Here is a 144,179-nt window from a genome sequence, read left to right on the forward strand (position 1 = left end):
AGATTTCCACTGGTCTAATGTCCATTCCTTGTGTTCTTTAGCCCAAACAAGTCTCTTCTGCTTGTTGCCTGTCCTTAGCAGTGGTTTCCTAGCAGCTATTTTACCATGAAGGCCTGCTGCACAAAGTCTCCTCTTAACAGTTGTTGTAGAGATGTGTCTGCTGCTAGAACTCTGTGTGGCATTGACCTGGTCTCTAATCTGAGCTGCTGTTAACCTGCGATTTCTGAAGCTGGTGACTCGGATAAACTTATCCTCAGAAGCAGAGGTGACTCTTGGTCTTCCTTTCCTGGGGCGGTCCTCATGTGAGACAGTTTCTTTGTAACGCTTGATGGTTTTTGCAACTGCACTTGGGGACACTTTCAAAGTTTTCCCAATTTTTCGGACTGACTGACCTTCATCTCTTAAAATAATGATGGCCACTCGTGTTTCTTTACTTAGCTGCTTTTTTCTTGCCATAATACAAATTCTAACAGTCTATTCAGTAGGACTATCATCTGTGTATCCACCAGACTTCTGCACAACACAACTGATGGTCCCAATCCCATTTATAAGGCAAGAAATCCCACTTATTAAACCTGACAGGGCACACCTGTGAAGTGAAAACCATTTCCGGTGACTACCTCTTAAAGCTCATCAAGAGAATGCCAAGAGTGTGCAAAGCAGTCATCAAAGCAAAAGGTGGCTACTTTGAAGAACCTAGTATATAAGATATATTTTCAGTTGTTTCACACTTTTTTGTTAAGTATATAATTCCACATGTGTTAATTCATAGTTTTGACGCCTTCAGTGTGAATGTACAATTTTCATAGTCATGAAAATACAGAAAAATCTTTAAATGAGAAGGTGTGTCCAAACTTTTGGTCTGTACTGTATATGTATATATATATATATATATATCTTTCTCTGCGGTATCTGTGCATTATGAATCATTGTATGTGTTAAAGGGGCCCACTGAGACTCTTTCGCCCAGGGCCCACAAAAACCTGGAGCCGGCCCTGGAGGTTAGTATAGATGGACTAATAGAATGATGCTATGCCCAAAAGGTTTTACTTCACTAGGTGCAGTAAAAAAAATTGTATTCTATACACAGGTGGTATATCTTGCAACACAGATAAGCTACTCCACTGACTAACACACTCTGCAATAGGCCAAAAAGGATTTGCTTTGCTAGATTTAGCCAAATGCTGTGAAAAAAAACTTGCACAGCACTGGCACAGACCTGCCTGGCAAAAACTGATAGGAACTGATGTAACCTAGCCCTGAAAAGGACTGCAATTACAATTAGTCTTTACTCCCAACCTATCTATTTAAGAGCACAGACCTGCCTGATAAAAGTCGTATGAAATTATGTAACCTAGTCCTTAAAAGGACTGGAATCACAACTATTTCCTACTCCCAAGCTATCTGTAGATTTGTGCGAAAATTGGCTTGAAATTAACAAGGTATAGCGCACACAGCAACAGCGGTGCCGTCTAACACGCAGCTGCAGCAGTGAGAAAATGGTGGCGACGGGGAAAATGGCTTGGTCTTATAGGGCAAGGACATGTGACATACACTGCCAATGACACATGCCCTTGCTTGTGTGAAAAAAAGCACTTCGCTCTGTGTGTGCGCTGCTGATAGGCTGACAGATTGCACCTCCCCACTGTAAATGCGGGAAAGAGAAAAAAAAATGGAGATCTTCATTATTCCTGCAGAGATCCATCCCCTGCCCCTCCCCCCGCCCCGCTGTACACTCAAACTGCGTATTAACATTAATTTTCAGCATTACTGAGAAAAAATCCAGTTATGATTTTGGTGCACGAACAGTTATTGAACATAACCTCGAACAGCCGAATTTTTTTCAAATCGTTCGTGTTCGCCGAACGGCTCGAACACCGCCCAAAACAGCTCGAATTTGAGATTGGCGAACAGTTCGAGTCGAACACCGCTCATCTCTACTCAGCACACACCTGAATTTCAGCGACACTAAATGACAAGGTAAGATATGGCCTGCCGTATAACGTTACTAACAGACAAAAGAAATTTGTTAGTGTGCATGAGGCCGATAAAACCTACGAGATATTCTCCAAACAATTTCAAACTGAGATTTCCCCTGCTATATTACTTTAGGAACAGAAGAATTTTTTTTTGACTGTGAATGAGGCCAGTATGACATAGAATATATGCTCCAAAATATTTCAATCTCTGATCTAGCCAGCTGTATCACTTTACTCAGAGCAAAAAAATATTTTTGGGTTGCTCTGCATAAGCTCTGTGTCCAGCTGACTTTGACCGCCACTGACGTAGTAGCTGGCTTATAGCACTGTATTTTTTGGACTGAGCCTAGTAAGAGGTTTTTTTGTTTTTGTTTTTGTTTTTTTTACTGTGAAACCAGGACAAGTTCAACGCCACTAAAATAAGATCTCCCTTTTAGCAGACTGGATCAACTTTACCACAGTAAAAAAACCTTTGGTGGACTCTGCCTGCCAACTAAAAATATATATATGTTTGACTGTGCATACAAGCTGAATATGACAGCCACTGACGTAGTAGCTGGCTTATAGCACTGTATGACTTTTAGCACAGTAAAAAATATTTTTTGGACTGGGCGTAGCAAGAGAAAAAATTTTTTTTTTTACTCTGAAACCACGTGATGTTCAACTCCACTAAAATAGTATTTGACACTAAAAAAAACTTTAGTGCACACAGCTTTCAATATCACAATAGCAACAGAAAAAAACTGATTTTGTGCTCTGCAATAAGAAGCTCTGCAGACTGTGCAGATCACAATTTCCACCCCACTAAATGAAACGGTGCACTGCGCTTGTTTGATCACATTAGCAAGTGCAAAAAAAGATTCAAGGTATACTGAGACATGGAGCTCCATACCAGCGGTGCACAGCACTATTGTATGGCATGGGCCCTCTGTTTCTGTCAGAACCTCAGTACTTGCACAAGAACACCAAAAATGTGCTGCACCAGCGGTTGCAGAGGTACACATGCCAGGAATTATCTGCACTATCTGACTACCACCCAAGCGTCCATCTATCTAGCTAATATCTCTCATTACACAGGAGAACACTGAGGTGCGTCTGTCTCCAGCAGTGACATGGATATAATGGCGCTGAGCGAACCTGGCCGCTTTTTATATTGAGAGGACATGTGATTACTACTGCCAATTGCAGAAGCCCTTATGTCAGGACAGTGTAGATGCTTCCTGCGCTATGATTGGCTGGCCGCACTTTCCTCAGTTAAAGTTACTTCCCAAAAAAAAAAAAAAAACAGTGCGCCGCTGATCTGACCTGTTCTAAGCTCTCCACAGCCCCCACACTCACCTGGCACATGTCACCTCTCATCATACACTTGCACTCTGCTAACAAAACTGTTCAAAACGCCGTGGTTGCCCTGTATTCGCAGTCCTACACGCAAATTCGTTGAACTTTTCCGATTTTAAGAAAATTAACTCGCCTTTGCGATCATGAATCCGAATGTGCCATATTCGTGCCGAATTCGAAACTTTCGAACATTCACCGAACAAATTCGCTCAACACTAGTTACCGGTAAGTTACTAAGACTTTTTTGTAAAAAAAAAAAAAAAAAGTGTGATAGTATGGTATAAAATTCTGTGAAACACCAGTGGTGTCAACATTCTCACTGCTGCACCCCTAGATGATTTTGAGGGGTGTAGTTTGCAAAGTTAGGTCACTTATGGGGGAGTACTGCTGTTTTGGCACCTCAGGGGCTTTGCCAATGTGAGATGGCACCTTCAAACCATTCTTGCAAAATCTGCACTCCAGTATCGTGTTCCTTTTATGAGCTTTTAGTGGAATAAAATAAAGTTTTTATTAAAACAGCCAGTGTTATACAATTCTTTGACTCACCTTTGGGTTTAAAAAGCTCATTAAACCTCTAGATGAATTGGTGTAGTCTCCAAAATGGGGTCTGTTCTGGGGGTTTTCTTCTGTTTTGTCATCTCAAAGGCTATCCTAATGTGACATGGTGTCCACAATCTATCAAATCTATTCTAGCAAAACTGAAATAGTGCTCCTGCTTATCAGAGCCTTGCAATTGGATAGCATTCGTTCCAATGTTAATCGATGAGTGTGTGCTCATATGCTGTTTTTTTCAGCTCCGATCGGATCGCTATCGGACTGGAAAAAAACACAGCATGCTGCGATTGCATGCTGAATTCAGCACTGGGTTAATTGCTGATCTAAATGGGCAATAAAACTCCTTACTATGGAGCACTACTAATATGTGATCTCCATCTCTGCACAACTGACTGCATTCTAGAGCTATTTATTAGTTTTAAACTGGAGTGTAGCAGTTTTCTTAAGATCACACACTGAGTTGCAGCGTGAGCCAAGTTCAGAAGTCTGATCGACAATGTGCTTGCACTGTGGGGTTCCCTGTATTCATCAGCTGCAAGCTCCCACACTTACCTGCTGTTGACCGACAGGACACGACTCATGAATATGAGCACATTTGGCCTGCACTGCATCTGATAAAATAAAATTGAAATAAAAACTTCTGCATATGGATAGTGACACCCTGCTCTAATCAATGTGTCTGTGACGGCTTTATGCTGTGCTCAGGGCAGCATAGGCTTTGATGCCAGATTCCCTTTAAAAATTAAACTTGGCGGGTGTATAAAGCATTGAGTATTCCTGGATATTGCCTACTGTACTAGAGATATCTGAAGGTTTGCTCTCCTAAACCCTTAATTCTTGCAAAGGCAGAGCTAGGGGTTCAGCTCAGTGAAACTTTTGAGGAGGCCCCTGGCCAGGTAACCCCGATTACAACTACAGTGGCTCACCCAAATTGTGGGTATAGGGGACCCTCAGCAGATGACCAGGCTGAAAATACATCTATGTACAAAGACCAAAACTGATATTACCTCCATACAGTGACCATATAGTGGTAGATACCAGTGCAGCAGGCCATACAAGTGATTACAGTACAGTGACTTATGCCTGACATTCTTACTGATGGAGTCGCTCTTTTTCCTTCTCTTCCACCTGGCCCAAACCGACATAACTTCTCCAGCCACGATTCGAGATTGTCTCCCTGCTCTACTGCAGGTCTCAACTATACGCCGAAATAGTTAAAAGTAGCATAGCTCAGGGTGGGCCCCTCTGAGAGCGGGGCTCGGGATGAATGCACCACTTTTTCCCCCGGTAGATACACTACTGTTGTACAGCGAAGCCCTTTTTCTACAGAATAGCAACATGGTCCAGATTAGTCACATACTTTTGTAATGTGAACAGAGACAAATAATTTTGTTCATCAGAAACAGTCACCGAACCACGCTAGGACCTCATGGCGTCACGTGGCCTACTAATCAGAAAAGACACCCAGGATGCCAGATAGTAGGAAGTTCCCAGTGCTCTTCCCATGGACTATTGAATTAGCCGCCAATGGACCATGGATTTGCAAATAGTTTTGCTCCGCTTCACTTATTTTGCCTTTTTCTCTTGCTAGCACCATGCTCCAGCACCTTTTCAACTGACAAATTCAATCCCTTTTAGAAACTTCTTTCAGTTGCTACTTACGAAGATCCCTTCACTCCATGCAAGTAACACTGGTCAACATGATTTTTTTTCACAAGAACATTTAATGGTGATTCTAGTAGGATTTCTCCTGAATTCATATGTGTTAGAATTTTTTCATCAGGCAGTTTTTTTTTTTATATAAATTTTTAATTTTAGCAATTTGTACGTTTTTTTTTTTTTATGGCTTGCCATCGGATAATTTAACAAACTTATTTAGTGTAACTAAATCAGTATTTGATCAGAGGAATGAGGTCTTCTGTTATGTTAAAAGACAAAAAGATTATGCAAAATCTACTTACAAAAGATATTTCATCTTTTGTAAGTAGAGAGCCAGGAGTGAAATGGCAGGGAGTCCGTTAGCACAAGTACTGTATTTGTTCTTCTGTTGCTCTAAAGTGTTTTGCTTGTTTCTCATTTTATTAGTTGTTATAAATTTTTCAATAATGCCAAGAAAGTGTTTCAACTATCCAGACAATTTGTGTGTGATGAACTGAAGGGTCAGAGATGAAATTTTATACCACTTGTAAAAGTGTTATGAGCTTCATTTCAGGTGTAAAGTTGGCGATCTCGAAAGGTACTAGGCACCATATATATGCTGTTTATCTTGTGTTAGGCTTCTTATTGGCTGGAAAAATGGTTCACATGATATGCCATTCCGATGGTTTGGAGAGATTCAAAGGACCACTTCATAGATTGCTATTTCTGCATATTAAGCATTAAAGGAATCACATATAAAACAAAATATACAGTTAATGACCCCAATTTGCCATCTGCAATGAGGCCTGTCTTACATAGCGAAGAGTTTCCTGTACCCAAGTGTCCAGATTTTGTGACCATAAGTGACAGTTCGGACTCTGCTTACTTTAGAAGCAAGTTGTTCATCAGAACCACACTTCTTATCTCAAAAAGTTCTGAACTGCCTTATTGGTGATTTAGACTTGTCTAAACAACAATCAGAGCTTCTAAGTCCCAGGTTCAAAGGACGGAATCTACTCTGCGAAGACGTGAGAATACAGCGGTAACATAGCTGAGAGAGATATTTCAAAAATTATTTCTCTGAAGAAAAAGGAGTAGTTTTTTTTGTAATGTTTGTTCTGTTATGGAGGCCCTTGGACATAAACACCAGGCTGATGAGTGGCGATTGTTCATAGACTCATCAGTTGTTAGGTTGAAGGCCGTTCTTTTGTATAATGGTAAAAACCTCCCGTCAATACCTATTGCAAATACTGCGGATATGAAAGAGACATCCAAAAATATGAAACTGCTGTTAGAAAAAATCCAGTATGAAAAATATAACTGGAATATCTGTGGAGATTTGAAGGCGATTGCTCTATTGCAACTTGGGTACACTAAATTCTGTTTATGTGAATGGGATAGTAAGGATAGGAAGTCGCACTATATTTGAAAACAATGGCCTAAACGTGAATCTCTTGTTCCTGGACAAAAAAATATGTCCAATGTAAGTTTAGTGAATCCTAAAAAAAGTATATTTACCTCCACTATATAATATTCAATTAGGATTGATGAACAATTCGTAAAAGCACTCAATAAAACCGCTGTTGAATTTATACGTTTGCTCTCAGTGGGAAAAACAAGATAATCTTATAGTTATGATATCTTTTAATGGCTAACAAAAATAAAATAATTTATGTTACAAGACAAGCTTAAGTCTGTTCCTCAGGCATGATATGGCAAGGTATATGAAGAAACACAAATATATGCACACAAAAAGGAAGAAGAAAAAAAAAAAGAGAAAGCAGATGCATGGTATAATAAATTGACAGTTAAACAAACTGAGCTCAGAGGGAATCCTTAATTGGATTAGATTAGTGGTGTGAAAGTTTTATGGTCCTAATATCCATGTAAGATCATAGGCCTGGTGCCCTCACTGTCTCTGGAGCAGATTCCTCAGATTTTGCAGTGAGATTTATTCCTGTGTGGAGGGTGTCAAAGACCCTAATCAGTTTGCATTCCTAAACTCATCTGTGTTTTTGTGATTTAAAGTTGCCTTTTAATATGACAACTTTCATATTGGTGATGTTGTGTCCTGGACCACAGAAATGTTTGGCCACCGGTACATGGGTTTATTTTTATCTGTAATCGTGTGGCGATGAGACCTCATCCTTGCTTTCAATTTCTGTCCTGTTTCTCCCACATCGAGACCCCCAATAGGGCATATAGTGAACAGAATTAAGTACACCACATTAGAAGAGGAACATGTGAATGTTCCGGGAATCTTTTTTCCCTTTCTTTGTGTGCATATATTTGTGTTTCTTAATATACCTTACCATACCATGCCTGAGGAAGAGACCCAAGTTGTGTCGAAAGCTTGCCTTGTAACATTTATTTTATTTTTGTTAGCCATTAAAAAAGGTATCATAACTACAAGATTATCTTGTTTTTCCCACTGAGAGCAGTCTATTTTCAACTAGCTACCATGGGACCAAACCCCTTTTCTTTCTTTCAAATTTATACATTTGAAATCTAAATTTCACAAAGTTAGTGATGCAAAATTGAAAAGGCGTTTTTATAGGGCCACAAATAAGATCGGGGATGGACAATGAACAATTTCAGGACCTGTCAAATCCATTAGAAAAAGTCAGACTGGCTGTCCTTCAAAAATGTCTTTCTTTTCTTGGAAATCATAAAGCAGAAAACTAGAGTGGTATAGTGAGTGATCTTGTGAAATTATACCAAGCTATGGGATGCGTCATATCACAACTTCAATTCTTGGAACTCCCACAAGGACTCCCTCCCAGAAAATCTTGGTGCGGTCAGTGACCAGCAAGGGGAATGTTTTCATCAGCAGCTTTCTATGATGGAATGTAGGTACCAAGGCAAGTGGAGCTCCAGTATTCTGGATGGACCATGACGAGACACCTCACAGAAGAGAAATATTACAGTAAATAATCATCAAAAGTTTTCCAGGTAAACCATTTCATACACTGTTGACTACATAAGTTTTTCAATATTTCTATAAAACTTGAAATGGGTGTTGCAAAAAAAAAAAAAAAACCCTGCCTGATTGGAAAAAAAAAAATCTGATGCATATTCGATTTCAGTACAAAAATTTTTTTAAATCTAGTTAATTTTATTTGTGCAAGAAAAAAAAAGATTGTCGACCAGTGTACAGAATTCTCCTTCCCAAGTAGGAACTTATGCTGCAGGCTGACTATGGCCATTAAGTTGCTAAATGCAAGCCGATCAGTGTTCCTTTAATGGCCCGTTTAGACAGGCAGAACTGTAAATAGAACAGGTCTGCGTGGGTAGAACAAGATATCGGCATGTTCTCTTCTACACAGGATAATTTGCTGCCGTGAACGTTGAGCTTTAAGCTTGCTTGTAGGCATATGTTGACTAGCCAGTGTAGGGGGGAAAAAAAAAAAAAGTTTCTGGAGACAAGCACTCATTCACGGTTATTAGCCTGTCTAAATGGGCCCATCCCCTCTTAGTATTAAGGTGAGGAGTAGAGAGGATATAAGCAGCAAGTCCCTTCTAAAGGAGACTAAATTGTCAGTTGAGCAGCGCTGCAGCATGGTGTCTGGGCGAGGTAGGTTACGAGCACACTGCATCTGTGCACCTAGCCTAGAGTTTATCGACAAATACTGTATGTCATCATAAGTAGTGTTGAGCGATACCTTCCGATATCAGGAAATATCGGATTGGATCGGACAGATACCCAAAAAATATTGTATATCGCCGATTCTGATACCGGAAACCAATGCAAGTCAATGGGACACAAATATCGGAATGAAAATAAACCCTTTCTTTCCTTGTAGGTTAATTCTACATGAAGGAAAACAAGAATAATGTAGAATGTATTACATGAAAAGCCGGCAATTCATCAGCGGCATACACCGGTACCCAACAATTTAGAACAGAAAGAATAGAGCTTCACACATAGATTAGATAGATAGAAACATGTCAGTCACATATATAATAAGTACAGTGATAGTGTTGGTTACTGCACTTGTCATTTAGTGTTAAAATAAAGGATTAACAGCAAGAAAAAAAACTTAGTTACTCTTTAAGCTTAAAGGGGAATTCCCATCTCCAAGATCCTATCCCAATATGTAGTAGCTGTAATAATATTAGCAAATACCTCCAATTAGAAAGCAGAAAGACTTAGCGAATCAGAAAAAATAGACTACATTTCTAATTGGAGATATTTGCTATTACACGTACTACATATTGGGATAGGATCTTGGAGATGGGAATACCCCTTTAAAACAAGCTAGAGCAGTACATTTTAAAATAGTTAAGAAGTGAGGTCCAGTTTGGTGTGGTACCTAAAATGTATCTTCTCAATAGCTATGATAACAACCTAACCACTTGTTGTCCCCTCTGAAGATGTCCTGGACCCTGGGTGATTGACACTGTGGGAGATGTGGGATTAGCTATATAGGGAGAAGTGTAGGGTATTGTGTAATAAACCTCATTACATTTTAGGTGCCGGACCACTCTAAAGAAGTTTATTTTACACCCTAAGGGCTCGCTCTCACTTGTGATTAAATCGGACAAATGCAATCTGATGAAAAAAAATAAATAAATCAGACTGCATTCGGACCAATTTAATCCGATGATGGTGTGCTCAGTGGCGCTTTTTTTTTCAAGCTCCAATCGGATTGCATGCTGGATTTGGATCGCACGCACCCACTATGGGTGTGTGTGAATCATCAAACCGCACTCTGATAACACCCGAGTGCAGTGCGATTCCCACCGACGCCAGCAACAGAGGAGATAGAGAAATTGATTTCTCCGTCCCCTCTGCAGCTGTGCTGTGGTCCTCTCTGTGCGAGAGGAAGGATCGGAGCACAGAGCGCTGAACACCCGGCTCACGCACGCAGCAGCCGAATGTCATTAGAATATTGCATCTGATGCCATACACTAGTGGGACCCTGGCCTAAGACACATATCCCAGGGTTGAGTTGAACTTCTTAAAGGGACTCTGTCAGCACAGAATGACTGTTCAAAATAAATCCCGCTGCTCAGTGCTTCATGGCAGGGCCAATCATTTAAATACACTTCCCCACCTGCTTGTTGTACCCATCACCACCAGAGCGGGATCCAGCCATGGGAACTGCACGTCACCGGTCATGGTGACGTGCAGGGGAGGGGGGAAATATGGAAATTAAGTAGGTAGGCGGGGGATTTCTTAGCGTCCCCCGGACCGGAAGCATGTCAAAACTAATTTAATAAAAAGGAATTTCAAAGCAAGCAAACCTCTAATATATGAGACATACAGGTAAGTATAGATTTATATTTCTATCACCTGTATACCCATATTAGAGGTCTGATAAGTCCTAGTGGGGTGACAGATTCCCTTTAAGTGCCTACACAAGACCAATGCTGTGTTTTTAGGACAGGCAGTGCCTCCTACAGCAAATACGGTTGAGTTTTGATGGAAATGGTCTCTGCTTGCAATGCCATAAACCACACTGTTGTGTGATAATTACAAAACATTTCTGGGTCTACCATTCTAAACAAACCATGTTAAGATTTTGAATACAGCCAAGATAAGATGGCTGTTGGGTCATTGTCACAGCATGAATCTCTTCAGACTTCCACACACTTGGGTCAGTTGAATGTGCTTGTATATTTCAATACAAGGAAGAACAAGGCCCTGGGGGTAGTGAAATTAATGTGCATGATCATATGCATGGTAGACAAAACACTGCACAAAGAATTAAAAAAACAACATTTATTTAGAGTACATAACAGGAAAATGGCAAGCTTAAAAGTAACACGAATAAAGGCCTGACAAAAATGGGATATGTATTTTTATTACACTTTTGTCTTCTACTATATAAACAGCTCTAAAACCTTATCCAGTCTGTAACAATTAGCCTAAAGGGCTACCATTTTTATACCGATAGCAATTGACACTAAAATTGTGAATCCAGGTACTTAAAGAGGCTCTACAGTGAAAAACAGGTTCTCCCTTATCCAATGGATAGGTGATAACCATTTGATAGTTGGGGATCCGACTGCTGAAATGGGAAATGTATATCCCCATTAGAATGAAGCGACAGTGCACACGCTTGATCACAGCTCCATTCATTGCCTATGGTGGACCAAACACTGCGCTCGGCTTTGTCCGACAGTCCCACAGAGAGTGAATGGAGAGGTAGTAGGGCGTCTGACCTGCTAAGCAGTTTCGTAATGAGGATAAAAATTCCACGATCTGCCAATCGGTGCAGGTTCCAGCGATCTGATATCCAATCTGCAAGTTATAACTTGTTTTCAGTTGACAACCCCTTTAAACTTGTATGCCCCCCTTTCAACCTAATCCTTCATTCTGAAAAAAAAAACAAAAACAACATTCTACCACTATAAATTCCAATCAGCAGATGTTGAAGGACACTTCGGATTGTTGAATGCATTGGTTTGTCAGGTTGGGTCAACATTTTATCAAATGCCCATGACCAGCTTAAAGGAAATATATCACCTATATTTGTTTTTATTAGATATGAATACATTTTCTGATTGTATATATTTTTTCTGTTTTTTTTCTCCACTATTTTGAGGTGTTTATTGACTTCTATGGGAAAGGCCTGTAGTAGAGATGATCGAATCCATTTGATGCACACAGAATAAAGTTTACGTAATTCACAGGTCCCACTGAATTTGAATAATTTGCAATTTGATCCAAAGAAATACAAAATGACTACATCAGCAATATATGGTTTACAGGATTTCAGGTGCAACTACGCAGTCAATCAGGAGAAACGACCATAGACTGTATACGTAGAGGCAGCAGCTAATTAAGCCTTAAACTATAGGACAAATACTGCAGCAGTGAAGATGAGTGTAGTGGTCTTTGACTAATACAGGGATTTGATGGATGGTGGGAGAGAGAAATAAAAAAAAATAAAAAAAAAAAAGTGCCCGCAGAATAAGCAGTGACAAAATGCTGGAATATGTTTTTCTGCACTTAAATTACAATTTGGTTGCGTGCCCACTATGCGTTTTTCAAGCGTTTTTGCCACGGAATTTCCACAGAGAAAACGCTTAAAAAACGCTTGGTAATATGTGCCCCATGGTCCCCAATGATAATCCGCATGTGCTGTTCACATGCTGTGGAAATTTCCGCTGCGGATTATCATTGAGGAAAAATCCGCAGCATGTCCATTAATTTTGCGGACAAGCAGCATAATTGCCGCCATTGACTTGCATTGAACCGCATAATATCCGTATGAACACATGTGCCCATGAGGATATTAAATGATTCAATGTGCGGATGGTACCCGGGTCTGGGGAAGAGGAGACTCTCCTCCAGACCCGGGTACCATAGAACCTGTTAAAAAAAAGAATTTAAAATAAAAAATAAAAATTATACTCAAATTCCGATGTCCCTCGGTCTCCTCAATGGTGTGTCCTGGCTCCCCGATAGCTCGCGGTGGTGTAAAAGGACCTTCCATGACGTCATTTAGTCATGTGACAGGTCAAGCGACCGCTGTGTGACCTGTCACATGAATAAATGACGTCATAGAAGGTCCTTTTACACCACCACAAGCCGTACAAGAGATCGGACGCACCAGAGAGCAGACTGCAGGCCATCAGAAGGTGAGCAGAATATTTTTTTATTTATCATTTTTATTCTTTTTTTTTTTTTTTTTTTTTAACTACTACTTGGTCACACTATATAAATCCATGCCGGTTGCGTGGATTTATATAGTGTGACCAAGTTGTCAAGCACTTTTCCAAGTGATGCTAAAATCGCTTGGAAAAGCGCTTGATAAGCGTTTTTGCATGCATTTCTGCATGCGGGTTGACAAACGCTTCTACCTGGCAGGAAAAACGCATCTAAAATCCACATGCGTTTTTCCTGCCAGGGAGATGCAGAAAAAATCTGCAGCATTTCTGCATCGTGGGCACTTAGCCTTACACCTTTTTCTTCATTCTTAATGCACTAGCAAGCAGCAGCAAGACACGTGGAAAAAAAATGTGAAATCAGTGTCAGTACAGCAGCTTGTGACTAGCGAGCACACAATCTGAGTTTTTCATTTCTTGTGCAATCCTTTTAGTAAAAGGGAGAATTTTTTTTTTTTATAATAAAGGCATTAAAATTAAATACATACATTTATCTATGACCACAAAGTTTACATCCATACAAGCCAAACCAATACAGAGACGGTGCTGGCTTTTTATCATGTACCTACCTAGTTGATTACTACCGGATTACCCTCCATTTCTGTGGTGAGGTCACTGACCTTACTAGGGCTGGGTTTGGGTACAATCATAGGTGACCTCAAAGTGTTACATGCCTTTAGAGCAATTGGAGGATTTTGCAGAATTGCGATACATAGAGATCTAAATAGCTGTGACTCAAGTTTTTGGGAAAAATGTGTCGAACCTGGCAAATTTAGATTTTAAAAAGATTCAATCATCTCTAGTTTGCGGGTATGCTCTGATCTGTGCAAAAATCATGGTGGGGGGAAGTGATCAGTGACATCACATTGGGTGTGGTTTATTGTAATGAAGATGAATACATCTCCACAAATTACTTAAGAAGGAAGTCTGACAGCACAAAATGACTGCCCATCCCAAGGCTGCACCGAGATCCTCTGCTCGGTTTTAGAATCATAGAATGTTAGAGTTGGAAGGGACCTCCAGGGTCATAGTGTCCAACCCCCTGTTCAAGTCATTTTCTCTTTTTTGTGAGTCTCCCCGGGACTCAAACATACAGTTCAGCGAATCTTCCTACCAACTTATTTTGCATCTATTTCTGCCCCTCTTCCTTGATTGACAGCTCTGGCTTTACAAGAGCCAGAGGAAGTTCAGAGATTGATGGAAAGCAAATAGGTATAAAGGAGTACTGAACTGTTCGCTTATGCCAAGGGTGCACCTTTGCTTGAACAGTCATACCGAAATATATATATTTTTTCCCCCCAAGTGATTGGAGTTTTGCTCCACAAAATATCTTTTCATTTAGTTAAAAACAAAAAAACAATAAGGTGATTCATTCCCTTTAATAAAGTCACAGACCTTTATGGTCCCAACACATTAAAACAGTTGGAAGACATGAAAGCAGGCAAATAGAAGATAATGTTACAATGTACTCTAGAAAAGAAACCATGTCTGCCTAAGCCGTGGCACACAATGCTGCACCGCCAACACAATGGAAAAAAAAAACACCACTTTTTAATTCATGACCTTTTTGTTTCTATAGTCCTCCTGGACATTTTTCCACTAGTAGCAGTCCTAAAAAGTGTACCTATGACAATGTATTAAAAATCACATACTGTAATTCTGACCTACATATTGCATGCATTGGCTTTTTTTTTTAAAATGTCAAGTGTTTATTTTCTACAGGCCTTAAAAAAAGATAAAAAATTCAGTCTGCGGCTATCTGACCAAAAAACCCCAGAAATGAGAAGCCCAAAAACTGCTGTTCTGTGTCAGAATTAAAAACATTGGCTGGACATTTACCAAGTGAGTCCTCCCTACACTGATACATGTGAGCGCACACTGCATAATAGCGAGGATGTGAGCTTAACATCTTCATTGCCTGCCACTCACAATGGGAGCGGTAAACGATCTGCACTGCCGGGATCACCACAATTATACTTTGCCAATTTTACATTTTCCTTTGACAGTGAGAACATTAAAAGTTGGCTACATTTGTTTCAATATGTTTTCATCTTAAAAACACACAGCTTCTTTTAGAAGATTAACAAACAAAAATAAGGCAAAAGCTACTAAAAAAAAAAAAAAAAAGAAAGCACAACACAAAGACACAGTAGAGAAGTATGAACCAAAAGCATGTATATGAAAAAAGCACTTACGGAAAGTAGAAATCCAGCTTTCCCGACCTCCCTCCCCCCCACCTGATTATTTATCAAACATCCCTGCAGTTTGGCCTCCTGTCTTTGATTAGAAAGAAATCCAAATTTTAGATTTTGCTAAACTTTTTATCCATACATTAGTCTGCGTTCAAAACCCCACCCAAAAAAATGGTTTATAAAATAAAAGGGCAACATCGAAGTACTAATCTAGTTTTGGAAAACATGTTAATTTAAAACACTAGTAAATCTAAGTTTTTCCTAACTTCACCCATCCCCCACCTCCTGATTGTCTATTACTCTACCCTGCAATTTAGCCCCCTTCTTATGACACAGCACCTTGAATTTTAGAGGCCCCCCTTTTTTCTCTTCCTACACGCCCTCATTCCCATGCGGAGAGCCTCTGTGGTACAGTCCATGCACTTTCATCATACAGGAAGCTCCGATGCCTGAGATAGTGACCTCCTTGGGAGAACAGAAAGGCAAGAGTGGCCAGGAGGTCACAAAATCCGACTTGATAAACGGAATCCATGAGTTTTCGGATAAAAATGAATACATGAACAATGAAATACAAGTGCAATTATATAATAAAATTATACATGGTGACCAGTTGCATAATGAATTAAAAAGTTGTTTTTAGGGGAGTGCTTCAATAAACAAATCTAAATTAAAAAAACACAATCTTGAAAATAACAGGGAAATCCTAAAATTAAAAAGAAAAAAAAAAAAAGTAACAGGCGAAATTTGACCACGTGAATTCATAATGTCCATAAAATATGGCGGTGCTGCTTACAACTGTCCACACAAGCTGGCTGAATTTTTAGAGAATTCTGAAAAACTCTGCACAAGTCCTCTTCGGGAACTTCATTTTGGTGGGCAGCTTTGAGAAAGTCTGTATTCTAATTGCAGCATCTATTTCGCAAGCAAAGTACTTTGAACTGCAGGAGAAGAAAAAAAAATACATTGCATTATAACAATCCCAATGCCTGGAAGGAGCCAAGCAGGCACGTAGTAATCATTCAGTTCACAATAGTATGCAATAAACGCCCTCTAGTGGTGACCTGGGGATTATAAGATTCTGGTAGGTCTACAATAGGAAAAACAAAGCTGTAAACTCTAGATATGTTAACACCTTTAAGAGCGCACCGCTCCTTGGTCTCCTGTCTTCCTGCTTGCAGGAGGGTGGTGAGCACCTGATGACTGACATTTTTGGCCACTGTCATGCTGCTTTGACTCTGCAATGTCAAAGGACCATATGGGCACTAATGCTGGTTTAAGAGGCGCTCTTTCAAGCTCTAAAGTAACTCCTTGCCTAGGAAACTGGCTACTTCTGATAGGCAGCAATGTGGTCGGTAACCTAGGCAACGAGTAGTAAACTATAGGAATTAAAAGTCCCTCCATTTTTGAGAACAGAGATGATTTTTTTAAAGAGGTAAATTGCAAAGTTGCACGTTTTTACAAGCCCTTCGAAATTTTGCCCATTTAACAAGATGAGATAAATGGTAATCTTAAAAGGGTTGCCCCACTCGGAAGCTTTTAGTTATATGAAGCTCCAAATTATGAACATTGCTATTTCAGTTTATTTAAAAAAAATAAACTTACATGATCAGATAAAGAATAGTGATGAGTGAGCAGGGTGCTCTGGTACGCTTGTTACTCAATCACCATGCTGTTAGACCGCCAATAAACATGCGGGGATTGGCCGCCATACATGGTAAGGCTAGTAGAAATGTTGGCTACAGGCATTATTGTGACTGGCTGGCAGCATTGCATCATCAGGTGATCCACACCCACGGCAAGCGTGTCAGCCTCTGTTAGGTCCCCTGCTACATGGCTACTACTATCACAAGTTGCCAATGTTTGGATGATATGAAAGCTATTGACTGCAGCACATAATAGGTTAAACATTCAGGATTTGAGCCATATTACAACAGACACCGCAGCCAATGGCACACTCAGCTCGAGACAGCTCCAAGCAAGCGCCGTACATGTCTAGCGGATCATGGCAATCTGACAGCTGATACATGCTGCATGTGGATCGGGCAGCATGTATCAGACGCTGGCTGTATGATTTCTTACATATGTGTTTAACTCTGAAAACGTTGATATGTTTCAGAGAAGAAAACAGTTTAAAAATTGGTCAGCGGGCAAGGAGAAGCTGCAGGGGGATCCACCTATCCGACTAGCCCCCTGTGAGGCTATTAAACTAGGTTTTTGTTTGTAATGCCGCAACGTTTCAGATTTTTACACACATGAAAAATCATGTAGCCAGTGTGATACATATGTTGCCTGTGACCGGACCGAATGTATCTACAGTCAGGTTCCCTTTAATAACCTACTAGGTGGGAAGGGGTTGATTTCGGTGTGCGTGCGTGTAAAATTAATTATATGATGCGACTAGATGCGCAATAAGCACACAGTAACCGCCATCTCTACCTTGAGGTTCTGACTGGTCTCCTTTGTGACTATCCATGTTCACGTTTTCTGGATCATCTGAAATGAGAACACAGACAATACATATTTGTGGGGAACAGTCAGTCATTTAACATTCTTCCCTGCTTCTTTACACCATTTAAGATGCCAAACTAATGAAACAGGGATGCAGGCAGATGCAGTCTCTGTAACTACAAGGGCACAGAGCGGTCCTAAAGTGAGGATCATGCAAGTCCTGATGCACCAACCAGCTTGTGTCACTAAAATTGGGGCTACGTGGAGATTTTAGTGGCGACGCGCCACTGCAACATAAGGTTACTGAATGGGATTGCATTATAATCCACAACCTCACCTTGATTATCACTGGAAGCCGTACATTACTGACTGTGCTTGAGGATTAATTCTGAGATTGGAATCCATTTGATAAAAAAAGCAAAATCCTCAATATATTTTAAATACAGAAGACCGGATGCCATTTTGACACAGATTATTTCACTCTTTCAGGTACCTTGGTCTCCGATATACTTAAAGTTTATGAAAAGGTCTCATGTACCATAAAAGACAGAGCTAAAAGCCATAGTGCCACATATGATTCCACTCTGTGTGTGTCTACATCAGTGGGAGAGGACAGTGACTTATCTCTGGTGGAAACTACAAGATTGGACAATCCAACTGTCCAGAGGCCACACACACCTGCAGATCAGCACTAGTTTACCTGCAGCAGCTCCTTTGAAGCACAGCTTTTTCTTCTGATACGCTATGAAACTTGATACTGCCCCGACTGCTGCCACAGCCACCGTACTGACGATACCGGCCAACATACTCTGGTTGCCTGCAACATACACAGCATTTTGGGAATGTTAGTGTAGAGTCAATATCATTTAAACCAGGGGTCCTCAAACTAAGGCCCGCGGGCCACATGCAGCCCGCGGAGGACTTTTATCCGGCCCGCCGGGCTATGGGCGGAGGAGAGGGGAGCGGTTTCAGCGCCCGCCCTTCTCCCCCGCTTGCTCAGGGCCCCGGCAGGCGGATACTTACCTCTCCCCGTGCCTCTGCAGATCCGCTGTCTTCCTACTCTGCGCTTCCTGTGACGTCTCAGGTCAGAGGGTGCGGTGACGTCTTTACACCGAGCCCTCCCGAGTGCCGTCACAGGCAGCGCAGAGCAGGACAACGCCGCCGCGACGCTGTAGTCCAGACCAGAGTAGAGCAGCGGCAGCAGGTGAGGAGGAGTGAGGTGAGTATTGGATTTTTTTTTTTTTTAATGTATGGAGGCATAGGTCATTATATGGGGGGGGGGGTGACATGCTGCATGTGGCACTATATGGTGGGGGGGTGACATGCTGCATGTGGCATTATATGGGGGGGGGGTGACATGCTGCATGTGGCATTAAATGGGGGGGGGGGGGTGACCTGCTGCATGTGCCATTATATGGGGGGGTGACCTGCTGCATGTGCCATTATATGGGGGGGTGACCTGCTGCATGTGCCATTATATGGGGGGGTGACCTGCTGCATGTGGCATTATATGGGGGGGGTGACCTGCTGCATGTGGCATTATATGGGGGGGTGACCTGCTGCATGTGGCATTATATGGGGGGGTGACCTGCTGCATGTGGCATTATATGGGGGGGTGACCTGCTGCATGTGGCATTATATGGGGGGGTGACCTGCTGCATGTGGCATTATATGGGGGGGTGACCTGCTGCATGTGGCATTATATGGGGGGGTGACCTGCTGCATGTGGCATTATAAGGGGGAAACAGCCTGCCTATTGGGAACATTTACCTGCCCATTGAGGACCTATGCTGCCTATTGGGGACATTTACCTGCCTATTGGGGACCTATGTTGCCTATTGGGGACCTATGTTGCCTATTGGGGACATTTACCTGCCTATTGGGGACCTATGTTGCCTATTGGGGACATTTACCTGCCTATTGAGGACCTATGCTGCCTATTGGGGACCTATGTTGCCTATTGGGGACCTTTACCTGCCTATTGAGGACCTATGCTGCCTATTGGGTACAGTTATCTACCTATTGAAATACCGGTTGATTTAACTTTACTTGTTCTTCATTTTAAATATTGTATTTGTTCCTGTATTGTTTTTTTTTTACTACAAAATAAGATATGTGCAGTGTGCATAGTAATTTGTTCATAGGTTTTTTTTTTTAAAACTATATTCCGGCCCTCCAATGGGCCACCCTGTTTAAAAAGTTTGAGGACCCCCGATTTAAACTATGCTTAAATCAATAGTACAAGTGAATATAAACTTTCTAATAAATCAGAAAAATCCTTCCGTCCAACTAGTCTCCTGTGCAGCTCAGTCCCTAGCAGTTTTTAAATTATGTATTAAACATATATAACTAAAATCAGGCAAAAAGCATCTGATACATGCTGCCCGTGGATCAGGCAGAATGCATCAGCCGTCAGGTTCCTTTTAAATCCATTTTGGTCAAAGCAAAACAGACTCGCTATATATTTACATATCCAATTATAGTTCCCATTAAACGCTTCGGAAATGGGATGGGGGATTGAAGGGAGTAGTGCTTAGAACAGAGACCAGGCACAGACAGGCATATCCTGCAGCAGCTTCCTGCAGGTTTTCCTTCAGTGCTGAACTCGCAGCCACACAGCTCAATACTGCTGTATAATGTCACCCAGAGTAAATCCACACATGATCAGGTGCTGACCAAGTCACATAGCCCCTACAGGAGTTGGAAGGGAAGCCAATGTTTCCAATGTAATTTACACACAATTACTAAACTTCCAAAATAGGCATTACCTTCTTGCCCCGGTTCTTCTCCACCTGAAATAAGATAAATGAAGGCAGTTAATGTAGGCTCAGTACACACTCGTTCCACAGGTCTTGGCTCAGATTGTAAAGACGCATGCATCATATGATAGGAGAGGAGCGGAAACACATGCACTAAGCAAGACCACAGCGACTGTTAGCAAAAGCTTATTTAATACAATTTTAGTATTTTGTGACATTTTAGTCTCTAAAAATTTTTCATAGGTAGAAATTGATCAGAAAGCGCCTCTAACTCTGAAGCAGTATACAGCATTGAGGAATTGTGTTCTCAGCAAGACCCTAATTCAGTGATGCCATAAAAATCACCAGTAAGTGCACAGAGGACGTCATATGGTCCAATGTTAATTGTTGGTGCACGCAAGAAATAATTCAACAATATCCCATACAAAAACACAGACATATCTGGAGCTTGCAGGGTAGTGGTAGCCTGGTAGGGCAGGGATATTAGCAAGGAAAGGGATTCTGATAATGAAATCCTAACGGTCTACTTTGGTCTTAATTTCTGCACATCTTTTTAGGTTTTTCATTGTCGTATTCCAGAAGACATTTTTTACTTCATATTTCGTCAATGTAACTGTATGAGGGCTTGATTTTTACGGGAGGAGACGCATTTGTCAGTGGCACCATTTTAGGGTGTTTTTATGGGAAGTGATAATTCTGCTGTGTAAAAGGTTACACTCCTCAAGTGCTGCACCAATAAAGTCTTACCTTTATTCTGTGAGTCAGCACAATTATGGCAATACCAAATTAATGTAGTTTTATTACTACTGTACAATAAATAGTTAAAAAAAAAAAAATAACTTGCTTTGGATCACCATATGTTAAACATTTTTCTTTTCTGACCTATACGAGGTGCTTATTTAGTTGCAGGACAAGCTGTAGCTATCATTGGTCCCATTTTTGGGTAGACAAATTTTTGATCACTTTTTATTTTCACTTTTGGCAGGAGGGATGAAGAAAAACTTTTTGGTGCGTACATGGTGCGGGATAAATAAAAATAAAGTTCACTAATAAGAGTTGATGTGATTACAGCGGTACCCATTGTTTTTTTTGTTTTTTAAATTCATGCCTAGATCTGTAACTTTCATTTTTCGGAGTAGGGCTCTAAGAGGGTTCATTTTCTGTTTTTTATTTGCAACATTTGGGGGTACATACAACTTTTTGATTGTTGCAGCACCCCTTCCAACTTTTATTCAGAAAAAAAAATGATTTTAGGCTATTTGGCTGTGATCTATGGCAGACCAATCATTGTTAGGCCTGGGGTTGCCATAGCAACCACTGGCTCCCTGATATCACACTGCAGGGAGCTGATGGAGTGAGAGGGAGCGATCAACCTCCGTCAAATTATTTACATACAGTGGTCACTATTCACTGTGGCATATAAGGAGTTAATAGCACCGCTGCAGACGACAGCAGCGCTTAATCCCCACTGCTATGTCTGTACTGATGTTAGTCATCTGGAGTCCAGTGATCGCAATGGAGAAGGCATCATGTCCTCCGGCAGTGTAAGGCAGCACTGTGACGGCATGTGGTTAAGGTTTTGCTGAGGGATTAAGAATGACGTTCATACGCCATACAATAATGAGGAAAAGTATGGAGACATACCAGCTGATGGTTGCAATGCACGACCTAGCAAAAGTTGTAAGTAAAATACAAGCATGGTTAGAAAAAGCTAATGACAAGTTAGGCCAAGTCCCCACAATGACTATTTGGTACATTTATTATGGTCTAGCAAAGTGTATGTGATTTATAAAGATCTCATGCCCACTGTGCTTCTTTATGCTGCAGAAAATGACCTGAAGTACAATTTTTAAATCTGCAACATGTCAATTTCTCATAAATATTCTATTTATTTCCAGATTTTCCCCACAGACTTGGAGACATTGAAAATCCGTAGATAAATGCAGTAAAAAATAAAAAAATAAAATACATGGAATCCAAACAGGACTTTTCCGGTCACTTAGCTTTGATAAAACCGCAATTCAATAAAAAAAAAAAAAAAAAAAAAACACAACACCTTAATTAGCTAATTGGTGCATGAAAAACATGCCAAAAACTCATTTTGGAAACTTAGCCTTCTACATTAACGTGAACAGTTTAGTGTTGTCACTGTATTACTTCTATAGCACCATCATACACTCTAGCGCTCCACATACTGTTCCTATATGCTCCGCTACAGATTAGATTGTGAGCCCCGGTCCGTATGTCTGGCACTTTCAGTATCTTCCCCACCACATGTGCAGGCAACAGTCGGGCCAGGCTTGCGGCAACAGTCGGGCCAGGCTTGCGGCAACAGTCGGGCCAGGCTTGCGGCAACAGTCGGGCCAGGCTTGCGGCAACAGTCGGGCCAGGCTTGCGGCAACAGTCGGGCCAGGCTTGCGGCAACAGTCGGGCCAGGCTTGCGGCAACAGTCGGGCCAGGCTTGCGGCAACAGTCGGGCCAGGCTTGCGGCAACAGTCGGGCCAGGCTTGCGGCAACAGTCGGGCCAGGCTTGCGGCAACAGTCGGGCCAGGCTTGCGGCAACAGTCGGGCCAGGCTTGCGGCAACAGTCGGGCCAGGCTTGCGGCAACAGTCGGGCCAGGCTTGCGGCAACAGTCGGGCCAGGCTTGCGGCAACAGTCGGGCCAGGCTTGCGGCAACAGTCGGGCCAGGCTTGCGGCAACAGTCGGGCCAGGCTTGCGGCAACAGTCGGGCCAGGCTTGCGGCAACAGTCGGGCCAGGCTTGCGGCAACAGTCGGGCCAGGCTTGCGGCAACAGTCGGGCCAGGCTTGCGGCAACAGTCGGGCCAGGCTTGCGGCAACAGTCGGGCCAGGCTTGCGGCAACAGTCGGGCCAGGCTTGCTGCAACAGTCGGGCCAGGCTTGCTGCAACAGTCGGGCCAGGCTTGCTGCAACAGTCGGGCCAGGCTTGCTGCAACAGTCGGGCCAGGCTTGCTGCAACAGTCGGGCCAGGCTTGCTGCAACAGTCGGGCCAGGCTTGCTGCAACAGTCGGGCCAGGCTTGTTGCAACAGTCGGGCCAGGCTTGTTGCAACAGTCGGGCCAGGCTTGTTGCAACAGTCGGGCCAGGCTTGTTGCAACAGTCGGGCCAGGCTTGTTGCAACAGTCGGGCCAGGCTTGTTACAACAGTCGGGCCAGGCTTGTTACAACAGTCGGGCCAGGCTTGTTACAACAGTCGGGCCAGGCTTGTTACAACAGTCGGGCCAGGCTTGTTACAACAGTCGGGCCAGGCTTGTTACAACAGTCGGGCCAGGCTTGTTACAACAGTCGGGCCAGGCTTGTTATTACTGCTACTCCAGTTTTCCCAGCATAAAAGCTGTTGCACGTTATGTCGCCCACCATATTTATGCCATAATTTGTAACTTTGGGGTTTTTTAATAAAAAGTGGACTGTGCTTATTGGAGCGACTGCGGCCATGTGCAGACGACAAACGTACTACAATTTACACCAGAAAGTAGTGTATAGTTCAAATCTATCTAGGACTGGAGAAGAATGGGTTAAATCTGCGCTGCCGACGAGTCAGTGATGAGCAGGAAACAGATATCCAGGAACGCGGTTTATTTGTCAGCAATGAGCATTGTGGTTTGTCCTGATGAATTAGTGTGATACTTCGAAACGCGCGTTGTTGGATATCTGTTTCCTGCTCATCACTGACCCGTCGGCAGCACAGATTTAACCCATTCTTCTCCAGCAGCTCCTTAAGCGGTTGTTTTTCACATTTGCCCACATTTCCCTACTTTTATCCAGGGAAGACCCTATTGCGCTAATTGTCTTTCCAGATCATTAGTCCACTAGTGCTAATCTACTCACAGCACAGAAGATGATTAACTTAAGAGGCATGTGATAAAGGGATCCTGTCACTTCATTCATTCTGGCCGAACCACAGGCAGCATGAACCCATAGCTGGCTGCACAATGTCAGCCAGGTACAAGAAAAATCAACTTTAAAAGTACCTGCAGGGAACCATAGCCAGAGACTAGACTAGTCCAGCTCCGCCACTGCTCTAGGTGATAAGTCAGACCTGAAAGAAGTCAGCCGGAGGCAGAGCCAGATTAAAGATCCGGCTGGCATCTATAGGCAGAGAAGAGATTAAAGGCAATCTGTCAACAGTTTTTTTGTAATCTGAGAGCAGATTGATGTAGGGGCAGAGTGCCTGACTCCAGGGAAGTCACAAGGCTGTGTTTAATCAGCAGGAGATCACCACTAGAGGACAAGGAGCCGTGTGCCTCCTAGTCCAACCATACCCCCAGCACGGATTAGTAGCTTTTTATCAATATACAGTGTTCACTGTAAACTGTCAGTCAGTGGTGTGGGCAGTGTTACACAGGACTCAGCAGTCAGAGCTCTGCTAGATCTGCAACAGAAAAAAACTGATTCAATCACAACTGCTGCACCAAGTAAACTAAGTGACATCACTGGAATCAGGGTATCTGTCTCTACATCATGCTGTCAGATTACAAAAACCTGATGACAGATTCTCTTTAAAGCATATTTTCTCTGAAACGAAGGAACACTTAGATAAAAATATATCTGGCTGGCATCGTGCAGTCAGACTCATTCATGCTGCCTGTGGGTTAGGCAGCAGAAATCATGTGACCAATAACCTTTAAATTATGAAGGTCTTATTAAATCCCCCTCAGGTTAAACCAGTGCACAAGTTTAACAATTTCCTACAGAATTTACAACAGGAGGAACATTAGAAAAAATGCTTTAAAAGCATAACTCATTTAAAGTGGCCAGTAAATGCTTTTTTTTTTCCATTCCCGCAGCTCCAGAGTATGATTTTTTTCTTTTAAATCTGCTGTACAGTTCCAGAGTTCCTTTTCATTCGATGTGCCCGATATGATAAAATCGGGATGGGGGTGGGGTGTGTGCCTTGCTCACAGGGCAATAAGGCAGAGCAGCCTAAAGACAAGACGCGCTCTCAGAGAACCCTGTAAGCCCCCCTCTCTTGGTAAAGACCTCAATTAACAAGGTGGGTGCATTAAATAAAAAGGTTCAAGCTCTGAAACAGTATGCCAGGTTTAAAAAGAGAAAAAAAGCAATGCGATACCCCGGGGAGCAGTGGGAATAAGAACATAAATTGGCTACTTGTCTCCTGCAGACGGCTTCTCTAAGTTTACTTTTCAGAACCAAACAATAATGAAATGGATAATGAAGCAAAAAACAAAGTCTAATACACCAAATTAAAAAATTACTACTTTACACATTTAAATTTGCTTTTCAGAATTAAAACAGCGCATGAAAAAAAATTTGGCATAACTACTTTGGTAAAGTAGGTGAGCGGCATAGCATTGTGGAAAGCAATCTTTTCTCAAATGCAAGCGTGAAATTTATAGGGACAGTAGCATGGCCTCAGGAGATCTAATAAAGCGAGGTGGAGGGTTATTAGCGTTCCCATAAGCACTGCTGAATGCTGGGGTCATCACAGCTGCACACTACATTCATTAATACACGGTGATATACTGTCCAGGCTTTCATGCTCATATGAAGCGCACTATACATTCATTAATACACGGTGATATACTGTCCAGGCGTTCATGCTCCTATGAAGCACACTATACAGTCATTAATACACGGTGATATACTGTCCAGGCTTTCATGCTCATATGAAGCACACTATACAGTCATTAATACACGGTGATATACTGTCCAGGCTTTCATGCTCATATGAAGCGCACTATACAGTCATTAATACACGGTGATATACTGTCCAGGCTTTCATGCTCCTATGAAGCGCACTATACATTCATTAATACACGGTGATATACTGTCCAGGCTTTCATGCTCCTATGAAGCGCACTATACAGTCATTAATACACGGTGATATACTGTCCAGGCTTTCATGCTCATATGAAGCACACTATACATTCATTAATACACGGTGATATACTGTCCAGGCTTTCATGCTCATATGAAGCACACTATACAGTCATTAATACACGGTGATATACTGTCCAGGCTTTCATGCTCATATGAAGCTCACTATACAGTCATTAATACACGGTGATATACTGTCCAGGCTTTCATAGTCATATGAAGCACACTATACATTCATTAATACACGGTGATATACTGTCCAGGCTTTCATGCTCATATGAAGCGCACTATACAGTCATTAATACACGGTGATATACTGTCCAGGCTTTCATGCTCATATGAAGCACACTATACAGTCATTAATACACGGTGATATACTGTCCAGGCTTTCATGCTCATATGAAGCACACTATACATCCATTAATACACGGTGATATACTGTTCAGGCTTTCATAGTCATATGAAGCACACTATACAGTCATTAATACACGGTGATATACTGTCCAGGCTTTCATGCTCATATGAAGCGCACTATACAGTCATTAATACACGGTGATATACTGTCCAGGCTTTCATGCTCATATGAAGCGCACTATACAGTCATTAATACACGGTGATATACTGTCTAGGCTTTCATGCTCATATGAAGCGCACTATACATCCATTAATACACGGTGATATACTGTTCAGGCTTTCATAGTCATATGAAGCACACTATACATTCATTAATACACGGTGATATACTGTCCAGGCTTTCATGCTCATATGAAGCGCACTATACAGTCATTAATACACGGTGATATACTGTCCAGGCTTTCATGCTCATATGAAGCGCACTATACAGTCATTAATACACGGTGATATACTGTCCAGGCTTTCATGCTCATATGAAGCGCACTATACAGTCATTAATACACGGTGATATACTGTCCAGGCTTTCATGCTCATATGAAGCACACTATACAGTCATTAATACACGGTGATATACTGTCCAGGCTTTCATGCTCATATGAAGCGCACTATACATTCATTAATACACGGTGATATACTGTCCAGGCTTTCATGCTCATATGAAGCACACTATACAGTCATTAATACACGGTGATATACTGTCCAGGCTTTCATGCTCATATGAAGCACACTATACAGTCATTAATACACGGTGATATACTGTCCAGGCTTTCATGCTCATATGAAGCTCACTATACATTCATTAATACACGGTGATATACTGTCCAGGCTTTCATGCTCATATGAAGCACACTATACATTCATTAATACACGGTGATATACTGTCCAGGCTTTCATGCTCATATGAAGCGCACTATACAGTCATTAATACACGGTGATATACTGTCCAGGCTTTCATGCTCATATGAAGCGCACTATACAGTCATTAATACACGGTGATATACTGTCCAGGCTTTCATGCTCATATGAAGCGCACTATACATCCATTAATACACGGTGATATACTGTTCAGGCTTTCATAGTCATATGAAGAAAACTATACAGTCATTAATACACGGTGATATACTGTCCAGGCTTTCATGCTCATATGAAGCACACTATACAGTCATTAATACACGGTGATATACTGTCCAGGCTTTCATGCTCATATGAAGCTCACTATACATTCATTAATACACGGTGATATAGTGTCCAGGCTTTCATGCTCATATGAAGCGCACTATACAGTCATTAATACACGGTGATATACTGTCCAGGCTTTCATGCTCATATGAAGCGCACTATACATCCATTAATACACGGTGATATACTGTTCAGGCTTTCATAGTCATATGAAGCACACTATACATTCATTAATACACGGTGATATACTGTCCAGGCTTTCATGCTCATATGAAGCACACTATACAGTCATTAATACACGGTGATATACTGTCCAGGCTTTCATGCTCATATGAAGCACACTATACAGTCATTAATACACGGTGATATACTGTCCAGGCTTTCATGCTCATATGAAGCGCACTATACATTCATTAATACACGGTGATATACTGTCCAGGCTTTCATGATCATATGAAGCGCACTATACATTCATTAATACACGGTGATATACTGTCCAGGCTTTCATGCTCATATGAAGCACACTATACAGTCATTAATACACGGTGATATACTGTCCAGGCTTTCATGCTCATATGAAGCGCACTATACATTCATTAATACACGGTGATATACTGTCCAGGCTTTCATGGTCATATGAAGCGCACTATACATTCATTAATACACGGTGATATACTGTCCAGGCTTTCATGCTCATATGAAGCGCACTATACATTCATTAATACACGGTGATATACTGTTCAGGCTTTCATGCTCATATGAAGCACACTATACATTCATTAATACACGGTGATATACTGTCCAGGCTTTCATGCTCATATGAAGCGCACTATACAGTCATTAATACACGGTGATATACTGTTCAGGCTTTCATGCTCATATGAAGCACACTATACATTCATTAATACACGGTGATATACTGTCCAGGCTTTCATGCTCATATGAAGCACACTATACATTCATTAATACACGGTGATATACTGTCCAGGCTTTCATGCTCATATGAAGCACACTATACATTCATTAATACACGGTGATATACTGTCCAGGCTTTCATGCTCATATGAAGCATCACTATACAGTCATTAATACACGGTGATATACTGTCCAGGCTTTCATGCTCATATGAAGCACACTATACATTCATTAATACACGGTGATATACTGTCCAGGCTTTCATGCTCATATGAAGCACACTATACAGTCATTAATACACGGTGATATACTGTCCAGGCTTTCATGCTCATATGAAGCATCACTATACAGTCATTAATACACGGTGATATACTGTCCAGGCTTTCATGGTCATATGAAGCGCACTATACATTCATTAATACACGGTGATATACTGTCCAGGCTTTCATGCTCATATGAAGCATCACTAAACATTCATTAATACACGGTGATATACTGTCCAGGCTTTCATGCTCATATGAAGCATCACTAAACATTCATTAATACACGGTGATATACTGTCCAGGCTTTCATGCTCATATGAAGCATCACTATACAGTCATTAATACACGGTGATATACTGTCCAGGCTTTCATGCTCATATGAAGCGCACTATACAGTCATTAATACACGGTGATATACTGTCCAGGCTTTCATGGTCATATGAAGCGCACTATACATTCATTAATACACGGTGATATACTGTCCAGGCTTTCATGCTCATATGAAGCACACTATACATTCATTAATACACGGTGATATACTGTCCAGGCTTTCATGCTCATATGAAGCATCACTAAACATTCATTAATACACGGTGATATACTGTCCAGGCTTTCATGCTCATATGAAGCGCACTATACATTCATTAATACACGGTGATATACTGTCCAGGCTTTCATGCTCATATGAAGCACACTATACATTCATTAATACACGGTGATATACTGTCCAGGCTTTCATGCTCATATGAAGCATCACTAAACATTCATTAATACACGGTGATATACTGTCCAGGCTTTCATGCTCATATGAAGCACACTATACAGTCATTAATACACGGTGATATACTGTCCAGGCTTTCATGCTCATATGAAGCGCACTATACAGTCATTAATGCACGGTGATATACTGTCCAGGCTTTCATGCTCATATGAAGCACACTATACATTCATTAATACACGGTGATATACTGTCCAGGCTTTCATGGTCATATGAAGCGCACTATACATTCATTAATACACGGTGATATACTGTCCAGGCTTTCATGCTCATATGAAGCATCACTAAACATTCATTAATACACGGTGATATACTGTCCAGGCTTTCATGCTCCTATGAAGCGCACTATACAGTTATTAATACACGGTGATATACTGTCTAGGCTTTCATGCTCATATGAAGCACACTATACATTCATTAATACACGGTGATATACTGTCCAGGCTTTCATGCTCCTATGAAGCGCACTATACAGTCATTAATACACGGTGATATACTGTCCAGGCTTTCATGCTCATATGAAGCGCACTATACAGTCATTAATACACGGTGATATACTGTCCAGGCTTTCATGCTCATATGAAGCGCACTATACAGTCATTAATACACGGTGATATACTGTCCAGGCTTTCATGCTCATATGAAGCACACTATACATTCATTAATACACGGTGATATACTGTCCAGGCTTTCATGCTCCTATGAAGCGCACTATACAGTCATTAATACACGGTGATATACTGTCCAGGCTTTCATGCTCATATGAAGCACACTATACATTCATTAATACACGGTGATATACTGTCCAGGCTTTCATGCTCATATGAAGCGCACTATACATTCATTAATACACGGTGATATACTGTCCAGGCTTTCATGGTCATATGAAGCACACTATACAGTCATTAATACACGGTGATATACTGTCCAGGCTTTCATGGTCATATGAAGCGCACTATACATTCATTAATACACGGTGATATACTGTCCAGGCTTTCATGCTCATATGAAGCGCACTATACAGTCATTAATACACGGTGATATACTGTCCAGGCTTTCATGGTCATATGAAGCGCACTATACATTCATTAATACACGGTGATATACTGTCCAGGCTTTCATGCTCATATGAAGCGCACTATACAGTCATTAATACACGGTGATATACTGTCCAGGCTTTCATGGTCATATGAAGCGCACTATACATTCATTAATACACGGTGATATACTGTCCAGGCTTTCATGGTCATATGAAGCACACTATACATTCATTAATACACGGTGATATACTGTCCAGGCTTTCATGCTCATATGAAGCATCACTAAACATTCATTAATACACGGTGATATACTGTCCAGGCTTTCATGCTCATATGAAGCGCACTATACATTCATTAATACACGGTGATATACTGTCCAGGCTTTCATGCTCATATGAAGCACACTATACATTCATTAATACACGGTGATATACTGTCCAGGCTTTCATGCTCATATGAAGCATCACTAAACATTCATTAATACACGGTGATATACTGTCCAGGCTTTCATGCTCATATGAAGCGCACTATACAGTCATTAATGCACGGTGATATACTGTCCAGGCTTTCATGCTCATATGAAGCGCACTATACAGTCATTAATGCACGGTGATATACTGTCCAGGCTTTCATGCTCATATGAAGCACACTATACATTCATTAATACACGGTGATATACTGTCCAGGCTTTCATGCTCATATGAAGCACACTATACAGTCATTAATGCACGGTGATATACTGTCCAGGCTTTCATGCTCATATGAAGCACACTATACATTCATTAATACACGGTGATATACTGTCCAGGCTTTCATGGTCATATGAAGCGCACTATACATTCATTAATACACGGTGATATACTGTCCAGGCTTTCATGCTCATATGAAGCATCACTAAACATTCATTAATACACGGTGATATACTGTCCAGGCTTTCATGCTCCTATGAAGCGCACTATACAGTCATTAATACACGGTGATATACTGTCCAGGCTTTCATGCTCATATGAAGCATCACTATACAGTCATTAATACACGGTGATATACTGTCTAGGCTTTCATGCTCATATGAAGCACACTATACAGTCATTAATACACGGTGATATACTGTCCAGGCTTTCATGCTCATATGAAGCGCACTATACAGTCATTAATACACGGTGATATACTGTCCAGGCTTTCATGCTCATATGAAGCGCACTATACAGTCATTAATACACGGTGATATACTGTCCAGGCTTTCATGCTCATATGAAGCACACTATACATTCATTAATACACGGTGATATACTGTCCAGGCTTTCAAGCTCCTATGAAGCGCACTATACAGTCATTAATACACGGTGATATACTGTCCAGGCTTTCATGCTCATATGAAGCACACTATACAGTCATTAATACACGGTGATATACTGTCCAGGCTTTCATGCTCATATGAAGCACACTATACAGTCATTAATACACGGTGATATACTGTCCAGGCTTTCATGCTCATATGAAGCGCACTATACAGTCATTAATACACGGTGATATACTGTCCAGGCTTTCATGCTCCTATGAAGCACACTATACATTCATTAATACACGGTGATATACTGTCCAGGCTTTCATGCTCATATGAAGCACACTATACAGTCATTAATACACGGTGATATACTGTCCAGGCTTTCATGCTCATATGAAGCACACTATACAGTCATTAATACACGGTGATATACTGTCCAGGCTTTCATGCTCATATGAAGCACACTATACAGTCATTAATACACGGTGATATACTGTCCAGGCTTTCATGCTCATATGAAGCGCACTATACAGTCATTAATACACGGTGATATACTGTCCAGGCTTTCATGCTCATATGAAGCGCACTATACAGTCATTAATACACGGTGATATACTGTTCAGGCTTTCATGCTCATATGAAGCACACTATACAGTCATTAATACACGGTGATATACTGTCCAGGCTTTCATGCTCATATGAAGCATCACTAAACATTCATTAATACACGGTGATATACTGTCCAGGCTTTCATGCTCATATGAAGCACACTATACATTCATTAATACACGGTGATATACTGTCCAGGCTTTCATGCTCATATGAAGCACACTATACAGTCATTAATACACGGTGATATACTGTCCAGGCTTTCATGCTCATATGAAGCGCACTATACAGTCATTAATACACGGTGATATACTGTCCAGGCTTTCATGCTCATATGAAGCGCACTATACAGTCATTAATACACGGTGATATACTGTCCAGGCTTTCATGCTCATATGAAGCGCACTATACATTCATTAATACACGGTGATATACTGTCCAGGCTTTCATGGTCATATGAAGCGCACTAAACATTCATTAATACACGGTGATATACTGTCCAGGCTTTCATGCTCATATGAAGCGCACTATACATTCATTAATACACGGTGATATACTGTCCAGGCTTTCATGCTCATATGAAGCACACTATACATTCATTAATACACGGTGATATACTGTCCAGGCTTTCATGCTCATATGAAGCACACTATACATTCATTAATACACGGTGATATACTGTCCAGGCTTTCATGCTCATATGAAGCACACTATACAGTCATTAATACACGGTGATATACTGTCCAGGCTTTCATGCTCATATGAAGCGCACTATACAGTCATTAATGCACGGTGATATACTGTCCAGGCTTTCATGCTCATATGAAGCACACTATACATTCATTAATACACGGTGATATACTGTCCAGGCTTTCATGCTCATATGAAGCACACTATACAGTCATTAATACACGGTGATATACTGTCCAGGCTTTCATGCTCATATGAAGCACACTATACAGTCATTAATACACGGTGATATACTGTCCAGGCTTTCATGCTCATATGAAGCACACTATACATTCATTAATACACGGTGATATACTGTCCAGGCTTTCATGCTCATATGAATCACACTATACATTCATTAATACACGGTGATATACTGTCCAGGCTTTCATGCTCATATGAAGCACACTATACAGTGATTAATACACGGTGATATACTGTCCAGGCTTTCATGCTCATATGAAGCGCACTATACAGTCATTAATACACGGTGATATACTGTCCAGGCTTTCATGCTCATATGAAGCGCACTATACAGTCATTAATACACGGTGATATACTGTCCAGGCTTCCATGCTCATATGAAGCGCACTATACATTCATTAATACACGGTGATATACTGTCCAGGCTTTCATGCTCATATGAAGCGCACTATACATTCATTAATACACGGTGATATACTGTCCAGGCTTTCATGCTCATATGAAGCACACTATACATTCATTAATACACGGTGATATACTGTCCAGGCTTTCATGCTCATATGAAGCACACTATACATTCATTAATACACGGTGATATACTGTCCAGGCTTTCATGCTCATATGAAGCACACTAAACATTCATTAATACACGGTGATATACTGTCCAGGCTTTCATGCTCATATGAAGCGCACTATACATTCATTAATACACGGTGATATACTGTCCAGGCTTTCATGCTCATATGAAGCACACTATACAGTCATTAATACACGGTGATATACTGTCCAGGCTTTCATGCTCATATGAAGCGCACTATACAGTCATTAATACACGGTGATATACTGTCCAGGCTTTCATGCTCATATGAAGCACACTATACAGTCATTAATACACGGTGATATACTGTCCAGGCTTTCATGCTCATATGAAGCATCACTATACAGTCATTAATACACGGTGATATACTGTCCAGGCTTTCATGCTCATATGAAGCACACTATACATTCATTAATACACGGTGATATACTGTCCAGGCTTTCATGCTCCTATGAAGCGCACTATACAGTCATTAATACACGGTGATATACTGTCCAGGCTTTCATGCTCATATGAAGCATCACTATACAGTCATTAATACACGGTGATATACTGTCCAGGCTTTCATGCTCCTATGAAGCGCACTATACAGTCATTAATACACGGTGATATACTGTCCAGGCTTTCATGGTCATATGAAGCGCACTATACATTCATTAATACACGGTGATATACTGTCCAGGCTTTCATGCTCATATGAAGCACACTATACAGTCATTAATACACGGTGATATACTGTTCAGGCTTTCATGCTCATATGAAGCGCACTATACATTCATTAATACACGGTGATATACTGTCCAGGCTTTCATGCTCATATGAAGCGCACTATACAGTCATTAATACACGGTGATATACTGTCCAGGCTTTCATGCTCATATGAAGCGCACTATACAGTCATTAATACACGGTGATATACTGTCCAGGCTTTCATGCTCATATGAAGCACACTATACAGTCATTAATACACGGTGATATACTGTCCAGGCTTTCATGCTCATATGAAGCACACTATACAGTCATTAATACACGGTGATATACTGTCCAGGCTTTCATGCTCATATGAAGCGCACTATACAGTCATTAATACACGGTGATATACTGTCCAGGCTTTCATGCTCATATGAAGCGCACTATACAGTCATTAATACACGGTGATATACTGTCCAGGCTTTCATGCTCATATGAAGCACACTATACAGTCATTAATACACGGTGATATACTGTCCAGGCTTTCATGCTCATATGAAGCGCACTATACATTCATTAATACACGGTGATATACTGTCCAGGCTTTCATGGTCATATGAAGCGCACTATACATTCATTAATACACGGTGATATACTGTCCAGGCTTTCATGCTCATATGAAGCGCACTATACATTCATTAATACACGGTGATATACTGTCCAGGCTTTCATGCTCATATGAAGCATCACTAAACATTCATTAATACACGGTGATATACTGTCCAGGCTTTCATGCTCATATGAAGCGCACTATACATTCATTAATACACGGTGATATACTGTCCAGGCTTTCATGCTCATATGAAGCGCACTATACATTCATTAATACACGGTGATATACTGTCCAGGCTTTCATGCTCATATGAAGCACACTATACATTCATTAATACACGGTGATATACTGTCCAGGCTTTCATGCTCATATGAAGCACACTATACATTCATTAATACACGGTGATATACTGTCCAGGCTTTCATGCTCATATGAAGCACACTATACATTCATTAATACACGGTGATATACTGTCCAGGCTTTCATGCTCATATGAAGCGCACTATACAGTCATTAATACACGGTGATATACTGTCCAGGCTTTCATGCTCATATGAAGCACACTATACATTCATTAATACACGGTGATATACTGTCCAGGCTTTCATGCTCATATGAAGCACACTATACAGTCATTAATACACGGTGATATACTGTCCAGGCTTTCATGCTCATATGAAGCACACTATACATTCATTAATACACGGTGATATACTGTCCAGGCTTTCATGCTCATATGAAGCGCACTATACAGTCATTAATGCACGGTGATATACTGTCCAGGCTTTCATGCTCATATGAAGCACACTATACATCCATTAATACACGGTGATATACTGTCCAGGCTTTCATGCTCATATGAAGCACACTATACATTCATTAATACACGGTGATATACTGTCCAGGCTTTCATGCTCATATGAAGCACACTATACAGTCATTAATACACGGTGATATACTGTCCAGGCTTTCATGCTCATATGAAGCACACTATACAGTCATTAATACACGGTGATATACTGTCCAGGCTTTCATGCTCATATGAAGCACACTATACATTCATTAATACACGGTGATATACTGTCCAGGCTTTCATGCTCATATGAATCACACTATACATTCATTAATACACGGTGATATACTGTCCAGGCTTTCATGCTCATATGAAGCACACTATACAGTGATTAATACACGGTGATATACTGTCCAGGCTTTCATGCTCATATGAAGCGCACTATACAGTCATTAATACACGGTGATATACTGTCCAGGCTTTCATGCTCATATGAAGCGCACTATACAGTCATTAATACACGGTGATATACTGTCCAGGCTTCCATGCTCATATGAAGCGCACTATACATTCATTAATACACGGTGATATACAGTCCAGGCTTTCATGCTCATATGAAGCGCACTATACATTCATTAATACACGGTGATATACTGTCCAGGCTTTCATGCTCCTATGAAGCGCACTATACATTCATTAATACACGGTGATATACTGTCCAGGCTTTCATGCTCATATGAAGCGCACTATACATTCATTAATACACGGTGATATACTGTCCAGGCTTTCATGCTCATATGAAGCACACTATACAGTCATTAATACACGGTGATATACTGTCCAGGCTTTCATGCTCATATGAAGCGCACTATACATTCATTAATACACGGTGATATACTGTCCAGGCTTTCATGCTCATATGAAGCGCACTATACATTCATTAATACACGGTGATATACTGTCCAGGCTTTCATGCTCATATGAAGCACACTATACATTCATTAATACACGGTGATATACTGTCCAGGCTTTCATGCTCATATGAAGCGCACTATACAGTCATTAATACACGGTGATATACTGTCCAGGCTTTCATGCTCATATGAAGCACACTATACAGTCATTAATACACGGTGATATACTGTCCAGGCTTTCATGCTCATATGAAGCATCACTAAACATTCATTAATACACGGTGATATACTGTCCAGGCTTTCATGCTCATATGAAGCGCACTATACATTCATTAATACACGGTGATATACTGTCCAGGCTTTCATGCTCATATGAAGCACACTATACAGTCATTAATACACGGTGATATACTGTCCAGGCTTTCATGCTCATATGAAGCGCACTATACAGTCATTAATACACGGTGATATACTGTCCAGGCTTTCATGCTCATATGAAGCACACTATACAGTCATTAATACACGGTGATATACTGTCCAGGCTTTCATGCTCATATGAAGCGCACTATACAGTCATTAATACACGGTGATATACTGTCCAGGCTTTCATGCTCATATGAAGCGCACTATACATTCATTAATACACGGTGATATACTGTCCAGGCTTTCATGCTCATATGAAGCACACTATACAGTCATTAATACACGGTGATATACTGTCCAGGCTTTCATGCTCATATGAAGCGCACTATACATTCATTAATACACGGTGATATACTGTCCAGGCTTTCATGCTCCTATGAAGCGCACTATACAGTCATTAATACACGGTGATATACTGTCCAGGCTTTCATGCTCATATGAAGCGCACTATACATTCATTAATACACGGTGATATACTGTCCAGGCTTTCATGCTCATATGAAGCGCACTATACATTCATTAATACACGGTGATATACTGTCCAGGCTTTCATGCTCATATGAAGCACACTATACAGTCATTAATACACGGTGATATACTGTCCAGGCTTTCATGCTCATATGAAGCACACTATACATTCATTAATACACGGTGATAAACTGTCTAGGCTTTCATGCTCATATGAAGCACACTATACATTCATTAATACACGGTGATATACTGTCCAGGCTTTCATGCTCATATGAAGCACACTATACATTCATTAATACACGGTGATATACTGTCCAGGCTTTCATGCTCATATGAAGCACACTATACAGTCATTAATACACGGTGATATACTGTCCAGGCTTTCATGGTCATATGAAGCGCACTATACATTCATTAATACACGGTGATATACTGTCCAGGCTTTCATGCTCATATGAAGCACACTATACATTCATTAATACACGGTGATATACTGTCCAGGCTTTCATGCTCATATGAAGCGCACTATACAGTCATTAATACACGGTGATATACTGTCCAGGCTTCCATGCTCATATGAAGCGCACTATACATTCATTAATACACGGTGATATACAGTCCAGGCTTTCATGCTCATATGAAGCGCACTATACATTCATTAATACACGGTGATAAACTGTCTAGGCTTTCATGCTCATATGAAGCACACTATACAGTCATTAATACACGGTGATATACTGTCCAGGCTTTCATGCTCATATGAAGCGCACTATACATTCATTAATACACGGTGATATACTGTCCAGGCTTTCATGCTCATATGAAGCGCACTATACAGTCATTAATACACGGTGATATACTGTCCAGGCTTTCATGCTCATATGAAGCGCACTATACAGTCATTAATACACGGTGATATACTGTCCAGGCTTTCATGCTCATATGAAGCGCACTATACAGTCATTAATACACGGTGATATACTGTTCAGGCTTTCATGCTCATATGAAGCACACTATACAGTCATTAATACACGGTGATATACTGTCCAGGCTTTCATGCTCATATGAAGCATCACTAAACATTCATTAATACACGGTGATATACTGTCCAGGCTTTCATGCTCATATGAAGCACACTATACATTCATTAATACACGGTGATATACTGTCCAGGCTTTCATGCTCATATGAAGCACACTATACAGTCATTAATACACGGTGATATACTGTCCAGGCTTTCATGGTCATATGAAGCGCACTATACATTCATTAATACACGGTGATATACTGTCCAGGCTTTCATGCTCATATGAAGCACACTATACATTCATTAATACACGGTGATATACTGTCCAGGCTTTCATGCTCATATGAAGCGCACTATACAGTCATTAATACACGGTGATATACTGTCCAGGCTTCCATGCTCATATGAAGCGCACTATACATTCATTAATACACGGTGATATACAGTCCAGGCTTTCATGCTCATATGAAGCATCACTAAACATTCATTAATACACGGTGATATACTGTCCAGGCTTTCATGCTCATATGAAGCGCACTATACATTCATTAATACACGGTGATATACTGTCCAGGCTTTCATGCTCATATGAAGCGCACTATACATTCATTAATACACGGTGATATACTGTCCAGGCTTTCATGCTCATATGAAGCATCACTAAACATTCATTAATACACGGTGATATACTGTCCAGGCTTTCATGCTCATATGAAGCGCACTATACATTCATTAATACACGGTGATATACTGTCCAGGCTTTCATGCTCATATGAAGCACACTATACAGTCATTAATACACGGTGATATACTGTCCAGGCTTTCATGCTCATATGAAGCGCACTATACAGTCATTAATACACGGTGATATACTGTCCAGGCTTTCATGCTCATATGAAGCACACTATACAGTCATTAATACACGGTGATATACTGTCCAGGCTTTCATGCTCATATGAAGCGCACTATACAGTCATTAATACACGGTGATATACTGTCCAGGCTTTCATGCTCATATGAAGCGCACTATACATTCATTAATACACGGTGATATACTGTCCAGGCTTTCATGCTCATATGAAGCACACTATACATTCATTAATACACGGTGATATACTGTCCAGGCTTTCATGCTCATATGAAGCGCACTATACATTCATTAATACACGGTGATATACTGTCCAGGCTTTCATGCTCCTATGAAGCGCACTATACAGTCATTAATACACGGTGATATACTGTCCAGGCTTTCATGCTCATATGAAGCACACTATACAGTCATTAATACACGGTGATATACTGTCCAGGCTTTCATGCTCATATGAAGCGCACTATACATTCATTAATACACGGTGATATACTGTCCAGGCTTTCATGCTCATATGAAGCGCACTATACATTCATTAATACACGGTGATATACTGTCCAGGCTTTCATGCTCATATGAAGCGCACTATACATTCATTAATACACGGTGATATACTGTCCAGGCTTTCATGCTCATATGAAGCACACTATACAGTCATTAATACACGGTGATATACTGTCCAGGCTTTCATGCTCATATGAAGCACACTATACATTCATTAATACACGGTGATAAACTGTCTAGGCTTTCATGCTCATATGAAGCACACTATACATTCATTAATACACGGTGATATACTGTCCAGGCTTTCATGCTCATATGAAGCGCACTATACAGTCATTAATACACGGTGATATACTGTCCAGGCTTTCATGCTCATATGAAGCGCACTATACAGTCATTAATACACGGTGATATACTGTCCAGGCTTTCATGCTCATATGAAGCGCACTATACAGTCATTAATACACGGTGATATACTGTTCAGGCTTTCATGCTCATATGAAGCACACTATACAGTCATTAATACACGGTGATATACTGTCCAGGCTTTCATGCTCATATGAAGCACCACTAAACATTCATTAATACACGGTGATATACTGTCCAGGCTTTCATGCTCATATGAAGCACACTATACATTCATTAATACACGGTGATATACTGTCCAGGCTTTCATGCTCATATGAAGCACACTATACAGTCATTAATACACGGTGATATACTGTCCAGGCTTTCATGGTCATATGAAGCATCACTATACATTCATTAATACACGGTGATATACTGTCCAGGCTTTCATGCTCATATGAAGCACACTATACAGTCATTAATACACGGTGATATACTGTCCAGGCTTTCATGCTCATATGAAGCGCACTATACATTCATTAATACACGGTGATATACTGTCCAGGCTTTCATGCTCATATGAAGCACACTATACAGTCATTAATACACGGTGATATACTGTCCAGGCTTTCATGCTCATATGAAGCATCACTATACAGTCATTAATACACGGTGATATACTGTCCAGGCTTTCATGCTCATATGAAGCGCACTATACAGTCATTAATACACGGTGATATACTGTCCAGGCTTCCATGCTCATATGAAGCGCACTATACAGTCATTAATACACGGTGATATACTGTCCAGGCTTTCATGCTCATATGAAGCATCACTATACAGTCATTAATACACGGTGATATACTGTCCAGGCTTTCATGCTCATATGAAGCGCACTATACAGTCATTAATACACGGTGATATACTGTCCAGGCTTTCATGCTCATATGAAGCGCACTATACAGTCATTAATACACGGTGATATACTGTCCAGGCTTTCATGCTCATATGAAGCATCACTATACAGTCATTAATACACGGTGATATACTGTCCAGGCTTTCATGCTCATATGAAGCGCACTATACAGTCATTAATACACGGTGATATACTGTCCAGGCTTTCATGCTCATATGAAGCGCACTATACAGTCATTAATACACGGTGATATACTGTCCAGGCTTTCATGCTCATATGAAGCGCACTATACAGTCATTAATACACGGTGATATACTGTCCAGGCTTTCATGCTCATATGAAGCGCACTATACAGTCATTAATACACGGTGATATACTGTCCAGGCTTTCATGGTCATATGAAGCGCACTATACATTCATTAATACACGGTGATATACTGTCCAGGCTTTCATGGTCATATGAAGCGCACTATACATTCATTAATACACGGTGATATACTGTCCAGGCTTTCATGCTCATATGAAGCATCACTATACAGTCATTAATACACGGTGATATACTGTCCAGGCTTTCATGCTCATATGAAGCATCACTATACAGTCATTAATACACGGTGATATACTGTCCAGGCTTTCATGCTCATATGAAGCGCACTATACAGTCATTAATACACGGTGATATACTGTCCAGGCTTTCATGCTCATATGAAGCGCACTATACATTCATTAATACACGGTGATATACTGTCCAGGCTTTCCTGCTCATATGAAGCGCACTATACATTCATTAATACACGGTGATATACTGTCCAGGCTTTCCTGCTCATATGAAGCGCACTATACAGTCATTAATACACGGTGATATACTGTCCAGGCTTTCATGCTCATATGAAGCGCACTATACAGTCATTAATACACGGTGATATACTGTCCAGGCTTTCATGCTCATATGAAGCGCACTATACAGTCATTAATACACGGTGATATACTGTTCAGGCTTTCATGCTCATATGAAGCGCACTATACATTCATTAATACACGGTGATATACTGTCCAGGCTTTCATGGTCATATGAAGCGCACTATACATTCATTAATACACGGTGATATACTGTCCAGGCTTTCATGCTCATATGAAGCGCACTATACATTCATTAATACACGGTGATATACAGTCCAGGCTTTCATGGTCATATGAAGCACACTATACATTTATTAATACACGGTGATATACTGTCCAGGCTTTCATGCTCATATGAAGCGCACTATACATTCATTAATACACGGTGATATACTGTCCAGGCTTTCATGCTCATATGAAGCACACTATACAGTCATTAATACACGGTGATATACTGTCCAGGCTTTCATGCTCATATGAAGCGCACTATACATTCATTAATACACGGTGATATACTGTCCAGGCTTTCATGCTCATATGAAGCACACTATACATTCATTAATACACGGTGATATACTGTCCAGGCTTTCATGCTCATATGAAGCACACTATACATTCATTAATACACGGTGATATACTGTCCAGGCTTTCATGCTCATATGAAGCGCACTATACATTCATTAATACACGGTGATATACTGTCCAGGCTTTCATGCTCATATGAAGCACACTATACATTCATTAATACACGGTGATATACTGTCCAGGCTTTCATGCTCATATGAAGCGCACTATACAGTCATTAATACACGGTGATATACTGTCCAGGCTTTCATGCTCATATGAAGCGCACTATACATTCATTAATACACGGTGATATACTGTCCAGGCTTTCATGCTCATATGAAGCACACTATACATTCATTAATACACGGTGATATACTGTCCAGGCTTTCATGCTCATATGAAGCACACTATACATTCATTAATACACGGTGATATACTGTCCAGGCTTTCATGCTCATATGAAGCACACTATACATTCATTAATACACGGTGATATACTGTCCAGGCTTTCATGCTCATATGAAGCACACTATACATTCATTAATACACGGTGATATACTGTCCAGGCTTTCATGCTCATATGAAGCACACTATACATTCATTAATACACGGTGATATACTGTCCAGGCTTTCATGCTCATATGAAGCACACTATACATTCATTAATACACGGTGATATACTGTCTAGGCTTTCATGCTCATATGAAGCGCACTATACATTCATTAATACACGGTGATATACTGTCCAGGCTTTCATGCTCATATGAAGCGCACTATACATTCATTAATACACGGTGATATACTGTCCAGGCTTTCATGCTCATATGAAGCACACTATACAGTCATTAATACACGGTGATGTACTGTCCAGGCTTTCATGCTCATATGAAGCACACTATACATTCATTAATACACGGTGATATACTGTCCAGGCTTTCATGTTCATATGAAGCACACTATACATCCATTAATACACGGTGATATACAGTCCAGGCTTTCATGCTCATATGAAGCGCACTATACATTCATTAATACACGGTGATATACTGTCCAGGCTTTCATGCTCATATGAAGCGCACTATACAGTCATTAATACAAGGTGATATACTGTCCAGGCTTTCATGCTCATATGAAGCACACTATACAGTCATTAATACAAGGTGATATACTGTCCAGGCTTTCATGCTCATATGAAGCGCACTATACATTCATTAATACACGGTGATAAACTGTCCAGGCTTTCATGCTCATATGAAGCACACTATACATTCATTAATACACGGTGATATACTGTCCAGGCTTTCATGCTCATATGAAGCACACTATACATTCATTAATACACGGTGATATACTGTCCAGGCTTTCATGCTCATATGAAGCACACTATACAGTCATTAATACACGGTGATATACTGTCCAGGCTTTCATACTCATATGAAGCGCACTATACAGTCATTAATACACGGTGATATACTGTCCAGGCTTTCATGCTCATATGAAGCACACTATACAGTCATTAATACACGGTGATATACTGTCCAGGCTTTCATGTTCATATGAAGCACACTATACATCCATTAATACACGGTGATATACAGTCCAGGCTTTCATGCTCATATGAAGCACACTATACAGTCATTAATACAAGGTGATATACTGTCCAGGCTTTCATGCTCATATGAAGCACACTATACAGTCATTAATACACGGTGATATACTGTCCAGGCTTTCATGCTCATATGAAGCGCACTATACATTCATTAATACACGGTGATATACTGTCCAGGCTTTCATGCTCATATGAAGCACACTATACAGTCATTAATACACGGTGATATACTGTCCAGGCTTTCATACTCATATGAAGCGCACTATACAGTCATTAATACACGGTGATATACTGTCCAGGCTTTCATGCTCATATGAAGCACACTATACATCCATTAATACACGGTGATATACTGTAAAGGCTTTCATGCTCATATGAAGCACACTATACAGTCATTAATACACGGTGATATACTGTCCAGGCTTTCATGCTCATATGAAGCACACTATACATTCATTAATACACGGTGATATACTGTCCAGGCTTTCATGCTCATATGAAGCGCACTATACATTCATTAATACACGGTGATATACTGTCCAGGCTTTCCTGCTCATATGAAGCATCACTATACAGTCATTAATACACGGTGATATACTGTCCAGGCTTTCATGCTCATATGAAGCGCACTATACATTCATTAATACACGGTGATATGCTGTCCAGGCTTTCCTGCTCATATGAAGCGCACTATACAGTCATTAATACACGGTGATATACTGTCCAGGCTTTCATGCTCATATGAAGCGCACTATACAGTCATTAATACACGGTGATATACTGTCCAGGCTTTCATGCTCATATGAAGCACACTATACATTCATTAATACACGGTGATATACTGTCCAGGCTTTCCTGCTCATATGAAGCGCACTATACAGTCATTAATACACGGTGATATACTGTCCAGGCTTTCATGCTCATATGAAGCGCACTATACAGTCATTAATACACGGTGATATACTGTCCAGGCTTTCATGCTCATATGAAGCACACTATACAGTCATTAATACACGGTGATATACTGTCCAGGCTTTCATGCTCATATGAAGCGCACTATACATTCATTAATACACGGTGATATACTGTCCAGGCTTTCATGCTCATATGAAGCGCACTATACAGTCATTAATACACGGTGATATACTGTCCAGGCTTTCATGCTCATATGAAGCACACTATACATTCATTAATACACGGTGATATACTGTCCAGGCTTTCATGGTCATATGAAGCGCACTATACATTCATTAATACACGGTGATATACTGTCCAGGCTTTCATGCTCATATGAAGCACACTATACATTCATTAATACACGGTGATATACTGTCCAGGCTTTCATGCTCATATGAAGCGCACTATACATTCATTAATACACGGTGATATACTGTCCAGGCTTTCATGGTCATATGAAGCGCACTATACATTCATTAATACACGGTGATATACTGTCCAGGCTTTCATGCTCATATGAAGCGCACTATACAGTCATTAATACACGGTGATATACTGTCCAGGCTTTCATGGTCATATGAAGCGCACTATACATTCATTAATACACGGTGATATACTGTCCAGGCTTTCATGCTCATATGAAGCGCACTATACAGTCATTAATACACGGTGATATACTGTCCAGGCTTTCATGCTCATATGAAGCGCACTATACAGTCATTAATACACGGTGATATACTGTCCAGGCTTTCATGCTCATATGAAGCGCACTATACAGTCATTAATACACGGTGATATACTGTCCAGGCTTTCATGCTCATATGAAGCACACTATACATTCATTAATACACGGTGATATACTGTCCAGGCTTTCATGCTCATATGAAGCGCACTATACATTCATTAATACACGGTGATATACTGTCCAGGCTTTCATGGTCATATGAAGCGCACTATACATTCATTAATACACGGTGATATACTGTCCAGGCTTTCATGCTCATATGAAGCGCACTATACAGTCATTAATACACGGTGATATACTGTCCAGGCTTTCATGGTCATATGAAGCGCACTATACATTCATTAATACACGGTGATATACTGTCCAGGCTTTCATGCTCATATGAAGCGCACTATACAGTCATTAATACACGGTGATATACTGTCCAGGCTTTCATGCTCATATGAAGCGCACTATACAGTCATTAATACACGGTGATATACTGTCCAGGCTTTCATGCTCATATGAAGCGCACTATACAGTCATTAATACACGGTGATATACTGTCCAGGCTTTCATGCTCATATGAAGCGCACTATACAGTCATTAATACACGGTGATATACTGTCCAGGCTTTCATGCTCATATGAAGCGCACTATACAGTCATTAATACACGGTGATATACTGTCCAGGCTTTCATGCTCATATGAAGCGCACTATACAGTCATTAATACACGGTGATATACTGTCCAGGCTTTCATGCTCATATGAAGCGCACTATACATTCATTAATACACGGTGATATACTGTCCAGGCTTTCATGCTCATATGAAGCACACTATACAGTCATTAATACACGGTGATATACTGTCCAGGCTTTCATGCTCATATGAAGCGCACTATACATTCATTAATACACGGTGATATACTGTCCAGGCTTTCATGCTCATATGAAGCGCACTATACAGTCATTAATACACGGTGATATACTGTCCAGGCTTTCATGGTCATATGAAGCGCACTATACATTCATTAATACACGGTGATATACTGTCCAGGCTTTCATGCTCATATGAAGCGCACTATACATTCATTAATACACGGTGATATACTGTCCAGGCTTTCATGCTCATATGAAGCGCACTATACAGTCATTAATACACGGTGATATACTGTCCAGGCTTTCATGCTCATATGAAGCGCACTATACAGTCATTAATACACGGTGATATACTGTCCAGGCTTTCATGCTCATATGAAGCGCACTATACAGTCATTAATACACGGTGATATACTGTCCAGGCTTTCATGCTCATATGAAGCGCACTATACATTCATTAATACACGGTGATATACTGTCCAGGCTTTCATGCTCATATGAAGCGCACTATACAGTCATTAATACACGGTGATATACTGTCCAGGCTTTCATGGTCATATGAAGCGCACTATACAGTCATTAATACACGGTGATATACTGTCCAGGCTTTCATGCTCATATGAAGCGCACTATACAGTCATTAATACACGGTGATATACTGTCCAGGCTTTCATGCTCATATGAAGCGCACTATACAGTCATTAATACACGGTGATATACTGTCCAGGCTTTCATGCTCATATGAAGCACACTATACATTCATTAATACACGGTGATATACTGTCCAGGCTTTCATGCTCATATGAAGCGCACTATACATTCATTAATACACGGTGATATACTGTCCAGGCTTTCATGGTCATATGAAGCGCACTATACATTCATTAATACACGGTGATATACTGTCCAGGCTTTCATGCTCATATGAAGCGCACTATACAGTCATTAATACACGGTGATATACTGTCCAGGCTTTCATGGTCATATGAAGCGCACTATACATTCATTAATACACGGTGATATACTGTCCAGGCTTTCATGCTCATATGAAGCGCACTATACAGTCATTAATACACGGTGATATACTGTCCAGGCTTTCATGCTCATATGAAGCGCACTATACAGTCATTAATACACGGTGATATACTGTCCAGGCTTTCATGCTCATATGAAGCGCACTATACAGTCATTAATACACGGTGATATACTGTCCAGGCTTTCATGCTCATATGAAGCGCACTATACAGTCATTAATACACGGTGATATACTGTCCAGGCTTTCATGCTCATATGAAGCGCACTATACAGTCATTAATACACGGTGATATACTGTCCAGGCTTTCATGCTCATATGAAGCGCACTATACAGTCATTAATACACGGTGATATACTGTCCAGGCTTTCATGCTCATATGAAGCGCACTATACATTCATTAATACACGGTGATATACTGTCCAGGCTTTCATGCTCATATGAAGCACACTATACAGTCATTAATACACGGTGATATACTGTCCAGGCTTTCATGCTCATATGAAGCACACTATACATTCATTAATGCACGGTGATATACTGTCCAGGCTTTCATGGTCATATGAAGCGCACTATACATTCATTAATACACGGTGATATACTGTCCAGGCTTTCATGCTCATATGAAGCGCACTATACAGTCATTAATACACGGTGATATACTGTTCAGGCTTTCATGCTCATATGAAGCGCACTATACATTCATTAATACACGGTGATATACTGTCCAGGCTTTCATGCTCATATGAAGCGCACTATACATTCATTAATGCACGGTGATATACTGTCCAGGCTTTCATGGTCATATGAAGCACACTATACATTCATTAATACACGGTGATATACTGTCCAGGCTTTCATGCTCATATGAAGCGCACTATACAGTCATTAATACACGGTGATATACTGTCCAGGCTTTCATGCTCATATGAAGCGCACTATACATTCATTAATGCACGGTGATATACTGTCCAGGCTTTCATGGTCATATGAAGCGCACTATACATTCATTAATACACGGTGATATACTGTCCAGGCTTTCATGCTCATATGAAGCGCACTATACATTCATTAATACACGGTGATATACTGTCCAGGCTTTCATGCTCATATGAAGCGCACTATACATTCATTAATACACGGTGATATACTGTCCAGGCTTTCATGCTCATATGAAGCGCACTATACAGTCATTAATACACGGTGATATACTGTCCAGGCTTTCATGCTCATATGAAGCGCACTATACATTCATTAATACACGGTGATATACTGTCCAGGCTTTCATGCTCATATGAAGCGCACTATACATTCATTAATACACGGTGATATACTGTCCAGGCTTTCATGCTCATATGAAGCACACTATACAGTCATTAATACACGGTGATATACTGTCCAGGCTTTCATGCTCATATGAAGCACACTATACATTCATTAATACACGGTGATATACTGTCCAGGCTTTCATGCTCATATGAAGCACACTATACATTCATTAATGCACGGTGATATACTGTCCAGGCTTTCATGGTCATATGAAGCGCACTATACATTCATTAATACACGGTGATATACTGTCCAGGCTTTCATGCTCATATGAAGCGCACTATACAGTCATTAATACACGGTGATATACTGTCCAGGCTTTCATGCTCATATGAAGCACACTATACAGTCATTAATACACGGTGATATACTGTCCAGGCTTTCATGCTCATATGAAACATTCCCCACTGCTGCTCATTAAAGACATTCTGGCCAATCATAGAAAGAAATCTGCCACTTACCCTTCGGATTATTATCATGATCTGCAATAAAAGTAACAAATATGTATAAGAAACTTTCCTATACACTGTCATATATGGAGGCTCATTATGCTGCCAGAATTATCAATGGAATAAGGTAAATCAGCATGGCCGTTTATAACACTTCATAGGTGTATTCCCGATTTCTGCCACTAGAGGGCACACATTGGTATGTAAAGTCTATCCAGACAGCATAGTGACCACAGCCTGGGCTGCATGCAGGCACATTGACAATGCAGGTCAGCGAGGATCTGTGATATATAGGTGACCTGAGGATAGGCCACGAATATTACATGTCTGAAGAGCCCCTGTAAGGCATCAGTAACAGGGGACGACACACTCCTCACCACAAATAAAAGGCAAATTTTCCACTCTGTTGCTAATAAAGGAAAACTTTTTAGGTGTGCGCCTCTACGGCTTCTCCTTTTGCTTGTTTGGTACAATAAAGTCTATACTGTCTTTCTTTTATCTGAATTCTAAGATTTGAAGTGCCATCCCTGGGTCAGAGAAAAGCATACACTTTACCTTATGTGCATAGAAAATGTGCTGAATTCAGAGAGTATGGTGTTGTCATATCATTAACGGAGCTGGTTATTGCCCCCGATCATTTCCCTTTCTGGGGGGAATCCCCACGTCCTGCTGGATGAAGCATGCAATCAGGGTATACAGTGCCTACAAGTAGTATTCAACCCCCTGCAGATTTAGCTGGTTTGATAAGATGCAAATAAGTTAGAGCCTTCAAACTGCATTCGAGAGTAGGTTTTATGAACAGAAGCATAAATCTTACAAACCAAAAAGTTATGTTGCTCAGTTGAATTTTATTAAATTTTAAACATAAAAGTGTGGGTCAATTATTATACAACCCCTATGTTTAATATTTTGTGGAATAACCCTGGTTTGCAATTACAGCTAATAATCGTCTTTTATAAGACCTGATCAGGCCGGCACAGGTCTGTGAAGTTATCTTGGCCCACTCCTCCATGCAGATCTTCTCCAAGTTATCTAGGTTCTTTGGGTGTCTCATGTGGACTTTATTCTTGAGCTCCTTCCACAAGTTTTCAATTGGGTTAAGGTCAGGAGACTGACTAGGTCACTCCAACACCTTGACTTTTTCCCTCTTGAACCAGGCCTTGGTTTTCTTGGCTGTGTGCTTTGGGTCGTTGTCTTGTTGGAAGATGAAATTACGACCCATCTTAAGATCCTTGATGGAGGAGCGGAGGTTCTTGGCCAAAATCTCCAGGTAGGCCGTGCTATCCATCTTCCCATGGATGCGAACCAGATGGCCAGGCCCCTTGGCAGAGAAACAGCCCCACAGCAGGATGCTGCCACCACCATGCTTGACTGTAGGGATGGTATTCTTGGGGTCGTATGCAGTGCCATCCAGTCTCCAAACGTCACGTGTGTGGTTGGCACCAAAGATCTCGATCTTGGTCTCATCAGACCATAGAACCTTGAACCAGTCTGTCTCAGAGTCCTCCAAGTGATCATGAGCAAACTGTAGACGAGCCTTGACATGACGCTTTGAAAGTAAAGGTACCTTACGGGCTCGTCTGGAACGGAGACCATTGCGGTGGAGTACGTTACTTATGGTATTGACTGAAACCAATGTCCCCACTGCCATGAGATCTTCCCGGAGCTCCTTCCTTGTTGTCCTTGGGTTAGCCTTGACTCTTCGGACAAGCCTGGCCTCAGCACGGGAGGACACTTTCAAAGGCTGTCCTGGCCGTGGAAGGCTAACAGTAGTTCCATAAGCCTTCCACTTACAGATGATGCTCCCAACAGTGGAGACAGGTAGGCCCAACTCCTTGGAAAGGGTTTTGTACCCCTTGTCAGCCTTGTGACCCTCCACGATCTTGACTCTGATGGCCTTGGAATGCTCCTTTGTCTTTCCCATGTTGACCATGTCTGAGTGCTGTTCACAAGTTTGGGGAGGGTCTTAAATAGTCAGAAAAGGCTGGCAAAAGAGATCTTTAATCCACACATGTGAAGCTCATTATTCTTGGTGCCTGAACTACTTCTTAATACTTTAGGGGGACCAAACAGAATTCTTGTGGTTTGAGGGGTTGAATAATAAATGACACTCTGAATTAACTTTTAACGTTTTAAAAAAAAAAAAAAAAAAAAAAAAAAAAAATTTGCTGCAGTGCATTTCCCACTTCCAGGCTGATCTACAGTACAAATGTCACAATGCCAAGTTAATTCCGCATGTGTCAACCAGCTAAATCTGCAGGGGGTTGAATACTACTTGTAGGCACTGTAAGCAGCTCCTTGTTAGAGCGCGGTCCCTTTGGCCGGGTTCACACAGGTACATTTCACGGTCTGTGTACAGACTAATGACCGGACTGACCGCAGGTATCTCAATCTGAGCTTACAGTCTCGTAGATACATATGAGGCTACAAGTTCAGGCAAAGAAACCTGTGGTCAGTCAGGGCATTAGTGTCTGTATACAGACCGAGAAATGTGCTCATGTGCCTAGAAATACTGTCTATAAGGGCTTGTTCAGACAAGCGTATTGCCATGTGCTACACAAAGCACACAAACCCATTAAGCCAAGTGTACATAGCCCATTCTATACATGGACTAATGGCCTATATGGGGGGGAAAAAAAAAAGAAAGAAAAATACGGCTCCTGCGCTATATGGATGAGCACACTGAGCTGCCTGAGTATTAGAATGGCCGTCTGAACCCAGGCAAAGTCATGAGTCTGTTACTAAAGGAGAACAAGCAGGATCTGACTTGAGGTCCCTTAGCTTCAAATACCAAGACCCTGGTACTATCACAATTTTACCCTACATTTAAAGGGTGCACCAGGAAGTAATGGTGGAGGTCAGACGACCGCTGATCAAGCATTTATCCCCTATCCAGTAGAAAGGGAATAAATGCTTCTGGATGGAATAGCCGTTTAAAGAAGTTTTTCCCCTCACCCATGACAGCACACCTTGAGAGAGGGATCCGCCCCATCAAGGACAGGAAAGCGTCTGAAATAAAAGGGCGGTACCTCTCCCTCGCTTCAGCTCGTTTCCGGTCCTTGATGGGAACCTGTCTGGAAAAGAAGACTTACCTGGGTCTGTTCCGGTGTGGAAGAGCGGGCACTGGCCTGTGCACCGGGTTCCAGCCTCCAGAAGCGCCGTCCGCAGCTCCCTTGGGTCCTGCGTCCGAGCGGTCACACGCGGTGAGGCAGGCTCCGGCTTCCCGTAGACCGCTGCACCGCCCCCCCCGTCGCTTCTGTCGGCCGTGTTCCGGAGCGGCAACTTCCGGGTATGACGCGCCTGACGTCACGGCGTGGGGCACGCTGGGAGAGGCGTGCCGGGTGAAATCAGGGGGCGGAGCCCAATCCAAAATGGCGGTACCCTGTAAAGCACTCCCGGGCCGGTTTTTCTGTTGAGAGCCTCGGCCTGGGAAGGAGGGGGAGGGCCCTTGAACCGGAGGAGGTTCTGGATGGCCCTATATTATGGGGGGGGGTTTATCCTGGGAGCGTGGCACGCTTCTGCAAGATGGCTGACGAGGATAGTCAAGAGCAGCAACTAACCCGTCCCCCCACCTCAGCAACATTAGAGGCAGACTGACGCCTCTCACGCGGACAGCCGCTAGAGCAATCACAGTGGCAGCCGCAGGAGCAAGGTATCAAACACCTCTGGACCATCCAGAAAGGAATCATCGCGTGTTCTGCTACAGCCTCCGAATCCGGTACCCATTTGTGACTTCAGGGGTGAGTGATCTTCGTGAATGTCACCTTTTAGTAATGGGAAGTCTCTTATGAGCTTCCTTCTGTAAGAGCCTAAGAAGGAGTAGCGCCAAGCAAAAGCACAGGATTTGTGCCCTATGCCAAACTTCCCTTCCCATAGATTGTCAAAAGCCGCTTTGCCCGAACTGCATTAATAAAACTATAGCAGAAAATTCTCTGGATTTCGCATCCAATCTGAAATCCATAGTCCACGCAGAGGTTCAGGGGTCCCTGAAGGGGTTGTTTAGAGGGAAGAAAAGATCCCATAGAGATGTCTCCTCCAACTCTGATTCCTCCTAGTCCGAGGATGTATGGCTGAGTGATTCATCATCCTCTTCCTCAGCGGATAACGGTAGACCCTGCTTCCCCATTGAGGGTATGGACAAACTGGTCAGAGCAGTCAGATCAGACATGGGTCTGGGGGAGGAGAAAGCATCCAAATCCCAGGAAGACGTTATGTTTGCAGGCCTTGGGAGATAAAAAGACGCTCCTTCCCAGCAAACACTAAAATTCAGGACCTCATTGACCGAGAGTGGAAAAAAACAGAGATCAGGGGCCTTACCCTCCTTCTCTAAAAGAAGGTACCCCTTGGAGAAGGACTCTGAGCCTTGGGATAAAATCCCCAAAGTTGACGGGACTGTAGCCAGGTCATCCAAAAAAAAAATCTTCCCTACCCTTGGAGGATTCAGGCGTCCTAAAGGATGCCCTTGATAAAAAGGCTGACTCCGAAGCTGCAGCAGGAGGCCTGAAGCCTGCGGTAGCTGGCACCTGTGTGAAAAGGTCTCTCACGGTGTGGCTCCAACAATTGGAAGACCAACTTAGGGATAAAAAGATCCCTAGGGATAGAATCCTTTCAAATCTGCCCCTAATGCAGGCAGCGTCGGCCTTCCTGGCAGACTCTTCAGCGGACTCTGTTAGACTTGCTGATCTAGCCGAGAGTCTATCTAATGCTGCCAGACGAGCCTTGTGGCTCAAGGATTGTCCAGGCGACCTACAATCCAAACATGAATTATGTTCCCTCCTGTGTGACGGCAGACTCCTGTTTGGCCAGAAGCTGGATGACCTCTTAGAGATGGCTGGTGATAGGAACAAAGGGTTCCCAGGATTTTCAGGGGACTCAAAAAGGTTTAGTTTTTGGAGGAGAAAATGTAATCGGGGGTCGCCCTCCGGGAGACAGGAGAAGATGGGAGTCCAAATCCAAGAAGGAGTCAGGCTATATGTTTGGAGGACCGTCCTCCAATACAAAAAAGTCTTCCCAATGACGCCAGGCCAGTGCTAGGGGAGAGGCTTTCGCCACTTTATTCCAGCTTGGGAAGCCATTACATCAAACCCCTGGATTCTGAATATTGTGAGTGGTGGCCTGAAGATACGGTTCAGCCAGATTCCTCGCCGGACCTTTATGATTACCCCCAAGAGGAAGGTCCAGGAAGAACAGATAGCCCTGGAGTCAGAAATATTAGGGCTAGTAGAGAAACGGGTCCTTCTCGAAGTTCCGATACCACAAAGGAGGAAGGGATTCTATTCCCCTCTGTTAATGATAAAAAAAACCCAATGGGTCCTTAAGGACCATCATCAACCTCTTTAAACCAGTTGATAAGAGAACCAGACTTTCAAGATTGAGTCAGTGAGCTCAGCAGTGAAGCTCTTGCACCACAATTGCTTTATGGCAGTAATAGACTTGAAGGGCGCATATTATCACGTCCCAATTCATCCGGACTACCAGAAATATCTGAGAGTAGCCCTGTTCATTTAGAAAGAGCTGAGACATTTTCAGTTTACTGCCCTACCCTTCGGCCTCTCCATAGCCCGGAGAATATTCACGAAATTAATAGCAGAAGTAACAGCCTTTCTACGAATCAAAAACGTAGCGATCGTTCCCTATTTAGACGTCTTTTTGGTAATAGGGAAATCAGAAGTCCACTGCTCCAGTCAACTTCTAGAAGTCACGGCGGTATTGCAACAGCTAGGGTGGTTGGTAAATACCCAAAAGTCAAAATTAACCCCCTCAAGGACTCAGGTCTTCCTAGCTCTAATCCTGGATTCTCGTCTCCAAGCTCGCTTCCTCCCAGAAGACAAGGTCCGCAAAATAATCAATTTAGTTTTGAAAGCCATACAGTCTCCAGTGATGTCCCTATGAGAAGCAATGTCCCTCCTGGGCTCTATAACAGCCTGTCTCACAGCAGTCAGATGGGCTCAAGGGCATATGAGACTTCTTCAGTGGGAGGTCCTGTCAGCGCAGAAGTCCTTGAACGGGCGTTTAGAAAGCAAGTTCTCTCTCTCCCTAGAAGCTGTAGATTCCCTTTCATGGTGGACAGACAGGAAAAATCTGACCTCAGGCGTGTAGTGTTCCAGACCAGTAGATCATTTGATTACTGCGGCTCCGGATGGGGGGGCTCATCTAGCAGAGCTCTCAGTACAGGGTCACTGGGCATACCACGAAATGGGAGCATCCTCAAACTTAAAAAGAACTTTGAGCATATCCCTGATATGCTTCCTTCCTCACATTCATGGTCACCAAGTCCAGGTCAGGTCCGACAACCGGACAACAGTAGCCTATGCAAATCACCAGGGAGGAACAAGGTCACGCTCCCTGATGGCTGTGGCAGACAGAATTCTACATCTGGCAGAGCAACACCTCCCATCCCTCAGTGCCCTTCACATAAGGGGGGTGGAAAACGTAAGGGCAGATTTTCTCAGCCGCCACACTCTAAGATGGGGAGTGGAGCTTAAACCCGGGGGTCTTCCAACAGATTGTCCAGTTATGGGGACAGCCAGACATAGATCTGTTCGCCACAAGAGCAAACAGGAAGGTAGACAGATTCTGTTCCTTAAACCCAGCAGAAAATCCCCATGCTGTAGATGCCCTCCAGATTCCTTGGAAGTTCAGGAAGGTCTATGCCTTTCCCCCCATTAGTAATGGTTCCAGCAGTGGTGAGGAAGATTCGGGAGGATGGTGCAAGAATAATTCTTATAGCCCCTTTTTGGCACAAGAGGCCTTGGTTCTCCCTACTTCAACTAATGTCGGTTTCAGATCCCTGGGTTCCACCAGAGAGGCCGGACCTTCTCATTCAGGGACCAGTATTCCACGCCCAAGCCAGGGGATTCCATCTTGCGGCATGGAATTTGAGAGGTCACTACTACGTAACAAGGGGTTTTCACCAGGGTTAGTCTCTACCCTGCTGGATAGTAGGAAACCAATAACGACTAAAATTTATAACCGAGTCTGGGGGAAATTCCTAGATTTTATAGATGCCCCGTTATCAGACAAGCCTCCAATCAAGGGAATCCTGGAGTTTCTGGAAAAGGGGCATGACCTGGGTCTAGCCATGGGGACTCAGAGTTCAGGTGTCAGCCTTAGGGGTGACCTATAATTGTAACTTGGCTGGGAACAGGTGGGTCTCTTGATTTATCAAGTCCTGTACCAGAGCAAGACCGGTTCGGTCCCTTAGAGTTGCTTCCTGGGACCTGAATTTGGTCTTGAACGCACTTACCAGTGACGCATTCGAGCCCCTACAGGACATCTCTCGAAAGATCCTCACCCTTAAGACCATCCTCTTAGTGGCCTTAACATCAGCTCGTAGGGTGGGTGACCTGCAGGCCCTTTCGGTTGATCCTCCGTAAAAAGCAAATTTATGATAAGGTCACCTTGCGACCAGATCCAGCATATCTTCCCAAAGTGGTATCTAGATTCCACTGTAACCAGGAGATTGGATTGCTGCTAAACAAGTGTAGTACAAAAAACCCAGGGGAAGTTAGATTCCATAACCTAGATGTTAGCAGATCCCTACTACAGTACATTAACCTGACTAGTGTATGGAGGAAGGACCATTCCTTGTTCCTGGCCTTTCAGGGGAGTAGGAAAGGTCACGGGGTGTCCAAGGGTACCATTTCTAGGTGGCTTAGGGAGGCCATTTGCTTAGCCTATAAGTCCACAGGGGTTCCAGCTCCGGACAATGTGAGGGCTCATTCCACCAGAGCCGTCGCAACCTCCTGGGCAGAGAGGGCAGACATCTAAATCGATCAGATATGTAGAGCTGCTACTTGGTCTACACCATCCACCTTCTATAAACACTATCTGTTGAATCTGTCCTCCTCTGACCTTACCTTAGGGAGAAGGGTACTTCAAGCGGTAGTCCCTCCCTAGGGTGCTCATAATTCTCAAATTCTCTCAAGGTGTGCTGTCATGGGTGAGGGGAACACACCAAGGTTACTTACCGATAGCCGGTTTTTCCTGAACACATGACATCACCCGTAGTTTCCCCCCCCCCTATTTTTCAGTTTCTCACACCCTGGTGTGCACTGTTTGGGGTGTTATATATATTGTAGGTGTTGGTTATATGTCTAACCGTTTTGGGAGACCCTCTCAATGCTCTGTAAACAACTGAAGCGAGGGAGAGGTACCGCCCTTTTATTTCAGACGGTTTCCTGTCCTTGATGGGGTGGATCCCTCTCTCAAGGTGTGCTGTCATGGGTTCAGGAAAAACAGGCTACCGGTAAGTAACTTTGGTGTTTTTCATCATTAAAGGCAAGTAGTAAAACTGGAGTGTGTCAGCTGATATCTGCACGCACCAATCTGAGGAAAGTACTAGCTTCCTTCAGCACAGAGCTGATCACAGATTTTAGGTTTACTGTCCCTTTAATAACAAATCTATATTACTTGACTGCTGCCAAGTTCCCTGCAGACAGAGTTACACAGTCATCACAGCTTATTCTTGTGGCGGATGTTGCCAAGTGATGTACAAAAACAGGAACACAACAAGTCGGTATGTAAAGAATTAAATGTGTCTATAGTAAAACTATGCAGCAGTAAGGAAGTCCAGCACTTGTAAGGAAATCCCATTTACAATAGCTGCGACGATGAGCGGGCACTTAGGAGTAAACTTTACATATTACACATTGTTCTATTCTACGAATGTGATTACAGGACTTTGTACAGCACTGTGCACAGCTAGTATTCACCAACACAAACTGCCGACCGCAGGATCTGCTGCGTAACGCAGACCGATTGTGGGAGAAAAGGCTCACATGTACTGCACTAATGTTTCTCATCAGTCCATACAAGAAACATACTCCAAAAGTCAACATTTTGGAAACTGCACCCCCTTTAGGAATTTTTTTATTTTTTTTTTAAGTATTTTTTAAGTAATTAGCATTTGGATCCTCATGCCACTGGGGCCAAGGTATATAACTTAAAAATACAAAAGGGTTCTCTATTGACCAACGTTGGGAAACAGTTTGCTGTTCATTAATCTGTTCGCACACAGTTGACCGGAGACTGCTTAGATCTGGATCCATACAAAAACGTTTGGATAGACTCGTGATGTATGCATTGCTACATTACATACACTTCTAAAATCTGCGGATTCCAAAAGTGGTCGCCACTATCGGGGCGCTGAAGGAAGGATCACCGCTACTGGGGAAGTGGAAAGCCCCTAGAATAAAGTACAATCATCTTATGAAGCACTGTGTGCAGCCAGACATTTTAGATCAGACACTCAAGACATGTGTCAGCGATTTTGGACGAGGCCAAAAAAATCAGACATGTGAAGAGCCCAACAGACTTCAATAGGTACGAGTGTCATCCCTCATCACTATTCACAAACTAATTTCTCAAAACTCATATATAAAAGAAACCGAAACCACTGAACACATCAGGGTGTGGGACGAAAGCATATCCCCAGAGGAAACCCTCAAATCAAAAGGCAAAACATGCAAACTCAGACTCAAATCAGATATTTCTCAGATTGTTTTTTTGGAGGGGAAGGAGGGGGTTGACCCAAACAAAAAAAAAAAAACACAGCCATTGTGCTACTGGTTTTAGGCTCAGCCTTTGATGACCTATCATTATTAGGTCCCGGACCACTCCTTTAACGTATACAAAACAACTGCTCGAAGTGCATACAGTACAGACCAAAAGTTTGGACACACCTTCTCATTTAAAGATTTTTCTGTATTTTCATGACTATGAAAATTGTACATTCACACTGAAGGCATCAAAACTATGAATTAACACATGTGGAATTATATAGTTAACAAAACAGTGTGAAACAACTGAAAATATGTCTTATATTCTAGGTTCTTCAAAGAAGCCACCTTTTGCTTTGATGACTGCTTTGCACACTCTTGGCATTCTCTTGATGAGCTTCGAGAGGTAGTCACCGGAAATGGTTTTCACTTCACAGGTGTGCCCTGTCAGGTTTAATAAGTGGGATTTCTTGCCTTATAAATGGGGTTGGGACCATCAGTTGTGTTGTGCAGAAGTCAGGTGGATACACAGCTGATAGTCCTACTGAATAGACTGTTAGAATTTGTATTATGGCAGGAAAAAAGTAAAGAAAAATGAGTGGCCATCATTACTTTAAGAAATGAAGGTCAGTCAGTAAGAAAAATTGGAAAACCATTTCCGGTGACTACCTCTTGAAGCTCATCAAGAGAATGCCAAGAGTGTGCAAAGCAGTCATCAAAGCAAAAGGTGTCTACTTTGAAGAACCTAGAATATAAGACATATTTTCAGTTGTTTCACACTTTGTTGTTAAGTATATAATTCCACATGTGTTAATTCATAGTTTTGAGGCCTTCAATGTGAATGTACAATTTTCATAGTCATGAAAATACAGAAAAAGCTTTAAATGAGAAGGTGTGTCCAAACTTTTGGTCTGTACTGTATATACATACGATCAGTAGTAGAACTACAGCTGAGGATATCATTCAAAGAAAAAAAAGCAGGAATATAATAAACATTAATATCAGAGTAACGTAATGAGAAAAAGCAGAAGACCGCCTTAATACACTTTAATAAGATGAAATAATTGGGGAAATCCTTTCAATCCCTCGTGTAGTCAGACAGCTATTACGCCCCCACACTGTTCTGGGTTTCCATTTAACGTACCGCAGTCCTCCCACTTCTACCCAGATTACTATTTCATATAGGACGTGAATTTGTACTTTTTACCATCAAAATATAGATTTTGTATAATAGTAATTTCTAAATAAGAAAACAAATAATGATACGACATATCGACTATGAATATGGAAATAATGAAGCAATGCAGGAAAGCAGGAATGAACAGTACACGATTTCGGAGATCAGGTGGCTCATTGTGTAGAGATAGATCTTACCACTAGGGTTGTCATGGTGCATTCCAGGTTCAGAAAGATCATCGTCACCAAACGCTGAACAGGAAAGAAAATGGAGAGGAAATATCAGCCACAAACATTAGAGATTAGATTGATACTTCTGATGACAGCACAGTCTTCCCCTCCCTGGATGTCCTCCTATTGTTGAATTGCTAGAGGTCACATTGCTGGCATCCCAACCAATCGCTACAACAGGCGTCCCGATTTCCTGTTAATCACCTCTCCCTGGACTGAGTAGAGGCATGGCCGCATGGTCGCACCCGCATGCAGCTGCTCCAGTCACATTTTATGGAGATTCATGTATAGCACTTGAAGATCTCCACCAGTCAATAGAGCGACAGCACATGTGCGACCATGTAACTCCATTCAGTGCAGAATGTGGAGAGGAGGAACAGAGGATCAGGATGAGTGTGAAGCAGATAAGTGATAAATGTGTTTACTGTTAAAATCTCTTTAAATGGGTTTTGCAGAACCAATGCCCATTACATGACTGTGGAGATCAGTGATGGGAAGTAAGCAGGAGCAGAATACGGGTACTTCTTTATTTTCTGCGCTTTGAGTTCACGGTGAGAAGCAATATAAATGTTTGACTTCCTCCTAGTGGCCCTTTTAAGCAGACACTTCCCCCATGGCTGCCTATAGGGTACCTTTTCTGGTGAACATCTGTAGCGCCACATGGGCCCTTTATCTGTATACACTGCACAGGCATACACCCAATGCTGTACATAGATGATCACCATCAGCTCCCGTCCTTACTGAGGCCTGGAATACTATTTCCCTGTGCCCCTTCACATGAATGTGGATGCTACTTGCTATATCCATGATATGTTTGGAGAAGTCACATTTAGGAGTTTACTTACTACCTCCACCACCACCGCCGCCGCCACCTTGACCCGGTTGAGGTTTCATCGTTGGCTTGTGTGTATCTTTAAAATAAAAGAGATAAAACAACACTCAGGTAAGAAAGTCCAAGTTTTGTTCTTACATGAACACACTGCCCAGAGAGGAACAGTTCTGGGCACCCTGGGATATAAAAGCATAACACCCTCCAGGCACGCATGATAAATACGCGAGTAATTCACAGGACAGCTACAGCAGGATATTAAGTAATAGGACATGTTGGGGCATTTAATGCGGATCTGTCACCAGATTTCACAATACAAATTGGGCAGATAAATCAAATATGCATCTCTTAGATGTTATCCGGTTGGTGTAGTTACTCTGAAAATGAATAGTTTTATTCTCTGCTCCTTAGTGAAGTGTCCTCATCCCTGCTGCTGAGATCTCACACTGCTCAGCACAAGCTGCAGCTGTCAGTCAGGCTGGGTGGGAGGAGACTGAAAACATTTGGGCTCATGAGCTTCTTTAAGATGCACTCATAAAATGCATATTCCAACATTAGGATTTTACAACCATTTTGACCGCAAGTACAGTAGCTTCATCAGGTCTATGAAATCTAGTGACAGAGCTGCTTTAATAGGCATATGAATTTTGTCCTTGCCCAGGAGACATAGACAGTCGGGAGCATCTTCAATACAGTCTGGCAGAGTTCAAGTTTTTCCACTGATCCGGAGTAAAAGGACTTCTGAGTCCAAGACATTTTTAATGGGAACTTATCAAAGAACAGTAGTTACCTGCAGACACAGCGTTAATCTGCAAGGCTATAATTTTTTAGATATATATGTGGTTATCTAACTGGAAGTTCAGCTGCAAAAGGAAAATGAAGTTCTATTCTCCCTGCAGCCGCTCAGTTTCAGTCATGACGCACTATGTAATCACTAGCAATGCTCCTTGATGGACCTCCTGCTCAGCACACGCGCTACAAAGAAGGATATCAGTCAAGCAGCCGTGGGCATAACTACAGCGCACTCACTGTACAGAAAGAACCAGTGTCAGTCTGTGCAGGGCCCAAGATTCAATTTAGGTAGGGCAGTCAATCAACATAAAGGGGATGTTGAGGATTGTGATTGAGGGGGCAGAATGGTGCCCTGAGCTCTCGGCCACGCCAAGGGTGCACCAAGGATCCCCCTCATTTACATAGCAAATAAAACCTTTTTTTATGCAAAACGCAATAACTCAAATCTGCACTACAAGTATGATTTTTATTGGTACAAAGTCCCCCATAGTAATAATAGCAATACTTTAATTTGAGTTTTTAGGGTTACAGACACCCGTCAATATTTGTGGGACCTTTACATTTAAAAGGAGTTTTCAGAGTCTACAAATAACAGGAAAGCACCCAAGTACGAAAAAAATGCCTACAACTAATCAGAAAATGGCACCATAGTCCGGAAGTAGTTATTATTCAGTTTCGGCTATGTACGGCTTCTGAATAGCCATACTGCCGGGGCATGCTGTGGGCGGGATCCCCATCAAGAGAATAGCGATCCCATAATTCTTCACTCAGACATCACCTGTATTTATAGCTCTGCATGCCGCAAGGTGGTACTGGAATTACTCAATGTCTTCACATTCACCAGACTACTCAGCAGAGGACAGCGTGGGGTCTGCTGTCCTATATGTGCAGCACAGCCCCTTCAGTTATAAGGGGAGGGGGGGGTGATCACATGCAGAGTGGAGGAGGGGAGGCAAGACATGGCCACTACAGGGAGGGGAGATGAGAGATAACCATATGTTCAGAGTACATCACGGAGATAACTAGCTGCAGTTAAAACATTTGCACATGATTAATGCCATATGTCTACATGACATTACATAACTGTGCGGATGAACGTTTCCTCCCATTTGGCTATTCATACAATAGGATAGCCGACAATCTTTATAATGTATAGTACAGACCAAAAGTTTGGACACACCTCCTCATTTAAAGATTTTCTGTATTTTCATGACTTTGAAAATTGTACATTCACACTGAAGGCATCAAAACTATGAATTAACACATGTGGAATTATATACTTAACAAAAAAGTGTGAAACAACTGAAAATATGTCTTATATTCTAGGTTCTTCAAAGTAGCCACCTTTTGCTTTGATGACTGCTTTGCACACTCTTGGCATTCTCTTGATGAGCTTCAAGAGGTAGTCACCGGAAATGGTTTTCACTTCACAGGTGTGCCCTGTCAGGTTTAATAAGTGGGATTTCTTGCCTCATAAATGGGGTTGGGACCATCAGTTGTGTTGTGCAGAAGTCTGGTGGATACACAGCTGATAGTCCTACTGAATAGACTGTTAGTATTTGTATTATGGCAAGAAAAAAGCAGCTAAGTAAAGAAAAACGAGTGGCCATCATTACTTTAAGAAATGAAGGTCAATCAGTGCGAAAAATTGGGAAAACTTTGAAAGTGTCCCCAAGTGCAGTTGCAAAAACCATCAAGCGCTACAAAGAAACTGGCTCACATGAGGACCGTCCCAGGAAAGGAAGACCAAGATTCACCTCTGCTTCTGAGGATAAGTTTCTCCGAGTCACCAGCCTCAGAAATCGCAGGTTAACAGCAGCTCAGATTAGAGACCAGGTCAATGCCACACAGAGTTCTAGCAGCAGACACATCTCTACAACAACTGTTAAGAGGAGACTTTGTGCAGCAGGCCTTCATGGTAAAATAGCTGCTAGGAAACCACTGCTAAGGACAGGCAACAAGCAGAAGAGACTTGTTTGGGCTAAAGAACACAAGGAATGGACATTAGACCAGTGGAAATCTGTGCTTTGGTCTGATGAGTCCAAATTTGAGATCTTTGGTTCCAACCACCGTGTCTTTGTGCGACGCAGAAAAGGTGAACGGATGGACTCTACATGCCTGGTTCCCACCGTTAAGCATGGAGGAGGAGGTGTGATGGTGTGGGGTGCTTTGCTGGTGACACTGTTGGGGATTTAACCAAAATTGAAGGCATACTGAACCAGCATGGCTACCACAGCATCTTGCAGCGGCATGCTATTCCATCCGGTTTGCGTTTAGTTGGACCAACATTTATTTTTCAACAGGACAATGACCCCAAACACACCTCCAGGCTTTGTAAGGGCTATTTGACCAAGGTGGAGAGTGATGGGGTGCTACGCCAGATGACCTGGCCTCCACGGTCACCAGACCTGAACCCAATCGAGATGGTTTGGGGTGAGCTGGACAGCAGAGTGAAGGCAAAAGGGCCAACAAGTGCTAAGCATCTCTGGGAACTCCTTCAAGATTGTTGGAAGACCATTTCCGGTGACTACCTCTTGAAGCTCATCAAGAGAATGCCAAGAGTGTGCAAAGCAGTTATCAAAGCAAAAGGTGGCTACTTTGAAGAACCTAGAATATAAGACATATTTTCAGTTGTTTCACACTTTTTTGTTAAGTATATAATTCCACATGTGTTAATTCGTAGTTTTGATGCCTTCAGTGTGAATGTACAATTTTCAAAGTCATGAAAATACTGAAAAATCTTTAAAATGAGGCGTGTCCAAACTTTTGGTCTGTACTGTACATGCAGGACAATTCCTGGCAAGACTCTCTTCCTCTGATCTTGTTTATTTGGTCACATAACAGTCTCTAATATTTCTCCTATGCTTCTCCCCTAGTCTGGAATTCACTTTCCCAACTAGTCAGACTCACTCCCTCATTTGAAACCTTCAGTTATACTTTTTGTAGTTTATTTATTTTACTCACTTATATAGCGCCATTAATTCCACAGCGCTTTACAGACATTATAGTTATGTATAAACCCTGTTCTTAATGTACAGTTATTAAAATACTAATAAGAGATTTTGCAGATAAAGGAGATGAAACTGGTGTCCTATTTTAACCAAATTCTGTTAAATAGGAAGGCACATTGACTGCAGGCAGATTAATAGCCATGGTAGCACACAATCCTGCAAGATGATCCTCAGTGAAGGAATGGAGCCATCTTAGTAGCCGCATTGCTGTCAAGTGGATAAGATGCATTAGGTCTTGCCTTCTACACAATGGGAAGGCTCACCAGGAGAAGAAGAGATGGCAGAAAGCTAACCAAACAGCTAAAAGTTTTAAATTAATAATTAAGATCAACAATCTTATTTTTGCCGTTAACTACCTCCATGTATGGTCACCTTCACCACGTGCACTTTGTCTTGTAAAACTCGTCATGATTACAGAAGATAAACAGAAAAGTATCCTAACATAGTATGTATGTGTGTATAAATAATACACACACAGTGCCTTGAAAGAGTATTCATACCCAGTCAACTTTTCCATATTTTTTTTTTCACGTTACACCCATAAACCTAAATGTGTTTTATTGGGATTTTATGTGACATACCAACACAAAGTAGCAAATATTTTGTGAAGTGTAAAGGAAATGATATTGTTTTCTAAATATTTCAAAAATATAAATCTGAAAATTGAGACATGCATTTGGATTCAGCCCCCCTTGGTCAATACTTTATAGGAACACTTCTGCTGCAATTACTGCAGCAAGTCTTTGAAGGTATGTCTCTACCAGCTTTGCACATCTAGAGGATGATATTTTTGCCCATTATTCTTTGCACACTAGCTCTAGCTCAGTGAGATTGGAGGACGTGGTCTGTGAACAGCAATTTTCAAGTCTTGCCACAGATTTGCAATGGGATTTAGGCCTGAACTGTGACTGGGCCATTCACACACATGATTATGCTTGGATCTAAACCATCCATTGTAGCTCTGGCAGTAATTTTAGGGTCGTTGTCCTGCTAGAAGGTGAACCACGCCCCAGTCTAAAGAGTTCTGCAGCCTCTAACAGGTTTTCCTCTAACAGTGCCCTGTATTTAGCTGCATCCATAATCCAATCAACTTTGACCAGCTTCTCTGTCCCTTCTGAAGAGAAGTCTCTCCACAGCATGATTCTGTCACCACCATGTTTATTGGGGAGAATGGTGTCTTCAGGGTGATGTGCAGTATTAGTTTTCCACCATACATAGCGTTTTGCCTTTAGTCCAAAAAGTTCTACTTTGGTCTCATCTGAGCAGAGCACCTTCTTCCACTTATACTATCTGTGTCCCCTACATGGCTTTTTGCTAACTGCAAACATGACTTATGGATTGTTTCTGGCCACTCTTCCATAAAGGCCAGATTTGTGGAGCATACGACTATGGGCTCATCCGATAAAAAAAGGATTTGCACTCGGACCAATGTTATTCAATGAGGCAATGCAGATCTGAGTATTTTTTCTCAGCTGTATTCAGCGTGAATAAATAATCGTAGCATGCTGAGATTTGACTCCGAAATAGGATGAGTGCGAGAAAAAAAAAATTATAAAAAAAAAACGGATGCCATAAACACCACTATGGCATCTGATTTTTACAGATATAATGTAATTCTGTAAGATGGGAATCTGTAAATGTCTTATAAACAATGAATAGCTGCTGAGTAAAGAAATGGATTTCATACGGACTGCACACAGATGACAAGTGAGAAAAAAAAATTGTCCCACTTTCCTGGATGAGAATGGGACAGATTTTTTTTTTTTTATATGCTCATGAGACTCCGGCCTAATAGATGTCCTGTGAACAAGTTCTCCCACATGAGCTGTGGATCTCTGCAGCTCCTAAACAGTGGCCATGGGCATCTTGGCTGATTCTCTAATTAGTGCTCTCCTTGCCTGGGATGTCAGTTTAGGTGGACGGCCATGTCTAGGTAGGTTTGCAGTTGTGCCATACTCCAAGTTTTGGATGATTGACTGAACAGTGCTCCGTGAGATGTTCAGAGCTTTTTTTTTTTTTTTTAAATAACCTAACCCAGTTTTACTCTTCTCCACAACTTTATATCTGACCTGTCTGAGACTGTTAGTTTTCATGATGCTGTTTGATCCCTAAGGAACACACCAAGCAAACATCTGAGGCTTTCACAGAATGGCTGTAGTTATACTGAATAAATTATACACAGGTGGACTTCATTTACTATTTGTGACTTTTGGGGTAATCTGTCATTCAGGATTTTATTTAGAGGTTCAAACTACAGGGGGCTGAATACAAATGAACGGCTTAATTTTCAGATATAGATTTTTAAAACAATTAGAAGACCATGTATCGTTTCCTTTATGCTTCACAAATATTTGCTACTTTGCGTTGGTATATCACATAAAATACATTTGTTTGTGGGTGCAATGTGAAGAAGTACAATAAGTATGAATATTCTTCCAAGGCAGTGTGTATTAATATATATATAAAATATATATATACACACATTCATAAATACATATATGAAGATGTTTGTATGTTTTTACCATCTTTGCCAATAGCATCTTCCAAGCTGAATCCTGCAATAAATCAAGAAAACAGACTGTAAACCACAACGTTTATTATACTTGTAAGTTGTTCTGATCAATATTATCTACAACACGATGATTACATTCAAACAGCTTTCTATTTCTATACATTTTTCATGCTTAACCCTTTTGCAACCCTTGGATTTTCAGTTTTTTGCATTTTCATTTTTTGCTCCCCTTGTTCCCAGAGCCATAGCATTTGAGGGCTTATTTTTTGCGGGATGAGTTGTACTTTTCAACGCCATTACTAGATTTACCATTATCGTGTACGAGAAAAAAAATCCAAATGCGCTGAATTTGAAAAAAAAGTGCAATACCACTTTTATTTTTTTACCACGTTCACTGAATGCTAAAACTGACCTGCCATTAATATTCTCCAGGTCATTACGAGTTCGTAGACACCAAACATGTATAGGTTCTTTTTTATTTAAGTGGTGGAAAAAAATTCCAAAGTTTGCTATATAAAAAAGAAAAAAGCCCTTTTCCGAGACCCGTTTCGTCTCCATTTTTCGGGATCTGGGGCTGGGTGAGGGCTTATTTTTTGCGCGCCGAGCTGAAATTTTTATTGATACCATTTTGGGGTAGATCCGATGTTTTGATCGTCCGTTATTGCAATGTTGCGGCGACCAAAAAAACGTAATTCTGGCGTTTAGAATTTTTATCTCGTTACGCAGTTTACCGATCGAATAAATTTTTTTATATTGATAGATCCAGCGATTCTGAACGCGGCGATACCAAATGTGTATGTGGGGGGTTTTTTTGTTTTATTTTGAATGGGGCGAAAGGGGGGTGATTTAAACTTTTATATTTTTTTAATATTTTGAAAAACATTTTTTTTTTCACTTTTTGCTTGCTTCTATAGTCTCCATAGGAGACTAGAAGCAGCACTTGTCTGATCGTCTCTGCTACATAGAGGTGATCAGCAGATCACCTCTATGTAGCAGAAATGGTCCTGTGCTAGGAGCGCTGACCACTAGGTGGCGCTCATAGCGATCAGCTCATGACAACCACTGGAGTCTGCTGCACACCCAGGGTTGTCATGCCCACCCATCAGTGACCCGCGATCACGTGACGGGGTCACCGATGGGCGGGGTAAGTGACGCGCCTCCGGCCCGGCGATGTTAAATACCGCTGTCAGAGATTGACAGCGGCATTTAACATGTTAACAGCTGCGGGTGGATCTTGATTCCACCCGTGGCTGTTGCGGGCACATGTCAGCTGTAAGAATCAGCTGACACGTGCTTGGTTCAGTGCGGGCTCAGCGCCGGAGCTCGCGCTGAACCGGGGGTTACAGCCTTGTGCGCACAAATATAGCACAGTCTGTAAAGTGGTTAAAAGACCTGTTAGCTCTCCTGACACAATTTTTTGTAAGTACCATATTTTTCTGACTATAAAGACACACCTAGGTTTTAGAGGAGGAAAATAGAAAAAAAAATTGAAGCAAAAAATGTGGTCATGCACTGTTCTAGTAACATCCACCCACCCCCCCCCCCCCCAGTATGCATGGCCACCCCTCATCCCCCACCTTGGTATGCATGGCCACCCCTCATCCCCCACCTTGGTATGCATGGCCACCCCTCATCCCCCACCTTGGTATGCATGGCCACCCCTCATCCCCCACCTTGGTATGCATGGCCACCCCTCATCCCCCACCTTGGTATGCTTGGCCACCCCTCATCCCCCACCTTGGTATGCTTGGCCACCCCTCATCCCCCACCTTGGTATGCATGGCCACCCCTCATCCCCCACCATGGTATGCATGGCCACCCCTCATCCCCCATCACGCTGCACACAAAAAAAAAAAAAAAAAAAAAGAAAAAGATTCTACTCACCTTCCTTCTGCTCCAGTGCTGCGTCCTGTCCTGCTGCCAGCAGCTAATCTCCCCGTGTGAGCAGTGCATGACGTCACTGCCATGCGCCCTCACATGGCGATGTCAGCTGCCGGAATAGACACAGCTCCCCATGCCGGGACTATGAACGTGGGGAGTAGTGACTATTCATTCTCCTTAATAGCGCGCACACTGTAGCCACAGCCGTGGCTCCTGCAGAGGCTGGGCGGTTGCTTGTGCCCGCTATTAAAGAGCTTGAATATTCACTCCTCTCCACTCCACTCAGTAAAGCTGATAAGTTCTCTCGATGGGAAACCAAGCCTTAAATATTAAAAGCAGCGCTAATGTAATCCACAATCACGGAAAGGTTTCCCAAGTTTCTCATATATAGAGATACTGTATTAGAAATAAACTAGTGTGTTCCAGGACAGATATTTGTTTTGTTCTTCCTTAAAGGAAGGAAAGTCTTCCGCCATAAAAACTATACCAGTTTATACCTATAGGGTCACTCACAGACATCAAAAGATTAAAACTGCTTACCATCATCATCACCACCACCACCATGTACAACAGATGGAGGTTTTGTAGTTGGCTTCTTAGGTACATCTTAAAAAAGGAGAAGATAAAAAAAAAAAAAAAAGATTCAAAATAAAAAAAACATATTGATTATAACAATTCTCAGGCCGGCAGAAGCAGACTTTACCACTTTAATATGGATCTTATAAAATCATACTTACCGGATGCTCCTCCGGTATCACCAAAGCCAAGACCTACAGAGAAAAAAAAAAAAAAAAAGACGTTATCATCAAAATTAAAGAAATCGACCAGAAAAATGTGGAAAGAACAGAAGCTGGATTCCTAATACAGGTATGCAGCAAAAGGACTTACCATCTAACTCATCTAGAGCACCATCACCTGGACCTGGACCTGGACCAGGTTGAGGTTTTGAAGTTGGTTTCACCTCTATGGAAAACAAATGTGAAAAGTCACCATATCCTTTAGGCTATGTTCTCATGGTGTTGTACTTCATTTAATACTTGTCAAAGTACAAAGCAGCCTACACACTATTCTGACAAACCCAGTGTACGCGGCTTCAAAATGATGAGATGCATACATCTGGGTGTATAATACTGTTCTCCTGCCTCATCTAGATCTCCAGCAGTATTGCAGAGTTGACGTCAAATCTTCCCATACTATTGAAAAAGAGATGAGCATGCAAATTCTGTCCCAGGCTATACAGCAGAGCAGGTAAAAGATCTCCAGGAAAAAACAAAAAGGTCAGCCTAGTATGTGTGCTGCAGAATTTCACTATTAGGTCACACACCAATATAAAAAAAAATTATACAAATACTTAAATTTCTGATTAAATATTCCATTTAGTCTTTTTTGTTTCCTAGAATAAAATAGGATAATGAAAAAAATGGATATTGTAAAATAAAAAACAAAACACATCAAGTTTCAGTTACTGTAGAGAGCCTGCATGAGCAGTTATAAATGATTGATCATTTCTGCTATGTCCTGTACACATGCCAGAAGGTGTGATTGATGGGGTTCCAAGGGCCTTGTCAGATTATGTTAACGGGAATCTATCAACTGGCCTTTACTATGTCATTTGATAGCAGCATAATATAGGGGCAGAGACCCTGATTCCAGCAATGTGTTACTTCCGGCAGCTGTGCATGCGCAGATTGATTAGTGCAACCGGCACCATTTTACTGAAGCCCACTATTAGTCCTCGCTGTGAGCGGTGCTTGCACAGATTGATCTAATGGTGGGCTTCAGTAAAATGGCAGCGGTGGCACTGAGCAATCTATGCATGTGCAGCAACCAGTGCCATTTTCCTGGAGACTTTCAAGAGCTCAAATCTGCGCAAGTGCCGCCCTCGACTAGGACTGCGCCTGCCCGAAATTTCAAAGAAAAAAAAAAAGACACCCAGGCACATCAAGGGGATAGAACAGAGCTGAAGACCCTACCCGCAGGCCCGCCCCGATGCATGAAGATAAGAATACATAGAAACTTCAAAGGATTAAAAAAAATTAACGAAATTGATTTCTTCACCAGAGGTACTATTTATATCAGTATGACAGCGCCAATAAGGCTCTGTCTGTCCTTTACTTAGTAAAATGCTGCTGACAGGTTCTCTTTAAATTTGGAGTCAGGATTCTATTTAAAAAGTGTAAAAATGGAAAAAACTTGCCTGATTATCATGTTTTTCTCTACGTTTCTGAATCCTCATTTAAAAATACTTTGATCCCAATGCAAAACTTTTACAGACAAAAACTGGCATAAAAGCTTTGAAAAGTCGCAAAATTTTGGCGCAACTCAGAGTTGCACCAAAATTCTGTGACTTCTGGCGCTCTCACACCAGTTTCTCCCAGCTCTGAGAAATTGGCGGAGCTATGGTGGAACGGAGCGTGACGCCACAGCTCGTCTAATTTATTATGAGCCGTGGCGTTCCCTACACCTGAAATTTTACTCCAGTCACTAACTGGAGTAAGATTTCTGGCATAGCACATGGAGGCACACATCACTCGTCAGATGCTCCAGATTCATGAAGAAGCGTGCACCTCTGACTCCACCACGCCCCCTTATTAACACTGGCGAGAAAATGGGTAGTCTTGATGAATCAGGACCTGTATGTTTAATAAAAGCAATTCAAACTCATTCATACAGAATAATGAATAATGAAGTCAGTCTTACCATCTGGCCCAAGCGCTTCTGACAAGTCAAAATCTGCAGCATAACAAGAGAAAATCATTAAAAAAAGGTTTATCACTTTAAAGAGTAACTTATTTAGCTCTGAGGAGATCTCATGTATATGTATAAATACAGGTGTAGTCAATACAAAGGACTGGCACATGACATTCTTTCTAAGGACCTTATAAAGGACCAGGGGACATCTATTACACTTGCGTGGAAGAAAGGCGATTTTATCATCTAAACAGGAAAGGGTTCTTTACAGTCAGAGCAGTCAGATTGTGGAAAGCCGACCTCAAGAGGTAGTAATGGCCGACACTATAACAGCATTTTAAAAAGAGCCAGATCCTTTTGTCACAACAAATGCAATCAAATCATAAATTATACAAGATCTATCCCTAGATTTACAAATGATGAAGTTGATGGATCTGTGTAACTAGCTCTCAAGTTGGTCAGCATGTAATAAAGGCGACGACCAACAGTGTAATTAAAGGGGTTGGCCACTACTTCTTTATTGATGGCTATCTTATGGTAGGCCATCACTATATGATCATGGAGGTGTGACACCCGCCACCCAAAGATCAGCTGTTTACAGAAGTTCCTGGATTCTGCCACAAAACACTGCAGCCCCGGCAAAACTATAGTGGCCGCAGCTGGGTACTGCAGAGCCACGCCCTATTCAAATCAACGTGAAGAAAGTAAGGCTTAGCAAATTAGATGCTGAACTCAGTACAGGACTCGATTATAGGCAGCAAACAGCATCCAGATGTAGTAATCTGATAAGCACAGAAATATGCCAAGTAATGTAGTAGGGAAAGCTGCAACTGTCTACAGGAATCAAAGGGAGACACCCGAGTCACCGAGCCCGTACGCTACACGGGAATGACCAGAGTCACCGAGCCCGTACGCTACACGTGAATGACCAGAGTCACCGAGCCCGTACGCTACACGGGAATGACCAGAGTCACCGAGCCCGTACGCTACACGGGAATGACCAGAGTCACCGAGCCCGTACGCTACACGGGAATGACCAGAGTCACCGAGCCCGTACGCTACACGGGAATGACCAGAGTCACCGAGCCCGTACGCTACACGGGAATGACCAGAGTCACCGAGCCCGTACGCTACACGGGAATGACCAGAGTCACCGAGCCCGTACGCTACACGGGAATGACCAGAGTCACCGAGCCCGTACGCTACACGGGAATGACCAGAGTCACCGAGCCCGTACGCTACACGGGAATGACCAGAGTCACCGAGCCCGTACGCTACACGGGAATGACCAGAGTCACCGAGCCCGTACGCTACACGGGAATGACCAGAGTCACCGAGCCCGTACGCTACACGGGAATGACCAGAGTCACCGAGCCCGTACGCTACACGGGAATGACCAGAGTCACCGAGCCCGTACGCTACACGGGAATGACCAGAGTCACCGAGCCCGTACGCTACACGGGAATGACCAGAGTCACCGAGCCCGTACGCTACACGGGAATGACCAGAGTCACCGAGCCCGTACGCTACACGGGAATGACCAGAGTCCCTAAGCCCGTACGCTACACGGGAATGACCAGAGTCACTGAGCCCGTACGCTACACGGGAATGACCAGAGTCACTGAGCCCTTATAATGTACGGGAGGGACCTCATCAGTGGTACGTGGGAACAATCTTGAGAATGGTCCCACGCATCACCGATGCCATAAAGTGAGGTCACATGAGCTCTCAGCTGAAGATCAGCGGAGAGCTCATGTGACCTCAGGTCCTGGCAGCGCAGCGATTTACACTGCCAGGAGCGAGAGCGCTCTCGGCAGTGCACTGCCGGCCACCAAGGGATCAGGACACCGGGGGACATCGCGAGGACACCGGGGAGCACCGGACAGGTGAGATTAGTGTTTTGTTTTTTTGTTTTTGTTTTTTTTACACTGCATGCAGTCCCGGTTCGGCTGAGGAGACTACTACTCCCGTTAGCCACGCCTCTCTTGCCGTTATCAGCGGGACCGGCGGTCGGATGATGGGAGTAGTAGTCATCCCCAGCTGACCCCGGTACCACTCTATGCAGCGTTTTTGCGGCCTATTGACTTTAATTGAACTGCAGCAAATCCACAGGTATAAATATTATACCTGCGGATTTGCTGCGGTTCAATTAAACTCAATGGGCGGGAAACGCTGCATAGAAAGGACATGCTGCGTTTTTAAACGCAATGACAATCCTGAGCGGAAATTTCCGCATCATGTGCACAGCACATCAGGATTGCCATTGCATTAGCTGGCAGAGAGATTACGTACTGTTTTTGATGCATTTCCCCGCGGAAAACCCGCCTCGAAAACGCTACGTGTGCACTTAACCTAATATATGGGAATCACAAGGAGACACCCAAGTCACTGAGCCTGTATGATATACAGGAATCACCCGAGTCACTGAGCCTGTATAATATACAGGAATCACCTGAGTCACTGAGCCTGTATATATGCATGGGAATGACAAGAAATTAAAGACACCAGAGCTGTGGAGTCTGTGTCCATTTTAGTAGTCGGAATCAGTATAAAATGGACCGACTCCAACCCCTAAAATATATAATAAATTGGGTACAGTAGCTCAATGAAGTTTGTGGGGAATATTTTTTCATAAGAATTTGGGAAAGAAATGAAGTGTCCTATAAATGTCTGTCCTATTCCTGATCTAAGGGTCCAGACTTTTAGCTGAGATGAATCTGTGCTACAGTAAATTTATCACTTACACATGAGCCGTGTATGAGGGAGTCGGAGGTTTGGCTTATCGACTCCACAGGCCTGCGAGTCACTGAACCTTCATAATATAAGAGCAGTCCGCACTAAACTCGATAATAAAATCGATAAGCCGGGGGCACTGTACAACGCTAAAGAAGCCTGTCTGTAGAGCCACGCTGTCTTATCCAAAAGCAAAATAAAGCTGCAAAAAAATGCTCTTATTTTAGTGATCCATGTTCTACACTCAAAATGGCAAAAGCAAAATTGTCTGCAGGGTGAAATTTCTCCAACTTATCCCCGCCTGCCTTGATTGACAGGTCTCATCTTATTTGTATACAAGGAAAGACCGGTCAATCAAGCTGATCAAGGTGGGGAGACGCCAGAAGCGGAGTGGTCCAGCTGACACTTCTTCCTGGGATCTGCTGCAATTCAGAGTTAGGACCTGTGCACATGTTTCAGATTTGTAATGTTTTATTCTGCGCAGATTTGTCACAAAACCTGAATGGTTTCCTGATGCAAGCAAAGTGAATGAGAGCCCTGACGTCTCATGCACACGGTGCTTATTTGTGACTTGCAGATTGGTGCAGATTTAATTCTGCAGCATGTCAATTCTTTCAGCGTTTTTGATGCAGATTTCATCTATACCAATGAGTGGAGAAAAATCTGCAATAAAAAAGCACCTATTTTACGCTGTGTTTTTCCTGCCAAGAGATGCAGAAATTTCTGCACTAAAATACTTAACGTGTGCACATACCTAAAATATATTTTTCTTTCCAAGGAGGGAGCAGCCTGTCAGTATGTCATGCGGCTTGTGGTTAAGGCGACATTTCCTGACAGGTTCCCATTAATCGCTGCATGAAAAAAGTGTGGCTTCATTTTTAATTTGGGATAACCCTTTTAATTACGAAAGAATCACTACATCACAAAAAAACAACTTACCATTGCTTTCTTGGCCTAGAAGGAAAACAAAAAGAAAAAAAAAGAAATTGGTCAAAAAAAGTGAAATACAGTCATCTAAGCATCATGCGAGGCTTATAGGACAAAGAAAGCACAATTTACACCACAACATGTAAGCAGCAAATATCTCTAAACCCTGATAATGAAAAAGAAATGAATAAATGAACTGAAACACATGCCGGAATCCAATCGTGGCCCCAGTCATAACGATTTTAATGGTGGAGGCCAGCGGGCACAGTAATACAAGAATCACACTTTACAAAAGGAAACCATGTAATGTGGCACAGCCAGTTAGATGCACTGGAGTATTGCAATGTAAGTGTAGTTTTACAAGAATTTACCTCTCACAAAAATGTCCCGTCTTCCTGAGAATGAATGGGGCCGCACCAATGGTTAGTTCACATAACGTCACGGCCCCACTACCAGTATTTGGCCAGTATTTTTTCTCAGTAGTGGGAGCCAAAATTCAGAATTGGTGTACTTGTTTCTATTATACCTTTTCAGGAGTATTCGATAGCAGCCACTAAACAATGTGCTTCACTCCCATCTGCCGCCCCATACATCTCCTACATCTGGCAACTTCCAGAGCAGATGACAGCTCATCAGTGGGGGCGCCGGATAGGTCATCAATATGCATGTCCCAAATCCAGGTCACACTGCTTCTGCTTCCACTCAGGATTCCTGAGATCACATGGTCTGCATTCTGGAACACCACCCTGGACACCCCTACACAGCCAAGTAGGTTTCCTTAGTAGCAATTGTATGCCTGATGAAGGGTACAATACCTGAAACATTGCTAGAAAAATATTTATATTTGAGAGTCCTCAGTGGTTGATACCTTTTAATGGATAACTGAAAAGATGGTAAATTGCAAGCTTTCGAGACTACTCAGGCCTCTTCATCAGGCATAGTATAACAAAATCTGAAGAGTCACATATTTATACACAATAGGATACAGAAATAATGCAATAGATAAGACAAGTGACGTAACGCAGAACTATGAGTATGGGAGAGGGATAAACCGTTGTGATCGCAAATATTGGAGCAGTTCATAGATGAGTGTGAAAGTTATTGTTCTGTGATTGAAGTCTAATCAAGTTTTTGCTGTAATTCAGAGTATGTCAAGTTATTATACCTCACCTAAAGTAGCCCTCTCATGAAGATTGTTTTTTAATAAATCTAATTATAGGTGTGTGTAGATTGTTTATGTTAATGTAGTCGTCCATCACTGCATTCTCCGGGATCCAGTGCCGCTCCGCTACTCTCTCCATTCTGCTCCTTTACCAGTGACGTCAGTACACTTCATACAAGCCACCTCTATGCATGAGCCAGAAATCTTTTTACAATGTAAGCCTATGGTGCCTTGTTCTGACACTCCATAGACTTCCACTGTAAAAGCCACTTCTGAGTTATACAGAGTGCAGTGTGACCCGGAGAGTCTGACGAAGGGTGATGTTACTGAGTAGTAGAAAAGAACGGCGCTGGATCCTGGAGAAGGCAGCAGTAGGCATGTATATTACTACACTCACACATACAAAAGACTTTGCTTAAAAAAATAAAAAAATAAAAAAAAAATTAAAAACTTCATGGGAGCGGTTCTTTATTGTGGTGTGAATCATGAATATAAGAAAAATCTAATAAAGAGCATCTGCCGCTTTTCCTGTGCCTTTCGGAGTGCGATTCATCCAAGTTTTGATTGATATTGATGAGATAAAAGGACATCCCTTTAATCGGACGCAGTTTAAATTTTAAAACACATGCTCTTTACTTATTGGCCCCAGTCCAGTGCAGAGTCTCCGCTGCTGTCAGTTATTGGCTGCTGCACTGGCGTAACATCAACAGAGCAGCAGCTAGTGAGCTCAGTGGCTCTGCCTGTCTACACAGAACTCCTTCCTTAGAGCTGCTGCGCTGCCCCCAGTAACAGACAACAGAAGTAGTGGTGGAGACTCCGCGCTAGACAAGGGCACAGTGAGGAGATCAAGGCATGGAAGGGGTGTGGGGGGGGATTTGAGTGGTGTTCTATAACAGATTGCCCCCAGGGACTAGGATTTTCAGGAAGGGGCTAACCCTTTCACTGGTATTGGAGCTGGAATCAGGTAAATGACCGTGGGAGCCTTACAAAGAAAATATATATTTTTGTACTGTGTTAGCCAGTAGATGGAAAAATATTTAGATTTGAGAGTCCTCATTCGTTGATACCTTTTAATGGCTAACTGAAAAGATGGTAACAAGTTGCAAGCTTTCGAGACTACTCCGGCCTCTTCATCAGGCATAGTATAATACAAAATCTGAAGAGTCACATTTTTATACACAATAGGACACAGAAATAATGCAATAGATGAGGCAAGTGACGTAAAGCAGAGCTATTAGAAACAGTTCTGGCTGTAAATATTGGATTAGTTTATAGATAAGGAGTTCTCCTTAGCACCTCCAGATATGGATTGTAGGCGACTACTAGAGGCACCTGGTTTCTTTCTTGTTTAGTTTCGTAATAAAGAAGATGAGTCATTGATATTCTGGTGGCTCTTGTAATCTGGTTCTCAATTGTTTTTGAATGGTAGCCCTGATTCAAAAAGGTCTTTCTGAGGCCACCAAGGTGTTGGTCTCTATCCATAGGGTTGGAACATATTCGATTGTATCTGGTGGCTTGGCGGTAGACAATAGAGTTTATGTGTTTTGGATAGAAGCTGTCCCATTTAAGGTATGTTGGACAGTCGATTGGATTCCGGTGCAGGGATGTCTCTATTTCATGGTTCCGTAGCTTGATGATGGTGCACAAAAAGTTAATTTCAGTACAGGAGTAGTTGAGTGTTAGGTTGATGGTGGGATGAAATTGATTAAAGTGTTCATGGAACGTCTTCAGCTTTTGCTCAGACCCCGTCCAGATTAAAGTATCGTCAATGTAACAATAGTAGGCCAGAGGCCTGATGGGACATGAGGACAAAAAGTCACTTTCAAGCTTGGTGCCTTGAATTCTGCTGGTGTAGCACAGCAAGTTCACAGGAAATTCTTCAAGAACTCGGGACATTCATCCGGAGGTAATAAAACAAAAGTGGTCTTTATTCAAAATCCATTTAAAAGAAAACCTGAACATGTTCTGTCACTCAAAAGCGAAGAGACCCTGCCTACTTCTTATGACGCGTTGCGTAGGAGAATACGTGCCTTCGAGATGCGCTTTTGAGTGACAGAACATGTCCGTTTCTTTTTTAAATGGATTTCAAATAAAGACCAATTTGTTTTATTGCCTCTGAATGGATGTGCCGAATTCTTGAAGAATTTACTGGAAGCACCCACCTACTTCCTTAAATCTGCATAGGTTTGAGCAACCTACATCTAGCCCTGGACAACTCCTTTAAGACACTGAATTTTATAGTGAAGTTTGCTGTGTATTTATACCCTAATTTTTGTGAAAAAAAACTATATATGTCTGAATTGGGTTTAAGACAAAAGTTATTTCTATCTATTGTACTGTAATTTGTGGCAGATTTTGTATTCATTTGCATCAAATCTGCCACCTCCGAATGTTACCCAATTGTGTCCTACCAGCCTGTTTTAGTACATACTTGCACTGCCCATTAAAAAAAACAAACCCATTTGCCGTTTTTGCATTACTCCTTTATTATGAATAAATTGACAAAGGGGCATTACCATGTTCCTTGCCACTTAGGCGTGTTGCTACACAGTCCGATCAGAGCTGCTGTTTGTCACAGAGTAGGGACAAGACCCTTGAAGGAAAGGAACAGTTGTCAATTTATTCATATAGTTCCAAGAGGAATTAAGAGAAAAACTGCTCCAACATAGTAGTTTCATGGGGAATAGAAGTTAAGGCCTTTTATAGCTGAAGAAGAGAGATATTCCTCCGAAACGCGTTATTTTTAGAGAGATCAATAAAAAAGAACTTTTATTCAACAAGCACCAGTGCCCAGCACTTTATCATTTTTTCCATTGAAAGTTATTACTTTAGCAGACATAGCATAAGAGCTGACATGTCCTCTTTAAGCTACTAAATGTATGAAAATAAGAATTAGGAGACAGGTGAAAAGGAGCAAGGCTGTAAAATGAGATTAAAGGTAGTCTGCCACCCCTAAAACACAATGTGAACTAAGCACATAGATTTTTACAGTAAAGATGCATTATTGTGCCTCTCCTTCCATCGTGTTAAAAATACACTTAATTGTTCCCCCATGTTAATTAGAGTGCTTGGCCACACCCAAGGGTTCACCAAACACCTTCTGCACACAGGTCCCCCTCCTGAATTGGGATATCCACTCCCTTTCTGGGGATGGACAGTGCTGATTTCCCAAAGCTTACTCACTGTCAAACTTCATAGGGTGAAGGGCATGAACACAGCTTTCCCCCCCTCTGCTGCGGCTGCAAGCTGCACAGTGGTGGAGAGGGGTGAACTGTGTGCGTGCACTTTAATACTTTGACAGTAAATGAGCGCAGGCACCAGGTTTCTCCCAACACATCACTGGCTTTGGGCATGACAGCACTGTTCATCACTAGAGACGGAGGCAGGGTATCCAGATTCAAGGGATGAAACCATCCTGCAAGCTGCTCAGCTATGGCAAGTGTGCACAGAGCACCCTTGTTAGAATTAGGGAGAAAAGGCAATAATGCACAATGGAGAAACAGATATAGAGTGGGAAAAATAAGTATTTGATACGCTGCAGATTTTGCAAGTTTTCCCACCTACAAAGAATGGAGAGGTCTGTAATTTTTATTGTAGGTACACTTCAAATGTGAGAGTCAGAATCTAAAAATTAAAAATCAATCATACAATGTGATTTTTTTCTGGTTTTAATTAATTGAATTACATTTTATTGCATGAAATAAGTATTTGATCACCTACCAACCAGCAAAAATTCTGGCTCTCACAGACCTGATAGGAGGGCTTCTTAAAGAAAAACTACTATATACTCATTACCTGTATTAATTGCATCTGTTTGAACCTGTGACCTGTATAAAAGTCCACACACAATCACACTCCAACCTCTCAACCAAGGCCAAGACCAAAGAGGTGTCAAAGGACACCAGGGACAAAATTGTAGACCTGCACAAGGCTCGGATGAGCTACAGGATAATAGGCAAGCAGCTTGGTAAGAAGGCAACAACTGTTGGCACAATTATTAGAAAATGGAAGAAACAAGAGAGGACTGTCAATTCTTGGGTTCCATGCAAGATGATTCTGAGAAACGTTAGGATTCCGTCCAGAACGACACAGGAGGACCTGGTCAACGACCTGAAGAGAGCTGGTACCACAGTTTCAAACATTACCATTAGTAACACACTACGCCGTTATGAATTAAAATCCTGCAGGGCATGGGAGAAGGTCATTTGGTCAGATGAGACCAAAATAGAACTTTTTGGTATCAACTCCACTTGCCCTGTTAGGAGGAACAAGGACGAGTGCAACCCCAAGAATACCATCCCAATCGTGAAGCATGGTGGGGGAAACATCATACTTTGCTGGTGGTTTTCTGCAAAGGGGACAGGAAGACTGCACTGTATTGAAGAAAGGATGGATGGGGTCATGTATCGCAAGATTTTGGCCAATAACCTCTTTCCCTCAGTAAGCACATTGTAGATGGGTCGTAGCTGGGTCTTCCAGCATGACAATGACCCGAAAACACACAGCTGGGCAACTAAGGAGTAGCTCCGTAAGAAGCATTTCAAGGTCCTGGAGTGGCCTAGCCAGTCTCCAGACCTGAACCCAATAGAAAATCTTTGGAGAGAGCTGAAATTCAATGTTGCCCAGAGACAGCCCCAAAACATGAAATATCTGGAGAAGATCTGTATGGAAGAGTGGGCCAAAATCCCTGCTGCAGTATGTGCAAACTTGGTCAAGAACTACAGGAAACGTCTGACCTCTGTAATTGGTATAGAAATCTTTGTTTGCAATTACAAAGTTATTTTTTTCTATTGTATCAAATCCTTATTTCATGCAATAAAATGCAAATTAATTATGCAAAAATCATACAATGTGATTTTCTGGATTTTGTTTAAGATTCTGTCTCAAAGGCTGCGTGCCCACTATGCGTTTTTCAAGTGTTTTTGCCGTGGAATTTCCACAGCGAAAACGCTTAAAAAACACTTGGTAATACCTGCCCCATGGTCCCCAATGATAATCCGCATGTACCATTAATTTTGCGTAATTGCCGCCATTGAACCGCATAATATCTGTATGAACACATGTGCCCATGCGGATATCATACGGTTCAATGTGCGGATGGTACCCGGGTTTGGAGAAGAAGAGACTCTCCTCCAGACCCGGGTACCATAGAACCTGTTAAAAAAAGAATTTTAAATAAAAAATAAAAGATTATACTTACCTTCTGATGGCTGTATGGGTCGGGGTGGTGTGAAACGACCTGCCATGACGTCATTTAGTCATGTGACAGGTCACGCGACCTGTCACATGACTAAATGACGTCATGGCAGGTCCTTTCACACCACCGTGACTGATACAACAGACCGGACGCAGCAGAGAAAATACCGGGGGCCATCGGAAGGTAAGTATAATCTTTATTTTTTACCATTTTTATTCTTTTTTTTAACTATTAACTTGGTCACACTATATAAATCCATGCCGGTTGCATGGATTTATATAGTGTGACCAAGTTGTCAAGCACTTTCCAAGTGATGCTAAAATCGCTTGGAAAAGTGCTTGATAACCCGCATGCAGAAATGCATTTAAAAACGCTTGACATACGCTTCTACCTGGCAGGAAAAACACATGCAAAATCCGCATGCGTTTTTCCTGCCAGGGAGATGCGGAAAAAATATGCAGCATTTCTGCATTGTGGGCACATAGCCTCACAGTTGAAAATTACAGACCTCTCCATTCTTTGTTGGTGGGGAAACTTGCAAAATCGGCAGTGTATCAAATACTTATTTTCCCTGTATTAAACGGTATTATGTGTGTAGGGGCCAAAGTCCCTTATATGACTATGTACTTGCTTTATATTGTGTTTAGGGGCTGACAGATTCTTTAAGGTCTCGATACATATTAGATAAAAATCAGCTGAATTAGTTGATATTAGCAGAATTGGCTGACGCCGACCATCCTATGTGTATGAGGCATGCCGACCCTCCACAGATCCTTTATCTACCAGTGGAAAAACAGCCATCAGAATTGTTGGTGGCCATCTCCACTCTCCTCCATAGAGAACAGATGAACTTTTGGCCAACTGAGCATATACCAAAGAACTTCGCAGGATGCTTAGCTTTTTCTCCTCTATGATGTGGACCAATCAAAACATAGTCATGTGACAGAGGAAAAGAGGAATCCGGCCAGAGAAGCAGCCTGGCTCAGGGTGTCTCGCTCTGCAGTCACCACCAAAAACGGTAGCTAAAAAACGCAAAATCATGAATCAGGGTCATGTTTTTGGAGCATTTCATTTGATAAATCACACAATGGCTGTAGGTCTAACTTCACAAAGAAATCCTCACAAAAAAATATTGCATACAAGACAGCGGCTACAAAAAAAAAAAAAAAAAAAATGACGTTTGGTACAGTTTTAGGATTTCATACTAGAATCTCATTCTCCGCCACGCCTTTTTAGAAAGTCCTACAGTCCCGTTCTGTATTTCAGTAAGGACATCACAGACACCACATGCAGGAATGTGACCATGAGTCATCTAGGGTGAAACACGTTACTCATCTCCTCAGCCATTTGCTAGGTTTTTGCTTTTTCTTAGGTTCAATTTTGCAGTACTTCACAAAGAAAAGAAAAAAAAACACGCAGACAACATTCAAGGCTTTTCTTTCTATTCTTGTGAATAGAAATCATTTACTTTTCCAGACTCTCCAAGTAGAATAAAACTAAAGTTGGATATAGAAATGATGTTTTGCTGATGTTTTTAAGTTGTGAGGTCCCTGAGGACACTACAGACTCCACCGAATGCACAGGGGTATAAGAGCAGGTGCAGGTATAAAGGGAGCAAAAGACAAGTAGGCAATCCCAAAGGAAAAGGGCCCAGGTAATGAGCGGCTGCTATTCTTCACAGCACCTGTGCTACCCCATTGTTCATCAGGCACAGACCGTCAGCTCATGCATCTGTTCGGTCTCTTGCAGTTTCCGGATTCATCTTGTAGCTGAGCTGGGTGCTTGGATGACACTATGGGAGAAATCCACAACACCAGCCACCACAAAAACTACGACAATGTGCACGCTATACAATGGAGGTGACTGGACACCTTCATTCAGCAGTGGTTTGGGCAGTCAGACCAAATCAGATACTGATACTGAGCCAAGAACAGACCATCAATAAATCACATGAGTCCGAGGCTTCGCTGCGGTTCCCTGAACAGCCAAGGTGCCCAGGGGGGCGGCAATTCAGGAAAAAAAAACGTAGATACCGAAGGGTGGAATCAATGTTGTGGGTCTGATCCCGAGAAGGAAAGCACCATCACAAGATTACCCAATACAAACTGTATACATTGTTAAATAGATCTTAGAACTGAATGAGTCCATGTAAGAATGACTGTAGAAAGCGGATATTAAGATGAGCATTTTAAGAGTCCAGTTACAGAGCAAGAGCGCTCATAAGTCCATTCAATCTCCGACCACCCATACTGACAGCTACAACTTGTACTGAGCAATGTGAGATCTCAGCAGTAGCAGGGAGGAGGGACACTGGAGCTGTCAAACAGGGAGGAGATCGTAGTAAACTTTCATTAAGGATTATACAGCCACTGTGACATGGATGTAGCATGTAAATACACCAGCCTAATTGGGTCTAACATCTATTTAGCAATGGGTGCAGTTTTTACTATGATATCTGACAGATCCGTTTTAAATGCATAATGGGAACTTGCTATTTAAATGGGGCAGACTCTGAATGTTAACTGTTCTTAATAAGTATGCCACCATTTCATCCTGCGCACTTCTGCCACCATTTCATCCTGTACACTGTAGCAAAGCCAGGTAGGACTGGGTTATATCCTGGCACTGCAGGACTTTATTAGATGCACCTGGCTTGCTATAGATAAGTACCAGGGCCAGAGTGCACTAGGTGTGGCAGTCTGCTGAATGAAGCAGAGTCGAGTGTGCTGCTGGTGAGGGAAGAGACAAAATGGGAAGTATAGCTAGGAGAGAGACATGCCAGGTAGTGATGAGCGAACGTGCTCGGATAATGAGGTAGAGTTCCTGCGCTGCATGTTTTGCGTCCGTTAGACACCTGCAACACATTCAGGGATTGCCTAACAAACAGGCAATCCCCACAAGTGTTGTGTAGACAGCCGCAAAACAAGCAGCTGCAGGGACTCTAACATATTATCTAAGCACTCCATGATACTCGGATAACACCTTATCCGAGCACGTTCACTCATCACTAATGCCAGGATCTCTATCTGAATGGAAACTGCATGGAAAGCTGAGCAGTCTGTGTGTTGGAGCTGCAGAGAACCGTGTGGAAGCTGCAGCCTGTTCAGTGTGAACTATGCCCAGAGTTGAACACTCCTGTTTGGTGCTGGAAGCTTGGACTTAAGGAGATACCGAGACTGATAGGATCGTGCCTCCACTGTGTATGAAGTTTGTTTGGGGAGAAAGAACTGTAATCTCCTCAGGTGAGCCCTCACAGACACATGTGCCTTGCTAAATGAACGGTTTAGTTGCCGTGATACCTTTGTGCCCAGAAGAGGCTGTTTTTGGTTTTGAATCCCTTGGAGTTTTATGAAAAATAGTAAAACTGCACCTGTTTGGACCAAGCCGCATTGCCTGTGTGAACGCTGCCTACCTGAGTGTGAGAACCCCTACAACAAGTACACCACCATCTCTTCAGTTGTGCCTGTGATGTACATACTTTACACAGAAAAAAAAGAATGTCATAAAAGTGAACTAGTGCTGCATGGTGACTAAAGCTTATCACTGTGGTTATAAAACCGTCTCCTTGGCAACTTAGGAAATCACTGCCAAAAATATGGTTTACAGAAAAAAACTATGACTAATTCTTCATAATTCATTTCCTCCCTGTTTCTAACGTAGAACCACACACAAGAAGAAACCAAGTCAGCTTGTAATTTAGGGCTCATTCAGATGAGCGAAAAGTTTGTATGCTGCGCGTGTGCCAAACAGACGTTCCCCGGGACTTCCCTAGAAACACAACACAGCGTTCAACAAGCTCGTCAGTTAGCAAACGTGGGAAGCCAGTCTCCATCCAGTAGCGACTATGTCCATAATACAACTAAACCCATCAACAGATTCTATTTCTACTTTTGCAGCCATAAAGTGAATGGCAGTACTGTGATGCAAGATATAAAGGTGTCACCCCTCCCCCAGCGCACATATTAAGCAGCCTGTATGTCAGTGCTCATCCGCAGCAGATTCCTGAATGCTGCCTCAGACATCGCCAGTCTGAATAGTTTGTGCCTCGTGTGCTTTAGAAAAAGAACAGGTACGCAATGAATACGCTGTGACTACAGGCTTCATTATACAAACACATATTTAGGGACAAAACATTTTAAAAGTGATGTCCCATCTACAGTAGTGACCGCTGCAGTCAGTCATGGGCCCCAGTGCGGTATACTTCTGGGGCCAATGATTGTCATGCTGAAAAATGACTTGTCATCATGGAAGCCCTGTAAACAAAGGACAATGGGAAGCAACCAGTTGTGGATGCTGGAACAGCAGAGGATTCAACAGGTAAGCCATGCTGATTACAAAGGATATCCTGCCTGGCACCAGATTCCTCATGTAGACAGACACCTATAACGCGGAGTGGAGTCGACTGGTAATGAGGCCCCAGATCAAACTCTGATGGTAATGACATGTTCACACTGAGTTTTATTAGTTTTTCTCGGATGAGAAAAAAAATCTGACACTCGAATTAATATTGGCCATGCCTCCGTATTTTTGCGTGAAGTGTTCGTTCACAAGAATTCACGGACGTGTGAACAGCTCCATTCACTATTGTAGGTACGAGTGCTATCCGTGAAAAACAGATAACACTCATATGCAAAAAAAAAAAAAAAAATGGGAGTGTGAATGAGCCCCGAAGAATGTGGGATTGCTACTCTAGAGACCAGTTTGGGGTCAGGGCAGTCAGACCACCAATGATTGGACAGTGATGGGGTATTAGTATAAAAGATTTGCTAAGAATATATCTGCCAATTATCCACAATTTGTGCGATAAATATCTGATCACTGGGACACCAAACAATTACAATAGGGGACAAAGCCCTCAGCTCCTCCTAAATGCATCACCCCAGTGAGGAAGTGTTTGACCGGCATTGTATTGAGGCAGTCAACATCTCTGGCATTTCGCTTGCCTGTCTCCATCAGTCCCATAGATGCTGAAGGCGACAGCAATGTGCTTACTCAACCGCTCTTCTAAGACCCCTCCTCACTGCAGTTGTACATTAAAAGGAATAGGGGCAAGGGATCGATCCTTTGGACACACAATTAATGTCCATTGTGTGTTAACCCCTTTAATTAAGGGGTAACATAAGAAAGGATAAAATAAAAATGAGTCCCCTGGTCTCCTCTCTTCTATGGACCTCCAAAACCCATTCTTGCTTCACAAAATGTTTCTAGCCAACAATAAGATTTAATGAACCTTTATAGAAATATGTCATAAGTTTTTTCAAGCAATGTAAATAATTTAAAGTTTTTACGATTCCATTTTTTAAAAAAAATAAAATATTTGGTATATAATATGAAAGCAATTAGAAAAGTTTGATAATTTTCAACTTTTAAACACTGGGGGAGCAGCTGCTGACATTTGTGTACTACTAGCTCACATTACAACTGCAGTAAATGTGGGCTGGATCTGCGCCATGTCTCTGATGTCACTCCTCGCCTTTTGGGTGTTTGGAAAAGGAAGAGTAAAGTGCAGCGCCATTTTGTTGGGGACTGCAATGCGATACAGATATTTGGATAGGATCACCGAGAACGGCTGGCAGTACTTATTGTTAGTTGGCGCTGAGCTGCTCACTTGTCTTCACAAAGATCTGAGTGGAGCAGTCATATCATTGTGGCTGCAGCGCTCAGATCATTGTAATTACATATTTGAGCAGTGAGTATCACACATGATAGGACTAGATACATGGCTCAGCTGGCTGCATTACAAATGACAGGATTAGACACACGGCACAGCGGACAATTACGGTGATCTGAGTGGAGCAGTCATGAGATTGGGACTTCAGTACTCAGATTATAGTAATGTTGTAGCACTCACCAGATTTGGGCTGCAGAGGCGATTTCATCCAGTGACATGGACTCACTGCTAGGTGAAGTCACTTCTACAGCCCTGGTGCTTGGATCTGATGAAAGCTAACCAGTAGGTACTGTGATTTAAGAGCATTAACAACATTACTTCTCCCTCAGATCACAGTAATAAAAGGGCACACCAGTTACAGGCACCAGGATAGCGGTGACTTCTTCAAGCAGCGAGTACATGAATGAAATCACCACCAAAGCCCTGATCACTGCTCATTACTGTGATCTAAGTGTTGCAATGACAAGACAACTTTGCTCAGATCGCAGTCATTATAGGTAACAGAAGGAAATTGTAACCCAGCGCACAGCACTGGGCTACAATAAAATGGCGCCGGGCTCCACCTATAGCTGTGAACTGGGCACACTCAGGAGCCTACCCAGTTCACAACTGATATAACCACAGTATAGGAGATGCCGACCACAGTTTTCCTATGGCCTGGGTCTACTGCATTTGCTGTGTGTAAGTCTGACACTTACACACCAAATAAAAATTGCAGCCCCTCAGTTAAAAAAAGTGATAAATGATGTATTTTTTTTTAAGTTTCTATACTAATAAATAAACTTAAAGTCTAAAACATTAAAAATAAATGAGACATATTCGCTTTAAGTATGTATTTACTTGGATGACCTAGAAACAGACAATGAAGACGGAAGGCCTGAAGCAATGTTTACAAGGGCACAAGGTAGTTGGGGAGGGGGAACATCCGAAAGTTTGCTGTGGGGCTTAGCATTTCCTAGTTATGCGCCAGGCAGTCAATATTTACATGGGCAATGTACATGCTGCTCATCCTGAAGCCCAGACCGCTCAGGAAACAGCGGTCTCAATTTTTCCCAACAGACAAAAGATAGCAACACATATGCCTCGTTATTTTAAAGACTTAGGCTATGTGCCCATGATGCAGAAATGTTCCGGATTTTTCCAGAGCGTTTCTGCATCTCCCTGGTAGAAAAACACATGCGGATAGCACATGCGTTTTTTCTGCCAGGGACAAGCGTTTGTGAAGAGTTTTGCACATGCGGGTTGTCAAGCGCTTTCCAAGCGATTTTAGCATCACTTGGAAAGTGCTTGTCAACTTGGTCACACTATATAAATCCATGCAACCGGCATGGATTTATATAGTGTGACTAAGTAATAGTTTAAAAAAAAGAATAAAAGAATAAACATACTCACCTTCCAATGGCCCCCAGTCTCCTTGGCGGATCGGGGTCGCGTGACCTGTCACATGACTAAATGACGTCATGGAAGGTCCTTTTACACCATCGCGAGCCGCCGGAGAGAAGACCGCAGGCCATCAGAAGGGGAGTATTATGTTTATTTTTTATTTTTTTTTTACAGGTACTATGGTACCCAGGTCTGGAGGAGAGTCTCCTCTTCTCCAGACCCGGGTACCATCCGCACATTGAATCGCAGAATATCTGTATGTGCACATGTAGTCATGCGGATATTAAGCGATTCAATGCAAGTCAATGGCGGTGATTACGCAAAATTAATGGTAGTGCTGCGAATATTTCTGCAATGATAATCCGCAGCGGAGATTTCAGCAGCATGTGACCGCAGGCTGTCTCGCGAGATGCGGGCAACCCGGAAGAAGCCAGGACGAGCGCGACAGCACACGCGCCGGGGCATCGGGGATGAGTATAGCTTTATTTTTTTATTTTTACGGTTCACACTGTATAAATCCATGCCTTTTGCATGGATTTATACAGTGTGACCTAGTTGTCAAGCACTTTCCAAGTGATGCTATCGCCTGGAAAACGCTTGTCAGTCCGCATGCGGAAACACATGCATTAACGCATGTATTCCGCATGTATTCTGCATGCGTTTTTTCTGCCAGGGAGATGCAGAAATTTTCTGCTTCATTTCTTCATCGTGGGCACATAGCCTAAGGCGGCATTCACACGTGTGTAAAATGCCCGTGCGCTGCCTGATTATTTTACTGAAAGCACACAAACTCATCAAGTAAGATGGATCTACTCAGACATCTGTTAAAATAAAGGGATCCTGGGAGATCCATGAAACAGAGCACATTCAATTGTAATCTGACGTTGAGGATCACAATAGAACACACGCCAGTCTGTGTGCGGTCTGATAAAAGTATAATATAATATATAATTGACAACGTGATGACACTTCACATGAATATATGACTGCACTCAAGGGCCTCACAAATGTGCAGACTGCTCTTCAGACCAATTTCTGACAACAGTGTCCCTTTCAGATCAAAGAGCCTCGGCACTCAATCGTCCTTTTGCAAGAGAAAATTTATTGACTTTGTGAAATAAATCTGCACACAGAAATAACACCAAAACGTTTCGGTCTTAGCGACCTTCTTCAGCTGACTGGTAATTCTGCGAGAGATGTGAGCAACAAGTGGGTCCCAATAGGGCTGCCTGCTGAGAAGCGCGTGGGGGCATGGACATCACAACGCGGTCTCCACGCGGTCTCCAACTAGCGGTGGAGACCGCGTTGTGATGTCCATGCCCCCACGCGCTTCTCAGCAGGCAGCCCTATTGGGACCCACTTGTTGCTCACATCTCTCGCAGAATTACCCGTCAACTGAAGAAGGTCGCTAAGACCGAAACGTTTTGGTGTTATTTCTGTGTGCAGATTTATTTCACAAAGTCAATAAATTTTCTCTTGCAAAAGGACGATTGAGTGCCGAGGCTCTTTGATCTGATATACCAGGGTTCGGCCCCTACTCGTGCACACTCATAGGGAGTGCAGTGATTTATATCTTTACTTACCAACAGTGTCCCTTTGTCATATTCTGGAGGGGAGATGTATGTTGTCACTGGCTCCAGACCATGAAGCACATCGGAGACAAGAGTCCGGAACCTTTTCTGAGCATTGCCTATACACACAGTGAGGTTAAAACTGCAACGACTTGGTAAAATAAAATGACCACCGATAGCCTGTACAGCTAGACTGACCACAAAAACTGCACAGAACAATCAGTAACATGTCCTGTGTGCATACTGGCATTGTTCTCGGCAGCACATCTCCTGTACACAAGCGGCAATGTGCTGCCGAGAACAAGGATTTTTAAGAAAGATTAAAAAGAATTTCACCAGATGAATGAACATTTCTCACTCATCTGCACATTTATCAGGAAATCATTGTGCCTAGAAAGGTTTGTGACTAGTGTTGAGCGATACCTTCCGATATCAGGAAATATCGTATCGGATTGGATCGGGCCGATACCCAAAAAGTATCGGATATCGCCGATTCCGATACCGGAAACCAATGCAAGTCAATGGGACACAAATATCGGAATGAAAATAAACCCTTTCTTTCCTTGTAGGTTAATTCTACATGAAGTAAAACAACTAAGAATAATGTAGAATGACATGAAAAGTCGGCAATTCATCAGCGGCATTCACCGGTACCCGACAATTTACAACAGAAAGAATAGAGCTTCACACATAGATTAGGTAGATAGAACCATGTCAGTCACATATATATGAAGTACAGTGACAGTGTTGATTACTGTACTTGTCATTTAGTGTAAAGGATTTATTTAAAAAAATATTAGTGTTTTCATGCACCATCTCTTTAAGAAAGCCGGCCGGCAATTCAGCATCTGTACCCGACAATTTAGAATAGAAAGAATAGAGCTTCACACATAGATTAGATAGATAGAAACATGTCAGTCACATATATATGAAGTACAGTGATAGTGTTGATTACTGTACTTGTCATTTAGTGTTAAAATAAAGGATTTATTTAAAAAAAAATTGGCGTGGGGTTCCCCATAATTTTAGGCTCTAGCGGAGGTTAAGCAGAAGGCTGGGGCAGATGTTTGAAGCCTGGGAAGGGGGTAATACCCACGGAGCTTCCCAGGCTACTAATATCAGCCCCCAGCTGAATACCTAGCCTTTACTAGCTATTAAAATGGGGGAACCCCCCAAAAAAAATAACGTGGGGTCCCCCCTAATTTAATAGCTAGCAAAGGCTAGGCAGACAGCTGGGGGCTGATATTAATAGCCCAGGAAGGGAGCCATGAATATTGGCCCCCTCCCAGGCTAGAAACACCAGCCGTCAGCCGCCCCAGAAATGGCGCATCCATAGGATGCGCCAATTCTGGCACTTAGCCTCGCTCTTCCCACTGCCCTGTAGCAGTGGCAGTGGGGTAATAGGGCTGGGGTTGATGTCAGCTTATAATGCCAGCTGACATCAAGCCCAGGTTAGTAATGGAGAGGCGTCTATAAGACACCCCCATTACTAACCCCATAGTGAAAGTTAAAGAAAAACACAAACACCCAGAATAAAGTCCTTTAATTGAAATAAACACACAATTCTTTATTGTTCTAAATTAAACCATACTTACCATCACGCCCATTCCAGCTGAAGCCAACGATCTCCTGCAATAAAAGAAAAATAATAAAAGCAACCTCATCCTTACCTTTCCATGGTTCCCACGATGGCTCCAGCTCTGCTACATCGAGATGACAGGCTGGACCGCAGCAGAACGCTGCCATCCAGCCTGTCATCCCGCAGACACTGAGAAGCGCAGGCATGCTTGCGCTCCTCAGTGTCTCTCTGTGACGTCATCCAGATGAGCCGAGTTCATGTCCAATGAACTCAGCTCACCTCATGCACGTCACTGACAGCGTGGGAAAATTCTCACGCTGAAGCGCTGAGTGCAGGAGAATTTTCCCACGCTGTCAGTGACGTGCATGAGGTGAGCTCATGTCCAATGAACTCAGCTCACCTCATGCACGTCACTGACAGCGTGGGAAAATTCTCCTGCACTCAGAACTCAGCTCACCTCATGCACGTCACTGACAGCGTGGGAAAATTCTCCTGCACTCAGCGCTTCAGCGTGAGAATTCTCCCACGCTGTTAGTGACGTGCATGAGGTGAGCTGAGTTCATTGGACATGACCTCACCTCATGCACGTCACTGACAGCGTGGGAAAATTCTCCTGCACTCAGCGCTTCAGCGTGAGAATTTTCCCACGCTGTCAGTGACGTGCATGAGGTGAGCTGAGTTCATTGGACATGACCTCGGCTCATCTTTATGCCGTCACAGAGAGACACTGAGGAGCGCAAGCATGCCTGCGCTTCTCAGTGTCTGCGGGATGACAGGCTGGATGGCAGCGTTCTGCTGCGGTCCAGCCTGTCATCTCGATGTAGCAGAGCTGGAGCCATCGTGGGAACCATGGAAAGGTAAGTATGATGTTGCTTTATTATTTTACTTTTATTGCAGGAGATCGTTGGCTTCAGCTGGAATGGGCGTGACGGTAAGTATGGTTTAATTTAGAACAATAAAGAATTGTGTGTTTATTTCAATTAAAGGACTTTTTTCTTGGTGTTGTGTTTTTTTTAAATACTTTACTAGAAATTCATGGTGGTCATGTCTAATATTGGCGTGACCCCATGAATTTCGGGCTTAGGGCCAGCTGATAATGCCAAGCTGGCCTTAACCCCTTTATTACCCAGTGAGCCACCGCACCAGGGCCCTGGATGAGTTGGGTACAGAGCCAGAAGATGGCGCTTCTATGAACGCGCCATTTTCTGGGGCGGCTGCGGACTGCAATTTGCAGCGGGGGTGGCCCAGAAAGCTTGGGTCTCCCTGCGCTGCGGATTCCAGCCCCCAGCTGCTTAGTTGTACCTGGCTGGGCACAAAAATAGGGCGAAGCCCCACGCATTTTTTTTTTTTTAATTATTTCATGAAATTCATGGAATAATTAAGAAAAAAAGGGCTTCCCTATATTGTTGTGTCCAACCAGGTACAAATAGGCAGCTGGTGGTTGGGGGCAGCCCGTTCCTGCCTGCTGTACCTGGCTGGACACAAATATAGTGCGAAGCCCCACTTCAATTTTTTTTTAAATTATTTCAGGAAATTCATGAAATAATTAAAAAAAAATTGATGTGGGGCTTCGCACTATATTTGTGTCCAGCCAGGTACAGCAGGCAGGAACGGGCTGCCCCCAACCACCAGCTGCCTATTTGTACCTGGTTGGACACAACAATATAGGGAAGCCCTTTTTTTCTTAATTATTCCATGAATTTCATGAAATAATTAAAAAAAAAAAAAAAAATGTGGAGCTTCTCCCTATTTTTGTGTCCAGCCAGGTACAACTAGGCAGCTGGGGGATGGAATCTGCAGCGCAGGGAGGCCCAAGCTTTCTGCCCCCCCCGCTGAAAATTGCAGTCCGCAGCTGCCCCGGAAAATGGCGCGTTCATAGAAGCTGGATGCTGTACCTGACTGGCATACAAAAATATGGCGAAGCCCACGTCAAAAGTTTTGGGAAAAATTAATTAAAAAATAAATAATAATTTAGGGACTGCATCTTTATTAACTCCTCAAATGTCATTTAGTGTTAAAATAAAGGATTTATTTAAAAAAAAAATGGCGTGGGATCCCCCATAATTTTAGTCTCTAGCGGAGGTTAAGCAGACGGCTGGGGCAGATGTTTGAAGCCTGGGAAGGGGGTAAAACCCACGGAGCTTCCCAGGCTACTAATATCAGCCCCCAGCTGAATACCTAGCCTTTACTAGCTATTAAAATGGGGGACCCCCCCCAAAAAAATGACTTGGGGTCCCCCCTATTTTAATAGCTAGCAAAGGCTAGGCAGACAGCTGGGGGCTGATATTAATAGCCCAGGAAGGGTGCCATGAATAATGGCCCCCTCCCAGGCTAGAAACACCAGCTGTCAGCCGCCCCAGAAATGGCGCATCCATAGGATGCGCCAATTCTGGCACTTAGCCTCGCTCTTCCCACTGCCCTGGTGCGGTGGCAGGGGGTAATAGTGGTGGGGTTCATTTCAGCCCCAGCTGCCATGAAGCCCAGGTTAGTAATGATGGGCGTCTATAAGACACCCCCATTACTAACCTACAAAGTGTTAAAAAGAAAATACACACTACACCCAGAAAAAAATAATTTATTTGAAATAAAACACACCATTTTATTTAATTCTTAGTTTACTAAAAATAATAGTTACCTGTCCACGTTCCTGCGCTGATCTCCCATGCACAGCTGTCACATCTGGAGATGGTGACAGCTGTGCATGGCTGCTGTAAGCTCACGCTGCCGGGAACACGTCCGCTCCCGGCAGCGGGAGCCACTGACTGAGGTCACCGGAGTGCATTCAGGCAGCGCAGCTCCGGAGACCTCCTTTACGGCACTGCTGTACCGTGGGAATTTCTAACGATACAGAAGGGCCGTAAAGGAGCTAACCGGAGCAGCGCTGCCTGAACTCCGGTGAACCCTTACGGCCCCGTCATTCTAGCGGCGGCAGCGGTTCAGAGCGGTCACATTCTATGTGGCTGCTCTGAACTGGAGATCTTCGTGGGACACTCGTGGACTACTACGGAGGGGTAAGGATAAGGTTGTGGTTTATTATTTTATATTTTATTACAGGAGATCGATGGCTTCGGGGAATTAGGTGTCTAGGTGAGTATAGGTGTAGTTTTTTATTTTTTACTTTATTTTAGGTGGCGATCGGCGGGGACAGGTAATGTATAAACTAATTTATTTTAGGTAACCACTGGCCACCAATGACATGTATTTAAAATTTATTGGGGCACAGTAGGGCAATTTAAATAGCAGGATCAGGCTGATGGGAACTACTGCTCCCATCGAGCTGATCCTGCTGGCACGAGTGGACGGGGGACAGACATAGGCCGATGGGAGTAGTAGTGTCACATCGGCCTATGTCTGCCTGCACGCACAGACACCCCGCACACACACGCACAGACACCCGCACACACACTAATCATGACGGGCTGATGGTCTGGGAGGTGAGGCTGACCTGTGCGGCCGTGGGAAAGTTCATGTGAGTTCATGCAGTCAAGCATGAACTCACATGAACCCTCTGAGGGCACCGCGGCTACTTCAAATGAACAGCTGATCAGCATCACCTGATACCTCAGCTGTTCATTTGAAATAACCGGCGGGAAAGCGCAGCACAGAACGGGAAAGCCGGCGGTGAAGTCTTTTCACTGCCGGCTTCCCCGCCCGGGTCCTTCGCTCCTTGGTGCTGCGCTCCCCGCCCGGTCCTAATTTACGATTGGGATTGGAGGTGGCGAGGGGAGCGGAGGATCGGGGTGGAAGGCGGCGGGGAAGCAGTATGGGGCTGTGTGATTGTTTAAAAGCCGGCGGCTTTTTACCGCGCGCCGGCTTTTAAACAATCAGGAGAATTCTCCCCCTCTGGGATGGCATTCTGATGACAGGCTGGATCGCGCTGCCATCCAACTTGTCATCCTTCACAGACACTGCAGAGCGCAGGCATTATGGGAACTTCCGATTCCGGTATTCGATATTGTAAAAGTATCGGAATTAAGTATCGGAATTCCGATACCGCGAATATCGGCCGACACCCAATATTTCAGTATCGGAATGCTCAACACTATTTGTGACCCTATAGTTATCTAGTGTAAACCTGCCTTTAGTCAGATCACCATTCACCAGTCCTTCCATAATCTAGCTGTACCCATGATCACATGCATCAGATTTGGAAATCAGTTCCATCTCCATCAGTAGGGTGTACTATGGGAATTTATTTCCACAAGCCCCAGATCCCCTACTTGTGAACACATCCTTGTAGCCATTGTGTATGCAGCTTTGTATGGTTCCTGTAGGCATGGGTATGGGTCACAAGGGATGATGTTCTGCAATACAGAAACCGGAGCAACGTAGTAGCATCAAGCATATGAAAGCCTTTCTGATTGTGGCATTTCATGTCTAGCTCCACTGCAGTCAGTAATTACTCGGTGGCCATATGCACACGGCATGAAAGCTTTCCCTGTACTCACCATTTCCTGACACAGGACGGCAGGTGACATGACCCTAACCTGAGCTGCCACTCTGGAATTATGGCTGCTCCTGTGCCAAAGCGCATCAAGCTCTCCCGACTTTTTTTTAATAAACATCACTGGATCCCTTATAAATGGCAAATACTGAGGGATCTTTTCTGGAAGCTCTGGATTGTGCCGCCACAATATAATGCCTGTTAGAGATGCAGGCATTAACAGGGGGCTACCGTTACCCTTGTCCAAGGGGTGTGCCCCTGCACTGCCAACACCGACTGGACTGTGACTCTGGAAACACCTAGTTGTCAGTCTAGTCAAAGATTTCTAAGGGACCCCATACACAATAGATATCTTCCAGCTGAATGATGGTGCGGCCTGCATCTATCGCTCCCACCTCCTCCATAGCCTCGCACTATTGACCACTCCTGTGTGCTCTATGAGGTATGAGAGAGCAGCTGCCAGACTTATCTGGCAGGGGCTTATCTCGCCAAGAAAAAAAATCGGACGTTCCGGATCCTCATTAGACGCTAGTCTAATGTGTGCAGGGTCCTTAAAGGGATTTTCCCATCAACACAATACATTTTAATCAATAGATCTTGGAATAATAAGTCTCATAACTGGATGTGTTCAAAAGAATGCTCCTGTGCTGAGATAATCTTATAAATGTCCCCTGCTGTGTACTGTGTAATGGCTGTGTCTGACCGTACAGGAACATGGTCTGATCATACCACAGCTCCTGGGCAGGGGGGAAGCAAAAGAGTATACAGACATTACAGCATGGGAATCACAGCTGATTCTTTCTGTGAGGCAAAACATTTTCTTGCCTGTTTTTAAGCAATGTTTTACCTCACACAGGGAAACATTTATCTGTATATTCATTATTTACCTGCAGATTAGCCCTATACAAGGAGATAAAGTTTTTTTTTTGTTGTTTTTTTTAAATCCACCATATGGTACCAGACATATGGGCCTTTTTATTGAGTTTGCCAAGGGGTCATAATGCAGCAGAGCATAAAGAAATTGTGTGTGTCTCGCCCCCTCGGTAAGTGTCAAAAACTGGAATTAAATAAAAAAAAGTTCATAAAAAGGTTCTGGAACTGCATGGCGATAAAGAAAAAAAAAGGAACACTCAGAGGAGGAGGGGAATAAAATAGGAGCCACTTCTCACAGGTCCACTGACCATAAACATGTCGTGGAGCAGCAGGGACCAACATGTATACTATAGTGTATTGAATTTTATGAAATCCTATTTAACACGGTCCTGTCCTTGTCAGAAGGCTGCAGACAGCGGGGTGTGGATTCCGTACAGCATCATACTTCTGACATTATAGGAAGCATGCTTGAAAAGAAGACGAGTGGATGATAAGTAGGGTGTGTCAGTGAGAAGGAGAATCAGATACAAAGCGTCTCATTGTTCTACATAATCCACAACCAAGACACACAAAGCAGTTCTCCAGGCATGTGCTTACATTAAAGGGCCTGTAGTTACCGCAACTGTCATATAGTCACGGGCTCTTCCCCTTATTGTGATATACATTCACCTCTCACGCCAGAAATTCTTCCAATATATGCCCTAAACATGTCCATCCCATAATTTATAATAAACCAGGCGTATCCCAAGAGGCTCATGAAATGGTTATACATCAGAGCTATACACAATTAAAATAAGGTTGGAAAAAGTTTCCCAACATCTCGGCTGAACATTCACCACAAGAGGTGAGAAATAGTTAAAGGGAATCTGCGACCCCTCAAACAATCTATATGTGCATGAAGGTCTTTCAAAGATCAGTCCAGCAATACCTTTACATGGCAAGTCTGTTCCTCCATTACGGAGAAGTTAGCAATTCAATATATGCATATAAGGCTCAAGGTAGATCTGAAGCCTATGCCACTCCAGCTCTATTCCCCACAGCGCCGCCTCATCTTGATTGATTGGCAGCTTCCATGTTGTGTGACAGCAAGCAAAGGAGTCATTAGTTTAGAGTATGAAATCCTGCCAACAGTTTCCCTTTAACTTCCGTATAAATTGGAAATATTACATAAAATCACTAAAGTAGTTGTGACCGCCTTACAAGCATCTCTGCAATATCCCCATCTAGCAAAGATCAGAGGTTCCCAAATATTATAAGTGTGGGGCTGACATGTACAGGGGAATCAGTACTACACACAGGAGGCAGAGGATCTCTAACACTCCCCAACATCATTTTACTAAAAGGGTTTAAACATCTACAAAATGTGTCCATTGTTTTCAATAGGAAACCGCTGTTACCATTCATGCTTGTCTTACAATACCGCTTCAACAAGTGATTTTGTCATGTCTGATTGGGATAGACACTGTTTCCAACAAAAACGTGGCCAAAAATGCTCCACTTAGCATCATGAGGATTATCCTAATTGAACTGCAGTTTAACTGCAAATATGGCACAAACCTGAGGTTCTGGCTCAAATATCTGCTAAATATTCTGCAGAAAATACAATTTGGATTCTGACAGTTTTTACTATGTGTGAACATAAACCTAAGGGCTTTTTAACACTTTTTCCATGCAAGAAAAATCCAGCTTTTTACAGTAACAGCAAAATGAATGAGATTTCTGAAGTCACACTTCAAACGCTGCATTTTTCTTTCTAGCATTTTGGCCTTTGAGTTTAAAAAAATTAATGCACCAAAAATCAAAAGAAAACCTCCTATCATGTATCTATTAAGGAGAATCTTATACTCTGGTCTACATGGATTTTATGGTGTTCTGGATAACAATACGTGGTAGTAGATCATTTGCAGAGATGGGATATACTGCCACAGCTGCAGATAGCGCGAACCAGGACAGATGTAAGAGCGAACCAGGACAGATGTAAGGGCAAGTCAGTGCACTTGTTTAGTGGCAACAGATTTTTCTGCTACAAAAAACAGTGATTGCAGAAGGAAAAGCCGTATAAAATATGTGCATTTTTCATGCATTTTTTTTCCCCTATTCATTTGAATGGGTGAAAGACGCTGCCAAAAAGCTGAAAGAATTGACATGCTACAGATATGAAAACATGCTCTGATGGTTCAAATCATCAGCAAGGAAAAAATATGCAGCAAGTGCATGAGACTTCCAGAAATCTCCATCACTTTACTGAAAACGTTGCATTTTTTCCACAGCAAAAATGCAGCATGTGAATAAGCCCTAAACGTTCACCTTTTTACATGCAATTGTTGGAGGATACAAGTTAATGCTTAATGTAAAGCACTCAGCCGGCAGACATGGGACGCACAGTACACTTTGCCTATGCAAAAACAGTCATGCAAATTCTGTAACTTATGTAATGTCGTTTAACAGATTTCCTTGTTCTAGGCAAGTGAGCTGCACTACATTTATCACACTGTGCGCACGGATATTAAAAACCTGGAATAATTTGTGTGATTGTTCCTGACTGGTAAATAAGACATTGTATTACACTATTGAGAAATCTTCCCCATTGTGCTGTATGCGCCTTATCCGATAATAATCAGCGAATAGACTATAGGTCAGGGATGAAGCATCATGGAGTTCTCGGGCCTCAGTCACACCCGGACCCTGGTGTCCAAGCAGGGAAAAAGCCCCCTCACTACATAGACCCCAGGATTATAAATAGCAGGTGGTGGGGTCTGATCAGGTACACATACACCCAAAGCCAGGTTCAGACGGCTGGTGTAATCGGGTCAGTCAGGATCACAATATTGCAGAAGTGATTGGGCCTGAGTACTGCTCCATGTGCTGGCTGTCATTCAGTGCACTATTCTTGTCTTCTGCATGTGGCCACTTCTTCCACACAAGGCTACAATTGTCTGTGTTCTGTTACTGAACGTCTGGCTTACATTACACAAGGACAAAAAAAACATGATGGTCTAAGCGAGGCTTTACATAAATGTCAGCCGAACAGCCAAGTCAATCAAGATTTCTGCTCTCACTCGAGTCATAGGAGGGAGCTTGTTAGGCCTAAAGTTATCCAAGGCCGGAATCACACAGTCGTGTGCCGCACCGTGATGTTCACACTGGCCGCAGGTCTCCTGACCTGAACTTGAGAGCCTCATTCATACTTTTCAGGCAGCTGAGTTCGGTTTAGTAGATCCATGGCCGGTCTATGAGAATGTCTATGAAGAACTTGGCACTCAATTGATGTAGAAATAAGATGATTTATTTGCAATCCATAGTGAACATATGACATTTCGGTCTAAGTTTGGACCCTCTTTAGATATATAGATGGCCATAGAACAATATAGGACTCCATGCTGAAATTACATACAGGACACAGCATGTCTAGAAGTGGGAATACCACTAAAAGTATAGCACCTTTCTAAGGGTGCCATACCTTTAATGCTGTTCCCACTTTCTAGACACACTGTATCCTGTATATAGTTTTTCTACATCAACTGAGTGTTCTTCATAGATATTACACTACAGGTCACACCCTCTGCTAAAGGGTGATACGATCAATCTTAACTCGACTTCACAAAATGGTAGTTAACCCTTTATTTGGTTTCTTTCTACATCAAAGAAAAAAAAAAAAGCAAGGTCCGACTCAACAGGTGTGTTTAAGATCCTCAGAACTTTGAGAAGGTTAAAAGGTCAAACATGAATAAAATCTGAAACGGACACGTTTCTTGCACTTTTTATTTCAAGTTACGTCAAGACAGTGACGCCCCGTGTGTAGGCCCCAAGTCTGCGGTGAGCTGGCTTTTTCTACTTTTTTCACATGTCTTTATGCTTTAGAATACACTGTAATATCATATCACCAACCATGTACAGAAAATATATATAAATATTATCAGGTTACAAACATCAAGTCCAACACGGACAATGCACAGCAATAGCTCTAGCATACGAAGGGAAAAAAAAAATAGTTGCAGCTGTTAATAGCTTATGCACAAATGAAAAAACAAGACATCAAGGACGAGAGCCAAAAAAGTTACTAGTAAAGGCACAAGGCAAACACCTTCAGCAATGGTGCCAGGCCGGTTTCTAGGCAATGCTACGATTTATAACTTCGGATAGATTAGCCGCAGGGAAAATACTCTGCTGGGAATAAGTGCAGGAAACCTGAGGGAGGGCGAGCAGCAATTACCAGCTCTGGTCAGTGTTTACTGCAGGGGTCCTCAGTGGTTGATACCTTTTAATGGCTTACTGAAAAGATGGTAACAAATTGCAAACTTTCGAGACTACTCAGGTCTCTTCATCAGGCATAGTATACCACAAAATCTGAAGAGTCACATATTTATACACAATAAGACACACAACAACAAGATAAAGATTCCCAATTCACATCAGAACTATAAAGATCCCAGGTACGTTCAGCTGTAGCACATCTAATGTAGTGTACTTAATTATATGTACCAAATGTCCAGCTGGGGGTCTTTATGTAGGGGAGACAGGGCAAAAACTTAGAACAAGGATGAATCATCATCGCCACACAATAAAAGAAAAAAGAATAGATCTGCCTGTAGCCAAGCATTTTTGTTCCCCTGATCACAGCATAAAAGACATGAAATTACTGGTATTAAAGGGTAACTTCAAATCTCAAACAGAAAGAAGAATCTCAGAATATAAACTGATGATGACCTTTAACACTTTCAGAGCAGGAATGAATGTGTCGCATGGATTTATGTCATTCTACATCAACTAAGGAATGTGCTCCTCAGACCTGTGAGGTCATCACAACACTGGACCTAGTCACAGGACAATAAAACCTTCACACTCCTCATCTATTAACTGCTAAAGTATTTATAGCCAGAACTGTTTATCTCTTCCATAATAACTCTGCTTTCCGTCACCTGTCTTATCTATTGTATTATTTCTGTGTCTTATTGTGTATAAATATGTGACTCTTCAGATTTTGTGGTATACTATGCCTGATGAAGAGACCTGAGCAGTCTCGAAAGCTTGCAATTTGTTACCATCTTTTCAGTTAGCCATTAAAAGGTATCAACCACTGAGGACTCTCAAATCTAAATATTTTTCTATCTACTGGCTAACAGTACAAAGTGCAGGGGTCTCAAACTTGGCTAAGTATATGGACCACACATAGAAAAAAAAATGTGAATTTGAAGAGCCGCATTCTTTGTAGGATGATATGAAATTTTTAATGATACCATTTTGTTTTTTCTATACACCTTTTGGATTTTTTTTTACATTTTGGGCTTTTTTTATTTTATTTATTTTAAAAGTATTAATTTGATGGGCTATGGTACAGTTTTATAGTTTTTAAGATTTTTATTTTTTGTGCGTCCCCAAATTGGCCACATACAGTGATTTTTTTGTTTCTTACCATTAGCACCATATAGTAATCCCATCATGCTGGTCCCTAACTTGTAGAACATTCAACTGAAAAGAATCACTGACTTCAGCGCTCCTCAGGACTAGGTCGCAATCATTATGGGGGCTCCAGTGCCTGCGGGCCACATTAAGCAGCCTCAGGGGCCGCGTGTTTGAGACCCTGGTTTAGTTAGTATATGATCTCTACATGGGGTTAAACCTGACACAGGGTTTCTGCAGTCCATGCTGTGATGTACCCACAGCAGCAGAACCCTGGAAGACAGTCTCCAGAAGACAGGAATGCCACACATATCCTACATTTTAGGGCTCGTTCAGACCAACGAATAATACAGACGGTGAGCTGTCGGAGGACAAATTTGGACAGCACACTGACCAATGATATTCCATGCAGCTGTTCAGTTTTTTCACCTGGACCAAGTATCCAAAAATAAGAGTCAGCATGCCCGATTCTTTTCAGAGCCTCACCCATTCCAGTCTAGTTGATCAGGAAGATTTTAAACGGCAATGCATAAAATCAGATGCCACACGGACATTTCTGGAAGAAACTCAGACGATTTTTCATACGTCCGTCTGACCCCACCTTTCAGCCTTACACCTAAAGGACTCACGTTTGTTTTTTAATAGATAGAACATAATATTCTATTGGAGCCATGCACATATCAGTTTCGTCTGGTCGTCAGGAGCAGCTTGGGAAACATCAGTTTTTTTGCAAAAAGGATCACACACAGAAGGTAAAAACACAAGCACCAATAGAGGAGGACACACAGGTGGTAGAAGAAACACAAGCACCAATAGAGGAGGACACACAGGTGGTAGAAGAAACACAAGCACCAATAGAGGAGGACACACAGGTGGTAGAAGAAACACAAGCACCAATAGAGGAGGACACACAGGTGGTAGAAGAAACACAAGCACCAATAGAGGAGGACACACAGGTGGTAGAAGAAACACAAGCACCAATAGAGGAGGACACACAGGTGGTAGAAGAAACACAAGCACCAATAGAGGAGGACACACAGGTGGTAGAAGAAACACAAGCACCAATAGAGGAGGACACACAGGTGGTAGAAGAAACACAAGCACCAATAGAGGAGGACACACAGGTGGTAGAAGAAACACAAGCACCAATAGAGGAGGACACACAGGTAGTAGAAAAAACACAAGCACCAAAAGAGGAGGCCACACAGGTGGTAGAAGAAACACAAGCACCAAAAGAGGAGGACACACAGGTGGTAGACCTACACAAATCAAAAGCAGGTGAAAATCAGGTCCAGGACACTAATGGAAAGCAGTCCTATTTTTGCAAACAAGAAAAATCATGAATCTGTAAATAAGTTCAGAAAGTAATATACACTTAGGGATATTTTCACTGCTGTAATCTTTTTTTAATAAACATTAGGCAACAAGGTCTGGCCTCCACAGTCATTAAGTGATGGCATATCCTAGCAATATGAAATGGTTTTAGGAGATGGGAGAAGAACCCTTTTAGACACTATCCAAGCCAACGACAGTCATCTGTGGACCGAACTGGAGAAGAGAAGTTCTTAGGTTCAGCTCAGGTTTATGATGAAACAAGACTTCAGTTTACATTTTTTTTTGTAGAAATCAGAAACATTTCTGTCCAGGCAGCTCCACTTGAAAAAGGGGTTACCTGATGTCCAATATCTGGTATTTTTTTTATTTTATTGATTTTTATCGTCACTTTCTCTTGAAAAATATTAAATCAGCCTTCATAATCATCTTCAGGTGTAATTACATGGAAAAGTAGTCCGCCAGGAGATGAGGCTCAGAGGAACTGATACGTCAAGATCGGAGTTCTTCACGCCAGTCTTGATAAGATGTGCTGGAGTCAGATACTCCGGATTCATGAAGACCGGGATGAACATTAGAGCCTCCTCACCCGACGACTACTTCTCCATGTAACTAGAGGCACAAGCCTCCTCCTGCATCAGGAGCATGGGACATCTCTACAAGTCCTACTCCTGCCACAACTGTTGTAAGATTTGTGGTGTAGTGAATATGACGGTGGGTGGTAGTCAGGCCCCTGCCCTACCTTGTCAGAGCCAGGGGAAAATGGCGTTAGAATGCCAAGAGTCACATCCTTTTTAATGCAGCCGCCAGTTGCGTGAATATTATGTGACTTTTAAAAGCTTTCTACGTCTGAATACTGGGGTAAAAGCTTTAATTAAATCAGCCCATAGTGTTGATCACCAACAAAAAAATATGCAGCCATAGACGCCTTCACAAATCCCTGATATCATGTAGTAAAGGCCGCATGTGGCTTTGCTGCACAGCTTTACCCATTATGTGCCTAGGTACAAGTTGCAACGGCTCCTAGGCCAAAGCGTTGCCAGAAAGCAGAGCGGATTTACTGGAAATTAGTACAGCTATAATATGCTTGCTGTTGTCTGCCATTTTTACACATCAAACTGCTGCTTACCTGCCCACGTTAATTTTAGAGGAACAGAGGCCATGAGGTTTGGACTGCAGAGGTTTACCTATTATAAATGAATAATAATTTATTGCTGTAAACTAGTCAGTCAATCTGAGAGGAAACTGCCAGTGACCCATGAGATAACCTTATCTTCGTGATAAGAAAACAAAAGAATAGATTGTTGAAAGTCAACAAACCAGTGTGTCTGAACATACCGAAAGCCTGGTGTACAGCGAACAGGGCAGTACATGCCCTGCGAAATAATCTATGGTACGCATATATGGCTGAAATCCTACATGCTGCCCGCTCCACGGGCTCCATCAGCTGGCAGACTTTCTTTCACTCTAGATTGTTCTGTAGCGATCAGATGAAATGCAAATTATCGCAGTTATTCCTTGCCATGAAAATTCCACTGCTATGAAATGACCTGCTTACATTATTTCAGTTATCTTGTAATTCACTACGGAATCAGTTTAACAAGAAGGCAGCCGATATAATGCAATCAGCATGACTGAATGATAAGATCAGACTGGTTGCTTTAATAGGGGGTTGGCGACTTAAAAACATTATCTTCATATGTTAACCATTTTTACTTCCAAGGAAATACGTAACAGGTGCAGTCATCATTGCTTTGCATCTTTATAGGCAAGGGCATTGCTGTTGGTCAATTTAGGGGCAATCTCACAATTTATCGGATCATCAAGAACTTCAAAAAAAAGAGGTTCAATTGATGTCATTTGAAGAAGGCTTCTGGGTACTCAAGAAAGTCCAGTAAGAGTCAGGACCGTCTCCTAAGAGAATTGGTTCAACAGCAGCGCAGAGCTTGCTCAGGAATGGCAGGAGTCAGTCTCTCTGCACCAACAGTGAAGGAAAGGATTTTCGAAGGCTGATCTGGCGTCAAGAAGAGCAGCAAAGACAACATTGTCTCCAAGAAAAACCATCAAGGGCGGACTGACAGTCATTCTGCAGGATGTACAGGGACTGGGCTAAAGTTATTTTATCTGATGAAGCCCCCTTAAAATGGTTTTTGGACATCATGAAGAATGATTATCAGAAGTAAGGGTTAGTGCTACCATAAGCCCTGTCATGCAGACAGTAAAGCATCCTGAGACCATTCATGTGTGGTGTTGCTTTTCATCCAAGGGACTGGGCTCACTCATAATTTTGCCTTCAACACTGTCATGAATAAAGAATGGGACCTAAACATCCTCCAAGAGCAACTTCTCTTAACACTTCAGGGGCAATTTGGTGATGACCAATGATTTCTTCAGTATGATGAAGCAACATGTCACAAGGCAAAAGTGATAACTAAGCGACTTGAAGTTTTGGGTATATGACCAGGAAACTCTCCAGAAACTCAAAAACCCAGTGGACAAACAAGAATACAGAAATCGTGATAAACTCCATGCACTGATTAGACAAAGGGGTACCAGGATTTGGCCCAGAAGCTGACCCCAGCATGTCAGGACAAGACTCAGAAGTCTTAAAAAAAATAAGGCTATGTTCACATTGTGTTTGCCCTACGTTCAGTGGCTGTTAGGGAAAAGACTGAACATACCCTAAAGGTAAACACTGTAAATATTAAAGGGAACCCGACAGCTGATACATGCTGTCCAATCTAGAGATGGCATGTATGAAGCCACAGCCTAACTCTGAAACGCTGCGGCGTTTCAGAGAAGAAAAAAATACTTAAGTTTAATAATCGTATGGATGACTAGTCAGACTGGCAGGTAGGTCCCTGGTGGTGTGTGTGACTGCAGACTTATGAATCCCCAAAACTGTGTGCTGTGAGGATTCACCGGTTTCTGAGCCGGGAGCGGAGGATACGTCCGAGTTTTACATACTCCCGGCCAGTGGGCACAGCCTCGCTCCATATTCTTGTATTAAGCGAGGCTGAGCCCCGTCTAGTGACATGGCCATCCAGTGGACATACCCTCTGGTCCCAGTTCAGAAACCAGAGAATCCCCGCAGCTCTCCCAGTCTTATCGATTTGGACCAGACAACCCCTTTACGTCTTACATAAACTTGATGCATTTGTCAATAAAAGTGTAAGAAGTTATGAAATACTTATAAAATTGTTCTATAACTATAGAAACATCTGACTAGAAGGTCTTCAAACACTGAAGTTCTCCAGCTCTGACTCTACAAGAAAATGTGTTTCCAAACAGTGACAAGCGGATGGACCCTCACGTTACACATACGGCTTTGGGCCTACGTCCACACAAACTTTTCGTTTGAGGATCTGGCAACAGTTGTTGCAGATTTTACCTTAGATGGTGTAGTATATGGTGGAAATCTGAGGCTTTTTACTGGCTAAGTCCTGTGTAGTGAAAATCTGCAGCTGGCTCATTTTACTTTCCACCCCACTCACACTTCACTTTCATCTGTGCTCCTATTACACTGATTTCCGGTAACAGAAAACCAGCATGATTTAGAAATTAGTGTCCTGACCAGAGAATAAAGTATTAACAACTATCAGAAGATATGTATCAATCTACCACAGATACTCCATGTTTTATACTGTGTATTAACTTGTTGAATACAAGCCAGATTTTCCGTCCAGAAATTGTGCAGTTTACGAAATCTCATGCAGGCACTGTCAATTCTGGATTATCACAGTGCAATCCGTAGTATTTCTAGCAAAATCCATACAATTTGGTGTAAATGTTGTAGCTGTGTGATTTCTGTAGTAGACTTCCCTGGAAAAAAATGTGTTGTGAAAAAAGGAGAAGTTTTCTACCAAGTTGAAAACATCTACAGATAAAATTTGTGCAATCCTCAAAATGAGTAATTCAGTGATTCAGGAATAAACTATGCCTGGACTGCACCACAAATGCTGCAATTTATAGAATAGGAGTCACTGGGCAGAGCAATCCTCTGTTAGACCTCGGGGCCACCATACACACAGCTAGACCTGCTGAAATCGCTGGTTCAGCCAACCATGGTAGACCAGCGCTTAAGGTTTCTTATGAATGCAGAATTTTAGTCCACACAAAAGCAGATATCCCATCTTAAAAGGCCCGTTTTCACTGCACCACGATTGCCAGGAACGACTGCTCGTTTCTCGATAACCTGGCAGTGTAAGCAGGCTGCCGATCATCTGGAGAACAAGCAAAACTCTTGTTCATCGGAAGATCTTAAAAATCATTTAACTGGGCAGCTCATCATCCTGTGTGTATAGAACAAACTATTGCAGATCATTCTGTGCGCATCGTGTGGTCAATCTGGCTAAACAGGCTATTAAATGACCGCCAATTGGCTTCTAGTCAATTGGTGGTGGTGTACATCCGCTAGTGGGCCAGTGTAAACGAGCCTCTAATCCTGCTGCTCATATTTGTTAGAGCCCCCATACACATTAGACTTAAGTCAGCTGCAGCCACCGATATCGATGGGCTTGGATGAAGGTCTAATGTGTATGGGGAAGCCAGCCGACATAGTTGGGACCGATGTCGATCGAGCATGTCTGATTTTGGACGATCGCACTGTTCTCCATGAGATAACACGCTGGCTGAGGTGCCAGTTAGCGACTTTCTCATATAGAGCACCGGAGCTTTCGGACGATCAGCATTCCTGTGTATAGGAGACACGGCTGACACTGCTGCCGGCTGAATAATTGGCTGAAGTATTGCTGGCCAACAGCCATCTAGTGTGTATGGCCAGCCTCAAGTATTTGCCGATTAGTTATGATCATTACAGGATCCACAGACTATAGAGTCTGAAGACTCAACCAGTGGATTTGTACATTATTTTGTACAGATAAGTCTACAGGTAGGGGCTTATCTGACCCTGCTCTAATGAGTTTACAAGAATGGGTTAATCAGCAATGCTAACTAATGGTCAAACAACTTATCCGATGCCTGTGGTCAACACAGACTACAGGACCTTGGCAAAAATGTCTATGTTATTTACTAACCAAGTGATTATTTGGTCTCAAAACAAGCCATAGTTTTACTGTTTAATGGCAGCAATAACTTCTTCATACAGATGGTGGTCACAATTTTGCTCAGTACTTCCGTTATAGTACTACAGACGCATCTTTAATCGCAGCACATTGGAAGCAGTCGTGCAGAGTAGGCCCAAGTCTAAAGGGATTATCCAACGTAAACAGCTGCAAATGTTGTGAAACAAGTTCATTTACTGCCTCTATATATAACAATTGGACAATCCCATACTCCTAAAAGGGAACTGGTCAGCTGGATTTTAGACTGTACACCACTATTAGTGGTGGTTTGGGCTATGCTGGCTGAAAATAAACAGAAGAAAAGTGAAGGCTTATTTTGAGAAAAAAAAAAGGATAGGGGATAACTTGCTGATCAATAGGGCTCCAACTGGTGGGACCCCCAGAGATCAGAGCTCTGTAGCCTCCTCTTGAGTGGAGTGGAGGTGGTCTCTGCTTTATTTATTGCCAATGGGACTGCCAAAAATCAGCTTCTTCTGGTAGTTCCATAGAGAATAAAGAGGTCGAGCGATGGCACTTCCGCCCAATCAACACTGGGTTGCAGAATCCTAATCTCGAGGTTCATAGAATGTCAGAGTTGGAAGGGGCCTCCAGGATCATCTGGTCCAACCCCCTGCTCAAAGCAGGATTCACTAAATCATCTCAAACAGATGTCTGTCCAGCCTTTGTTTGAAGACTTCCATTGAAGGAGAACTCACGACCTCTCGTGGCAGCCTGTTCCACTCATTGATCACCCTCACTGTCAAAAAGTTTTTTCTAATATCTAATCTGTGTCTCCTCAGATTCAGTTTCATCCCATTGCTTCTAGTCTTTCCTTGTGCAAATGAGAATAAAGATGATCCTTCTACAATGTGACAGCCCTTGAGATATTTGTAGACAGCTATTAAGTCTCCTCTCAGTCTTCTTTTTTGCAAGCTAAACATTCCCAAATCCTGTAACCGTTCCTCATAGGACATGGTTTGCAGACCGGTCACCATTCTGGTCACTCTTCTCTGAACTTGCTCCAGTTTGCCAATGTCTTTTTTAAAATGTGGTGCCCAAAACTGGACACAGTATTCCAGATGAGGTCTGACCAAAAAGAAGTAAAGTGCGATAATGACTTCACGTGATCTAGACTGTATGCTTCTGTTAATACATCCCAGAATTGTATTTGCCTTTTTTGCTGCTGCATCACACTGTTGACTCATGTTCAGTCTATGACGTATTAGTATACCTCAGGCTGCGTGCCCACGTAGCGTTTTTCAAACGTTTACGCTGCGGAATTTCCGCGGCGTAAACGCTTGTTAAACGCTAGGTAATCCGCTCCCCATGGTCCCCAAGGGGATTCCGCAAGTTCTATGCCCACGCTGCGGATTTTTCCGCAGCGTTTATGCTGCGTTCAAAAATCCGCAGCATGTTCATTAATTTTGCGTTTCCGCAAGCGGAATTGCCTTGTGCAATGCATTAAAAACGCAAGGCAATTCCGCATGTGGTAAACGCGCGATAAACGCGCAATAAACGCGTGCGGAATTCCGCATGCGTTTTTCCGGGAGAGGACATGCGGAAATGAAGCAGAAATTTTCTGCTTCATTTCCGCAACGTGGGCACATAGCCTCAGTCTTTTTCACATATACAGTTAGGTCCATATATATTTGGACAGACATTTTTCTAATTTTGGTTCTAGACATTACCACAATGAATTTTAAACAAAACAATTCAGATGCAGTTGAAGTTCAGACTTTCAGCTTTCATTTGAGGGTATCCACATTAAAATTGGATGAAGGGTTTAGGAGTTTCAGCTCCTTAACATGTGCCACCCTGTTTTTAAAGGGACCAAAAGAAATTGGACAATTGACTCCAAGGCTATTTCATGGACAGGTGTGGGCAATCCCTTCATTATGTCATTCTCAATTAAGCAGATAAAAGGCCTGGAGTTGATTTGAGGTGTGGTGCTTGCATTTGGAAGGTTTTGGTGTGAAGTAAACATGCGGTCAAAGGAGCTCTCCATGCAGGTGAAACAAGCCATCCATAAGCTGCAAAAACAGAAAAAACCTATCCGAGATATTGCTACAATATTAGGAGTGGCAAAATCTACAGTTTGGTACATCCTAAGAAAGAAAGCACTGGTGAACTCATCAATGCAAAAAGACCTGTATATTCCTCATTTATCAAGTCTGTTTCTTGCAAATAAGTTGTATCCTTTTAGCCGTGCATTCCAATCATGTGTATCGTCCCACCAAGTTTCAGTGATTCCAATGACATCATATTCCTTTTCCTGCATTAGTAGTTCCAATTCTCCTTGTTTGTTGCCCATGCTTTGTGCATTTGTATAAAAACATTTTAGTTTGTGGTTGGTTTCTCTTCCTCCCATACTTTTATTATTTAGATTTTTTTGTCTTTGTTCTTTCTTTCCACTTCCAGTAGCAGAGATCTCAATAGTATGTCAGCTGTATAGCTTTTTCTGGCCTTTTGTTTCCCTTCCCACATTGTTCTAGTTTAAAGCTCTCTGAGTGTAGCAAATACACGTTTTCCAGTCTTCGTAAGGTGCACCCCATCTCTAGCAAGTAGTGCATCATATATAGGTAATTCATTCCGCGATCCAGAAATCCAAATCCTTGTTGACGGCACCATCGAGAAAAGCCAGTTGTTCACCTGTAGAATCTTATTCCACCTCTTTGTTCCATGGCCATCCACTGGGAGGATGGATGAGAAGACCACCTACGCTCCCAACCACCTAGTTCCCCAGCCTTGTTCTCAGAATCAAGCATGCGCCCCTCAAACATGACAACAGGGCTTGAATGGAGCAGAGGTGTACATGCTGGACTAAAACCACAGCAATTCCAAAATTGGGGCTCTCTAACCCAGTCTTGAATTGAGAGATGTGCATGCTCAACCTCCGCTCTATTCATTCTCTATAGAGCTTCTGCTATTGCAGCAGTCTCATTAACAATGAAGTGGAGACCGAGCATGTGCATTTCCGTTTCATTCATAACAGGCCTGCTGAGCCCCATTCTCAGGATCACTGAGGGTCTCAGCGGTCAGACCCTCATCGATCAGCAAGTTATCCCCTCTATACAATGAATAAGGGATAACAGAATTTTTTTTTTTGGAATAACCCTTTAACTTTAAATAGTGCTTGTGCTGTATTATAATTACCCTAAACACATTGTCGGGGAGGAGCCATTTGTCAGAGTCACTGCTGTATTCACATCCATTGAAGAATATAATTGAGGTTCCAAAAAATGGATCTGAGGTCAGCAGAATGACTGCCAAGATCCTGGACCATTCCCGTGTCCCCATCATGAGCTAGATCTGTGCACTATGCATGCGCTCGGAGCCTGCGCACTGAGGTGTTATTGCAGTGCCGAGGATGGTCTGACACCAGCAGAAATAATGCACGTGCTGTTGAATGAGAGCTGTGAGAAGAGTAGACCAACACTCTCGCCTGATGTATGCGCAGTGCACATACAAAGCCCGAGACCAGCACGCAAGCATGAACAGAACGTGCACCAGATGTTAGGAGGGCAGACATCCCACCCTCTTACAACATTCATACCGCAAGGGGCATGATTACTGCAGGAACTATTCACATGTAAAGCGCCATGGAATAAATGGCGCTAGAATAATAAATAATAATAATAATAACTACAACTTCATGCAGATGACTAGTTTGGGGTAACTATAAGGCCACGTTCACACGTTCAGTATTTTACATCAGTATTTGTAAGCCAAATCCAGGAGTGGGTGATAAATACAGAAGTGGTGACGTGTTTCTATTATACTTTTCCTCTGATTGTTTCGCACCTTGTTTTGGCTTACAAATACTGATGTAAAATACTGAACGTGGCATAATACAGACAGCACACGATTAAAAGCCAATGGCAGCCAGAAGTAGTAAAATCATGCAAGTACCACTGTAAAGGAGCCCAATCATGTTTTGGTGGTTTATAGTAAAATCCAGCTACCCCTCAACATGCTGTTAGCGGAAGTCAAAAGTGGCCCTAGAAAAATCACATATCCTGCCCTAGATGACAGTCTTCTATAAACTTCTACTCCACTGATGTTGTGATCACCCCCTGCAGATCACATTCTGCATCCGAGGTGTGCGATTTCACAGAGGCATGGGAACCACGCCAGGCATGTTTGCATGGTCAGTAACAAAAAACAGGGACTGGGGGGAGGGGGAAGGGCAAAATTAAAGAAACGTAAAGAAGATTTTCTTACAGCCATCCCTTAGGTCTCATTCACATGATTACATTAACATGCAGCAGAACTAAGAACACGGAGTGCACAGATCGTCAGGTCTGTAGTGATCTCTGCATTTATTGGTCAATGTTATCTATAAGGACAAAGACGGAAATAGAAGATATTTTAAAATATATCCGATAGATGGGTAAAAACTAGTTAAGGAAACAAGTTGGGACCTGGGATGGAAATATCTTCCCAAATGAAATAAAATTACAGACAGATTCACAAATCAGTCAGTTGAAACAATGCTGTTATTTCTATACCAACGAAGAAACATTGTGGTAATTTCGACAACTGCAGAACAGAAAAAAATACACATTGGGGACATTGTCTTGAAAATCTATAGTATAATCGGCTAAGCGTCTCTGTCTGAAGCCTTTATAGACTGCACATGCGTGACGCGCAGTCTGGCTCCAGACAGAAGCACGTATGGAGCCGTTACAGGTAAGAGGAGAGTATGGCGCCGGTGATCGAAGTATGTGTAGACACTGAACACATACCGCGATCTCCGGTGCCATACTTACCTGACCGGGAGGAGCGTTGCCGCGGTGCCTCTCTTCACCGGAGACCGATGCAGGAGTAAGGCGTCGGATCAGCGCATGCGCATAGCGCTATCCGGCGCCATTTTACTGAAGACACATTTGCAGTGTGTCTTCAGCAAAATGGCGCCGGCAGAGCGGTGCTCCGGCGCCGCACTCCTCCCCCGGCAGAACAGGACGCAGCAGCGCTGGAGCACAAAGAAAGGTGAGTATAACTGTTTGTTTGTATGTGTGTACAGCATGAAAGGGATGAGGGGGCCACACCTACTGGGATTGGGGGGGGGTGAGGGGGGCCACGCCTACCGGGATAGGATGGTGTGGACAGGAGGGGGGCAGCACATACCAGCATGGGAGATCATATACCAATAAAAATGCTCGCCACCCGGGCGTAGAACGGGTTCAATAGCTAGTAAGCGAATAAGCCTGGATCTCCAACCACGTGGTGACCAAAATCACTGGGAGCCGCGCCTACAAACTGACCTGCCAGGCACACAGGGTCGGTAGATACACAAGTTACACAGCTATCACTAAAGTGGGTATGAAAAAGGATTTGGGAGTGTTTTTTGCCCTTTAACTCAGAATTATACAATACTGTAAAAACACAATCTGTAGTATAAAGAATACATATGGACACATAGAAACAAATAAAATCTGTTAAACTCTCGATGGAAAAAGACAACACTATCAATAGGAGTCTGCAGTATTCCCCACATCCACGGGGTAGAAAAATAAAAGTCCTGTTATAAACATGGTGAGGGTTTTCATCTTCACGATGACAGCTGCACACAGGAGGACAGCCACAACAAGAAGCCTGGAGGTTCCAGGACACTTTGTAGAAATTGCCGAAACCACTAGTTCCCCTACCAAATCCATGTGAAGCCGAGTCATTAGTGTACCTGGAACGAAGACTGGAGGGGGTCTACACACCACGATAATACCGGCAGTAAGACCAGTGTGACGTTCCCTCGTGAAGACCTCTAACCATCACTTTCAAAGGCCATCATGGTGCAGCCCGAGGCAGCACTGGAAGTCTGTATTGGCATAATGTATGGTGACCGGACCCCTCCAGTCTTCGTTACAAGTGTTACATTGATTTAGTCATGGAGCCGGTAGCACGGCCATTTCTCCAAGTGTCCCAGGAGCAATTTTTCAACATGACAACTCCAGGCCACATGTAAACAGTCTGCGTGGCCTAGCCGTGCTATCACGCTCTGCGGTGTTTCCAGACGTTTCTCCAAACACATCTAGGACATATTGGTCCAGAATTGCAAAGGGAGCTGCCAGCAGTGGATCTTGATGATTCAGAGAGGCAGAACAATCATCAGACAGCCTTTACTAACCTCATTGGTAGCAGCCAGGATGTGTAAGCGCGGGTCTGTCTGCGTGTGGCGCTATTACTCTACACTGAATAAACAGATATTTGTAAATGTTGTTTCCATTATTTGTGAATCACTAACATGTCCACCCTAATAGGTCCACCATCATTCCCCCACTTTTTCCTTCTTTATGTTGTAATTTCTGTGTTGAATCCACAAATACGTGTCTGGTGTCCATAAGAATGGAGCAGCGTCACTCATAGGTGTGGGGGGCACGGACTTAAAGGACTGGCATTGCTTTAAGTTTGCCAATATCATAAAACTGGTGCCATTAAGCCATCCCATCTCCAAGCACTGGCAGATGGCACCAGCCTCACTTCTCTCCTCCAGCCCACCCTCACACAGACTGAGACAAAGAGCTGGCCCCGCGCACTGGGGTGAGGGGCACAGCTATACATAGCGGCTCAGCTGTCTCAGAGCCGTGCCCACCGGCCGGGCTGCCAGGCTTACCTCTGGTCCCAGCCACAAGCAGCAGCAGCAGGCAGCAGCACACGGTCAGTCTCATGGTGCTGGAGAAGGTGGTCGCACACTGCAGTACACAGCTCTCAGGTAGCACCCCGGAGGTCACGTGTCCCGCACAGCCGCAGCACTAATACACACTGAGGCACCGGGCAGAAGCCGCAGGAAAGTTTCCACCCAAACAGCTCCGACTCCTCTGAAGTCCCCAGCGCGCGCCTCCTACACGAGGTCCTGCCCACTGCCAGCGGCGGGGTGTGGCGCCTAATCCTGCAGCCAGCCACCAGCTGTCTGACTGTGCACTGTATGGCAGTACAGGACTAGAGGCCCCTCACAGCTGTGTGACTGTGCACTGTATGGCAGTACAGAACTAGAGACCCCTCACAGCTGTGTGACTGTGCACTGTATGGCAGTACAGGACTAGAGGCCCCTCACAGCTGTGTGACTGTGCACTATATGGCAGTACAGGACTAGAGGCCCCTCACAGCGTGTGACTGTGCACTGTATGGCAGTACAGAACTAGAGACCCCTCACAGCTGTGTGACTGTGCACTGTATGGCAGTACAGGACTAGAGACCCCTCACAGCTGTGTGACTGTGCACTATATGGCAGTACAGGACTAGAGACCCCTCACAGCTGTGTGACTGTGCACTATATGGCAGTACAGGACTAGAGACCCCTCACAGCGTGTAACTGTGCATTATATGGCAGTACAGGACTAGAGACCCCTCACAGCTGTGTGACTGTGTACTATATGGCAGTACAGGACTAGAGACCCCTCACAGCGTGTGACTGTGCACTAAATGGGAGTACAGGACTAGAGACCCCTCACAGCTGTGTGACTGTGCACTATATGGCAGTACAGGACTAGAGACCCCTCACAGCTGTGTGACTGTGCACTGTATGGCAGTACAGGACTAGAGGCCCCTCACAGCTGTGTGACTGTGCACTGTATGGCAGTACAGAACTAGAGACCCCTCACAGCTGTGTGACTGTGCACTGTATGGCAGTACAGGACTAGAGACCCCTCACAGCTGTCTGACTGTGCACTGTATGGCAGTACAGAACTAGAGACCCCTCACAGCTGTGTGACTGTGCACTGTATGGCAGTACAGGACTAGAGACCCCTCACAGCGTGTGACTATGCACTGTATGGCAGTACAGGACTAGAGGCCCCTCACAGCTGTGTGACTGTGTACTATATGGCAGTACAGGACTAGAGACCCCTCACAGCTGTGTGACTGTGTACTATATGGCAGTACAGGACTAGAGACCCCTCACAGCTGTGTGACTGTGCACTGTATGGCAGTACAGGACTAGAGACCTCTCACAGCGTGTGACTATGCACTGTATGGCAGTACAGGACTAGAGGCCCCTCACAGCTGTGTGACTGTGCACTATATGGCAGTACAGGACTAGAGACCTCTCACAGCGTGTGACTATGCACTGTATGGCAGTACAGGACTAGAGACCCCTCACAGTGTGACTGTGCACTATATGGCAGTACAGGACTAGAGGCCCCTCACAGCTGTGTGACTGTGTACTATATGGCAGTACAGGACTAGAGACCTCTCACAGCGTGTGACTATGCACTGTATGGCAGTACAGGACTAGAGACCCCTCACAGCGTGTGACTATGCACTGTATGGCAGTACAGGACTAGAGGCCCCTCACAGCTGTGTGACTGTGTACTATATGGCAGTACAGGACTAGAGACCCCTCACAGCTGTGTGACTGTGCACTGTATGGCAGTACAGGACTAGAGACCTCTCACAGCGTGTGACTATGCACTGTATGGCAGTACAGGACTAGAGACCCCTCACAGCTGTGTGATTGTGCACTATATGACAGTACAGGACTAGAGACCCCTCACAGCGTGTGACTGTGTACTATATGGCAGTACAGGACTAGAGACCCCTCACAGCTGTGTGACTGTGCACTATATGGCAGTACAGGACTAGAGACCCCTCACAGCGTGTAACTGTGCATTATATGGCAGTACAGGACTAGAGACCCCTCACAGCTGTGTGACTGTGTACTATATGGCAGTACAGGACTAGAGACCCCTCACAGCGTGTGACTGTGCACTAAATGGGAGTACAGGACTAGAGACCCCTCACAGCTGTGTGACTGTGCACTATATGGCAGTACAGGACTAGAGACCCCTCACAGCTGTGTGACTGTGCACTATATGGCAGTACAGGACTAGAGACCCCTCACAGTGTGACTGTGCACTATATGGCAGTACAGGACTAGAGGCCCCTCACAGTGTGACTGTGCACTATATGGCAGTACAGGACTAGAGGCCCCTCACAGCTGTGTGACTGTGCACTGTATGGCAGTACAGGGCTAGAGACCCCTCACAGTGTGACTGTGCACTATATGGCAGTACAGGACTAGAGGCCCCTCACAGCTGTGTGACTGTGCACTATATGGCAGTACAGGACTAGAGACCCCTCACAGCGTGTGACTGTGTACTATATGGCAGTACAGGACTAGAGACCCCTCACAGCTGTGTGACTGTGCACTATATGGCAGTACAGGACTAGAGACCCCCCACAGCTGTGTGACTGTGCACTGTATGGCAGTACAGGACTAGAGACCCCTCACAGTGTGACTGTGCACTATATGGCAGTACAGGACTAGAGGTCCCTCACAGCTGTGTGACTGCACTGTATGGCAGTACAGGACTAGAGACCCCTCACAGCTGTGTGACTGTGCACTGTATGGCAGTACAGGACTAGAGACCCCCCACAGCTGTGTGACTGTGCACTGTATGGCAGTACAGGACTAGAGACCCCTCACAGTGTGACTGTGCACTATATGGCAGTACAGAACTAGAGACCCCTCACAGCGTGTGACTGCACTGTATGGCAGTACAGGACTAGAGACCCCTCACAGCTGTGTGACTGTGCACTGTATGGCAGTACAGGACTAGAGGCCCCTCACAGTGTGACTGTGCACTATATGGCGGTACAGGACTAGAGACCCCTCACAGTGTGACTGTGCACTATATGGCAGTACAGGACTAGAGGTCCCTCACAGCTGTGTGACTGTGCACTATATGGCAGTACAGAACTAGAGACCCCTCAGAGCTGTGTGACTGTGCACTGTATGGCAGTACAGGACTAGAGGTCCCTCAGAGCTGTGTGACTGTGCACTATATGGCAGTACAGAACTAGAGACCCCTCACAGCGTGTGACTGTGCACTGTATGGCAGTACAGGACTAGAGGCCCCTCACAGCTGTGTGACTGTGCACTATATGGCAGTACAGGACTAGAAGCTCCTCACAGCTGTGTGACTGTGCACTATATGGCAGTACAGGACTAGAGGTCCCTCAGAGCTGTGTGACTGTGCACTATATGGCAGTACAGGACTAGAGGCCCATCACAGCCTGTGACTGTGCACTGTATGGCAGTACAGGACTAGAGGCCCCTCACAGCGTGTGACTGTGCACTGTATGGCAGTACAGGACTAGAGGTCCCTCAGAGCTGTGTGACTCTGCACTATATGGCAGTACAGGACTAGAGGTCCCTCACAGCTGTGTGACTGTGCACTATATGGCAGTACAGAACTAGAGACCCCTCACAGCGTGTGACTGTGCACTGTATGGCAGTACAGGACTAGAGGTCCCTCAGAGCTGTGTGACTGTGCACTGTATGGCAGTACAAGACTAGAGGTCCCTCAGAGCTGTGTGACTGTGCACTATATGGCTGTACAGGACTAGAAGCTCCTCACAGCTGTGTGTCTGTACACTATATGGCAGTACAGGACTAGAGGCTCCTCACAGTTGTGTGACTGTGCACTATATGGCAGTACAGGACTAGAGGTCCCTCAGAGCTGTGTGACTGTGCACTATATGGCAGTACAGGACTAGAGGCCCATCACAGCGTGTGACTGTGCACTGTATGGCAGTACAGGACTAGAGGCTCCTCACAGCGTGTGACTGTGCACTGTATGGCAGTACAGGACTAGAGGTCCCTCAGAGCTGTGTGACTGTGCACTATATGGCAGTACAGGACTAGAGGCCCATCACAGCGTGTGACTGTGCACTGTATGGCAGTACAGGACTTGATAATGCAGCGTTATTCTTCGGGTCAGTACGTTTACAGCGGTATCACATTTATATAGTTTTTCTATGTTTTGGCGCTTTTACACAATAAAAGCTATTTTATAGAAAAAAATATTCTTTTGCATTGCTTTATTCTGAGAGCTATAACTTTTTGATTTTTCGGATGATGGAGCTGTATGGTGGCTTGTTTTTTGCGGGACAAGATGATGTTTTCAGCGGTACCATTTTTATTTTTTATTTATATTCGTCTTTTTGATCGCGTGTTATTCCATTTTTTGTTTGGCGGTATGATGATAAAGCATTGTTTTTGCTTCGTTTTTTATTTATTTTTTTTACCGTGTTTACTCAAGGGGTTAACTAGTGGGACAATTTTATAGTTCAGGTCATTCCGGACGCGGCGATACCAAATATGTGTACTTTTATTGTTTGTTTGTTTTTTTCATAATAATATTTATTGATTAACATTATATTTTTATTTTTGGTGGATTCTTTTTTTTATTTATTTTTTAATATTTTTACAATTTTTTTATTTTTTTCACTTTCTGACAGTTTTTTTATTTGTTTACTTTGTCCCACTATGGGACTTTCACTTTTTTTATTCTGATCGCCTGCATAGCATAGGGATGGAGCACCATTCCTGTGCCATGCAGGCTGTCAGCGCTGCACAGTGAGAAGATAGTTTGGTCATGCACTGCGCATGACCAAAAAATCTTCCTGCTGTCTGGTGACCCGGATGTTGTCATGACGACATCGGGTCGTCATGGCAACACCCGGGAAGCCGCGGCAGACAGTGCTGGAGGCCAGAAGAGGAGGCGAGTATTCCGATCACCTCTCCTTAGCCACCGCAATGCTGCGATCGACTTCGATCGCAGCATTGCGGGGGTTAATGTGCCGGGAGCGGTGCAGGACCGCTCCCTGCACATAGTCCCGGGTGTCAGCTGTGACAATCAGCTGACACCCGGCGGCGATCGCGCCCGCACAGCCTGTGTGCGCGCGTGATCGCCATGACGTACTAATACGGGTCAGGCTCTTAAAGCCCAGGGCACTGACGCGTATTAATACGTCATGGACTTTAAAGGGGTTAAAGGGAGGATGAATGGGGTCATGTATCGCGAGATTTTGGCCAACAAACTACTTCCCTCAGTAAGAGCATTGAAAATGGGTCGTGGCTGGGTCTTCCAGCATGACAATGACCTGAAAAACACAGCCAGGGCAACTAAAGAGTGGCTCCATAAGAAGCATTTCAAGGTCCTGGAGTGGCATAGCCAGTCTCCAGAACCCAATAGAAAATCTTTGGAGGGAGCTGAAACTCAATGTTGCCCAGCGACAGCCCCAAAACATGAAATATCTGGAGAAGATCTGTATGGAGGAGAGGGCCAAAATCCCTGCTGAGGTGTGTGCAAACTTTGTCAAGAACTATAGGAAACGTCTGACCTCTGTAATTGCAAACAAAGATTTCTGTACCAAATGTTAAGTTCTCTTTTTCTATTGTATCAAATACTTATTTTATGCAATAAAATGCAAATTAATTATGTAAAAATCATACAATGTGATTTTCTGGATATTTTTTTTTCGATTCTGTCTCACAGTTGAAGTGTACCTATGATAAAAATGGCAGATCTCTCTATTCTTTGTAGGTGGGAAAACTTGCAAAATTGTCAGCGTTCAAATACTTATTTTCCCCACTGTATATATATATCTGGTTTAAGGGCATAAAAATGAAAAGTTTCAAAATTGCGAAATTTTCAAAATTTTTGCCGAAATTCCGATATTTTCACAAATAAACACAAAAAATCGGCCTTAATTTACCACTAACATGAAGTCACGGAAAAACAGTCATGTTCTTACTTTCTTCTGTAGGTCAGTTATGATTATTTTTTGACTTATTTATATGAAATTTAATTTAGGTTTTTACCTTTAGGTAAAAAGATGAACTGGAATAATATGTATTTTTTTTATATTGCTTTTAAATTACATTTTGTTGTTTATTATGGCTGTTTAGCTTGTGTGACGTGTTATGTATTTAAATCATTGTTCATCTGAACACTGATTATGATCCAGAAGAAGACATTTTTTTTAGGCAAAACCCCAGGGCTATAGATCATTGGTTTACACAAGGTGACTGAACTTTAAAATGTTATGAATAAACACTTGTTCAATCATGTTTTGTGAATATAATTAACTTTGTTGCTTTAATACCAAGTTTGGTGGATCTGCACTATATTACTCTTCTATCTGTCAGATGTTTGCTATTGATTTGGTGTGGAGATGTGAGAGACGTTTACAAGTTTTTCCATCTATTCCTTCCATTGACTTACCTCTCAATGGTGGGGGAGCACACCCTCTTTTTTTAATTTGTCCTGTATAATAGCACAGTGATTTTTCTTTCTATTCTCATGCTAAGTATAGGACACTGGAGGACTCGCCCTATATCTGCAGCAGCTCAGTTTGGGACTTTTCTGGATTGATGCAACGATACATACATGTGTATTTTTAAGGTCACGGTCAAGCTAGCTAAATAACCCTAATCCATCTGGGAAATAAAATAGGAAAGTAACACAAATTAAAAAGGTTTGTAGAATTGACAAAGAACATAGGAAAATCCTCTCTTTCCTGGGCAGCACGGTGGCTCAGTGGTTAGCACTTGCAGTTCTGGGGTCCTGGGTTCAAATCCCACCAAGGACAACATCTGCGCGGAGTTTGTATGTTCTCGTGTTTGCATGGGTTTCCTCCGGGTTCTCCGGTTTCTTCCCACTCTCCAAAGACTAGATTGTGAGCCCCAATGGGAACAGTGATGATAATGTCTGTAAAGCGCTGGGGAATTAATGGCGCTATCTATATAAGTGAGTAAAATAAATAAATATTTCCCTGATGTGACCATTCGCAAGATGATAAATATTGTTACATGTCATCTTTGAAGGCTGAACACAAAGAACTACACAGCTTGCTGCAAAGTCTTCTACAGCCCCTACTCCACCAAAATACAAAAGGTGGACCAAGGTACCCATCTAGAGCAATGGTCAGAAACCACCACTCACCACTTAGAGCAGGGATGTCAAACTCAAACACACAGAGGGCCACAATGAAAAACCTGGACAAAGTCGCGGGCCAACCAGTATATAGTATAATAGGCCCCACAAAGTCCTCCAAATAGAATAATGGGCACCACATAATCCTCCATACAGAATAATGGGCACCACATAGTCCTCCATACAGAATAATGGGCACCAAATAGTCCTCCATACTGTATAATGGCCCCACGTAATGGCTCCATACAGTATAATAGGTCCCACATAGTCCTCCATACAGAATAATGGGCACCACATAGTCCTCCATACAGAATAATGGGCACTACGTAGTCCTCCATACTGTATAATGGCCCCACATAGTCCTCCATACAGTATAATAGGTCCCACATAGTCCTCCATACAGAATAATGGGCACCACATAGTCCTGCATACAGAATAATGGGCACCACATAGTCCTCCATACTGTATAATGGCCCCACATAGTCCTCCATACAGTATAATAGGTCCCACATAGTCCTCCATACAGAATAATGGGCACCACATAGTCCTCCATACAGAATAACGGGCACCACATAGTCCTCCATACAGAATAATGGGTCCCACATAGTCCTCCATACAGAATAATGGGCTCCACATAGTCCTCCATACAGAATAATGGGCACCACATAGTCCTCCATACAGAATAATGGGCACCACATAGTCCTCCATACAGAATAATGGGCACCACATAATCCTCCATACAGAATAATGGGTCCCACATAGTCCTCCATACAGAATAATGGGCTCCACATAGTCCTCCATACAGAATAATGGGCACCGCATAGTCCTCCATACAGAATAATGGGCACCGCATAGTCCTCCATACAGAATAATGGGCACCACATAGTCCTCCATACAGAATAATGGGCACCACATAGTCCTCCATACAGAATAATGGCCCCACAGAGTCCTCCATACAGTATAATGGGCACCACATAGTCCTTCATACAGAATAATGGGCAACACATAGTCCTCCATACAGAATAATGGCCCCCACAGAGTCCTCCATACAGTATAATGGGCACCACATAGTCCTTCATACAGAATAATGGGCACCACATAGTCCTCCATACAGAATAATGGCCCCACAGAGTCCTCCATACAGTATAATGGGCACCACATAGTCCTTCATACAGAATAATGGGCAACACATAGTCCTCCATACAGAATAATGGCCCCCACAGAGTCCTCCATACAGTATAATGGGCCTCACATAGTCCTCCATACAGAATAATGGGCACCACATAGTCCTCCATACAGAATAATGGGCACCACATAGTCCTCCATACAGAATAACGGGCACCACATAGTCCTCCATACAGAATAACGGGCACCACATAGTCCTCCATACAGAATAACGGGCACCACATAATCCTCCATACAGAATAATGGGCACCACATAGTCCTCCATACAGAATAATGGGTCCCACATAGTCCTCCATACAGAATAATGGGCACCACATAATCCTCCATACAGAATAATGGGTCCCACATAGTCCTCCATACAGAATAATGGGCACCACATAATCCTCCATACAGAATAATGGGTCCCACATAGTCCTCCATGCAGAATAATGGGCTCCACATAGTCCTCCATACAGAATAATGGGCACCACATAGTCCTCCATACAGAATAATGGGCACCACATAATCCTCCATACAGAATAATGGGTCCCACATAGTCCTCCATACAGAATAATGGGCACCACATAGTCCTCCATACAGAATAATGGGCACCACATAGTCCTGCATACAGAATAATGGGCACCACATAGTCCTCCATACTGTATAATGGCCCCACATAGTCCTCCATACAGTATAATAGGTCCCACATAGTCCTCCATACAGAATAATGGGCACCACATAGTCCTCCATACAGAATAACGGGCACCACATAGTCCTCCATACAGAATAATGGGTCCCACATAGTCCTCCATACAGAATAATGGGCTCCACATAGTCCTCCATACAGAATAATGGGCACCACATAGTCCTCCATACAGAATAATGGGCACCACATAGTCCTCCATACAGAATAATGGGCACCACATAATCCTCCATACAGAATAATGGGTCCCACATAGTCCTCCATACAGAATAATGGGCTCCACATAGTCCTCCATACAGAATAATGGGCACCGCATAGTCCTCCATACAGAATAATGGGCACCGCATAGTCCTCCATACAGAATAATGGGCACCGCATAGTCCTCCATACAGAATAATGGGCACCACATAGTCCTCCATACAGAATAATGGCCCCACAGAGTCCTCCATACAGTATAATGGGCACCACATAGTCCTTCATACAGAATAATGGGCAACACATAGTCCTCCATACAGAATAATGGCCCCCACAGAGTCCTCCATACAGTATAATGGGCACCACATAGTCCTCCATACAGAATAATGGGCACCACATAGTCCTCCATACAGAATAATGGCCCCACATAGTCCTCCATACAGAATAATGGCCCCACATAGTCCTCTATACAGTATAATGGGCCTCACATAGTCCTCCATACAGAATAATGGGCACCACATAGTCCTCCATACAGAATAATGGGCACCACATAGTCCTCCATACAGAATAACGGGCACCACATAGTCCTCCATACAGAATAACGGGCACCACATAGTCCTCCATACAGAATAACGGGCACCACATAATCCTCCATACAGAATAACGGGCACCACATAGTCCTCCATACAGAATAATGGGTCCCACATAGTCCTCCATACAGAATAATGGGCACCACATAATCCGCCATACAGAATAATGGGTCCCACATAGTCCTCCATACAGAATAATGGGCACCACATAATCCTCCATACAGAATAATGGGTCCCACATAGTCCTCCATACAGAATAATGGGCTCCACATAGTCCTCCATACAGAATAATGGGCACCACATAGTCCTCCATACAGAATAATGGGCACCACATAATCCTCCATGCAGAATAATGGGTCCCACATAGTCCTCCATACAGAATAATGGGCACCACATAGTCCTCCATACAGAATAATGGGCACCACATAGTCCTCCATACAGAATAATGGGCACCACATAGTCCTCCATACAGAATAATGGGCACCACATAGTCCTCCATACTGTATAATGGCCCCACATAGTCCTCCATACAGAATAATGGGCACCACATAGTCCTCCATACAGAATAATGGGCACCACATAGTCCTCCATACAGAATAATGGGCACCACATAGTCCTCCATACAGAATAATGGGCACCACATAGTCCTCCATACAGAATAATGGGCACCACATAGTCCTCCATACAGAATAATGGGCACCACATAGTCCTTCATACAGAATAATGGGCACCACATAGTCCTCCATACAGAATAATGGGCACCACATAGTCCTCCATACTGTATAATGGCCCCACATAGTCCTCCATACAGTATAATAGGTCCCACATAGTCCTCCATACAGAATAATGGGCACCACATAGTCCTCCATACAGAATAATGGGCACCACATAGTCCTCCATACAGAATAATGGGCCCCACATAGTCCTCCATACAGAATAATGGGCACCAAATAGTCCTCCATACAGTATAATAGATCCCACATAGTCCTCCATACAGAATAATGGCCCCACATAGTCCTCCATACAGTATAATAGGTCCAACATAGTCCTCCATACAGAATAATGGGCACCACATAGTCCTCCATACAGAATAATGGGCACCACATAGTCCTCCATACAGAATAATGGGCCCCACATAGTCCTCCATACAGAATAATGGGCACCAAATAGTCCTCCATACAGTATAATAGGTCCCACATAGTCCTCCATACAGCATAATGGGCCCCACATAGTCCTCCATACAGTATAATAGGTCCCACATAGTCCTCCATACAGAATAATGGCCCCACATAGTCCTCTATGCAGAATAATGGGCCCCGCATAGTCCTCCATACAGAATAATGGGCCCCGCATAGTCCTCCATATAGAATAATGGGCCCCACATAGTCCTCCATACAGTATAATAGGTCCCACATAGTCCTCCATACACAATAATGGTCCCACATAGTCCTCCATACAGAATAATGGCCCCACATAGTCCTCCATACAGAATAATGGGCCCCATATAATCCTTCATCCAAAATAATGGCCCCACATAGGGGTGGTGGTTCTAGTGTCGCTGGCCAAATAAAACCACCATGGGCCAGAGTTTGACATGTATTACTTAGAGCCAAACCTAACGGCCATGCTGTGATATTATTATCCTTCATTACAATTTCTAAGCAGAAAATTTAAAAGGGAATTGACTTGTAATTCTGTTACTAAGAAAAAAGCAGAGAGCAACAGATATCCCCAACTCCAGAAAGGCTTATCTGCGAAAATAATGAGATAATCAGCTCTTTGCCAGCATGGATAAACTATGAGTCCCTTTCTCCAGTGACAGAACATGAAGCTTGTGGGTCCCAATGCAAAATCTACAACAGGCAACTTTATTATCATGGGCCATATGGGCCACAAAGGCCATTTGTGACTCCATGACATGGATTCACTGCAAACCCTGCACCTACTATTGTTACACCCCTGCCTGCCGCATGATGTTCCCTTGAGTTCTCTCAATATATTACTGAACAAGCTCTTGTGTTCATCCTTTCCTGTCTTTTCTTTTACTTATCTCCTATGGATTTAGGAATCCTTTGGAATCAGACGTGCCCACTTAACTGGGAAAATGCTGCTGCCCTGTGGAAATGTACACTACACAGCTGGATGTGTAAAGAATAATGTTTTATGGACCTAGCTGCTCTCTGTTCAGGCTGAATTTGTTCAGCTGCCTGAATGTGCACACTCCAGTTATTGACCTATAACCGCGCATTGTAACACACAATGGCTGACTCTCTACTTGATCACTGCTGTTTTCACTGTTGGCATCTTAACTGAGAATGATTAGCCCTCCCTATTCTCCTTCCAAAAGCTCAAAGGGAAACTTGCTGCTAAGGTAGCCATGAAAACTGATCTGTTTAAATCAAGTTTTTTATAGTAACAAAAAAAAAGACTGAAATCTTAGCATTATACCACTGAGCATCACAATAGTCTGACAACAGCCATGTTCACACGCTGAGGATTCTGTCAGGATTTAGGTACTCAGTAAAATATCTGCACAGAATAATAAACGTTCAGAGAATTTCAATATCCACTGCACACTACACTCATTATTGCTGTGGGCAGTGACATTGCAGTCACAGAAGTAACGGGGTCCCTCACCACAATGCTGTTGACTCTTATGTTAACAACTGGGCTGAACAATTCAGAAGTGATCGACATAATCATGAAGAAAACTATTAAAGCTGCGCTATTCTCTCTATCCATTCCCTGCACCCATCTCTATGATAAAAGTAAGGAGGAAACGGGAAGGTACAGCCAGGGCGATCCTCAAGAGGTGAGTATCCACTTGACCCTAAAGTTCAGCTCCCATAATGAGTTTTTGACACTGTGTTGTTGCTCTGCAAAAAACGCAGCGTCTGACATTTCTAGCAAAGATTTATACAAATCTCAAACCTGTTGTGCTTTTTATCCAGTGTAAACTGACCTGCGGTGTTTGTTTGAAATCCGCAACATGTCAATTTCTCTTGCAAGTACACTGAATTTTAGGCTGGGCGCCCACGTAGCGTTTTTCAAGCGTTTATGCTGCGGAATTTCCGCAGCATAAACGCTTGTGAAACGCTAGGTAATCCACACCCCATGGTCCCCAAGGGGATTCCGCATGTTCTATGCACATGCTGCGGATTTTTCCGCAGCGTTTATGCTACGTACAAAAATCCGCAGCATGTCATTTCATTTTGCGGAAGCACAGCGGAACTCCCGCCATTGACTTGCATAGAGACGCATAGAAACCGCGACTGTACATTTTTACAAGCGGCTTCTATGCGTCTCTATGTGCGGATGGTACCCAGTTCTGGAGGAGAGGAGACTCTCATCCAGACCTGGGTACCATTGTACCTGTAAAAAAAGAATAAAATAACAAATAAAGTTTATATTCACCTGTCCGGCGGCTTCTCTCTGAATGCCGGCATCGCTTGAGGACCTGCGGTGACGTCACAGTCATGTGACCGCAGGCCCTTCACCGCTCTGTCTCGCGATATGCCGGCAGCCGGGAACCAGACAGGAACGAGCGCTGCAGCACATACCGGGGCCTCGGGGGTGAGTATAGCTTTATTTGTTTTAATTTTTACGGTTCACACTGTATAAATCCATGCCGTTTGCATGGATTTATATAGTGTGACCTAGTTGTCAAGCACTTTCCAAGTGATGCTATCGCATGGAAAGCGCTTGTCAATCCGCATGTGGATCCGCATGTGAACCCGCATGTGGATCCGCATGTATTCTGCAGGAAAAACGCATGCACAATCTACATGCGTTTTTTCTGCCAGGGAGATGCAGAAATGCTGCAGAAATTTTCTGCTTCATTTCTGCATCGTGGGCACATAGCCTTATGTGCAGATTTTCCCCACAGAATTACACTATGTGCAGAAAATAAGCAGGTAAAAAACGCACATATGTTTTTAGTGCTTTTCCGCTATGTAATCTGCACATAACTCTATCAATAAAGTTTTGTCAAAGTCAAATATCAGGAAGTTTCAAAAACAAAGCAGTTTTATTAAAAACATGACACACCAAAAAAAGACCAAAAGAAACCGCAGCATAAAACTTATGTTAAAAAAAAGCAAGTAACCCAATTTAGCTAATAGGTGAAGAAAATCTGCAATATAAAAAAACTCACTAAATACTAATCCGGCTATGTTCACACTGAGATTTTTGTAGGATTCTTTTGGGGGGACTGGATCGTCTCCAGAATCCTCTTTAAAAACTACTTCAAAAACTTTTGGGAAACTCAATTAATTTATATGGCAAATCCATTTTTCTATTCATATGAGGAGCTTTTTGAGGTTTTATTTTTCTGAAGTTATTTTGAAAAATGCCTAGTGGGAAAAAAGAGGGTGCATGTCACTTCTTTGAAGAGGTACAGTGGGCACAGAAAGTATTTAGACCACTTTAAATTTTTCACTCTTTGTTTCATTGCAGCCATTTGGTAAATTCTAAAAAAGTTAATTTTTTTCTCATTAAAGTACACTCTGCACCTCATCTTGACTGAAAAAAAAAACAGAAATGTAGAAATTTTTGCAACTTTATTAAAAAAGAAAAACTGAAATATCCCTTGGCCCTAAGTATTCAGACCCTTTGCTCAGTATTGAGTAGAAGCACCCTTTTGAGCTAGTACAGCCATGAGTCTTCTTGGGAATGATGCAACAAGTTTTTCAAACCTGGATTTGGGGATCCTCTGCCGTTCTTCCTTGCAGATCCTCTCCAGTTCCGTCAGGTTGGATGGTGAACGTTGGTGGACAGACATTTTCAGGTCTCTCTAGAGATGCTCAATTGCGTTTAGGTCAGGGCTCTGGCTGGGCCAGTCAAGAAAGGTCACAGAGTTGTTCTGAAGCCACTCCTTTGTTATTTTAGTTGTGTGCTTGGGGTCATTGTCTTGTTAGAAGGTGATCCTTCGGCCAAGTCTGAGGTCCAGAGCACTCTGGAAGAGGTTTTCATCCAGGATATCTCTGTACTTGGCTGCATTCATGTTCCCTTCAATTGCAACCAGTCGTTCTGTCCCTGCAGCTGAAAAACACCCCCATAGCATGATGCTGCCACCACCATGTTTCACTGTTGGGATTATATTGGGCAGGTGATGAGTAGTGCCTGGTTTTCTCCACACATACCGCTTAGAATTATCACCAAAAAGTTCTATCTTCGTCTCATCAGACCAGAGAATCTTATTTTTCATAGTCTGGGAGTCCTTCATGTGTTTTTGAGCAAACTCTATGCGGGCTTTCTTATGTCTTGCACTGAGGAGAGGCTTCCGTCGGGCCACTCTGCCATAAAGGCCCGACTAGTGGAGGGCTGCAGTGATAGTTGACTTTGTGGAACTTTCTCCCATCTTCCTACTGCATCTCTGGAGCTCAGCCACAGTGATCTTGGGATTTTTCTTTACCTCTCTCACCAAGGCTCTTCTCCCACGATTGCTCAGTTTGGCTGGACTGCCAGGTCTTGGAAGACTTCTGGTGGTCCCAAACGTCTTCCATTTAAGGATTATGGAGGCCACTGTGCTCTTAGGAACCTTGAGTAATGCAGAAATTCTTTTATAACCTTGGCCAGATCTGTGTCTTCCCACAATTCTTTATAGTATACTGCACTGCCCATAGTCCTCCATATAGTACAATGCACTCCCCATAGTCCTCCATGTAGTATAATGCACAGCCCATAGTCATCCATGTAGTATAATGCACAGCCCATGGTCACCCATGCAGTATAATGCACAACCCATAGTCATCCATGTAGTATAATGCACTGCCCATAGTCATCCATGTAGTACAATGCACAGCCCATAGTCATCCATGTAGTATAATGCACAGTCCATAGTCATACATGTAGTATAATGCACAACCCATAGTCATCCATGTAGTATAATGCACAGCTCATAGTCATGCATGTAGTATAATGCTCAGCCCATAGTCATCAATGTAGTATAATGCACAGCTCATAGTCATCCATGTAGTATAATGCACAGCCCATAGTCATCCGTGTAGTATAATGCACAGCCCATAGTCATCCATGTAGTATAATGTACAGCCCATAGTCATCCATGTAGTATAATGCACAGCCCATAGTCATCCATGTAGTATAATGCACAGCCCATAGTCATCCATGTAGTATAATGCACAGTTCATAGTCATCCATGTAGTATAATGCACAGCCCATAGTCATACATGCTGTGTAATGCACAGCCCATAGTCATACACGCAGTGTAATGCACAGCCCATAGTCATCCATGTAGTATAATGCACTGCCCATAGTCATCCATATAGTATAATGCACAGCCCATAGTCATACATGTAGTATAATGCACAGCCCATAGTCATACATGCAGTGTAATGCACAGCCCATAGTCATCCATGTAGTATAATGCACAGCCCATAGTCATACATGCAGTGTAATGCACAGCCCATAGTCATCCATGTAGTATAATGCACAGCCCATAGTCACCCATGTAGTATAATGCACAGTCCATAGTCATGCATGCAGTGTAATGCACAGCCCATAGTCATCCATTTAGTATAATGCACTGCCCATAGTCATCCATATAGTATAATGCACAGCCCATAGTCATACATGTAGTATAATGCACAGCCCATAGTCATCCATGTAGTATAATGCACAGCCCATAGTCATACATGCAGGGTAATGCACAGCCCATAGTCATCCATGTAGTATAATGCACAGCCTATAGTCATACATGCAGTGTAATGCACAGCCCATAGTCATCCATGTAGTATAATGCACAGCCCATAGTCATCCATGTAGTATAATGCACAGTCCATAGTCATACATGCAGTGTAATGCACAGCCCATAGTCATCCATGTAGTATAAAGCACTGCCCATAGTCATCCATATAGTATAATGCACAGCCCATAGTCATACATGTAGTATAATGCACAGCCCATAGTCATCCATGTAGTATAATGCACAGCCCATAGTCATACATGCAGTGTAATGCACAGCCCATAGTCCTCCATATAGTACAATGCACTCCCCATAGTCCTCCATATAGTATAATGCACAGCCCATAGTCATCCATGTAGTATAATGCACAGCCCATAGTCATCCATGTAGTATAATGCACAGCCCATAGTCATCCATGTAGTATAATGCACAGTCCATAGTCATACATGCAGTGTAATGCACAGCCCATAGTCATCCATGTAGTATAATGCACAGCCCATAGTCATCCATGTAGTATAATGCACAGCCCATAGTCATACATGCAGTGTAATGCACAGCCCATAGTCCTCCATATAGTACAATGCACTCCCCATAGTCCTCCATATAGTATAATGCACAGCCCATAGTCATCCATGTGGTATAGTGCACAGCCCATAGTCATCCATGTAGTATAATGCACAGCCCAAAGTCATCCATGTAGTATAATGGACAGTCCATAGTCATCCATGCAGTATAATGCACAGCCCATAGTCATCCATGTAGTATAATGCACAGCCCATAGTCATCCATGTAGTATAATGCACAGTCCATAGTCATCCATGTAGTATAATGCACAGTCCATAGTCATTCATGCAGTGTAATGCACAGCCCATAGTCATCCATGTAGTATAATGCACAGCCCATAGTCATCCATGTAGTATAATGCACAGTCCATAGTCATACATGTAGTATAATGCACAGCCCATAGTCATACATGCAGTGTAATGCACAGTCCATAGTCATCAATGTAGTAGTATGGCCACGGGTACCGTGTACTCACTGATTTAAAAAAAAAGATTATGACTTGCCCCCTGGGCCGTGGGGCACTCGGATCCGGGCAGTAGGGGAACGATGGGAGTAGTAGTGGCAACACGGCTCCATGGCTCAGGGTGGTCAGGCCAGTGGTAGTCTGTTATGCGCTGATGATTATGTCCGACTACGCCACCCGTGGATTGCGGTTATTAGGAACCGCCGCTGCATGCAGACCGCTGGGGCTGATGAGGTGTGCAGCTAGGGTAGTGTGACTCCCCACGGGAAGAGTGCGGCCCCAGGGCAGTATAATGGATGGTGGGAGTGATGGTGGTGAGAGTCCCAGTACCGGTAGTGCTGGAGGCGCGAAGGAGCACACAGACAACAGGTTGCAGTCCAGGGCCTTTACTAAAACAGGTAAACTGACCCATAAACAGTCCCGGCTAGGAGGGGACCTGGATGTCTGAGAGCAATGGGGAAATTGGCCCTGTCAGGGTGAGGGTGTAGGCCTACCGTGCTTTCTGTGCTCCTTCTGGCTATCTCCTCCTTATAGGGTAACAGCCCACGTTTCCGAGCTTTCCGTGTACTCTCGCCTGTATGGCCTGCGACGTGGGTTCCTTTCTGCTCCCGGCCTGGTACGGCTTTACTGGTCCCTTCTGATGTGGCAGAGCCTCCAAGTTTCTTAGGCCAAGGAACATACAGTCCCCTGCGGACTGGTTATCTGCTGTGGGATGTGGAATCCTCCCAGCCTCAGACACCAAAGTCTGGTAAATTAAGTCCTTTATCTGCTAAGACAGGCTCACTTCGCCTCTTGTCTCTGGCTTGTGGCTCTCCTCCTGCCACACTTCCTCTTAGGTGCAATACAACTTTCTGTCCCTGCTCTGCTCCGGGACAAGTCTCAGTACTGAGACAGGTCATCCAGTTCTCCCTAACCCTGCCCCCAGCACCAGCTTTTATAGGGGCAGCCTGCTCCCCCTACTGGCCTGAGACAGGAGGTACTGCATCCTAATGTTCCCCTGACTAGAGAACCTCCCCCCTGCTCTCAGACACAGCTTTATTACATTTTGTGGCATCCAGGCCAGGGTGACACATTCCCCCCTAGTAAAATTTAGTACTCCGGGACTAAACAGTAAACAAAGATAATATACATGACTATAAAACATTAGTAGACAAACGACGCACAGGTTGAGTTCTTAAGGTCACAGTGTGGTCTGTGACCGCGTGTCCATATCACCAATACAACGGGGAGCCTTAACCAGGTGGGGGTCTGTCCTACCCCAAGTCCTTTACAGTCTTAGTTCATTCCTTGGTTAGGCTCCGAACGCAGTCCATACAAGATTCCGGTTATAAAAAGTCCATAACCTTCGAGTCTGTACGGCAACTGTAAGGAACTGAAACACACAATTATTAATCACGCAGGTAACTTGGCAAACAATTCAACATTTGGCAACAGGGTTATTTACAATTTTAGCGCACTCTATATTTTCCAGCGAGCGGGTATCTGCCCCTTTGTGCTCCTGGTTGATCTCCTTAACCCACTGTCTGGTGGTGGACCGACTTGGCTTTCCCCACTAGCGTTAGGGGTACACCTACCAGCTGGGTGTACAGGTAGGGCAGGCAGCTGTCTGCGGGTTCTTTGGCTTACCGCAGGCATGGCAGGCTCACTGTCTGCAGAGGGTTGACTCTCCTGGGCTGCTGATACAGGCTCTTCTGCCTCTGGAACCGCTTGCTCCTCTTCACCTTCCGGCTCTGGTGTTGGTTGTTGCTGTGCCGGTTGCAGGAAATGCAGGACGGGTACCACTATGGCATCATTTATTCGAGTCCAGGACTGAGGGAACTCTCCGAGAACGGTGATCATTTCTTCCTTGTCCTCTGCGGGTTCAAGGTCATTCTGATCCTCTTCTGCACTACGGAGTTGCTCGGGGCACCTTTTGAGGTGGTCTCTGGAGACGGTACTAGTGTTTTCTCCTCCGTCCTTGGTGATCACGCACACCTTCGGGTTGTCGTGATCAGACTGCAGTACGGTGTAGGGTTCCCTTTCCCACTGGTCGTCCAACTTATGTAGCCTTCTCTTCCGCTTCAGGACCTGCTCACCAGGTTCTAGGGGACCAGCAGGGGCGTGTTGGTTGAAGAGTCTTTCTTGCCTTTCTCTCACCTGGACCAGGCTCCTCTCCACACTCTCCTGTACCTTCTTCTACTGCAGTTGCCTTTCCGTATCCCAGTCCACATACGGGGAGGTGTCCTCAGGTGTTAGAACTCCCATCTCCAGGTCTACGGGCAGCTTACCTGGTCTGGCTCGCATCAGGTAAGCCGGGGTGCAGTTTGTAGCATTCACCGGGATATGGTTGTATAGGTCTATCAGGTCCGGCAGTTTTTCTGGCCACAGGCTGCGTTCCTCCATGGGGCAACGTCTTCAGGAGGTCAATGACTATATTGTTCATTTTCTCACACATCCCGTTGGTTTGTGGGTGGTAAGGCGTTGTCCGTATCTTCTTACAGCCATAGAGGTTGCAGAACTCTTGGAAGATTTCAGCCTCGAACGCTGGACCCTGGTCTGTCAGGACCTGTTCCAGATACCCCTGTGGACGGCAGAAGTATTGTTGGAAGGCTCTGGCCGCTGCTTGGGCTGTCAAGTCTTTTACAGGGACCACCACGAGAAAACGGGAATAGTGGTCAACGATTGTCAGGGCGTAGATGTACCCTGACCGGCTTGGAGCCAACTTGACGTGGTCTAGAGCTACCAGCTCAAGAGGCTGCGTGGTGACGATGGTCCTCAAGGGTGTCTTCTGGCTGGCACGGTCCTTCATCCTTAGGTGACAAGGGCCACAGTCTCTGCACCACTTCTCTACAGCCCCCCTCATGCCGACCCAAAAGAACCGTCCTCTTAGCAGGAACTCCAGTTTCTTCCAACCGAAGTGCCCCGCTCTGTCATGGTAAGCCCCCAGGACCATACCTGCATCCCGCCTTGGGACCATGACTTGCCAGGTCAGCTCGTGCGTCCGGTGGTTGACAATCCTTCTGCACAGCTTGCCTTCGTAGAGGAACAGCTTGCTCTTCTCCTTCCACAGCTGCTTGGCTTCCTCTGGAGCATCCGGATCCATGCGGGCGTCCTCCTGGGTCAGCAGATCTTTCACCAGGCGGATGGCAGGGTCACTATCTTGGGTCTCGGCCCAGCTGTGGTGAGGTAGGGGATTGATCATCACGGTTGTTAGATCCTCCTCCTTCACGCGGTGGGAGTATTGAGCGGCTCCATACTGGTGAAACGCGGGGAGTTCTACCTCCTCCAGCTCTTCTGGGTCTTCGTCACCTTCAGGTAAGTGAGGCATCCTCGATAGGGCATCAGCGTTGGCATTGGTTTTTGCCGGCCCGGTACTTGATCACGAAGTCATAGTTGGAGAGACGGGCCATCCACCGCTGTTCTAGGGCACCCAGTCTCGCATTGTCCAGGTGTGTCAACGGGTTGTTATCCGTGTACACGGTGAACTTTGCGGAGGCCAGGTAATGTTTGAAGCGTTCTGTCATCGCCCACACCACCGCCAAGAATTCTAGCTTGAAGGAGCTGTAATTCTCCGGGTTCCTCTCGGTGGGCCTCAGCTTCCGGCTGGCGTACGCGATCACCCTTTCTCTGCCCTGTTGGTTTTGGGACACTACTGCTCCCAGTCCCACATTACTGTCGTCCGTGTGGAGAATAAAAGGCTGACCATAATCAGGGTAGGCCAGGATCTCATCCCCCGTGAGGGCCATCTTCAACTGGCGGAAGGACTCCTCTTCCGGTTTATCCCACTTGAAGGGCGGCTTTTGGCTCCTGGACTTAGACTGTCCGATTAGGAGGTCCTGCATAGGAGCTGCCATCCTAGTGAACCCGGGGATGAACCTTCCGTAGTAGCCTACCAATCCGAGAAACTGTCTCACCTCTTTGATGTTCAAGGGGCTTGGCCAGCTCTTGATTGCTGTGACCTTGTCAGGGTCGGGGGCCACTCCTTCTGCGCTTACCACGTGCCCTAGGTACTGGACCTTTGGTTTCAGCAGGTGACACTTCGATGGTTTCACCTTCAGGCCATAGCCTGCCAGGGCTTCGAACACCTCGGCCAGGTGCTTTAGATGGTCCTCGTAGGTTTTCGAATAGACGATCACTTCGTCCAGGTAAAGGAGGACCGTCTCGAAGTTTCGGTGCCCTAGACAGCATTCCATCAACCGCTGGAAGGTCCCTGGTGCGTTGCAGAGCCCGAAAGGCATACAGTTGAACTCACTCAGTCCCATCGGGGTGGTGAAGGCGGTCTTCTCCTTGTCAGCCTCTGCCACAGGAACCTGCCAGTACCCGCTAGTAAGGTCCAAAGTAGAAAAGAAGTTAGCTGATTTTAGTGCGGCTAAAGACTCCTCTATTCTAGGCAGCGGGTATGCGTCTTTATGGGTGATACGGTTGATTTGTCTATAGTCTGCGCACATTCTCATGGTGTCGTCTTTCTTCTTCACCAGAACCAAGGGGGCTGCCCAGGGGCTACAGCTGTCTCTAATGACCCCAGCTTTTTTCATTTCCCTCAGCATACCCTTGGCGTTCTGATAATGTGCAGGGGGTACAGGCCTATGTCTCTCTTTTATTGGTGGGTGGCTCCCTGTGGGGATGTGGTGTTCCACCCCTTTTACTCTGCCGAAGTCTAGCGGGTGCTTACTAAAGACTCTCTCGTACTCCTGTACCACCCGGTAGACTCCTTGTTTTTGGTGCAGGGGAGTGGAGTCAGCACCCACGTGGAGTTTCTGGCACCAGTCCTCCTTTTGTTTCTGGGAGCCATTACCCTCCGCCTGTGGAGATGGAGGCAAAGGCTCCACGGCCCTGATAGCTTTGTGTTCGACAACAAACAGTTTGGCGAGTGTAGCGTACCTGGGTAAGTGTACTTCCCTCTCCCCAATGTTGAGGATGCGGACGGGCACCCTCCCATGACGGACATCAACCACCCCCCGGGCTGTCAAAATGGTGGGCCTGCTGTCTGAGTACACGGGTTCTACCATGGCTTGGTAGTCTCTACCTCTCAACCCGATTGCAGTCCGACACCAGATCATCATTTCACTTTTGGGAGGCATGGAAATGGGTCACTCAGTCTTACGCTACCGATCTCACCACCAGACAGTTCTACCTGCTGCTGTCTCATCAGGGCTTTTATCTCCTTGTTGAGGACTCTCTGTTGGCTGGAACTAGCATTCACCGCCACCTGTTGTAGAATTACAATTACCTCTGAAAGACAATTTTCAATCACGTTAGTACCCACAGTTATTTTAGGGTGACTTTCACGACGGTCAATGTCCACAATAATTACTTCCTGTGGCGGCAGTTCAACTTTACCAATCTTAATGGTCATCTCCTTGAACCCCATCTGCGGCACGGGTAAGCCATTACTGGCGATGATGCTCAAGTTACTGTCTGGATACCGTGTGATATCAGCATCAGTCCAATACTGCTTAAAAAGTACATAAGGGATAGTGGTTACTTGCGACCCAGTATCCAGCAAGGCGCTCATGGGGATACCGTCCAGCACCAAGGGTAAAACCGGGCGCCCCCCAACGTACTTATTACGCTAATTGTAAGGGCCTGGTGATCTTATGCCTGGGGGTTGGCCCTCTGCCCCAGGTTGGACCCGTTTAAATTACAGTACCTGGAAATGTGTCCGGGCTGGTTGCATCGACGGCAAATGGGCTGTCCATCCTCTGCGTAGCGGTCTGTGGGCCTCCCTCGGAATGACGGGATCCTCCTCTGTCGACGCCACGGGACATCCTCCAGACTTGAAGCCAGCTCGATGGGTCTTGACGGGTCCACTTGTAACGCCTGGACGGTCCTGGTCAACGCCGCAACGCTCCTGGTCAGCTCCTGGACTTGGTGGTGCAGATCTTTCGACGGGGCTTGGTTCAGGGCCTGTGCATCAGCCCCCACGGAGTCCATAGAGGAGGGCGCCACCTCCTGGTGGTAGGTGAGAGCAGGGCGCTGGGGGTTTATAGCGCCACTTGTTGCGGATTCACGGAGCACCCTTATGGCCCTGTCCTTGAATTGGGCAAAGGTCAGATCAGGGTTCTGAAAGAACATGAGGCGCAGCTGGGTCCTGTGGGCGCTAGACAGCAGACCTTCTATGAACTGTTCTGTTAGTAGCTTATCCGTTTCCTGCACGCTGCCAGGGTCAGCTTGTTGGATGGCCCTCAAGGCTTCCTGCAAATTTAGGGCATAGTCTCTGATGCTGTCCTGTGCCCGCTGCTTACATCCATAGAACCTCATTTTAATTTCAGCGGAGGTACGTGTGTCAAAGGTACCCCGCAGCCGGGCCAGAATACCCTTCACGGTCCTTTTCTCCTCAGTGGGCCATGATTTTACCTCCCTTTGGGCTGCACCAGTTAACTGCCCTGTTAATATGCTGACCTTCTGTTCCTCTGTCAGAGGGTAGACTTGGAACAAACTGTACAGCCTTTCCTTAAAGTCAGTTAGGGCATGTGGCTCCCCTGAGTACTTGGGCAGCCAGGCCGCTCCAGGGATGTAGGGCAGGGAAAATGGCATCACCGCTGCTGCAGCTGCGTTGGTGGTAGTGGGCGCCTCTGTATCCGACATCTTCCTCCCCCCTAGTTAAGCGTGGCCTACCTTCCGACGATCCTCTTCTGTAGGCCGCGGCTCCGCTGCTGCTGCTCTGGACGAGGACCTTGCGTCGCGTCCTGGTGACGTCAGCGTCGCTCTCTCTCCCTTCCAGGACCTTGCGCAGCGTCGGTGCGTGGGGCGGAGCTTCGGGTCTCGCGCGGTTTGGACGTCCACGCCCCTCTTCTTCCCGCGCAGCGTCCTGAAGATGGCGTCCGATGGTGGGAAAACAGCTGAAGATGGCGGGAACCAATGGAAGATGGCGGAAGATGGCGGGAGATGGCTGGAAATGGCGGGAAACGTCTCCGGACGGCGGGAAACCTCTTTTCAGGTAAGTGCAAAGTCTTTTTCAGGCACGCAATACCCGTTTGTGGCGGGTTGGTTGCAATCCTGCCGACTACGCCAAAGCTGACTCGCCCCCTGGGCCGTGGGGCACTCGGATCCGGGCAGTAGGGGAACGATGGGAGTAGTAGTGGCAACCCGGCTCCGTGGCTCAGGGTGGTCAGGCCAGTGGTAGTCCGTTATGCGCTGATGATTATGTCCGACTACGCCACCCGTGGATTGCGGTTATTAGGAACCGCCGCTGCATGCAGACCGCTGGGGCTGATGAGGTGTGCAGCTAGGGTAGTGTGACTCCCCACGGGAAGAGTGCGGCCCCAGGGCAGTATAATGGATGGTGGGAGTGATGGTGGTGAGAGTCCCAGTACCGGTAGTGCTGGAGGCGCGAAGGAGCACACAGACAACAGGTTGCAGTCCAGGGCCTTTACTAAAACAGGTAAACTGACCCATAAACAGTCCCGGCTAGGAGGGGACCTGGATGTCTGAGAGCAATGGGGAAATTGGCCCTGGTCAGGGTGAGGGTGTAGGCCTACCGTGCTTTCTGTGCTCCTTCTGGCTATCTCCTCCTTATAGGGTAACAGCCCACGTTTCCGAGCTTTCCGTGTACTCTCGCCTGTATGGCCTGCGACGTGGGTTCCTTTCTGCTCCCGGCCTGGTACGGCTTTACTGGTCCCTTCTGTTGTGGCAGGGCCTCCAGGTTTCTTAGGCCAAGGAACATACAGTCCCCTGCGGACTGGTTATCTGCTGTGGGATGTGGAATCCTCCCAGCCTCAGACACCAAAGTCTGGTAAATTAAGTCCTTTATCTGCTAAGACAGGCTCACTTCGCCTCTTGTCTCTGGCTTGTGGCTCTCCTACTGCCACACTTCCTCTTAGGTGCAATACAACTTTCTGTCCCTGCTCTGCTCCGGGACAAGTCTCAGTACTGAGACAGGTCATCCAGTTCTCCCTAACCCTGCCCCCAGTACCAGCTTTTATAGGGGCAGCCTGCTCCCCCTACTGGCCTGAGACAGGAGGTACTGCATGCTAATGTTCCCCTGACTAGAGAACCTTCCCCCTGCTCTCAGACACAGCTTTATTACATTTTGTGGCATCCAGGCCAGGGTGGCACAATTATACTCCTCTTCCCTGCGCTTCCCCGCCACGCAGCGTCCTTCAGCATACATGCGACGGGAGAGCATGATGTCACTGCCGTGCACGTTAACGTCAGCTGGTGGCCTCTGATTGACCTCTCACCTGCCGGGCTCAGTCACAGCGGCGAACATGGTCATTATGCCACTGGTTTCAGCTACCAACACTTTTGCAATTTTACTGACTGATGCGAATTTGCTCTCCGACCATGGATATATACATGTATTCTGTAAAACTAGAATTATAATATAAAAAACATAAAATATTGTTTTAGCTTGTCCTGTCTATGCAATACAGACAGAGCGGCTGCACAAGATGAAAGCATTAATGCTCCTGCATTTAACACCTATGTGCCACTTGAGGCATACAAGGACACATCTGCTGGCCCAAATAGCTATCCAACATTGACGGCTACCTGATTATTACTCTGTATACACACTCAGGCAGTCATGGTTGTTGAGCTCCAAAATAAAATAAATAAGTAAAAAACAGCGAGAATATACCCTGTGTTCAGCCATCTGGGGTACTAATATCAAAGGAAATGTGCTGACAGAAAATGATCTATTGTTTAAATCAGGATTTTGTGTCATGCATATTTTAAAAAAATATTGCCAATGTTTTGGGTTTTTTTCATATCAAGATTTTTCTTAGAAAACAAAATTAGTAATCTGGCACCTTCACAATGACCTTTGCACACGCTCATTAGATGCATCAACACATAAGATAGCTCATAATCTGTTCATTGTGGCTAATGCTAATGTGTTGTTTCCTGAAACAGCAGGACGTTAGTCCAAAAAATGCCCTAGTGGCCAATGTGAAAATAACAAAATTTCTAATTTAAATTTTTAATAATGATTGTGATATTTAAAAAAAAATAAAAAAAAATTAAAATAAAATGCATTTAACTCAAAACCCTGATTTAATTGCCTTCCACTGCTTTATCACTCTAGACCACCAGGTATTTTAACATTAGCCCATTCACTGTCCTAGCCCATGAGGTATAATGACGTTATCTCTTTCATTGCCCTATGTAGAAAATAGAAGGTGGCGCTCACTGTTCCTTTAAAAAAAAATTCCAAAGTTTTATTCAAACATCACTATAAAAACTGGTTGCAGGAGTAAAAGTATACAAATAATGCACGACCAATGGCCGTTCTGCGCCTTTCCGTGCTTCAACGGGTCCTAGATTCCCATTTTAGGACCCGTTGAAGCGCGGAGAGGCGCTTGGTGAGCCCCTGGGATCCTTTTAGTGTGGCAGTTAGACCCATACATTGTTCAAGAGGAAGTTGATATATTCATGGTGCCAGTTTTTCTCCTTTTAAGGTTGGTCTTCCACTACCCTATACCACCAGCAACTGGAGCAGTTGAATAAATTGCTACGATGGTGTACATGCCCTTTATATCTGTTGTGATGCTTTCTTTATATTTCTTGATAAATTTGATACCTTGATAAAAAATAGTAATAATAAATATAAATAGTAAATATCCTATATTTTTTCCACTATTTTTTAGCTTTTACTCCCTGCATGTTGCCATAAATCATTCTGTTACTGACAATACAGTCGTCTACAGATGAAATATTTATGACCGATTACGTCTTTATAGGGTGCAGTATGTTGTTTCTGTGACCAGTATAGCTTATTACTATATGTCA

At 43.4% G+C, this 144,179-nt stretch overlaps 1 protein-coding gene across 1 annotated transcript; it reads right to left on the minus strand.

The window, feature by feature from the left end:
- Positions 1–11,220: 11,220 nt before the first annotated feature.
- LOC141247795 (CD99 antigen-like) lies at positions 11,221–73,579 on the minus strand. The gene is made up of 14 exons (XM_073669270.1): positions 73,477–73,579; positions 73,043–73,075; positions 71,231–71,305; positions 71,080–71,112; positions 70,883–70,948; positions 68,472–68,504; positions 62,166–62,228; positions 61,285–61,338; positions 50,423–50,443; positions 22,171–22,194; positions 20,536–20,559; positions 18,468–18,584; positions 17,756–17,812; positions 11,221–16,257 (listed from the first exon to the last, which is right to left on the minus strand). Exons 1-14 carry the CDS (start codon positions 73,577–73,579, stop codon positions 16,232–16,234), a joined length of 729 nt encoding a protein of 242 aa, XP_073525371.1. The 3' UTR covers positions 11,221–16,231.
- Between the last annotated feature and the right edge of the window lie 70,600 nt (positions 73,580–144,179).

Source organism: Phyllobates terribilis, unplaced genomic scaffold (assembly GCF_046119375.1).
Source record: "Phyllobates terribilis strain yellow unplaced genomic scaffold, ASM4611937v1 Scaffold_2__4_contigs__length_985480577, whole genome shotgun sequence".
NCBI classification, from domain to species: domain Eukaryota; kingdom Metazoa; phylum Chordata; class Amphibia; order Anura; family Dendrobatidae; genus Phyllobates; species Phyllobates terribilis.

Coding starts and splice junctions, on each gene's coding strand:
- LOC141247795 (XM_073669270.1), bottom strand. CDS start 73,579: ATGGCCTACCATAAGATAGCCATCAATAAAGAAGTAGTGGCCAACCCC. Junction 17,813..18,467: donor CTTCAAAGGAGCTGCTGCAG/GTAAACTAGTGC, acceptor TTCTCATTTCAG/ATGATCCAGAAAACGTGAAC. Junction 16,258..17,755: donor AGACCAGTCAGAACCTCAAG/GTAGAGATGGCG, acceptor CTTCTCCTGCAG/TTCAAAGTACTTTGCTTGCG.